Source organism: Oenanthe melanoleuca, chromosome 1A (assembly GCF_029582105.1).
Source record: "Oenanthe melanoleuca isolate GR-GAL-2019-014 chromosome 1A, OMel1.0, whole genome shotgun sequence".
Taxonomy (NCBI): domain Eukaryota; kingdom Metazoa; phylum Chordata; class Aves; order Passeriformes; family Muscicapidae; genus Oenanthe; species Oenanthe melanoleuca.
In genome coordinates this window covers 65,380,549-65,524,727 of record NC_079334.1, presented here as the reverse complement: position 1 = coordinate 65,524,727, position 144,179 = coordinate 65,380,549, and positions in this window count along the sequence as shown.

The window sequence follows — 144,179 nt, the reverse complement described above, 5'->3', positions numbered from 1 at the left end:
GCAACGGAGATGGGAGAGAATGAGAAAATAGTAAATGGGGAGGGTACAGGACTGGCTGTGCTGAGGACCTGGGGTAAATCCCTTCTTGTCTCTGCTTCCCGTCTGTCTTTTGAGAAGTTAATTATAATCCAACTGCAGCAGAGGGCAGGTGCTGTTGCAGGACCCATGAAGACAGTTGACCCTATTTGTGAGGATAAACAGGTAAAAGTAATGGGAGAGAGCCCTGGGGAAAGGTAGGGGCTGAGGGAGGAGGGGGGTGAGATGGGCTTGTTCCAAGATCAAGAAGGTGAAGGAAGGCTCAGACAGGAGATACTTGGCATGTGAAGGAACTGTTTCCCTGTGGGATCCAGCTGCCCAATGTTCAGGAGGGAAGAATTAATTTATTTTGGATGGAGTTGGCCCTGTCCTATATTTTTATTGGAAAATAAAGCTAATTTTGGAGCTCAAGTCTAAGCTCTTCTGGTCAATATAAAAGGCATTGGCAGGAGTCATCAACAGCATTTCTTGCCTTGGGTGCAGCACCCTATATTATTGGTACTAAACACCAACAGATTTTGCTATTGTCGTGATTTAATAATAATCAAGACATTGCATCCTCAGCTTCCTCCTATATCTCTTAATTGTCAAGGAAACTTGCTAAATTTAAGCATTGGTGTAAAGTCAGTGAAGAAAAGAACTTGTATCCTTTTTTCAGATCTGATCGAAGGCAGATTTTATCAGTGAGCAATTTGCTATAGGTTTAATTCCACTCCATGGGCTCTGTAAGCAAGGAGTTCTTAGAGAAGGTTTATTCATCTCCAACTATGCAATTATTTTGGTTTCCCCAATGTCTTCTATCCATTTTTTCCAACAGGGAATTGGACTGGCTACCTGGAGAACAGATTTTTCCCCTTCCTATATTCCAAGCCACTGGCAGAAGTAGTGAGAGAGGGTCCTCCAGAAACAAGAAAGCTCCCACCACTCAATCTCTGCTGCCCCAACCCCGTGTCTTGGCATTAGCTGTGAAAGTGCCTCCCTTCCCCATCCATCTCACAGAGCCTGTTTTGTTCTCTCACCCCTTTCAGAGCAGGATTGCCCTGGGAAGGGAGGATTGCAGCTCCTGGGACCCCTGGCAGGGCACAGATGAAGAAAATGTTGTCAAACACAGGCAGGGATCAGCTTGCACTCTTTGTCCCTGATGCAAATGTTCACAGGAGATTGTTGCAAGGATGGGCTCAGCTCTGAGCTCAGTGGCTGAGAGGAGACTTGGGGGCTACAGGAGCAGCTGGGCAGTGGTGTCTACAGAGAGGTGGCAAGCTGCCTTTTGCTCAAATCCTACTGGCTGGACAAATCCCAGAGCCAGTCCTTACCCAATTTCCAGCTCAGAAAAACTCATCCACAGTCTTAGGGGCCTGTCTGCATGTGTCCATTTAGTTCCTGCTTTGCTCTTAATTTGCTGTCATCGACCCCACTGGAAGCTATTGTCTTACTGGAATCAGTGGGATGAGTGGCAAGCATTCCCTAACTGGATGATCTCAAGACTAATTGCATGATATTTTCTTTTTCTCTTTTGTCAGAGTCGGGATTAAAAGCACGAGAGATGGGGTTTTGTGTTTGGACTCAAATGTTTATTAATTTTTATCTATATTACAGTGAGTCCTACAGCACTTTTAGCTAACAGGCTAAAAATGGTGAAATGGTGATCTATTCCTTTCGTTGCAAGGTTTTTTTCGGGTGTAAGTGTCTAGTTAAGAATTAACACCTAAATTATTTTTACTTTTGGTTTAATAAACAAACACCCGTGACCTGCAATATGGCATTTGCCATCTAATCACAAAAGTGCCACCTAGACCCATGAAGAAGAAGGTGAAGAAAAAAGAAACCTCTGCCCTAAAACTTCCATTTTGCCCTTTATATATTACTATATATTGTAAAACCTTAAATTCTAAGTTTTCCACCATGTGCTATTACACATTTTTATTCGAACTACACACTAGTTCTATCATTCAATTTTGGAAGCCTTCTTCAAGGCCTCAGGTCAAAAGCTGTGTTCTCCTGAGGGTCAGTGCCTGTCAGCGCAGAAAATCGAAAACTCTCAGTTTCAGAAGATCTAATAAAGACTAGTTGGGCTAAAAGTTAAAAGCTTATAAGTGTCTGGGTTTGTTCCAGCTGAAGTGGGCTGTTCACACGGTGGCAAACTGTGTCAGAGCTGTGTGTGTAACATCTGGGCTTGGAGCTGTGTGAAGCTGCTCGGGGCAGGGGGTGGCTGGAGGAAGGCATATGATTAAACACAGTGTTGAGGCTGAATAGCAGTGACAGATCCAAGTGCTGGTCCCACAGAAGCCCTGAAGAAAGAGGGAATTCTCTGCGAGAGCTCCTGAGAGGTTTATTGTTCCCTGGTGGTAAGGCTGCAGGACATGTCAGTGAAAGGAAAGACCTTGTGCCTCTGCAGTCACAGCTTTCCCAGAGCTGATGCCCATTTTCCCTCGGTAGCTTCCTGCCAGAGCTCCTTGCCTCCAAGGATGTTGGCCTGGCAGGTTGCCTGGCAGCCAAGTGCCCTTGGATCTCCCTGGATCATGGGACCACTGGATGATTCGGGTTGGAAGGGACCTCAGGAGACCCTTATCCAACCTCCTGCTCTGACATCAAACCAGCCTGCTTTGTGCTGTGTGTGGGCTGTTGGGAATTCTCTGCATTATCCAGGGATTGCTGCTCTCCTGTGCTGCCCTTTGACAGCCTGGGCACTGTGGTTCCTTGGGTCAGCCTGTTTGACCATCAAACCCCAGAGCTTCCAGCCTTCCAGGCTACTGAGAATACAGAAGCTGTGCTGTGAAATTAGGCTGCCCCCAGGTTTCATTTTATTTTTCCTCAAACAGGATCTGTTTTGTTGTCTTTTCCCATCTCCTTTCTTCCTGCAAACCTTTCTCCCTCTTATTCTCTCACTCTCTTTGAAACAAATATTTGAAATAAAACCATACCAAGATGTTTTCTGTTGAAGACAGATATTCAGGGTACACATGGCTTGGTGATTGACATTTGCTTTTCAAGATGTGCAGAAGACAGTGATGTAGTCTCAGGGTCACAGAACTCCTGACTCGAGAATTGATTTCTCCTAAAACTTGGGAAAAATCACTGAAACAGAGGAATTCTTTGTTATAGGCTTTTATGGATACTAAATGTTTCTTTGAATTCAGAATCTGGGAGGATAAATCAACTGAGAAAAAAAACAAAACAAGGCAGTCCTTCACAAGAAATAAATCACTAATGGTTCAAGAAATTCATAAACCACAAATTGCTGTGTTTATGTGAAAAAATACATTTAGCATTTCCTTCTTTCTATACTTTTAACATTGTAAGGGGTTGACATAGATGGCACAGGGGATAGGAGGAATATTTTTAAGTTTTGTTGCTGGGATTTATAGAATTGTTTATATTGGAAAAGACCTCTTAAGAACATCAACTCCAACCATTAACCCAGCACTACCAGACCCACCACTAAACCATGTCTCTCAGCATCACATCTACATGTTTTTTGGACAGTTCCAGGGACAAAGATCCCATCACTTCCTAAAACAGCCTGTTTTAATGCTTGGCCATGGTTTCAGTGAAGAAATTATTAATTATATCCAATCTAAACCTCCCCGGCACAATTTGAGGATGTTTCTTCTTGTCCTGTAACATCAGAAGAGTGACTCTCACGTGGCTGCTCCTTCCTGCCAGGGAGTTGTAGACTGTGAGAAGGTCCCCTCTGAGCATCCTTTCCTCCTAAACAATCCCAATTCCTTCAGCTGCTCCTCACCAGACTTGTGCTTCAGACCCGTCCCCAGCTCCTTTCCCTTCTCTGGACACGCTCCAGCAACTTCAGTGCCTTTCCTGCAGTGAGAGACCCCAAACTCAGTATCTCAGTTTCTCTGGTGGGATGAGTTGCCACATACCTTGGCTCCAGCTGCCCATACAGGACGTGGTTGTGGATCATGGGACTGGGTTTCTTTCCTATGGAAATGCTGGTGTTGGGTGTGGCTGGTGCATTTCTGATATGCTGCATATCCTGATGTGCATGGCTGCACTGTGGCTACAGACACTCAGAATAACCTGTGTCCATCTTGCCTTTATTTCTCTGCTCTCTGCTCTGTTTCCTTTAACAGAGCAGTGATCATCCTTTTTATTCCCATAGATCTCAATATCATTAATACTCTATTGATCAGGCTCTGACTTTGAATCAGGAAATGTCCATGTGTGATTGTAATGAAAATCTGAGTTTATTCAGATTGGGTTTGCACAGAAGCCTCTTTCATGCCATACCAAAGATTTCCTTCCAACCCCTTTTTTGACTGACTACTTGTGCATTTCCTCCTCCTTCTCCTTTTTCCCTTCAGGGAAACCTTTAAATAAAATCTTTCCCAGACTGTCATTTGCCTCCAGAGTGCTGTTGAAAACCTACAGTAGTATTTTTCAAACAGCAACAGGGTCACCCTATACCACTCACCATCACACTTGTTCTTAGTCTTATACTGATCCATGAAGAGAGGAAACAAACAAAAAAAAGCCTCACTGGGAAGCCTGACTTGAGATTCACAGGATTAGGTCTGTTAGCAGTGCTATATACAACCCTGACATGCAATCAGCAAAGTAAAATATTCATTATTGCCTGACTGTCAGCTGAAGACAATTTCAATTATTCTGGCATTTCAATGGATGAAGAAGCCCTTTAGGCTGGCTCATGAGATTAGACTTAAAGGCTCTGTAAATTAAGAAAGTTGCAATCAGTGTATTATCTGACAAGCAGCTGTGGAATATACTCCAACAGGGAGGGGAAGGAAGAAAGAAAAAAAGAGACAAATTGCTATATTCAGGTTGTGGTTTTGATATATCAATTTACAGTTTTAACATATGCATTTAGGAAATAATTGTTTTGCATTACTTAAATCAGCTTTAACAGCATCAGTGTGAAGATTTCAACTCCTACAGCTTGAAAGGTCAGTTTTTCTTTTGCCTTGCACTTTCTTTGAAAGACTCGTTTGGGTTAGAGGAGGAAAAAATTTAAGCATTGCCGGAAGAACAAATCTTTCTCAAAGTTATTCAAATATTATAATATATGGCTGTTGATCATAAAATTCCATTAGAAGCAACATCTGTAATGTCCCTCAGGTTAATTTTTTTAATATGATCTCAGCCTCCTTGAGCTGGATATGCACGGATGTGGTAACTGTGACCATATTTGGCTTTTGCCGCTCCCATCTGACGTGTTAGGAAGAATAACTGGTATCATCCTATCTTGCACTTCTGGAGCTTTTATCTCCCAGTTTCCCAAACTGTTTCAATATCTTTACAAGCAGCAGTGAAGAACCTGTTTGCTTCCCCCTGTTAAATGACTCCTCCTGGCCAGAAATGCCGAGTGCTGAAAAAATGGATGAATTTCAGGCACTTTTGGCAAAGAACAAGTACAACTTAGTAACAGAGTGTGCTTACTGTGGTGGGATGGGATTTTGAGTTCCAGGAACTCTGTAGAGAAAAGACAGCTCCTTAGGCAGGGAACTGATGGGTTGTGACATACAACAGCTGGTGAAGCACAGTGGTTGATTTGTGGTAACCAGGGCTTCAGCAGAGGGGAGGAGTGGGAAAGTCTTGTTGGAGGTTGGGACATTTCCCTTGTTCCTGCCACTCCAGCTAGTGAGGCTGAGGAAGTGCAGTTCCCATAGAGCTCCCTACAGCCACACAATTGTAGATGTCAAAGTGATTACAGCCCAATGAGACAGAATATGTACCTCCGAGCTGCCTTTGGTGATGTCCACTCTGCATTTTCAAGATGATGTCCACTTGTCCAGGCCCAGCCTTCCTAACAAAGGTGTGGCCTGGGTCATGGAAATTGTCAAGGGGATACTCAGGGCAGAATCTGAATTTATGAGTGCACTTGATGGCATATTGTCCCGTGATACAGCTGAGATATTCAATATCTTAAGAGATTCTTCTTGCTACTGATCTTCACTCTGGTACATGAGACTGAGAAGTTCAGTGCTTTCCTCTGCAAATATCCTTATTACTGCCCTGTAAAGGCTGATAAATCCTGAATTTTGTGCTTCTAAGGCACATACATGCTGTCTCTTTTATATGTATTTTATATATATTTTATGTATCTTTTATATATATTTTTATATCTTTTATATATCCTTTAAATAACTTTTATATATAAATGAAACAATGAACTGAAAACAAGATACCACATTTTTTCCTCTCATATATCCTGCTTAACCCCAGGCCCAAACCCAGGACAAATTCTTTCACATCTTATGTTTAGATGTTTACAGTGTGGAGGGAAATATCTTAGATTCCCACTGCCAATAAGGAAAAAGGAACATTCAAGGAATCCAGACTGTCCACTATGGTGGACTCCTCACTTTGGGCAGAAAAATCATGATCTAAAAGTTCCTATTTCTCTCTCTATGAGGAACTGTAAATACATTGACTGCTAGCTCACATTCACATGCTTAAATCCAGGTGAGATGAATACCACTCTTTTATTTGCCTGCAGAGCTTGTGTCTTCCCATGAACATGCAGAACAGAAATTAGTTTTGGCAGATCTTGGTTGGCACTGCTAGGGATGGTGACAACAGCAGTGACCATGATAATAGCAGCAACAAGAGCCATAGATCTGATGCAAAGATTCACCAAATATAAGATTTTCACTACCCATCATCCTTAATAACTTTCCCTTATCAACCTAATTTTAATCTCATCAACTTTAGTGCAGACTTCATTCACTTCAGTGGAGCTCCTTTCAAATGGCAATCATACAAACATGACTTTGATCTGCAGATCAGGTGTTGCCAAGAAGATTGGCATCTGCAGCGTTTTACTTCCTGGTTGTGACCTGTTTCTGGATTATTAAAATGATGTGAGTAGCATCTTGCAAGTTACACTTTGAATATTGGAATAAAAAGGTCCAGATTTCCAAGCACAATTACTGATTCTCAGAGTTTCTAGTTTGAATGGCTTGAACTTAGATGCCTTCATGAACTTTATTTCTGACTGCTGAGTGCCCTCTTTCAGAAATTCAGGCTTTGATAAAAAGTCTTATGTTGGCATCCTACAAACAGACCCCCTGAAACTCTCACTACTTTCAGAAGTCTTGGTCAAGCATCCTTAGTAATGCAGCCTGGTCATCTATTTGGCACATTCCATATTGAACATTTTATTTTATGCTCAATTGAGATTCTGACCTATATGTGTGAAATAAATAATTTTGGAAGTTGAGACACAGTATTTTACTGATGATTATTTTGAAATATTCAGCATTGCCTGTGCTGATTCTCTCTTTTTCTTTTCCCTGAGTTTGGCTAGAAAAGTTGTAAACACATACTTAAAAAAAATGGAAATCTTCTCTAGCAATTTACCCCACAGTTATGCATCTTTCTGCTTTAGAGAGCATTTAGCTAAAATTAGATGACAGCTCTATACCCTTAGAACCAGTGTTATGTTTTTCCTCCATTTCTGATCTACATAATTCAAAACAAGGAAATGTTAGCAGGTAAAACTGCAGGGTAAAACCTTTGGCTGCTGGAAATATTTGCATTTATTAAACTAACAACTGTAAAGCAGATATGCACATCTTTAGACTTCCTCATTCTTGCCTTATTAAAAAAGATCTTTGAAATTCAAAAACTTCCATGTAAATCTTGTGCAGGTTTTTTTTCCCTTCCCCTGATGCAGATAATTGTACTTGGGTGGCTTAAAAAAACAGAACCTGGATCCAGGAACCTCAACAAATCACTGATGGTTAAAATCCAGACCTAGTCTGGATCTAAAATTTGGCAATGGCTGGAATGAGGGTCCCCACAAACTCCCTCAGACTCATGAGCTGGAACTTTTCCACTGTGCACAAACATGTTGGAGAAAACTGGCTTGTCTTGATCCATTTGCTTGGAGGCAGCAAGTGCCTACTAAACCTCATCCCCAAGTGCTGCATCCACAGCCTTCTGAACACTTCCAGGGATGCTGATTCCACCCCTTCCCTTCAGTCTGCAGCTGGATCACACCTTGACACCTCCTCTGGGGAGGATGCCCATCAGAAACTCGTGCAGACTGTGAGATCTCCAGAGGTGACTTACCCACAGCCATTTCACCATGTGAGGAGCTCAGACACCTGAGCATAGATCCCACCCCTGGAAGTGTTCAGGGCTGGGTTGGATGGGGTTTGGAGCAATCTGGCCTAGTGGAAGGTGTCCCTGCCCATGGCATGGGCGTGGAACTGGATGATCTTTAAGGTTCCTTCCAGCCCAAACCATTCAGTGAGAGGTGAGGAGGTAGAAACATCATGAATTTCAACAAAGCAAAGTTCAAGGTCCTACCCCTGTGTCGTGGCAGTCCCAGACACACCCACAGGCTGGGTGGAGAAGTGATTGCAAGCAGCCTTGTGCAGAAAGGCTTGGGGGTGATGGTTGATGGAAAATTCACCATGAGCTGGCAGTGAGTGCTCCCAGCCCAGAAAGCCAAGGGTGACCTGGGCTCATCCAAAGCAGCAGGGCCAGCAGGAAAAGGGAGGTGAATGTCCCTCTGCTCATCTCTCATGAGACCCCACCTGCAGTGCTGTGTGCAGCTTCCCTTACTTAAGAGGGATGTGGAAATGTTGGAGCAAGTCCAGAGGAGGTAATGAAGTTGATGAGGGGACTGGAGCATTTTGGCTTTGGAGACAGGCTGAGAAAATTTGGGCTCTTTAGCCTGGAGAAGGTTGTGTGGAGACCTCATAGAAACCTTCCAGTATCTGAAGGGGTTACAGAAAATCTGGAGAGGGATTTTCCATCAGGAACTATAGTGAAAGGACAAGGAGCAATGGGCTGGAACTGAAAGAGAGGAAACTTAGGTTAGATATATAGAAGAAATTCCTTACTGTGAGAGTGGTGAGACTGTACCAGGGTGCTCAGGGAGGATGTGGATAGCCCAGCCCTGGCAGTGTTCAAGGCCAGGCTGGATAAGGTCTTGAGCTATCCCTTCCCATGGCAGGACTGGATGATCTTTGCATTTTAACCCCTTAACATTCTGTGATTCTATGGAAAGCAATTTACCCTCCACTAGATGTCAAAACCAGCTCACCTTCCAATGCAGAGGCCTTTTCATGCCTCAATCTGTATTTTTCCATGTTGATACATCTATATCTGTATCATCCTTAAATCACAATTACTCTAACTAATAAATTATCCCTCACGGCCTTTTGAAGAAGGTATCGATCGATAACACAGAATTAAACAAAACAAAACACAAAAGAATGGCTCCCCTCCTATTTACAGAAGAAAATGACTCACAAGGGACAAGTTTCTTATCTTTTCACAATACAAGGGTAATGCCCTTCATGGCAAACACCAGAGCAGGAGCCCAGACTTTTATAGACATTGTGTGAGATGTATTTTCTCATGGGAAATGCTGGACTAGTCCAGACAAGCATCTGTTCTTTCTAAGAGGACTGAGGCAAGGCTGAGGAATTTTGAAAGGACATCTCAACTAATTTTTAATGTTTCATGGGACAACACCAAGTAACAGTTTTCAAAAGAATTATTTGAAATTATTCTCATTTTGATGACAGAAGGAACTGGCTGCAGAATTTGACAGCAGATGAGCAGCAAATTTTACTAATCCAACTTAGGGCTTCTTTTTCCTCTACTTCCTTCTTTTTCTTGGAATGGTTTCACTGAACCAGTTAAATTGCAGGAGCTTACTTCAATATAGCTAATGCTCTAAACCAATGTTTGAATTTTATACTAATTAAGGCCAATCCACTGTCATTTTTTCTATAATGTGAAGACTAGTAACCCACTGAATTTAACATAAAAGCAAGATAAAACAATTAAAGTGCGAGGATATTTGATTAAGTAGCTCATTGATTTATAGTGGAATAAATTGAAATGGATGGGACAGAAATTTTTTTTAATGGCATCCATATTTTATGTTCATTATCACAATCTCTGGGCTCTTTGTGCTTTTGTGGTTAAAAGAAGGGGTTTAGGGGTAGTAACTCTGGGATTTATTACTCTTGTCTGCTTCCTTAAGACTTTTTTTTTTTTTTTTTCATTTTTCTGGTTCATGTAGTAAAATATTAAGGCCCTATTGAAAAGTCATGTGGAGTAAGTGCATGGCTACAAACCAGTGGCTGTCTGACATAATTTAAACAGCATTAATCCTGACAGTTACACAGGGTGAAAAAACAAACACAGGGAGTTTTGTTTTGGTGACAGGGATTAAACCTCTCCTTGGGGTGGTTTCAGTGCTGCAGCAGCTCCCTGGGAGGGAGCCTCATGCCCTGGGTGCATCAGTGGCTGGAGGCTGGGAAAATGCATCACACAGAGGGGATGGGGTCACTCCACAGGGCAGCACCAAAGCAAGGAGCAACCCCAAAACTGCTGAGTCCCAGGCTCCTGGTTATTGCCCCAGATTCTGCAGATGTCACACAGTGCTTACCTCTGCTAGCAGGATGGGGTGAGAAATGAGGTTATCCCCATTCTGCCCATTCCCTGAAGGGTGCATTCCACTCTTTTAGAAGTACAGTTACCCTCCCATGGCACCAAAACAGCAGGGGGATTTTCTAGAGAGAGAGAGAGAGCACAGCACAAAAATATTTAAGTATCATTTTATAGAGTGCAAATGTGAGGAGACCCTTCCAAGGACATGAAGAAAATCAGTGTCAGAGCAAGCCAGCTCCAGAGAGGTGACCATTAAAAATGATCCTTTGCAGAACACAGGTACATGTATCCTACCAGCCTGCCCTGTGTACTTGGGATACACCTGTCTAAAACTTCCTTGCAGCCTTTTCATGTGGCTCAGGAACAAAACCAAAACAACAAATCTTGAGTAGAGGATGGAAATCACACTCAGTCTCCTATAAATATTTAAGTGTTTGTAAAAGGAAAGGGTATTTTTGTTGTTTGGAAAAGGGGGGATTTTGTCAGTGTCCATGTGCACCAATGCATGCAAATTTTCACTCTCAGACTCCCAGAATGTCCTGTATAGACTACTGAGCAGGAGGATTTCCAGAGGATAACAAGTGCAGTAATTCCAGATAGTGTCTCACAGCTGATCACACTGGCAAGGTAAAAATAAGAATGGAGAACAAAGAAAGAAATATAGGAAAGAAAGGTAGACTTAAAGATCAGCAACTAGAATCAAGTATGAAATAAGCTACCTGCTGAATGAACATAAGCCTGTAAAAGGGTTTTGTTGCTGTTGGGAGTTTGTTTAAAGACTTGTTGCACTTTCCAGGAATGGAGGTGGCAAGAGCAGAAACCCAAGGCAGAGTTATACCAGACAGAGCAGCCGATGAAATCTGCTCCTTTTTTCTCCCAGCGTTCATTCTGCTGCCAAGCGTCCTCACCATGGAGTTGGGAGACTCCAGGGCCATCTGTTCAGCTTTTCAGAGACCTGATTTCAATAGTGGGCCTCTGCTTTGTGACATTTCTTCCCAGAGTTACCTTGTTTGCAGGGACATCTGCTTGAAGGTCAGCTTGAACAAAAGTATTGACTCTCAAAAGAGAGGCTAACCCGTGCCAGGAGCAGGGCTGGGTGGGGAGAGAGGGGGACAAGGAACATTTTTCACTTATTTGGTTTGCACCTTAGCAGTGTCCTCCCCTCTTTCCTCAGGCCATGTTGAGGGCTGTGACATCCAGAGGAGCTTGAATGCACCTTTTACTTTCAGTGTTTTTCACCCCAGGAGTTCAGAAATCACAAGCCAAGCCCAAAGAAATTACAAGATTGGGTTAAAAGCCATGAAACTGCTGTAAAAATTACATTTCAGGGATCTTTCTCTTTGCTTTCTGTCTTCAGAGATTTATGTTTGTGTCCTGCTTGTTTCAGGATTTTTCTGCAGCAAAAGAAGGTCAAAATATATAATTATTCAGTTAGTGTGAGACAGTCCTATGGGGAAAAAAAAATCTGAAATTTTATGGAAAATAATGTTACTGCAAGGTATGTTGTGGTGATTGGAAACTCATTTTTTACTCAGCATGAAGAATGAGATGGGTCCAACTTAAAATATTCTATGATTCTGTAATTCTTTGACTTTATGGTGCATCCTTCAAAGGTGCTGAAGATGCTCTGTAAATGCTAAATAAGGATGTTCAGTCTGTCTTCATTCTTCATCCTTCATCCAAAAGTGTTCTGCAGTGGGGGAAGAATATGATCTAGAAGCTGAAATAATAACATTATTTTCAGGGGACCTAAGCTCTGCTGAGTTGTTCCCATGCTTTGCCAGCCAAAGTAGGGTTGATCTTAAGAGCAGCTACCTGGTGTGGCCCCTCAGCTGCTCATCACACCTGCAGAGAGACAGATACCTCCTCACAGTGGTCCAGCACTGGCAGATGATGTGTTGCCCCCTTCAAGTGTTTGTTCCCTCCCACTAATCACAGAAAAAAACCTGATAAATTGCTTAGTTTTAGACTTTCACCTTCATGTGTCCAAAGTTAAGTGTCTTTATTATATCTTTGAGTCAATATAGGTGTATTTCTGTGGACACAATGACTGTCTGGTCCTTAGGGATCTGTGTCTGTATGAACCTTTCCTTGAAAATTCCTGTGTGCTATTGCCAGAGATGCCCTGGGGATGGGGGAACACTGCTATTCTCTGTAAGGCTGTTGGCAGTGCCTGGATGCAAGGAGTGCAGGGATGCAGTAACAGCAGGGTCTTGTCCAGGTCTTGAAAGGACCCAGGAGGTTTTTTTTTTCTTATTAGTGTGGCTAAAAATAACATATAGGTATGTAATAATCATGGGATTGTGTGGATATGGTTGTGTGTAGGTGCACAGGCAAGCACAAAAAAAAAAAAAGCCTCAACACACATATCTATGTAGTTAAAATTAAAATTTATGCTATTAAACTGTTCAACACTATATGCACATAGGCACAAACAGAATAGTTGAGCCATCCTAGCACGTCTTGGGTTTAGGACAAACAGCAGATGATAATACTGAGACCTTGCTGTACCAGGGGAATTATAATTCCCTTCTACAGTCATGGTTGGGAAAAGATTACTGAGCTGGTAGCAAGTTTCCAGCCCTCTTCTGCATAGTGGGATCTGGAAGCTGGGGAGGGATTACTGCTACCCAGCTGAGGGAAAGGGATGTGTAGAGGCAGCTTTCAGAAGTGTTTAATCCCCCCCAGCAGCTGGAGAGCAGTGGTGATCACTGGGGGGTTTTACTGGGGGCCCACAGCTTAGACTGAACCTTAGTGAGCAGAGAGCCTGGGAGTGTTTTGGGAAGGGAGAGGAAGGCAGTGGGACTGGTGGCTGAGGCAGGACTAAGAAGCCTCTGCTCATGGCAGGGAAAGAGTTAAACCTGATGACTGGATTTGAAAGCATCACTTTGGTGGTTGCAGTGCTGGTCAGTGCACTAAGGCAGGCACCACTTTGTGCCACTGCTGAAACCTGACTCCCCTGTGCTGTCTCAGCAAACTCATCCCTCTGGAAGCCCAGAGGTGCCAGTGGAAGGGCAGGTTGAGGTGATGGTGGTGAGGAAAATCCAAGCACACAACAAGTGGTGACACAGCTCAGCCTGTGCTCCAGCTCCCACCTTGGGGTCAGCTCTTCCTAAGAACAGTGTTGAGTCACACTTGGGTGAAGTGTTGGTGAGGTGTTAAGTGTTCAGAGCACAAAGAAAAGGTCATAGGTTATTTAAAGCCTCTCAGTTTTCCTCCTCAAATCATCCCAGTTTAGCTTGGCACACAAAGGATGTCCCACAAAGCCCAGGCAGGGACAGTTGCTTGGATCACCTGGGACATGGTGGTTTTTCTGTGCCCTGGAAAGTGATGCCAGCTGAGCTGGTGGCTTGGCATCCTTCAGCTCTGCTGTCTCAAGGTCCAATTTCCTCCACAGCCTGAAGCACAGAGAAGCAAGGCTGGGTGTTACATGGGTGGGAGGACACTGAGGCAGCTGAGCCTGTGTGTTTCAAGAGAAAGAGCTGCTTGCTGACTCTATCAGTGACCTTTTCTCCTGTTAGACACTATCTGTCTGAAGAGGGATTAAACTAAATAGCTGTGGCCTTCACTTTCTGTGCAGATGCTCTAAAGATAGTTCTGCTTTCTGCCAGCATCTTTGCCAGACCGAAGTAAGCTGAAATCCTGAAGTTCTGCTCTAGGATAGTTGTACCCACACTCTGCTTTCCTGCTGTGACAAAATAAGAATAAAATTTTCCCACATCAACACAATTTATTTCACTGTTGACACTATTGTGAACAAGAAGCTTCCTGCAGAAATCCTCACTGTTTTTATTGGGAGAGGCTCCTGCTTTCCTACCCAACTTATTTTCAAACTTGTGTTCTGTACTCAGATGTACATGACATCTGCCAATGCAAATCTTGTTTTATGCACCAGTCACAGTGGGCTTGTGTTCAGGAGAGGAGGTTTGGTGTTGGCATTTTTGTTTTGTTTGCTTTGTTTTGTTTTGTTTAAAATTTTTGTTACCAGTGAACTGGCTTCACTTCAAATGCTAAGGATCCCTTTCTAAATTCTTCCCAACAATTCCCTGAGAGATGGAGCCATTTTCTATTCTCAAACCTATTCTGAACCACTACTATACAGTGGGGTGGTACTCACTGTACTTCAGGAAATTAGTATTAAGTTCTTTGTCCAAGCCTTGTGATGCTAGGGAAGAAAATGAGAAGCCAAGATAGACAGAAAGAGAACAGAGAACAGAGGAAAAAAAAGGAAGGGCACTTGTAGGAGTCAACCTCACTGATAAGAATATTTCTTGGGGTCATGCTGCTTGGACATTGGGAGTCTGTGTCCTTTCTATCACTAAATTGTAAGTATTGGACTCTGAAAACTGCATTCTGAGTAAAATGGGTTGGATTGGAAGGTCCTTAAAGATCATCCATTTCCAACCCCCCTGCCATGAGCGTGGCTGCTACCCACTAGCTCAGGCTCCTCATGGATTTATCAAACCTGGATGTTAAGGTCACTTCCAACACAAACCATTCTATGCTTCCGAGACTGATCTCACTTTCTTTCAAGTAGTACATTGGGAATTGGGCACCTGAAAGTTAGATTATGCCCTACATTGTTTTAGCATCCTGCAAGAGCATGGAACTATGAAAATCACATGAGAATTATTTTTTTTTACAGTCTGACCTAAAAAAGGCAGATCCAGATCTGAGCAGGGCTACTTTTTAACCAGTCAAGTCTCACTGAACAGCTTAAGTCTGACTCAGCCCAAGGACTGTTCTGCTTTGCAAGAGTGATCCTTGTAAAAGAGAGAAGGAAGACCTCTGTTATCCTGTGATATCAGAGTGATATTAATCACCAGAGAAAAGTCTTGGCTTCCCAAATTCCTTTGGGTCTGGGTCTGGAACTGGATGCATGCTTCTGTCTGGGCACCCCCTTCTCACAGACAAGACCCTGAAGGGTAAATTATCTTTCCTGGCAAAAGACACAGGGAAAAGAGCAGGAAGAGAATCTAAAGGATGAATCCCTCTGTAGTTACATGACTGCCAAAATAATCCTATGGGGATGAATGAGCTCAAAGCCAAGCCAGTCATGTCTTTCAGGCTGGTGGGTGGTGGTGCACTGGATGAGGGAGCTGCAGTGTTCCCATGGTGGTCTCCAGGCTGCAGGTCTGGAAGGATGCAGTCTGTTATACCCTCTCTTTATAGCTCTGTGTTTTGTTGGTGTTAGCAACCACACCAGAGCTAGATGAGTTTTCAAATGATGTATCATGCCTGATCTTTAACTTCTTCAGAAAACTGCTGGCCTGCATGTGCTCCCATTGGGGTGCTGGTACTGGGGGAGTCCAGACCTCCTGTTCCTCCAGTGCCTCAGCTCTGTGGGTCAGAGCTCTTAGTCAACAGCTTTAGAGCCATTTCTTGGCCACTGAAGTTCACAGATCGCCTTTGATCTGCACTAATGTGGAGGATCTGGCACATCACTCCTGCCAGCATGGATGGCATTAGCCCAAGTCTGAATCTGGCCTTTTGACTTACAAAAATTGGCTGCAAAATGAGGGATCCTTGTCAGCTTTAAGATTGATGCTGTATGACTTCAAGCACGTTTGTCATCTGTTTGCAAAGTGAAAATAAGCTTACAGTTGTTGACAGTAAATGAAGTAATATTTACATAATACAGTCATACCTGTTTCCTGGTAAGGAGATCAATGCATATTTCGTTTTGCAATAACAAATTCATGCCATATATCTGCACAGATACAATAATATTTGAAGTGAAACATTCATCTCGCTACATAATTACATCTATTGTTTTCCATTTGCTTTTTGTTCCCTAATAGTTTATTACTAGTGGCCAATAGTCAAAAGCAATCCAAGGGATGCAAAACAGCTCCTTTCTGAGACATTTTGCTTATTAAAATTGCTGTCATTAAGACTGGTGCTTGGATACTGCTCTGCAAACTGAGGCCCTGCTGCTCCAGGTGATGGATGCACTTGTGGTACAAGGCATTGCCTTCCTCCAGGATTTTACAGCTGGAGAGAGGCATGGCAGGACACAGCCACCCCACAGCAGATCAGCAGAAAAACTGCCTTGATGTGTCCAGCACATTTTCTTCCCTCCTCCTCTCCCTGTCCAGAGGCAGAGCTAGGACAGAGGGATGTCTCTGTCCTAGACTTGAAGAAGATGGAGAACAGGTGAGTTCAGACTGATCCCTTCTGTTTCTATCTGTCTTTTCCTTCAGTTGAGAGAGAAGTTTTTATCTTTCTGTTCTATAGCATCTTCCAGACTGTAGAGTTCCTAAATCACTTCATACAAATCAATAGCAATAAATAAGTACCGAGGTGCCCCCACTATTAAGACATTTGTGTGGCCTATCTTGTGTAAATACTGCAGATAGCAATCATGATTTAGTAATTATTTCCCCCTTTCCACCTCCATAGCCCTCTATGAACACAGAGCTTCTAAAGAAAACCCTACAGCTATTTTTTCCCCCTGCACAACAGTATCAACATAACAAACCCTTTAGTCAGGCAAGTTCCCCTCTCATCCCTCCAGCTGCCCTTAAATTTTCACCCTGGTGTAGAATGATGCTCTGAGTCAACTGGATACTCGCCTCCACCTACTCGAGAGGGGCTGAATTTCATATCTCCTGCTGCTCTGGGTGCCATGCAAATGGGGAGGAGGAGTTCCATCCTGAGCATCAGCAGCACTGCTGCCCTTCACATCTGAGTGCCTCTATTTATTCATAAAACCATGAGTTGTTTGCTCTGTTACAAAACAGTTTTATGTTGCTCTTGAATACCCAGTCTGGACTGGTCACTGGTAAGAGGAGAAAGCAAAGAAAGGTTTCCTGGTAAGAAAAGAGGAAGCAAAGTAGTGTTTCCTGGTAGGCAATGTTAAAGGAAAAACAGTTTCCAGTTCTGCACTGGGCTGGCAATAGGGACACACGTGCTTCATTGGCATGATCCAAATATCCTGAGAACAGTGGGCAAGTGAGCCCAGCACCTTGGACCTCTGAGATTGCTCCCACATCCTGCTGGCCAGTTCAAAGATGCTGAATTAAGATGTCCCAGGTTTAGATCATTTATCAGCCTTTTCCTTATAGATAAGACTGCTTGGATCACCTGGTCATGAACCACATGATGAGATGAAGGAGGAGACAGCTGTAGTGGCTCAAGCACTGCCCTGCTCTTGAGTTGGCTTGTACAAGAAAAACCATCAGATGTTGCCCCAGCTCCCAGGTGTTTTCAGGCTGAACAGGGAAGGGAAAGTTTTTCTTCATTTTTTTTTCATTAGGAGAAATGGAGTGTAGAGAAGCAAAGGGACCTTACTAAAGTTAAATTCTTGCACAAATCTCCATGCCACAGCCAGGAAATAAGCATCTGAGTATCTTTATATTGATGTATGGCATACCTTTGGGTCAGACACACATGGTGTATCTTTTCAGCACCCAGCACAATGGGGCTCATATCCTGAATAAACACTGATAATACACTGTAAGCATTCCTCTGTGATGCTATCAAGATTGATGTGGATTATTTTTCATCTCTTGACCTGGTTATCTGTGAATGTCTCATCACGTGCATTTATTTAATATTTGGCTTCAGTTAATTTCTGTCTGGGGGAAGTTCATAGAATTCCCTTTGGGTTTAAGGTTTTTAGGATCTTGTTTCTTAGTGCACCTCAGTGGGTTCTGAGTGCTTCTAAATCACAGACTCCTCAGAAGGTTTGGGTTGGAAGGGACCTTGAAGAGCATCTAGTCACCACCTTCCTGCCATGGACAGGGACACCTTCCACTAGACTGAATGCTCTTGTGGATCTCCAGGGTGGATCATCCACTTCAGGTGAATTCTACATATGATCAAAATTTTGTATATGATTAAAATGATCTTCCTGAGAAGAAATGCCCCTCCATTTTATTTAACTATTGACTTTTTTTTTTTTTTTTTTTTTTTTTTTTTTTTTTTAAATCTGGTTCAGTTATTGTATTGTTAGTCATAATACTTTTAGGAAATCATAGAATCAACAAAATGTGCCAGACATGTTGCTGTACCACTTGTCAAGCAGATGCTTTTTAAGAACAGTGTATGTCTCCAGTAATTTCCCTGAGCCTTTCCTAAAATAATCCTTTTTCTGGAGCTTTACTGTACTGTTCTAGCTCACTACGTACACAACCCTTTAAAAGGATAGTCCAAATCATGCTTCATTTTCCATTTGTCAATTTATTTTGGAAAGCTGAGAAAGATAGCCATGAAAAAGGGAATGGAGGGAGACTGTAGCAGGGTCTCTGAGCTGCTCTGCAAGTTCTCATTTTTTATTTCCTTGCATTTGCAAAGCAAAAGCTCAGAGTGAGTTTCGGCTTTTGGCCACCAGCTGGAAGCATTACTAGTGATGAGCACTGTGGGCAGTAAAATTCTGCTACCCAGGACTGAAGAGAGAACATCTGTGGCTGTTGGGACTGTTTCCATTCAGCCTTTAAACAGCCCAGTAGAGATTTGTGGATCTGTGTGTGTGAGGGTCCTTTCCTTATCAAAGAATATCCTTGTAATGTGTTTGGGGCTCGGTAATAATAGGCAGCATCAGTGAATGCTGTTTCATTTTTATTTTTTTTTAAGTGCATGTCTTCTAGTGGGTGATTCATCAGCTGCTGTTACAGAAAGTATGTTGGGAAGCTTGCAGCTGTGGGCTCAGCCTGCAGTTTCTGTGTCGTTGCTAAGGATTCTGCATTAAATATCCCAATTCTCTGCACTTAAAACTAGGAAAAATTGACATTCTGACTTCCCATAAGAGAATGGAATACGTGATTCACAGCCCTTCTTCTGCAACATTAATCAGGCCCTGTTTACAGGGAATAGAGCCAAGGGGGATGGTTAGAGCCAAGGAGGTGCACTCAGAAAGCCAAATGGTGATGTCATTTGGGGCAAAACAGTAAAGGCAAGCCACTTAACTGGCTGAGATGGCTTGTAGTGGGACCAAATCCCAGTAAAAGGATGGAGAAGCATTAGGATTTCTTGGCTGTGCCATTGAGTTCCCTGGTTTTACTATGGGTTGTTTATGGAGGAGAGCAGAGCTCGAGCTGGGCAGCTGAGCCCTGCAGATCTGCAGAGGGACTGGAGGATGAGGAGTTCATAGTTCATGTGCTGGGCTTTAATTCCCCATTTCAGTGTGTTAGTTACATGAAGTTCCCTTTCCATAAAGATAGGCTGGCCTGGTTTCCATGCCCTGTCAATAAGTGGGTTATGCCTTGGGCTGCCGTGGTGCCAGCTGCTCTGCACATGTGTGAGGGTTTGCTCCTGATCCTGGGCATTTACCACCCATGTGGGGAAGGGGAAAGTTCTGACAGCCTTCTTACTATGGAGTAAGGGAAATGACAAGGAGCTTCCTTGGGCTCACCCAGGAAAACAAACCCTATGTGCTTCAGCTGGGAAAGGAACACCACTTTCCATAGCAAATCCCCTGTGTTAAGAGGGTCCTGGTCCACCTGGTATCACAAGAATCCTCTTTTCCACACAGGGAGCACAAATAATTTTGCAAGCTGAACAACAGTTGAACAAATGAGTTTCTGTCCCCTCTTTAGTTAGAGGCAATGCTGGGGCTGAGTATGGCAAGGTTTTCACAAAATATGCTGATATTGTCTGAGGACACAGGCAAGATGAAAAACATCAAGACTGTCCCCATCCAATCACTGCAAGGAACTTGCAGAAGCGTTGCCTCCCTGACCTTTGCAATGTTTTCTTGGGAATCTTTCTTGCAAAATGAATCCTGACTGTCTGCCTACTGAGATGTAGAAAGAAGCCTTAGGAAGGAGATTAAAAAAATTCTGACCAGCCCATTTGCATACTTTATATGGAGACCTTTTGGCAAGCCAATAGTGAGCTCTTGTATCCACAGGTATCAGCATGACCCCAGCAAACTGAGGTTTCCTTCTCAAGCTCAGGCAAAACAGATTATTTCCTAGATCAGTAAACTGCAAATATGAATGTACTTTCCCTGGCTCCCTAATGGCATATCTCCTTTCCAAAGGAGTCCAGCTTTGCAATTTTAAGTAGAATTTGTTGCTTTCAGCATCAACTTATATTTTTGTTCTCCTTACTTTTTGCATGGTCCTTCTAGAAGCAGTCCCCCCATGCCATTACTTCAATGTCAGACAAAAATTAGCAAGGATTATTTATTAAATGGCAGAATATTTTAATCCCTGCCATGCTTAGAAGTGACCTTAGGTGGGTTTTTAAACATCACATATTTTCTTACTAGGAACTGTGGTTCTCCTGGGCACTGTATCCAAATTGTTAAGCTGTGGGAGACCCAGTCTGATTAATAAGAGAGGTTTGTTGATCGGGCCAGTGGAAATTCTCCATTGTAAGTCAGACCTGTGCTTTAATCTTGGTTTTAGGGGAGAGAACAATGAGCAAGCCAAGCAGAATTTGGGATGGTATGATATAATCAGTGATAGCAGTCTCCTGCTTCTCTGCCAAGGTGCTGAGGACTCACTCACTTGGGACACAGGTCTGAGAGCCAAAACAAACAGCAGAGCTCTGCTGGGGAGAGGAAGGTGTTGGCACAAACCCTCCACTTCAAAGCTGTAGCTCCAGTATCTAACCCAACATGGGGATGTTTCTTCACATGGTGTCTAGGAGATTGGCCATTGGTGCAGCAGAAGCTGAAAATGTTGTGAATGGTGTGTTTGGTAGTGGTAAATGGTTTGTTATAACTCAGAGACTGATTAAGTGTTTCTTCTGTGGTAAATCTGAAAGAAACCTGTAGACTCCTTAACAAGGAAAATAATGGATAATAATGACAGAAAATAATTATTGTTAAATGAAAGAGAAAAATGCAGAAAAGGAGACAGTGTTTTGGTTGGCTGAGGATCACTGAATACCTCAGGGACACTTTTATGGCACACTTATGGTGGGAGGTGGGACTCTGTGTCCTTTCTTGAACTCTGCCATGAATTCCTTTTATGATTTGGTCCCATTATATCATTTTCTGAAATTCCTTTAACTCATGGCACAGGAAAATCGATTAACAGTAGGGCATTAAGGACTGTTGGGTAGCATGAGATACCATGGCAAAACCAGGTCCTCAGCTGGAGGTGACAACCATGATTTACACAAGCTGAGGATCTGGCTCCCCCTTTTCTAGCATGTCAATGCACATCCATCTTTATGCCAGCAACATCCAGGCCCCAACTACAAGCATTTAATAAATTTAAGGAAGTTCCTGTTTTGATCTTTTGTTATTATCAGTGTTATTACAAATGCAAACAATAAGCAGAACAATTGTAGTCATCAATGGAGCTATTGGTGAAGAACACAGGGCTTTCCTGCTTAGACACAACTATGAAGAGAACTGTTTACTTAACCAGGCTGTCCTTTTATAGTTACCAACAGGAAGTGCTTGCAATGTTTGTGTAAGAAGGAGACTTCAATTTATCCCAAATCTTCTCTTCAAAGGGATGTGAGAACAGAATGTAAGTTTTAAAAAAGTCTCACCGCCCTTTTTTCTGCCCTGTGAGTGAGCACATCTGGTTTTGTTGGACTTGACAGCTTTTTGTCTATGTCTTTACAGTCCAGGTTTGTCACATTCTCACCTCTAAATGGAAGAGTTTTGGATGAAAACCCACTTTTGTTTCTTGGGTTCTCCTGAGTCTCTGTAAGCACTGGTAGTGTAAGGCAAACTGACCCAAAAAGCCTCTATTACTGAATGTCCAGACATCTGCCAAACTGGAGACTAAGGTGTGGGTAGGACTGGGACTGGCTAAAGTGGGAAGAGTGAACTCCCATCCCAGCTGAGGTTGGATATCAGGAGAAGGTTCTTCCCCCAGAGGCTGGGCACTGGAACAGGCTCCCCAGAGAAGTGGACACAGCACCAGCCCTGCCAGAGCTCAAGAAGTGCTTGGACAATGCTCTCAGACCCGTGGTGGGATTCCTGGGGTGGTCCTCTGAGGGATCAGAAATTGGACTTGATGATCCTTGAGGATCCCTTTCAACTCAGGAAATTCTAGGATTCTATGAAGAACATGGGACACCACAGGTTTTGTCAGCTACAGGAGGGGAGTACAGGGAGCTCACTGGGTTTTTAACAGACTAACCAAGATGTCTCTTTGTAAACAATAAGAGACTGTAGCCAACATCAATTAGTGCTTAGTTTTATCTCAGTTCTGTTTCTTGTTGCAGAGAATTATACAATGAATAAACCACAGTTCAAAAAGTCTCTTAGTAAATCAATGTTACCCACAGTTCAAATATCAGACTTACTTCAGTTAATAGGTTTTTTCCATTTAAATATTCAAATTTACCTGTCCATACCTATTAACACAAGGTTGGTGGAGTGAGATGTTTTGCAACCTAGATAATGGAAACTTTTATGAGCACTAGAGCTCATCACCCTGTAGCTGATCTCACACAGGTAAGAAAGGACTGGTCCACACATGCAGCTGTCCCCTTGCTAGATGGTACCATTCATAAACAAATTAAATATGTGAGTCCCATTGGGAGTAGGAGCTATTTTATCCCCATTTTACACAGGGGGAAAAGGAGGCAGAGAGAAAGATTAGGGGACTTGCCCAAGGTCAGACAGGAAACCTGTGGTAGAACCAGGATATGAATATAGATTTCCTGAGCCTCCATTTGCTGCATTAACCACAAGCTCTTCCTTCCTCCCTTGTTTGGGAGAAATGACAAGGTTTCTTTTGCATGAGAGGTGCCCTGCAGGGACTCAGTCTCAAGGTTCTTAATTTCATGTGGAAAAGATGCTCTAGACAAGAGACATCCTTGCTCTGAAGAACATCCCTGCAAAGTATTTGTGTGTTTGTACAGAGGAAACCATACAGGTATCTTCCCCTTTCTTCTTGGCACAGGGTTTTGTTGGTGCAGGAAGGCTGCACTGGAGTTCCAGGAATGTGGAGTTTGGTCATCATGGGCATTTCTGTGAAAACCACAGGCATGGGAGATGTTTTTTACCTCTACTGCCACATGTGGATAGCTACACTGTGGAGCTCAGCTGGTCAGCTGATGGTCAGTTCAGGGCAGGCCATAGGTTAATTAGGGAAGTTTAAGATAAGGTTAAGGTTAATTTGGTTAGATAAACCTCACAAGGTGAAGCTGCCTTTGTCTCTGTTGGACCTGATGCCAGCTCTGGGACATGGAAAAAAAATCTTAATTTCTAAGTTCATAGAAAAGTTCTCTCCCAGGTGTCAGTGGAAAACATGCAGCATAGGCAACCCTTTCTGCATGGGCAACAGGGACTGGAACAATGCAGACCTTGTGTGTCAGTGGGTAGGAATGTCAGTCCAGCATAAACCCCTCTCCTCCATCAGAGACATGCTGGGGAAAAATGAGTAAGGGACATCAAACCACCAGGCCTACAGGATTCTGTGAGACCAAAATTTCCTTTAGGTGATGTTGCTATCTCAGTTTGCAAAGGAGAGATTCTTTTCCCCTGGAATTCACTGTCACTGCTGTATAGTACAATGAGGAGAGGAAGCAGCAGCTTGGATTTCTTCTCTCTGCTTGTGCAACCAAACCACCATTCACAAGAGGGACTTTTCAAATCATGCAAATAATACAAAAGGAATTATGTTGTCAGTGGCATCACCTTTGATAACAAAGGATGATATGGTAATACTATGGTATTTTCTTGTGCAGGTTTCATGAAAAGGACACTCCCAAGCAAGTTTTTGTGGTTATTTTTTGTGGCAATCTACTGCTCTTCTATCATGTTGCCCTGACATCAACACAGGGACCAGAGAGAGACCACATGTCTTTTGTTCTCAGGCTTTTATTCATTTTTATTGCCTTTTATTCATGTTGGTAACTGGAACCATCTCATCTCTGAATTCCTCTCAGCAGAGACCCAGCTGCTCTTCTTGGACTGAGCACAGGATTTATCTGCTCGTGGGGAAAACAGAAACTTCCCCATCTCACCACAATATCACTGCTCCCTATCTATCTCTGTGCTAAACAAATGGGAGTGCATTTGGTAACCATCCACAGGGATTTTCCTGCAGGAGGAATATTGTCTGCAGAAGGCTGCAGCTCCCCAGCAAGGTCTGGTGTGAGATGCTATCACCCAGCACAACCCCAAGCACCAGGAGCAGGGATAGTCTAAAGGGTGGCCTGAAAGATCTGCTGCCTTTGTTACACTGATCTGCCATTGCTTTTGTTATGGTTTTTTATGCTTTTTTTACCTGGAATATCAAGGCTAGTTTTTCTGCTTGGTTTAGTGACACCATCCTGAAACATTCTCAGCTTAGCAAGGGCTAAGAAAGGCCAAGCAAAGATTGTTGATGGTGCTTAAATTAATTTAGAGGATGAGAAGAATATCAGACATCCTGTTAAAAATTAATCTCAAGGTCTTTGGCAGCATACTGAGCATTATTTCAGTGTTTTGCCAATAGTTACCTGTCTCTCACATGCACACCCCATTGTTATAGTTTTTATTAAGCTAACAAAGATGAACCCGGATAGAAGGAAAAAAATATTTTTGAAAGTTCATTCTTCTCCAGCCAGATGTTTGTCTTCCTTTAGTCAAATGCAGCCTCATTTCTCTCTCTCTACTATCACTTTTTTCCTTTTTCTTTCGTATAGTTTCAACTATTTTTTTTTTCTCAGAAAGCCATTTAAATTATTTCTTAAGAATTTGTATGTATTTAAGATCTTATTCAAATTGAAAGTTTATGACAAATTAATATCCTTCAGGTCAAATCCTTATGATCTGGGACTCTTAAAAGTGAGTACATAGAACTAAATAGACTGCTAAAAATGATAGTGAAAAATTGTGATAGCCTTCCCCTTTTGTTATTCACAGTATCACGCTGAGTTGCATCTCAGTTCTTTGACTCCAGCTTGATATTGGTGTCTTCAATGGGGCATCCCTGAGGATTTAAATGTTACTAACTTGTGTAAGCATAGACTTATCTCATTCTTATCAACAACAAATTTTCAGAGAGCTGCCAATGTGTCAAAACTCTTGCTGAGTCCCCAAAGTTTATTGTATTTCCTTATAACAGTTCATGTAAATTCCCACAAACTCACATGCACTGAAAACCCAACAGAAATCTTCTGATACTACTGCACTCCTCCTCTTCCTCAAAACTTTTGACAGCAAGTCAGATCCTGCCTTTTGAAAGGAACAGCTATTTTTATTCCTGCTGCAAAAGGCTTTCCAAACTCCACATGCATTGTTATGTCTCTCAAATGCATTACATCACACCACTCTGCTGAAAGGTGTCCAAACTCTGCATTAAAATGCTTGTGGGAAAAGTTGAAAAAATAAATGGTTTATGTTAAATGGTATTTTGAAAGGGGAATGAAATGTATTGCACTGATAGGGAAAGGTAGTGTAGTAATGAATGCTTTGGGTTTGAATTAAGTGTTGTGCTCTCCCTCATTAAACTCCATTCTGAAGTTATGCAGACTTGTTTGTATCTTCCCCCTCTTTCCTCCTTTTCCACTGAGTATAAAAGGATGAACTCTCTGAACATCATGCCATGAAAAATGTAACCAAAGCAGGTGGGTTTACATTAAATTAGGAGAGAATCTGATCTAGCCATATTTCAAATACCTGCTTGGAAAACTCTGGCAAGCATCAGACCCAGCCTGTTCCTCACAGCTTGGTGTGACCAGCAGTATGTGCCTCAGAAAGTCACTTCTGCTCCAGCTCAGGCTGGGGGCAAGAACAGTGTTTAATGTTTCCCACAGCACATTCTTGCTGAGTGTGGTGGAATTTGGCCACTGGCTTTTGGAGACTATTGATATTAAAGGTCTTTAGAAAGAGACTTCTGTTCTAAAAAGGTTTATGCACTGTGCTGTTATGGTGTTCCCATGGGTCCCACAAGGCCAAATATCTGTGGCCTTGGGATACTGTGAGGACACCATGAGATATGACATTGCTTAAATGAAGGGAAATTTAGGGCCATTGGCTTTCTTACCATCCTCCAGGATCTCCTAATATGATTTTCTGGACAACCCCAAATCTGGAAAGCCACCTGCCTGAAGCATCCAAAGTCTTTAAAACCATGTGCAGCTCTCTCAGCACTCCACAGCTCCCTACATTTCAAAGATTTGGAGATGTACCCAACTTTTCCCTGGGATCAGCCAAGTCCAGAAGAGCATGGAATGGCTGCACATCACACCCCAAGCAAACACATGACAAAAATACTCTGCTGGCCTTCCTTGGGCCAACTCCAATGCCAGGATCCCAGAGGTCTCATCCTGGACTGGGATAATAATGTGAGCATTACAGCTCCTGCTGGGCAGGGATGGTGGCTGAGGATAGGCTTATGAGCCCCAAAGAGGATTTTGGTTCACTGTTTATAGTTTAGTGTTCTCTTTAAGGGATGGATTGTCTGGCTTTGAGAAAGAAAGCAATGTGGCATTTTATGAGGGGTTCTATGCTGGTGTGTGAGTCACATATTTAGGGCATCTCCCAGGGGATTCTCTCTTTGCTCTGTCCATTTTTGGGTTTTTGACAAGTTTTTGGCAGAATTCAGGCACCCCATTGCTCAGTCTGGGAAATTCTGACAAAGCTGGCTTGTTGAGAAAGTTGTTTTCCTCTGAAGGCTCCTGTATCCCAGCAGATGGTTGGATGGCCAGCATAGGTGAGATGCATAACAAAAGGGTCAAGAGAAATGACACCCCACACTTATCTACTCTACTCTTGGTTTTCTGGTAATTCAAAATAAACAGGGTCCATTAGATGGAAGGTACCATTTAAAGCTTGTATTATTACAGGTTCACAAACATGCTTTATTAGCTGCTTCTACTAATTTCTTGACTTATTTGCTAATAAATAGTAATAATAATTTTGGACTCACAGAGTCCAAACCCACAGTAATAATTTCAGAATATTTCCTGTAGCCTTTTTAATCTTAAACAGTGGCTTCAAAGGAATATTTTTTTATCCTAGAATAGTTGTCCCTCATTGCCTTCTAGATGTCCTTGCACCTTTGCCATGACAATACAGGTAATGTTTACAATTATATTGCACTGAATGCTTAAAACCTAAATAGCTGAAGATATACTCTTATTTTCATCCTTAATTTAAGTACCATAAGTTTGAAGAAGGAAATCTAAGCTCCTACAAACATTGCTTGTTGGAAACCATCCACCAATTTGGCCTGTAGACACTTACCCTGCCTGGTTTCCAGTGTATCTCTGGATGCTCTAGCTCTCCCCAAAACACCTTTTAAAAGAGATTCTTCACTTGCTCCTCTCATCACTACAAGCCCTTCTTTGCCTCATTTCTTCTTCTGGGGTAGTTCAAGTTTATCTTTGTCTCTGAGGCTCCAGCAAATACTGCCCACAAAGATGTGTTTTCCCATCTTTGTTTTGTGTTCCCTCGAGAATCTTTAGCTTGGTGCTGCACTGTGCTGCAGGGATTGGATCCTCCTTTAAGTACCACTGGTGCTGTTCACAAAAAGATCAGGCTGAGATGAGGACACCTGCACTGCAGTCTCAGCAGCCTCCTTCCTTTCCTGGGCCATTAGGATCTGGTTGTCCTCAAGAGAATGACAAAGAGACTGAATTATATAAAACATCAGAATAATGTTGCAAAGGCCCAGACAAATTTCCATACTTGTGGTTGTGCCTGTCAGCAATGAGTGATACACCAAATACAATGGAAGTTATGTGAAGATGATGCTGGAGATTTCAGCCTTCCTACATCTTCAGTTCAGGCATTCAGAGGCAACTATCACAGCAGAAATTTCATCATAATGGAAAAGACTGAGCACTGTTTGCAGAAACTGAAAGGATTTATTTAGTTTTGTTCTGTTTCTATATTTAAGATAATTTGCTATTCCAGAGCTGTTTCCCAGCATAGCACCTGAGAGCCCATGCGGCACTTGGGAAGGTGAAAAAGATGGACATTTTAAAGGAACCAGACAACAGTTTCCTTTTATTTTGTAAATGCATTTGCAGTTTGCTAAAACAACAAAACAAGACACTTCATATATTCTGCTCCTTAAATGAATGACAGACCAGAACCTCAGCTGGTGTGATTCTGTATCATTCCCTTGCAATCAATTTAATGCCATGAGAAATCCACTTCCAAAATCCATTTTTTGTGGTGAACACAGAAACTTTCCGTGTTCCTCTCAAGGTTTCTGCCACTGCTGCTGATGTCATCCCATTGCTAGAGATCCTTCTGCCCAGGAGCCTTTGAGAGCCCTGCCAGGGATTTCTGTATGACTGGGAACCCTTTTGCTGCCCATGTATCATCAAAAAATTTCTGCCATTCCAGGACCAGACCAGTCTTGGGTTTTACAACCCACTTGACAGGCATACAGATGATAATTTTTTTTTTTCACTGGTTTATAGTGGCTTCATGATGGCCCAGCTGAGACAAGTATATATTTTTAAAGTATATATTTTTTTTATATTGCTTTTAAAGGAACTTAACATGGTTACCTGGGACAACGTTTAGAAAAATTTTCAATGATTATCTTCTGAATGTACACATTTCCTTTAAGAGGATATATGCCTAAACCACAGTGCATGGACATGAGTCAATAAAGGAAGCAATTCTTGTAAGCTTGTGTGCATCTACAGTTTCTTAAAAACAGACCATAGCAGCAGAATTGCATGGCAAGTTACTGTCTGAAAACAGGAGCTGCTATAAAATGCTGCTCTGTAATGTTGCATAAGTGAGGACAGTGGCAAACAAAGCCTAAATGAACTGTGTCAAGACTTGAATTTATAAATTAATTATAATATTCTAATATTAATATTATTATATTTTAATTAATTATATTATAAATAGATATTAATTATAATATAATTAATTTATAGATTATAAAACCTCCAAGGTCATTGAGTCCAACCCAGAACTTCCAGGTACCCAGTCCTAAATCATGTCCCTAACCACCACATCTACACATTTAGTGAACAATTGCAGGCATGATGATTGTACCACATCCCTGGGCATCCTCTTCCAATGCTTGATCACCCTTTCAGTGAAGAAATTTTTCCTACTGCCCAATCTAAACCTCCATGTATCTATACAAATGTCACCCAGTTTGCAATTTTCAGTAAAAATAAGAACAGAATCAGTCACCCTTATTTTTAAGATCTCAAGTTTCAAACCAAAGTCAAAGGTTTGTTTGGCTCTTTGCAGTTTGAACACCTGTGTAAGAGTAAGAAAGGGAGGGAGGGAGTGGGTGAGAAAAACCTCACAATTTTTTTTTTCTCTCCTGTTTTTTTGCAACTCTCTGTATTTTTCTGCAGGTCTTCAGGCAGCTTGAGTGTCACAAGATTTTTTTTACACCATCCAGTCTGGCAGACAACTTAAGGAAAATGCACATTTTGGCATCAAAATAGAATTCCAGGGTGACTTTAAAAGTTGTGTGATGGCTGATTTTTGCCCTGTGTCAGCACTGTGTGATGCACTGGCCTCGCATATATTTTATATCACATATATTTTTATATTTCGTATAAACATGAAACGGAGAAATCAAAAATTGGGAAAACAATTTACTTGAAGCCTCACATAATGCCCCCAAGGGCACGTTCTGCAGGCTGATGCAGGGCAGAGCAATGTGAGCTGCTCCTGGATACAGTGAGCTGAAAGCGGAGCAGCTGTGCTGGGTTTGAAACTTCTGACAGGAAACAGCCCTGACACGGGGCTGGGAACTGCCCCGCAGATGCTGGAAGGCTCTCAGCATTGTCAGCACTTGGCATGTGGCAGGAGGAGCCCACAGCTCCTCTGGTGCTGGCTTGCAGGGAGTCCAGGCTGCTGCAGCCTCTGCAGCTCTGGATTTCCCTGTGTCAGCTTCCCCAGCGCTGCCCAGGGGAGATGGTCACGGCCTCTGCTCAGCCTCCCCACCTGCCAGGCTGGCCTTCCAGCTTCCAGCCCTCCTCCTGATACACTCTGGGAACCTTTATAGTGCAGCAGAAGGAGCACAGGAACCCCTTGGCAGTATTATTTTAATAACGCCAAGCCACTGCCCGCAGACAGAGAAACATCACAGCACACGTCAGGCAAGATGTGAAACTCAGGACAGAGAGTTTGTAAGCATCCCAAAGGTCAGTGCAAGGCCTGCTGAAGGTTGATTTTGCACATGCAAACACCCATATGCAGATACCCCTACATGCACAGTACATGCACATTTTCTAAATTTACTTTTCTTTTTTTTTTTTTTTTTTCTTACTTTTTGATAGGCATGTTGTGGAAAATGTGTGTCTCTGTGGGTCTGGTGACAGCAAATGTTTATGTGGGTGCTAAAAAAAAAAATAAAAAAATGGAGAAGGTGTGAGGCATGTATTCAGAGAGCCAGAAAGCCACACACAGGCTTCTATTTATAGCACCTTGGTGGTGAAATAGAGAAAACGAACTGCAGCTTCTGTCTGCTGCTCCTAACTGAAGCTTGACAAGAGCGAGGCAACATTTAGGGTCTCTTTGTAGTTATAACTGACAGCCAAAAGTGATGAGTTAGCTGTTTCCTCTGAGACCCTCTCGAGCAGGTGAAGGAGTCAACTGCTGCTCAGAAGGAGCTGATGCTGCCTGGGTGCCTGGAAATGCTCTGTGCACCCCAGAGGGCACAGAAAAAGAAAAAAAAAAGCAGAAATAGCCAATTTTTTCTGAGCACCATGGACAGACTCTGTCTCCCAAGCTGGCTTCCCAGACTAGGTGAAGAATCCATGGGGTGTGTGGACATTTTAATTTCTTTCTAGTTGCACCTGTAGGAAAGGGGAAAACACAGAAACAGGGTTCTAGGAACAGAGCTGAGGTCTGAGGTGATGGTTCAAACTCACTGATGGTTTTTATGCCAATAATAGCATGACAGCAATTCTGCTAGTTCTGCTCTTTTTTTGTTCAATGGATTCTTCTAAAATGGGATTAACTAGATATGTTCTTACTGATATGATCCCATTTCTACATAGTATAAATGTGTTGGCTTATGTGGAGTGTACAGAGGGCCTGGGAACTTGGTGGTGAGGTATTAAAAATGCAGGTTTCAGATGCTCTGTTTAAACTGGGGGCAGTGGCTTTAAATTAAGAGTGAGTTTAGTTTAGATATCAGGAAGGAATTCTCTATTGTGAGAGGCCCTGGCACAGGGTGCCCAGAGAAGCCGTGGCTGCCCCTGGATCCCTGGAAGTGCCCAAGGTCAGGTTGGACAGGGCTTGGAGCAGCCCAGGGTAGTGGAAGGTGTCCCAGTGCATGGCAGGGATTTGGAACTTGATGTTATTTAATGTCCCTTCCAACCCAGCCCATTCTGTGATTCTCTGATATATTTTTTCCACTTTCTTTCTTTTCTCATTTCTTTCCTGAAGGCAGTAGTTCAAATATTTTCCTGCTGGAAGCTGAAATATTCATCACTCATGTCTTTCCCCATGAAGGCTGCTCTTGGCACTGCTGGCCACTGCTCTTATTTTCACCTTGGTGTAGGACCCAGTCTCCTCCTCAGCTGCCCATTTCATGATGCCTCCAAATCACACCACTTGTGTGCAAATCACGGATTGCTCCATCAGGAGGTGGGAACCATCAATTTTCTGTTTGTTTGGATGGTGGAAGTGGGCTTGGCACCTGAAAAATTACAGGGCTGGGAGCAGAATATCAAGTTCCTGCCTTAGGTCCAGACCAGTAATGGTAAAAAAGCTATCTTAAAGCAAAACTCTTTTCCCCCAACCTTTTTTCTTTAGTTTTATAAAATACAAAGAATGAAAGCAGACAGAAATATTTTGTGAGCTGGTGTTTGTTTGAGGACACAATTTTCTCAGAAGAAAAAAATCTTGAATAATTAAAGAGCTGCAGAACTCCATTTTCATGCTTTAAAATGAAGTATATTGACACTTTTGTTTAAGAGGTAGTTTTGATTTTCGGTTGGAGTCAATGTAGTTTAAAAAAATAACCTCTAAAAGATTAATAAAAAATGTATACATGGATTAATTTTTAATGAAATCAGTATTTTATGAATTAATCTTTGAATTATGTTGACTCACCAAAAATTTTACAGTTTTCTTTCTGAGTTGATCTGAATTTTTACCAAATTCTGCATTTTAAAAGAGGAAATGAACTGATAAATTAGATATTTGCACAGCCCCACAGTAATATTAAGCAGTGAGTTTTGCCTACTCCTGTCTCATCTAGAATCACTGGTGAAGAAATTAATTTTAACTTTTTTTTCATCCTAATGTTTCTTTGTTTCATTCATTCAATATTAAAAATGCTTTGGTTGAGCAAATTGATCACATGGTTCACTGTCTGTTCCTTGACTGAAGCAGGGCATATCTCTTGGAGATGATCAACATTGAAGATTTCAGATATCAGTCTAACTCTATTTTAAGAAACACATATGTTATGTGAGTTCTCCTGTGTCTAATATCATTGCTGAGTTTAGAACAATGTGCTTCATTTTGGGGTAATGTCTCAGTGACAGCCCTGACTTGACAAACTCTTTCCTCAGACTTGGATCTGGCCTCCTGGTGCAAGTGTGACTTTGAAGACATTCACTTCGAAAAACTCTTGCATTTTTGTTGATGAATATTAGTATTCACTTGAATTTTCATAATTTCTGCTCTGACAATAAACTACTTTTCTAGGTGCTGCTGAAGAGAAATCCCAGGGAGGGACAAATGCTGATGAGATGGTTTTCTTCAAATCATGGAATCTTTAAAATTGGAAAAGACCTCTAAGAACAGAGAGTCCAGCCATTAACCCAGTACTGCCAAGTTCAGCACTAAAACTTGTCCCTAAGCACCACATCTACATGTTTTCTGAGTATTTCCAAGGCTGGTGATTTCACCACTTCCTTGGGCAGCTTGTTCCAATGCTTGACCACCTTTTCAGAGAATAACTTTTCTTAATATCCAATCTAAACCTCCCCAGCTTGAGACCATTTAGTGTTGTCCTATTGCTCATTACCTGGAAGGCCCAGTCAATCCCTGCCTTTCAAGCAGTAAGTGAAAGGAATGATTTTGTGGCAAAATTTTAGTTTAATCTTGGCCACTGATCCTTCTGTCTTCTTTATGTTGCTTGTCTTGTAAAAAAAAAAAAAAATTGAGAAAAACCCCAAAACCTCAGAATTTAAAAAATATAGGTCCTACACAAACCCCAGCAGTCAAGAGACACTGTTATAGAGGAGACCAGCAAGAGCTTTGCAAAATACAAGTGGGACATTTTGCTCACTCCCACTTTGCTCATGTTCTAGACCAAAAGTAAGTGCTAAAAGCTTGGCTTTGTAATCAACTGCAGGTCGATGGGGACAAACCAGGTAATCCCTAATCCACATCCAACCAGCACTCTGGGTGTGGCTGGGACACACAAGAACAATGATTTGCACCGTACCTCAGTTGCTCAACCAACTTCTTGGGTAATTCACCCCACTGCAATGCCAGGAGAAGCCTTGCTCAAGGTCCTGTCTGTGATGAGACATTGTCCTTGCCCCAGAGAGCTTCCAGCTGTAGGGACAAAGACAACAAGTAGGGAAACAGCAGGAAAAATATAGCCCAGGGTAATAAAACAGGCCAGTGCTAGAAAACCACATTTCTTTCTCTTACTGTGCCCATGCTGTTGATGAAGTAGATGTGGTGAAGACATGTTTGTCCTGGGGTTTTTAGACACATTGCTGTATTTGTTAGTTTAGCACAGTTATGAGGTTTTAGAGCAGGGACCATGTACATGTAGCCTAAGGTAAAGCACATCTTGATGTCTCTGATTTTCAACTTGCTTTAGGAAGATATGTTAAAGCACAGCTTCAGTTCTCTAATCAGCAACAATACAAGCAATACAAGTCCTTCAGTAATTGCTCCAAGGCAAATTCATGGTGTGGTGGGCTTCAGGGATGAAGGACTGACCTGCAGGGACAAATCCACCCTAGCCAAATAAAACAAATCATTCTTCTCGTTATAATTTTATGTCAGGTTAGCTCAGGCAGCTTTGACTTAGGCAACTCAGTTATTCTGAGGTTAAGGAAAAAGCCCTCAACCCAGCTTTTTCAGAAAGCTGAAAAACTTTGAACTAACTGAACTTAGCTGAAGGACTCATGTTCCCTTGGAACATTTGGTGGGTCAGCACTGCCAATCAGTTAAATGAATTACAAATATAATTGTGGGCGTTCCTTCAGAGCCTACCCAGCTCTCCCTTTTTAAACTAAGTTTATCTTTGGTGTAAATGAGAAGAATTTATCCAATGTATTGGGGCAGCATTTCCTGAAGGAAACTGTCAATAATGAGAAGCACAGTTTCTAGAGCTCCCTATGCGTGGGGGGTCTGTGAACTGTCTCAAAACAGGAGCAAGGAGGTTTAATCACAAACAGCAGCTCCTCTACAGTCCTCAGGTGCAGCAGTTGGACTTTTTTTTTTCTTTTTCCAATACAGAAAGCCACCCTTTACCAAACTCCCATCTTGTACTAGATTGAACCAAACCTGAGCAGAGCTGGGGCTGGCAAAGCTCCAGCCAAGGCAGGAGGTATGCTCAAAAGCAGGAAGCTGTGGCAAAGCTGAGTCGCTGAAAAGCTGCTGGAGCTAATATATTGTGGTCATGGGGATAGCAGCAGCCTCTGAGTAGGTGATGGGAAGACTCAAAAACAGGCTTGAGAAATAGTGCTGATGTCTGCGCTTTGGCTGGGCTCGGAGCCTTTAGAGCGTCTCTCGCCGTTGGAGAGGCGCGGAACGTTTATCCCTGAGCCCTGCACTGAGACGCAGAGGTGAAAGGCTTTGAAGGTGAAAGGGATGCGTGGGATTGGGCTCATCTGGCAGCATTTGTGACGGCAGCTGAGGCCCAGCAGGTGTAAACACTCGCTGGTGAGGAGCTGCTTTCCCCACCTCCTCCCGCGGCAGCGCGGAAAGCCAGAGCTGCGCTCCTGGACTGACTGATTCCTTTATGGGGCAGCAAAAAAGGTACTGGCTGTGAGGCCAATTAAAAAAAAAAACAAAACAACAGGTGGTCAAGACATTATGGAGGCCCATTGTTCTAGGAGATTGTTTCATTCATCATCAACTGAGATGATGAGAACAGGATGCTTAATATTGACATGTGGGGTAGGGAGCGAGGAGATGGGATGGGTGAGGTGAGGTCTCCCTTTCCTTCTCTGGCCACCCTTGGGAGGGGGAAGGAGTGGCTGTGTTTCAGAAGTGAAAAACCAGTGCAAGAGGAGATAAAGGGAGGACTTCTCAGTTTCTCAGGGGTGAGATAGCTGCTTCCTTATAATGTCACAGTTCATTAGGGAGCTGAAGCCAGTACATGTGGAGGGAGGGATATGCTCCTGTCTCCATAACTGTGCTCTCTACCCTTCTAAATTCCCATGGGTGCCTGCCCTTGCAGCTGTTTTGGTTTTGGGTATATCCTGAGAGATTGTTTAACGTGTTTCTCAGTGCCTGGAGGGGTCAGAAGGAACCACCTGTGCCTGATTGAGACTTGTGTTTTCTGTGATCCTGGAGCATCTGAAAATACATGGACATCCAAAGTCGCCACTTTTCCCAGCTGTCTGTTTTGTACCAGCTTCTATACTCTGGACAAACAAACAGGAATTACTGGTAACCTGCATGTTGGTTTCATGTGTTTTACAGCTTTTCAGCAGTGCCCTGCTCTCAGATGGAAAAAACTGTGAGCATGTGCCAAGTAGGTTGGTGGAGCTGTCAAAACTCATTCTCAGATCCTACTCAGTGCTTGCCCATCAACTGGACAATAAACCCTGACATGTCTAACCACAAATGCATAAAGGATGTGGTTGAAGGACAGAGAGAGGTACGTGCTCAGACAAGTGCTGAAATTTGAGCAGGATGGAGCTGGACCAAACAAGCTACGTCAGAGCTCTGTAAAAGGTGGGGCTTTGGTGGTGCTTTGTGTCCTAGTGTGGACAAGGCAGCTGGGATAAGGCAGGTGCCAGTAGAGATGGAGATCAGCATCAGTTCCAAGCTGGCACCTTTCTGGGAAGCTGAGTTTTTCATGCCAAATCTGCAGCCAGTGAGGTGACCAAGGAGAGTGCTGTGATGCTGGTGGGCTCATCAAGCCAGGTCTCACATACCAACATAAAGTAGCTTTGCATCAGCTGCACATAGTGCAGAACACACCATCTGGGCCAAAATACCTTTCATGCTGCACAGGCATCCCAGTCAGGGATCATTCTTAGATGGGGAGCAGAGGAGGCAAATAAAGAGGAAAAATCTTTCTTTTTCCTAGAGAGTGTGCTCTGTACCCTGCACTAGAAATAGAATTAAAAAAAAAAATTAAAAAAAAAAAAAGAGAAAGAAAATAATTTATGTTGGAGTGAGCTGTGGTTTGGAAAGAGAAAAGGAGAAAAGAAACAAAACAAAAACACTGGCCCATAAAGAAGAGAAAACAGGAAAGGAAAAGAACAAAACATCCTGTACACAGCAGCCAGTCAGTCGAGGAGGGAGGGTCTGTGTCATCTGCATTCCTCTGTTGAAGTGGGCATGGACAGCCTGGATGCACTCTGCATTGCTCAAACTCTCCTTACCTTTCTGCTCACCTGATTTTGTGATTCCTCCTGTTTATTCCTGAGCTCGATCAGAAGAAACAAAGGTGGTTTCAGACCTTCCCTCCTCTCCAGATGCCATTTCATGAAAGCAGTGTGGCATCTGCAGGCTGTGCCACCCCCAGGTCCTCTTCTGGGATGGGTATTATGGATTCCAGATCCTCACTGAGTACTGAAAGATGTAAACTCACCTTCCCCTGCACCAAGGTGAGGGATCAGTTCTGAGCCTGAGCCTGTGTTTTGCAGTCAACATTATAGTGAATATGTGAATGAGCTGACAAAATTTACAGCCTGAACTGGAGGTGGCTCTGAGCCTAAGGTGAAAAATTTGGGTGTTTCTGTGCCTGCCTGTGCGAAAATACCTCTTGCTCTTCACCTCCACAGCTAACCTGAGAATGAAACCAGTGTGGAGATCTTGATGTCTCAGCTCAAGAGGCAGCCAGTTTGCAGGTTAGGGTGGCAAAGGTGGTTTGAACAGGGAGACTGAAACCTGTGCTGGTTGTGCTGTTTATCCTGAGGTGAGGAGGGACCACAATGAACTGGGTTTGTTAATATTGCATCCTTTTGGGAAAGATGGGTGTGAACAGCAGTTCAGAAGGGTGGGAACTTCTCCTTTAAGGGATCCTTTTCTAAGCCCACTTAAACACTAATCAGGTGCCCCTCTCCTGGTCATCATTTGCATGGTCTTGCTGAAGTGGATGTGATTTCCTCCAAACCCCATAAATGTCTCTTCTCAATCAATTCCAGAGTCACTGTCTCCTTCTCCAAGCAGGCTGCATGCACTGATCTATCACTGAGCTGCTGGAGCCAGTCATGTCTCCTGCCTCTCCTTCTGAAGAGGGCAAAAGGAGCTTTTTAAATAGGGGCAGAACATTCCCAGTGAGTGGGGGATGTGGTTTTGTAGCTCAGAAGTCGGACACACTTCTGCCCCAAGTGTGGCAGAAAGGGAAGATGGGCTCCCCATGTGTCAGCAAGAAGCAAAACCTGAATGAATTCCCCAAAAGCTGATACCCAGAGCATGGTCCTCGAGGTCAAGGTGCACTGGCAGCTTTTCCTTAGATGACTCCACAACGAATGCAGCCTGTGGTCACTGATGGCACAGCTGCTCCCATGCATTTTGTGTTGCTTCTCCCTCTGAAAGTATTTCAGAGAGCTTTTTTTCCTCTCTGCTTTTCTTGTTGAAATTCTCTCTAATGAAAGCTTAGAAGAAACATGTTTGTTTAAGAACAGATGTAGTAGAACCAGCTTCCCTGTCTCCCCAGATCCCTGAAATTGGGGAAATAAATATTTAATAATGATATATGAGTTATTTAGGGGCTGTAAGAGGCACTGCCTTCATACAGTATCACTTTCTAGAATTCCCTAATATCCCTTGTTCTCTTCTTTCCACCCCCTGCCATCCCATACCTTCTCTTTTCCAGCCTGTTTATTTTAGAGTGCAAAGCTACTTAGAATTATTTATTTTTGGATCAGCTACTGATTCACTTAGTGACTAACTCATTTCATCACTCGATGCCTCACTTTACCTATACATTAAGAAGGATTAATAGTACCTGCTTTTCAGGGCTGTTAGCAGTCTAAATGAATTCATGCTTATAATGTTTATAAAGAGATTTGAGATCCTTGGTTACTGGAGGCTAGGGAGCTGCAAAGTATCTTATTTTTACTTAATAGTGAGGGGGTTTTGTGCAACTTTGCATTATAGAAGTACAAGAAACCTTGCAATTAGTTGGAGAGTCTTTTATTCCCAGGGCTTAGTTTATATTCCAGTTCAGATAGAAGCATTTTGTCTGCATATTTCTTCCCCTGATGTTTTAATGAGAGTTAATATCCTTATCTCTCTTACTGAGAAATGTTGGATGATGCAAAATGGGGCAATAAACATCACAGGGTGGGTAACAGGGCTGTGCAGTGTTCTTTGGAGCTCTCAAAAAAGCTAATGTGCTCTTCTTCAGACTGCATTTTGGTGTTATTACTGCAAATATGAAGTCAGAAAGAAAAATTTAAACTTAATAGTAGGAATCATGACAATAATTTGCATTCACTGGAAATATTTTGTTGGCATTGTGGGAGATTGGTATGAGTCTGTCAAGAAAGGGAAAGGACTCCTGCAGAGCAGGAGGAGGCACTAGGGGAGTGTCTCTGAATGAAGCCTGAAATTAGTTTGCAATTATTTCACATTTACTGAGTAATCCACCAAATTATAGTGCCAGTGACCACATCTGCTACTGATCCCACATTGCCATGCAAGAATTGCTTAAAGAAGTGGTATATTTGGACTTGAATATCAGTGTGTGGACAGATCATCAGTTCAGTTATGATAAAAAAAACTCCACTGAAATTATTGGAGATTCCTTATTGTGTTTCCTTTTCTCCCATGAATAGAATTTACTGGCCAGAGTGACAAATAGCAACAGGGCACCACTGATGCTGCCCTCAGGACTGTCCATGAGAATGGTGGGAATTGTTTCCACAGCACTATGAGGATCTCTCCTGATGGGAGAATGAGTGAGATTTCTGATTATGTGCCTCCAGCATCACAGAACACAGATAACCAGAATACAGCCCAAAACAAGGCCTCCCCTTGACAAAACCTTTATTTTCTGGGCTTAGCCCACGAGCCATTGCCCTTTCTTCCATCTTGGCAGACTGCAGCAATTACCCAGATGACATATGCAGGGAGGCCACGAATTATTAACAATTAACTCAGCTCTGGAGTCAGTGCCAAAGATTTGTTGGTTCGTAGAGGAAGTCAAAGTGAGTAAACCATGCTGAGTGACAATAGCTCTGCTTCCCAGCCAGACTGAACAGCTCGTAATGGAACCCAAACGTTTCCTCTTTCCAAGCTTGCTTATAAAAGAGCAGACAAGGAAAGGGCAGAAAGGACATTTAGAAGAACACAAGACTGGAAAAACAACCAGTGATGTAATGTACTTTCTAAACTAAACATACGGCGTGCACTGTTGCAGCCATTTGAATAATGATTAAAAGGAAAACCAAAACAAAGAGAATTTGGTCTGCTTAGTCCTGAATACTGAAAGAAAAAGTGTGAGCAGTTCCATGGTGCCTGGCTGGGAAATATTAGCCCTGAGCTTTGCTCTGAATCATCTCTGCTCCTGGTAGGGAGAAAATAACAAAAAGAAGAGATTTTGTATGAGATGGAGGGAGTAGAAATGTGCATGGGAATTGGAGCATGTCAGGCAGAGAAGTAATAGAAATGTCATGGACCTCCAGTGACCATCTTGCATGGTCCTACAAGGCCCATCTGAGATATCTTTATAGTCCAAATGTCCAGTGGGACAAGCTTTGGAAAGAGTGCAGAAGATGAATCAAGAGGATAACAAGCAGAGGATTAATTTACACTGTCATTTTACAGACAGAGAACTGAAGTATGAAAAGCTCAAAGCCTCTTTGCTGCCTCCTCTTCTCCCCATGTCTAATCTGTCCTGTTCACTGACACCACTTGTGACAGAGGATTTTAGCAGGTGCATTGGTGTTTTCAGGATCAGGTCCTATGTGACTTGTCCAAAATCTCAGAGGAAGTGTGCTGGAATAAAACCCAGATCTCTCGAGTCCTGCATCACTTTCTCAGCCACAAAACCATCCTTCCTGTCTCTGCACGAATACAGAGCTGAGAGAAATGATTTTATGTGCACATGCACATATCCAGGGTGCCTTTTAAGGAGTACAGGCACACCAAAGTGAAAATTTCATTAGAAATCACAGTAATTCATGAGGTAATTTTGTTTATGTTTCTCTTGTTTCTCCTCCTTCAGGCATCACAATGGCACTTGCTTATGTGAGGTTTCTGACTGCTTTTTGTGGAATGAAAGAAAAATCACATGAATTTCAGTTGGAGCCGTAGAACTTGATTTCATAATGTAAATCCTTACAACTCTGGTGCATCTGGTATGAGTCACTGGTATATTGCACTGAATTTCTTTGTATCTGAAGTAGATCGTTTTCCCTGGAAGGCTCCAAAGTAGAAACAATGAGAAACTGGTTCTCCTTCTGCCATGAGAACTCAGGTTCAATATGAACAATAACAACTTTGATAAAGTTACCAAGCAGATTTTGTCTAGAGCTAAGAGAGCAATTTGTATTAAACTGGCACACAGCTGATCTATGTTTTCAAAGAACCTTTAGTAGGAATCCTTATGGAATTAACAGATGACAAGTTCAAAGCATACAGAAGGAAGAGGCTCCTCTTTTGCTGTGAAATGTCTGGATAATAATAAGTTCCCATGGATTAGATAAGAAATCACACAAATCTGTGAAAGAAAAGATCATCTAGGGCTGTGGATTACAAAGATACATTTCTGGCTCAAGAACCCCCTGAGCCACAAGCTCCTGGGATGAGGGAAAGAAAACTACATTAGTGAACTCCAAGATGTTAGAGACAGGCTTCCCAGAAATGTTCAGACTTGGGCTATCCTTCTCCTGAGTTAATAAATGCTGATACCAGTGAAAATAAAGGGATGCCTGTGGACAGGGTGGGCTGTTCCATCATCCAGAAGACAGACAATGCATTAAATCTGATTGGGTAGGCTCAATTTTTGTTCAGTGGGGAGATACAGGCACCTCTGGAGATTGATTCATCCCATCCTAAGGCAGAAATCCAAGATAAGTGGGGTCAATCACCCACTGTCTCACTTCATGACTTTAATAGAAATCAGAGTAAATAATTTATTTGGGATGTCTGGGGCAGGGTTCAGTTGGAGACTGGAATTTTGGAAGTCTCTGTGTGAGGTAGATGCTTTTTTTTTCCCTCTTAGGAGGGAATGGAGATGTAGTAAAGACAGTCTGTGGAGCCTGTGCTTAATTTTACTCTGCAGTAGGCAGATTTGGTCAGCTGCACCCTCCAGACTGCAGATTAGTGGGTGTTTAGTGCTGTCTGAGCTATCCTAGTGGATCAGTCCTCACCTCCAGCAGATATCCTGGTTGCAGGCACCATGTCAGACTCTTTGAATTCAGATGCTCTTAAATGGAGCCTTGTGCTCTCTGAAATGCCCTGTGACATTTTATTAAAGGTTTTTGAGCACCTCTGCAGAAGGGTTTTGGCTTCCCATAGTTTGTGTCATTTCTACCACATATAGAAGTGGCTTGGGTAGCCCACAACTTATAAAGTTATAGTTGACACCTATGTGTGAGCAACTGAACTAAGACCATAATTCACAAATAAATATCTACACAGAGACACATAAATCTGGGTGTCTGTCTGGAGCTGAATCCCACTTTTATCTTGTAGATGACCAAACCAAGGGAAGATGAGTTCTACCAAAAAATTATTTTGAAAAATTCCGCCTTAGGAGCAGGAAGAATTTAATAGACTTTGGGAGCACTCAGCATGTTCAGTAAGGAGCTCTTACTTTTTGTCTCTTCTCCCCAGCATTTCTTCCTTCAAAATCCTTGCTTGGAAGCAGGTGTAGAGCTCCAGCTACTGAATGAGAGCCACTTGTTCACAGAGGGCCCCTCAAGAATTAGCAATAAATGTCTCACGCCCACAAGTAATAGTTTCTAGTTTTAGAAACACATAAACCACAGAAGTATTTCCTTTTTCAGAATTTAGCATTTCATAATAGTGGAAAATAAATTTCATTAAATTTGTAACACAATAAAAAAAAAAGCCATCTGCTACTTTATACTAGCTCTCAGTACAGTAAACAGAAAGTGCCTTTTAATCACCAGTTGGCCATTAGTTTGACAGAGCCTCTTCATCACAAACCACAAGTCAGTCTTACACATGCAAGCAATTTTGATTTTTCTCAGGGACAAAAATATGCCCTCTCTTTCCAAATATCTCTGACAGTTAGGATGGTTTAGCTGAAAGCTTCTCAGTTAGGGCACGGTGACATAGATGGGCACGAAAGGATGGGGCTCATTTTGCCTGCACTCTGAGCTGGCTGGATGTTGGCCAGCTCTGAACTGGAAATCATGTTAGGATGGAGCTTTGCCCAGGCTAATAAGATCTGTTGAAGGCAAATGCTGAGAAGCAAGACATATTGGATATTAGGAAGGAATTCTTTACTGTAAGGGTGGTGAGGCAGCAGAACAAGCTGTCCAGAGAAGCTGTGGATATCTGATCCCCAGAAATGTTCAAGGCCAGATGGGATGGAGCTCTGAGCAACCTGATCTAGTGAAAGGTGTCCCTGCCCATGGCAGAGATGATCTCTAAGGTTCCTTCCAACCCAAACCCTTCTGTGATACTGTGATTCTGAGTTTCTATGGGAATAATTTTTCACTGCAGGTCAATTTTTAATAATGGAAATAATTCAGGGGGCTGAAGGATAGCATGAAAGATTGCACACATGGGGTTTTTTCCTCTCCAAATGTTGATCTAATAAAAAAAATGGCTTGAATGAAGAGGTCCCTTTGCTGGCTGTTGTGGTCCTGAGGTCACAGTTAGTAGCAGAACACCAACAGTTAATAGGGCAGAACCTGGTTCTTCCTAAACTGTGTGAATTGATAGCAAAGCCTGGGATGTCAAACACATGATACTGATGTGGAGTCAGCATGAGTGAGAGTAGAATGAAACCCCTTGTGAGTTACCATTGCTCTGGATTTCTCTGATTTCTGGCAGGTTTATGGCAAGGTCTTTACAATATTTTAACTTTGGGTTTTTGTGTGTGTGTGTGTGTTTAACGTCCTGTCCATGTGAATGCTGAATTACCACAGTGTGCTCCCCAGGGCATCCCTCCTACATACACACAAAGTTCTGCTTAATGTTTCACTTGGATTTATTTGAATCTTTTATTATTGCAGCACTGAATGAATACTTGCATTAAAACTACTTGCCTCAGTCATTTTGCCAAAAGTGTTTTGTTTTTTTTTTCAAATTGCTTCATCACATGGAGGTCACATTGACACTACTTACAATTCATTGCTGCAGATGTTCTGAAAAATTAAAATTTTGTCATCCACAAGACTTTTAATTGCCTAATTGAACACGAGAAAACCAAATATTGTCAGGTTCTACTTAACAGTCAAAAATTTAGATGGAGCTTGTATTGATTATGTTTTTTCAGAAAAAAAGTAAAATTTGAAATACCTCTTCTGATGGATCATTTTATAAATGGAAATGGAGAATTTTTCTGAATCAGAAGATTTGAAGCATTTCACAATTCTCAGCAGCTCATTGAATAGATCACCCCAGCTTTCCATGGAAAAATATAATTACAGTAATTCTCAAGGTGATTTAGGTTATCTTGTGAAGAATGTTGTGCTTGCTCTGAAGTCCATATAGAACAAAAAATTAATGGAATTTGGGTTGGAGATTACCTTAAAGCCCATTTGTTCCAACCCCCTGCAAAGGGCAGGGACATTTTCCACTATCCCAGGTTGCTCCAAGTCCCATCCAGCCTGGCCTTGGACACTTCCAGGGATCCAGGGGCAGCCACAGCTTCTCTGGGCACTCAGTACCAGGGCCTCCCCACCCTCTCAGGGAAGAATTTCTTTCTAATATCCAATCCAAACATGCCCTCTGTAAGTTTAAAGCCACTGCCCTTGATTTTCCTTTCAAAAAGTTCCTCTCCAGTGACTTTTAATTTCAATTATATTATATTTTATATTTTTAATATATTTTAAATTAATATGTTTGCTATATTTTCATTAATCAAATTTAAATAATTTCAGCTATTCCGTGTAGGCAAGACATGGAATTCTGCTGGATGTCTGAATGCTCCTGTTTCCTGCTATAATACTGTCAGTTTCCATTACTACTGACAAAAATTTTGGCAAGTCAAACTATTCTTCTACATCTGAGCGACAGCAGCTTGGCTTGTTGGTCCTGCCATGGAACCTCTTTCCCTGTCACAGGTAGCACAAGGCTGTGGTTTCTCCACTGTCATGAGACAGGAGCATACATGGGTGATGGAGTAGTTGTCCTACTGCCTCTGGGGTTTTGGGTCTTGTGGAGGGAAAGCAAGAGGATGGAGAACTGCAAAGCAGCCTGGGAGTTTGTAAATCAAATCAGCAAGTGTGAAGGGTTTCACTTAGCAAACTGGGTTTATCCTGTGTGTTATTTTGTCCCTATTATTGGCCTTTTTCAAATAATAATAATAATAATAATAATAATAAAAAAGAAAATTATTTCATTTCACTGGAAAGGAAATATTAACCTGCTACATTAAATTGAAGTGGGAGAAATAAGGAGGGAAAAGCAATAGTAGCACAAAGATATTACATTTCTACAAAACTTGAGAAAAGGCCTTGACAAATCTACCCTCTCACTGAGACATTAACCCAAAGAGAAAAACATTGTTCTAAACTCAGCAATGATATTAGACACTGGAGAACTCATCTAAGTAGTAGAAAACCTGGCTAATGTTTTTCAGCTTTCACTGGCCTAGGAAGTTAGATGTTAGCCCAAAGAGAATCCATGAGGAGTAGTGTCTTCTGAATCACTGTTAGAACTTGATTTCATTCACTTTTGTAGACCAAAATGATGGTTGTGCCCTGATTGCTTGATGCTGCCACAAGGAAAAAAATATCAAGTCATACTTTAGGGAGAACTCCTCTCCCCAAGTTGAAGTTTAGGGCATACTTGATGTCCAGACCCTCTATAATCAACAAGCACTTCCCCAGGATGATTGTCCCATCCTAAATGAAGTGGCTGGAGGAGGCCAGCTGATAAAATTTCAGTGTTCTCTGCTGAGTACAGAAGGATCCTGTGTTTTTGACTTGTCCTAGAAAGCAGCACCTAAGAGGAACCACATGGTAGTTAATTCAAGACCAATGAATGTGGCAAATGCTTCCCATGGCATTGCAAGCACCTCTGGCAGATGTGACCTGAACTGTCCATCACCCTGTCCCCTGTGCCACCACAGTAGGTGGGACAGATAAATAAAGCACTGATGTAAACTGGGCTTTTTTGTTTAGAGTGGGCAGAGTCCCAGCAGCCTGGAAAGAAAAGGGCTGTTCTTCTCCAGCCTGGTCAACAAAAGTTCCCAGGGAGAGGTTTCACTTGTAGGCAGAGGGAGCCTGAAGAGCATTTGGAAAAAACCCTTATCCACTCCAATCTCCAGGTCTTCATTCAGCCACTCGCTGGATTTCCCAGCTGCTCTACTAAAAATAAATTGATGAAAATGAAAACTTTCTCTTGGCAGGGATTTTGACAAGTGTCTAATGTAGACCTGTGCTGATGCAGTCAATGAGTAATAATATCAGCATAGCCAGCTATGGGAGAGGTTTCTAGTTTTCCTTTTTCTTTTTCCTTAGGAAGGGGGAGGGCCACGCTGCAGCACATTATTTACAGTACAACGTGATTCAATTGCCAGAGGGGGAAAAGAAGCCAGCCCATTGTTCAAGGACTATACAGGGATTGAACATTAAGAAGTAAATTTCCCTGCCTGAAAAATGTAACCCCCACTCTCTCCCTTTGGCACAGCTTCATCTGGGAGTTTTACACCTGAAACTTGGCTTCCAAAGGAAAACCAAAATCCCCACTCAGGTCAGACCCAAATGAAGGACATCTTTGTTGCACCCTAAAGAAGGAATTTTGCTGCCTCATGGAGTAGGATTTTCTATTAATTTTTAAAGAGAGGATTTGTTACAGTTGTAAAGAAGGCTGCAAAAGGTACAGCTGGGTTACACCAGCTCAGGATCTCACAGATTTTCTTCTAAATTCCCTTTGACTGATTTTTAAGGGTGTCTGATGTAAACACAAAGACCAGCTTCAGTTCCAGTGGGGATGGGATGAGCTCAGCCTCATGAATTGTACCAAGGCCTTGAGCTACAGCAAACTGCATTCTCCACCAACTATTGAGATGCACAGTTCACCAGAATGGGGCAACCATCCCCTATAAGGCAAAAAGTTACAAACATAAAATAATAAATACAAACCATAACCCTAAAAGTCTGGAAAATATTTATCAAGCCTTGTGGTTCTCCTCTTGTGGGAACAAGCATCAGCAGGTGCTGAGGACTGACAAAGTGAGATCTCTTCTGTAATTCTGAAACCCTTCTGGAGGATGAGGAAAAATGTTAGAAAACTTTTGCTACACAGCTTTCAAAAACAAATGATGACTTATTTGTGGCATACTTTGTACAAACTCATATGACAGCTGAGTAATTATTGGAAGTCTTTTTTCCCCCCATCAGTTTAGAGGCACTGTTAAGCCTGCCAAAATGAATGAAGCATCATATGGAAATCATAGAATAATGGAGTGGTTTGGGTTGGAAGGGACCTTAATCATCTTCTAGTGCCAACATCTATGATAAACTTAGTTGCTCTCCTCTGGACTCATTCCATATTCCCATGGAATTCTTTCCTGTGTCAGGGTTCCCAGAGCTGGATGCAGTCCTCCTGGTGAGGTCTCACAAGAGTAGAGTAGTGGAGGACAGTAGAGAAGAGTAGCTGATGAGCTGCTGAAGAATCCCTTGCTGACCATGGCTGCAAGTTCCCAGAAAGTGCTGATAAAATATCCATCTAGGAATATCCAGGCATTGCAGTAATAATTCACTGGGAATTGCATGGCCTACTTACTGAATATTTGCAAAAATGCCTGTGTGAAGCCAGCACTCACTGTTTACACAGCCATTAATGAACATTCATGGATTTATTTTTCCCTGAGTTTCTTTCTCTAACTAAATTACAAGTGCAAAAACAAGATTGTGGTCACATCATGTTTAAACAGGCAAAGTTTCAAACATGAAGCCACATCTATTATTCAGCACAATCTTCTAAAAACATTAAAAGATGCCTTTTTGAACTTTGTGGTTATTTTTGTTAGAAGACAAAGCCTCTTCAGGTTAAATTGTACTCTGAAGCCAGGGTGTGAGTAGCAATAACAATGCTTTGTGTATGGTGCAGTGCTACTCCTGACTTATCTAAAAGGATTCCTTCTCTCCTTCTTTCCCATTTTTTCATTTCTCCCATCTCTGGACACCATCAGATAATCATGGAATCATTTAGTTTGGAAAAGACCTCTAAGATCATTGATCCAGCTGCTGATTTTATTAACCCACCCCCTTCACTGAACTCTTTGCTGAGATACTCTCCTTTGTAACCTGGCAAAAACCAGCTCAGCTCTGTTGCTGTGTTATTTTTTCTGCCAGTTCAGAGCTGCTCTGGTTCAGAAAGGGACCTGAGGTGTCCTGGGAGCTGATGGGAGTGGTGGAAGGATGTAGGTAAGAAGTGGAGGAGTAGGAAGGAAGGAAGGAGTGAGACCACCCCAGCTGCAGCACTTAAATGAATTCATCTGTGTTATCTACCTGCATCCTGTGTGCAGTCCGTCTTCTCTGCACTCATGGCAAAAATTAATAAAAGAAAAGATGCACTTAGAGTAAGGGTTGAGAGGTTACACTGTTTGCATCCTCAGGCATTTAAAAACTTTCATAAATCTGGCTGGATTCGATTAACTTTAATTTTAGACTCATGTTCAACCCTAAGCAGGAGAGTAGTCTCCCAGAGTCCACTGAATCACTAATCTGCTTCCATTTTACTACACACTTATGTTCTTTGCACAGAATGGAGAGAGGAAAGGACCTGATAAAAAATTAATAAACACAGATTAGCTATGTGCACCAATTCTTTTCTGTGCTGTATCAGCAACCTTACCTCACTGTCTTCCTATCCATTATCAAACAAGGTTTTCTCTAGGAGAGAGATGTGAATTCAGAGTGGAACTTGAAGCTTGGTCAAAAGCTGGGAAGTAGCTTTAGGGAATTCAAAATAAATTCAGTGTATTAGAAATAATTGTTTTTCTAGAGCTATCCCAAATAGATGTAAAATTAAGAAAGTCACTTTCCTTATCTGTAAGGACAAGAGTTCAGCTGATGGGAATCTGAGCTGAAAATATTGCAAGAGTGAAGCACTTGGAATAGGAAGTCAGGGTTATTGTACTACAGGGGATTCCAAATCATTATTTTTTTCTGTCTTCCATTGGTAAGGAAAAGAAAAAAACACCTGCATGGCCAAAATTCTGAAATGATGTGTAGGATAAGTGGAATTGACAATTTCATTTTTACTTCATTGATTTGACTTGTCTGTTTTGATTTATAATCCATTTCTGGACTAAAATAGAAAGGTTTTGAATATGGCAACAACACTGAAGACAAAAATTTTTTGCTGTAAATCATAAATATATTTAGATTTTATCACAATTAATTTAAAAAAAAATACTGATGAGATGAAATCATTATTTTCTGAAAGAATGGAGTTAATGATCCCAGTGGAAACATTTGGCTTGAATTATCTCTGACTTGCATTTATCTAATTTAGGGATGGTGCCACAAAGCCACCTGGGATAAAACCTTGAATCTGAGAAGGAGAATATGTATAGTGAAGGGATCTCTTAATTGTACCTGCTTGTATTGATTGGCTTTTAGTCTTCCAGGAGTGGAAGTGGAAATTGTGATCCAGCCACTGTTAGTTTTTGCCTTATTTTCCAAATTTATGCCTTTTTTACCATCCTGTCTCTTACTAAATTCTTTCTGTTTGCTTCGATATATCTTAGTGCTCTTCCACTCTTAGTGCTGTGAAAGAGAGAAGGAAGAAATAGCAGCAGTTTCCAAGGATCTGCTCACCTCACTTTCATGAACATGTGCAATTTACTTTAATTTTCTAAATGCCTTCTGTGTTTTAGAAGGAATATTGAGCAGGTCTTTTGGTCTTGGGGAAAAGCAGTGGCCAGAGGTCTGCCTGAACATAAATCTGTTAAGGAGGTGACTTTATCTAGTTGGGGTCAAGGAGGACATGGACCTGAAGGAGCTGTTCATCCTGGGGAAGAGAAAACCTCAGAACATCTTCCAGCACCTAAAGGAGATCTACAGCAGAGCTGGAGAGGAACTCTGGAGAAGGACATGGAGGGATAGGACAAGGGACAATGGCTTCAGACTCAAAGAGGGTGGGTTCAGATGAGATTAGGAAGAAATGCTTAATCTGTGTGGGGTGAGGCTCTGGCACAGGTGCCCAGAGAAGCTGTGGCTGCTCCATCCCTGGAAGTGTCCAAGGACAGGTTGGATGTGGCTTGGAACAACCTGGGATAGTAGAAAATGTCCATGGCCATGGCAGGGGAGTTGAAACTGCATGATCTTTAAGTTCTCTTCCAACCCAAAACATTTTGTGATTCTGCGACTCTGTCATTGCTCATTTCTTTGACTGAGGCACACCTGGAATACTGACACCAAGCTTATGATCTGACAAAGCTGTTGGGCTGTTTTTCCATGGATTCAACCAAAAACTCATTGCACAACTCACAAAACAACAGGGATAAATTTTTGGACATTTATTTCATCTGGGTTGAAAACCTCCTTGCAGTGCCTCGTTCAGTGCTGAGTTTCCACACTCACCATGAGACAGTCATTAGGGCTGACTCCCTGTGAGATAGTGAGACCTTACTGCATGAGATTTGCCAGCTAAAAAACATCCTGTGGAAGGATATGCTGTTGGTATCTGCCTTACAATCTCTGTGGGATTCAGGTGCCTGTCTGTGTGCTCTGATTTTGGGTACAGGTTCACAAAGCCATGTGCCACATGAAGCACCTGGGGCCACATGAAGCACCTCTCTTCCTCTGCTGATGTCAAATAATTCAGTTTCCACTTCCTCTGCATGTGTAAGACCCACAGCCACATTCCTTGCAAACAGGGTCTGAAGGAACATTCACTCCCAGGTAAGTCAGCACAGCACCTTCTTGTTCCTGTCAAATTGTCACAAAATCCTGAATTTTGGATGAAAAGCTGCATCTGCCTAAAGAGAGCTCAGAGAAAGACCTAGACTACAGTACATGGGAGGCTTTTGGAAATTACACTTGCAGGCAACTAAAGGTTGCATTGTTTATCTAAGTCAAAACCCATCACTATGAACAAGGCATTGGTTACTGCCTTGACTATGTCAATTTTTCATTCCATTAGTGGTATAAGTGAAAGTTTCTTTATTTGCCTCTTCTCTCAACACATAGCAATGAAAACAGCAAATTACCACCAAATTCAAAGGAACTGAATGGATATGCTTCTTTCCCTGCTCTGTGGCAAAAAAAAAAAAAAAAAAAAAAAAAAAAAAAAAAAAATCCTCTTTCTAGCCTTAGAGATCCAGTAAATATCCTGACAATCTCCTGAAATGACACATGGATAGACTAAACTGGTATTGTGAATATCTGATTATCTGAGAAATGTTTACTGAGGAGCAAGGTGAACTACACAAGCCAAATTAAAGATTCCACATCAGTCCTTCTGTATCTGACTGGATGGAAAAAGAATGAAGTGCCACATTTGGCTTCCTCTGACTTGTTCTCTAGGACTAGAAGTTATTCTTACATCCCTGGAAGTTGAGCATCATCTTAAGCTCCTTGAGCACAGACATGGAAAGTTTGCAGAAAGAAATGTGCATGTCAAAAGCCAGCCTGTCTCCTTCTGCCTGCCCTTGTGCAGCTCAGTCGTGTTAATACTAATGCATGGGGAGTCTGAAACAAATGGATGTTTTAAAAATTTTTTGCTTTTTAAATCTCACTCATTGTTCATTAAGTAGTACTCTTGTCCTTCCCATCCCTGGAGTGAATTGAGAAGCTGGGACAAAAATGAGAGTGATTCACAAGTGAAAGCATTTTTAAACTTTAACCCCTGATGTAGGAGTATCAGTTTTAGCTGCCTGAGCTATGTGAAATTAATTCCACAATTAGTGATGTAGAGCTGATTGCACTGGGATTAACAGCATAGAGCTTGACAAGGGCTCTGTGCAGGCACAGCATTCTGTGATGACCAAAACTTCTTCACTGGTGCTGCAAACTTCCCCATTTACCTCCTGTCATGCTTTCAGACTACAAGCTCCTGGGTTTCAGGACAGTGTTAAGGGATTACTGCCTTCAGCTGGGTGCTGAAATGAATCCCATGGTGTTTAGGTGGCAGCTGCCTGGCAGGATTTGTATGTGGGTTCAAGTGCTCTCTTGACTCTCAGTGACAGCTAAATGTCCAAAGGACTTTTTAAAAATCCATTAGTGCCTAGTGGCACATTTAGTTGTCTGGTTACCTCAATAAATCTCTGTGTAAATTAGAGGAAAATGATAATCAAATTCCTCAACATTTGCAAACTGCTTTTTGACCGATAGGTGCATCAACTATTATTAGCCCAAAGGCAGAGCTACTCTTATCACTGCCACCAATATCTCAGCTCGTTTTACTTGGCAGGATTTAAACCTAACGGTTCTTATCATAAAAAGAGAAAGAAAGTGTCATCAGAACTGATTGAACTACATATTGGCTACGTTGTGTTGTAATGGCTGTCAAAGATAAAACACAGGGGTGGCTTATCTTGTTTCCTAATCGTCTTCAGGTGTAATGTTGTCATTCATTTTGTTACCTCTCTCTTTGTATTTAAAGCCGGGGGAGACCACAAACTGAAAAATGTGCATTCGGTCTATTTCTGCTTCCTATTGGTCTGTTTGTGGGAATAATCGTTTCAAACTCAGCGACCACAAATGAGTTTATGTTTATACAAAACTTCCTGAGAAAGCACAGAGGGGACCTGCCACCCTGCACTGATGAGCTGACACCGTCTGCTGCTGCTCACCCTGTTTTAGGTGTGGCCTTGCAGAAGCCTGAGCTGCCCTTGCTTCTCCCACATCTCTGCAGGTTTATGGGAGCTTGGCCTGTAGATCTGTTTAATTTCAGTCTTGGCACTCAAATAAGGTGTTCCCTTCCTTGTGTAGATAAGGTTCCTTGTGTTACAGAGGCAAGATGTCCTCTAATCCATCAGCAGGAAATGCAGGAGAAGGAGCTGTTCCAGCTCTGCTGCACCTGAGATCATTGGCTCCAAGGAACAAGCTGGGCCTGAACAGACAAAAGCAAAATCATGTGTTAGACATAAAGCAAAGAATCAATTCCCCCTTCTCCTAGAGCAAATTAATTGATTTTAAGAGTGTTTCTTCTCCCCCAGAGCACTGCTGCTTCTGGGTAGTTTCTAACCTTCTCCTAACAGTACCAAGAAACTCAGTTAGTTTTACCCTAATAAAGTTTTCCCCCCATGAAGGAGGGAAGCAATCTTAGTTTTCTCATTTTATAAATAGGGGACTGAGACTCTAAAAGGGGGATGTGTCTTATCTATTTACATGCATTTGGGCATTTGGTCTAAGCCGGTTGTCTGGTCTCCCTCTGTAGCTGATGGAGGAAGGTAGGCAATTCCAGACTCAAATATCCCATTTCTTCTTAGCCATTTAATTTAGAAGTGGAAGAGTTGGCCTGTGCCTAATCCCCACTGGGATCCTGAGCTAGGTGGAGAAGGACTTTGGTCTTCTGACTGTGTGGGTGTTCTCAGAGTTTGCCTAAAATATTCTAATAGGATCACAGCCCTCACAAATGCTCTTTCAGCTGCTTTGCTTTGCAAACCCAGCCAGTGGTGTGTGATCTCCCCTGCTTAATAGCCCACTGGTTTGAACAGTCATTTAGGAAGTGAAATCTCACAGTTCAGCTCTGAGAGAGCCTGGCTTTATCCCTCTTAGAAGCATGACCTAGATACCTTACTGCTCTGCTGGGGAGACATGTGCTACCACATCAATCACAAACAAATTTGAGAGTGGTGGCAGAGGCCTTGGGGTAAAAGGACCAAGATGGGACTCTCCTGAATTTGAATTGAGAGAAGAAAGAAGCTGCATGTCTCCAAGATTGTGACTCCTCCCAGGCAAAGCTGGCAGGTACAATGGAGAAAAAAGGTCACTGGGGGAATTTTTTAACACCCAGGGTTTTCTCAGCCACTTCTGCTGCCCTGTACAGCCTGAAGAACCACTAAGGCTCCCAGAGCTTTCAGGATGATTAATACAGTAATGTCCCAACAAACAGATTTCTTGGATTTTCTTTCCTCTTCCTCATCTAAATAAAAAAAAAAAATAAAATAAAAGCACTCAGTTTATTTGCCAGTCATCTGTAGATGATTAAAACAATTATTGGAATCCCACACAGTACAGATAAAAGCTTTTCAGCCTTTCCTAAATGGTCATCAGCTTCCTCTAACTGAACTGGATTAGGCAATTTCTGTGACAGTTGCCCTTTAGGCAAGAGTGTGGAATTCTTTCTAGGAAATTCAATTTCAATTTATGATTGCAGAGATTGAAGGGAAGATGAGAAAAAGGTTAGTAAAGAGGAGAAAGAGGGAAGGGACAGGGGAAGAGGACATGAGAGAGAAGAGAAGAGAAGAGAAGAGAAGAGAAGAGAAGAGAAGAGAAGAGAAGAGAAGAGAAGAGAAGAGAAGAGAAGAGAAGAGAAGAGAAGAGAAGAGAAGAGAAGAGAAGAGAAGAGAAGAGAAGAGAAGAGAAGAGAGAAGAGAGAGAAAAGAAAAGAAAGAAAAGAAAAGAAAAGAAAAGAAAAGAAAAGAAAAGAAAAGAAAAGAAAAGAAAAGAAAAGAAAAGAAAAGAAAAGAAAAGAATGGAAAAATAAAACAAAGAGGCAACGAAATCTTTAGCTATTAAATAGAAGGTCATATAAAGAAAAGGATTGTAACTGGACTGATAACCATGTCCCTTAAATTAATACTGAATAATTGGAAATGATAATTTGCAAGTGACATTTCCTGCATGGTTAACCATGGTATAGGCTTTATTGTTATATTGTTAGAAATGAATAAGTTGCTGCACAACTGCTAATAACATTTGGAGCTATTGAAGATAAGGCAACAGTAAGGGGTAATCAAACCACATTCTACCAAGTATAAAATGACTATGTAAAATGACATCTGTAAATCAAAGCTTAATTAGCCTGATGTAATTGACAATAACTGGGCAGCCTGTTTCCCTCAGGCCAGCTGATGGCACAGTCAGATGGGATGTCCTGGATGCAGCCAGGGCACAAGGCTGCTGCTGGCCCCAAGGAAAGGCTCCTTGCACCTTCACACCTGCTGGGTCATTGCTCTCTTACCCTGGCTTCTGCCCATTCAAAAGCTTGGCTGAGAAAACATAAAAGTAAATTAGGCCAAGCCAGAATATTTTGGAAGGGTTCCTTGCTATAGGTCAGGAGCTCCCCCGATCTGGAGGTCTGTGCATGAAATGTGGGAATGCTGTTTTGGGTTGGAGGGGACACAAAAAGAAAGCACTGGAAGGATAGGAGGTGTGGGGAACATGCCTGATGGTGCAAGAAATGAAAAACTCTATTTAGCCTGTATGAAAGAGGACTAAGAAGTGCTTTGGTTACACACATAATAGAGAAAATGCCAGATGTGAAAGGGCAGTTCAGTTTGTGAGAAAGCAGATAGCAAGAATCATGGATATGAAAGCTAAACATGTTCATCTCAGAAAGATGTCACATATCTTTTTAGCAATGAGGCTGATTAAGAAACTACAGAAAGGAATGATGGAGTTTCCATGTCCTGATGCATGCTGCTTAATTTACATTGAATCACCTCTCAGGTAGAATTGTGCTAGTCCAACACAAGTTTCAGCCTATATATAGGCCTAACAGGATGAGATGGAACAGGAAGTCCAATTAGATGGTTTACTTTTTAATAATGTCTTTAGAATATAAGAATTAGATAACACTGTCCTGTGGTACTACAAAAGCTGGTATAAACTCATCTCATCTCATCTCATCATCTCATTTCATCTTTCATTACACATTGCACTTTTAATCTAGGATAAAAATATATGATTCCAGTAGGCAGTTCAGGTTTCTCTCCCCTATTTTACAGCTATACAACTGGGAGTGATGTTATTATTATCACCATTAAGGCTTAAGCATAAGCTTAATGTGCACTTATAAAGTTTTTTCAACTTAATCAGCCTTAATCATTGCAGTGTAATAGGAAAAAAACAAATCATTACAGAGCAACACATTAGTTCTCAGAGCTTCTGCAACTTAGGCAGTGATGCCATAAATTCATATAAATGAGGCAGCCCTGGGCCTGGCAGGTATTTGGAAGGGAGACCTCCAGTGCAAAAGTTGCTTAAAATAACTTCTGTTGAGGTTACTCATGTAGCTACTAAACAAGTGCATTCCACTGAGGAATAAGGAAAGATAGGAAGCTAAAAAGGTGGAAGGATAGAAACATCATAGGTGCAATTGGAACTGATATAGGAAGGAGGTGGGAAGACATGAAAGGAAGTAATGGAATCATAAAATGTTTTGGGTTGATCATGCTCCAGCCAACCCATCATAGGCAAGGTGAGGCATGCGAGATGAAGTTGTTTAGGACCCTGAAATGCATGAGATATAATCAAAAATCAATCTGGATTATTTTCACAGCTATCCAGAAAAGCCTCTAACCTTTGCCATCAGGCACAGACTAACTGGGTACATCTAGGATCAAAGGGATATTAGAAATTAGGAAGAAATCCTTTATTATAGTGGTGGTGAGGCTCTGGGACAGGTTGTCCAGACTTCTTGTGATTTCTCAGCCCTAGAAATGTTCAAGGCCAGGCTGGATGGGGCTCTGAGAAACCTGGACTGGTGGAAGGTGTCCCTGCTCATGACAGGAACCTTGGAACTAGATGAACTCAAACCATTCTATATTCATACTTCTGCTATCAGCCTGGAGAACAACTTGTACCAAATTGCTAAACACAGGTTTTAATAAGATTATTAAAAAAATACATTGGCCTAAAGAAAGCAAAAGAAAGATCTCTGGATTTAGCTTCCTAGTACATTATAAAGTGCAAATATTGGTCAAATCTTTGTTAAATTTGGATTTCTATTTCCTTCTGTGCAGCTTTCCTGGCATCACTCATTCAATTCTGTTTTTCTTTCAGGCTATTCTTAGAATCATACTTGTCAGGATTTGGTAACTTGGTGTCTTTTCTTCTCTGTCAAATAGGGTTGAAATTGGCTTAAATCCAGAAATTCTCACTGTAGAACAGGTAGCAAGATACAAGGCACAGATAATGTCATCTCATGCACTTTGTCCCCTAAGGAGACCATGTTAAAAAATGATTTGCCATTCATACAGATACCAAGGATAACAATACAAACCACAATTATAGACAGTAAAATTAGTGGAACTAACCTTTACAGAGGATTATAGATCTATATTAGAGGAAATAATTGATTTCTGGGTCTTTCTGGGTAACTTCACATTCATTACCAGAAAGAAAAAAAAAAGTTTTGTATAACTATCAATTATTTTTCATCCTGTTTTGTTTTTGGTTTTCTCTTTTTTTTTTCTCCCAATGAGAATTATTTGACCAGAATTTATAGTAACTAGAATTTCCCAAAATCATCTGGGGAATCTAAACTTGTTCCTTTGTGTAGCAAAAAGATTTAATACAGGATAATTTCTTCCACCTTTCACTGAGAAGGGAAGCAAGATGGGAGACACAAAATATTTAACTGATGTCTGCTGTGAATCTTTTATTTCTTCTTCATGGTGTCCTCACCTTCTGATTCAGGATTTATCTGGAGAGGGGCACTGGGATGGATGGACTGGGGCCTGGTCAAGGCTGGTCATGTTCATGTGTAGGAAATCAGAGTCTGGAGATCTTTATTATCTACAATAATTGATATCATGTTTCATAGAGATGTGACTGTTTTCCTCAACTGTGAGAGGATTGAGGACCTGACAGCTTGGAGTGGAAGTGGTCTGAATTTCTCATCAATCTCTTGGTCTTACACTCCTTGAGAGGTGAGGAGCTGAAATGACCACCCCATAAATGACCAGGGCAAATATGAGTTTATGTGCCTACAAAGTGAGGTAAAATCCTCCAAGGTTAGGGTTAGGCTGGAAGGAAAGTTCCTGCTGCTGAGGCAACATCTCTTTGTCAGTCTGCCAACATCTCCTGAGATTAAGGCTCCTGTGACAACTGTTTACTTACTTGCAAATTGCATTTGATTTAATTATTTTAGTTGGAAATAACTGTGACTGGCCCAAGATGCAGGTTTCCTGCCCCAAGCCCTCTCTCTGGAAAGCTCATATACAGTATCTAGAGACAGGATAAACCATCAAATACTGGAACAGGCCCTTTTTTCTTGCCATGTATCTTTCCCAGGGTTTTGTACTGAGTTTACAGGGTAAATTTGTAATGAAAAGTAGGACTCACATATGCCTAGCACAAGGAGAATCATATTCCAAGCAACAATGACATATATTTACACAGAAAACAGTCAAATTAACCTGACTCCAGGAACATTATGTGGACATTTCTTGATGTTCATTTTATCTCTCTTCCTCCATCCCTTAAAAAAAACCCCAAACTGTAAAAAGCAACAACAAAAAAATTAGAGAAAGAGCCAATGAATAACAATAAGAAAACAAACCAGGAGAACTGTTCTTCAGTCTGCACTTTCTCCTCACCCATCCACGCAGCACATTTGTCACTAAAGTCTCCAAAAGAGAATTTTGCAGCTCTAACCATGTTGGACAAAAACACCATCACTTCTACCCACTGCTTTCAGGCCAAGTGTGAACTAACTATTTACTTCACTCAGATGTTTCACCTCAGTGAAAAGATGAAGCAAAAAATGGTTTCACCAAGTTTGGATGCTGGTAGGTCAGTGGCTCATCTGTACTGTGGTGACAATATTTCCTCCCAGCTACTCTGTGCTCCTGTGCTGCTACAAACATGCATGAGAAAAATGTTACAAAATTGTTGCAAAAAGTGGCATTAAGACAATTATTTAAGAAAAAATATAAGACCTTTTTTTGTAGAAAAATGGGTATCATAGAAGGTCTGGGTTGGAAGGGACCTGAAAAATCATCCAGTTCCAACCTCTCCTATTGGAAGGGACAAATCCCACTGTCCCAGCTTGTTCCAAGCCTTGTCCAACCTGGCCTTGGACACTTCCAGGGATCCAGGGGCAGCCACAGCTTCTCTGGGGAACCTGTGCCAGGGTCTCACCACCCTGAGTAAAGTATTCCTAACATCTAATCTAAAATCACTATATGCAGGAATACACAGTTTGTTTAATCTGGTGTTCTGTTTTGCTGGTCAGAAGTACCTGCATTGAAATCAATGTTATTCTCAAAAAGGGAGGAAATTTAGTTTCTTTAGTTGAGGAAAAAATTCCTTAAATATAATTGAGCAGACAACCAGTAATCCCAGTAAATTCCTTCCTTGGCATCAGTGATGCTGTATTGACTGATCCCAGCAAAGAATTTGGCTGACACTATGACCAGATCACATTACAGCAAACACTGCTCAGAGCATCTTCATACAAAGCTGGAATATAACTGAGCAAAATTACCAAAAGGACTTGCTTGAAGCAGGGTATGATTTTTTTTTTATTTTTACAAAAACCAAATAGTTTTATGAAGGAGGAGTTCAGGGTGTGGAACTGCAGGACTGCCACTGATAACCAAATCCCTGAGCTGAGGGATGCTAGAGCCCTCTCATCAAGCTTCCTGCTACACTTTGGTCTACTGCCATTTCCAAAGAGCAGGGACAATGGGGAGGCATTTTGCTTCCTCATATTCCATGGATGTAGAAGGCCTTAATCTTCACTGTTAAACTAGAATAAAAACAAATGAAACAAACAAAAAGCAAACATGACTTTCTGTTTTCTTTTGAGGGTGAAAGACAACAGGAAACCTGGTTTTGCTTCAGTTCTCAGTATTTGAAATCCAGTGGGACCTTTTGGTACAAAAGCTCAATTTGGACTTGATGGGAGCCCAGTTTACTAGTTTAAGTCACTGCTGGCTAATACAGCTTGAAGCTGTTCCACAATAAAGCACAACATTCAGCTATGAGCTTTATCACTGGGACTCATCTGACCTTTCCCAGGTAAGCTGGAATTGCTTAACACCGTGGCTACCCCAAAACTAATAGAACCTTTCAGCTTGGCTTAGGCTATCACTTCACTTCCCTGACATCAATTTCTAAAATAAAATAGAAGGCTAATTGGTAAATCAGGCAAGTACTTTTTTCCTACCCCCCTGAGATATAATGGTCAAATTCATTTTCAAATCTAAACTACCAACAATGCAAAGGTATGACTTAAACACAGAAATAAAAGGGGAAGCTCACATGAGGATGAAAGTTCAACAAGAATTTTCTAGGTCAAATTTATTTGCCTTGATGGGGACAGGTATTAATCACAGTCACCAAGCTTAAGGTAGAGTGGCCAGTTTTAATCAGCATGGTTGAAAACTTCAGGGAAGAAATGGATGTGCAGGAAACAATTTACCTCCAGGGCTTCTGCTACCCCAAAACCATTTTTACCTCATCATATCATGCTGCTGTACTGAAATACTTTCAAAAAATGTAAGACCACATAGGCTGACTGTAGCATGAATTCTTCAAAAACTACTTGGTGTGAGGTGTTGAAAATGAAGATAGACACTAACAGGATACTTAGCTTGTTATGGGCTGGATTTTGAGATGTGTAGTGAAGTAAAGCAGGAGGAATGACAGGAGCTGAACAATGGATCCAAGTGGTTCAAGGGCTGAACCATACCCATTGTTTGCTTCTTAGCAGGAGGATTTTGGATGAGAAACAGCAGGTGATGTGAATGATGGGTGTGAAAAAGGTTCTTCAAGCTGTCTGAGGAAGTTCAGATTAAAAAAAGGTGAAGGAGTGATGGAACCAGTCAGACTCCTGAGTTCAAATCTCTGCTGAATGCCCCAAAGACAAAAATTCAGCCCGAGCTATAGAAGATGCATCACAGCCCAGACTATGACATGTTTAACAGCCAACCTGAATAATGGACACTATCAAGGAGAATAAAGAAAAGAGGGAAGCATTAAAGCGCGAGGGCTTCAGTACTGCAGTTGTGACTGTGAGGTGCGGTCCCATACTGCTGCTTTCTGCACCAAACACAGATGAAAAATGGAGAGTTCCTGCCACAAACCACTTCTAATCTCAGAATAAGGCACCAATATCCTCTAATCACCACCCACGGTGCACGAGGTGGGAACCTCTGTCTGCCTTAGAGAAGTTCACCCCTTGTAGAGAAGAGCGCCGACGCCGCCCGCTCAACACCCATCAAAGCAGGGAAAGAAGGAGCCAGAACCTCCAGGAGAACGTGTGGTCACTGCCTGGCTGGGGCTGGGCACCATCCCCAGGAGTGCTCCACGTGAAGCTTCCTCCAGAGCTTGGCCAGCGCGCAGGAATCCCGTGTTTAGAAAGGCATTTTCCTGTCCGCATAAACAGCTCAACCACAATAGCCCAATTCCTGGCTCCGAGGCCTCATTTAAATGTTGGTCAGTCGAGGCCCACAATTAACATTTAATTAGTAAACTCATTACAAAGGCAGGAAGTCTCAGACTTTCCCTTCATTCTCTTTCAGGCCTCTGAAGGGAAGGACCAGGCCTGTCTTTGGCTTTCAGCAGACGGGTGGGTTTTTTTTTTTTTTTTGTTTTTTTTTTGTTCTCTCTCCTGATTTCCCTTTGCTTGCAGAACAGTTGCTTTCCCTGAAGCAGACAGGCATGACCTGAATACGTTGAATGTTTGGCTGGAAATAATCTACTTAACATAAATATTTCCATCTAAATTTTACCCTGGTTGGCTTCCTCAGTGTTCCCAGAGGACTGATGGAAAAGCAGCTTTCCAGGGATGAGGTGGTGAGGAGCTTGGTCACCTGCACTCACCAGCCTTTGTGGTAGAGGAACTGCCAAAAAAATCAGATTTTGTGTGTGATTCTGGCCAGTTATGTCTATTGTCTATAATTACCAGGACAAAAAATGACCTCTTGGCAATAAGAAGGGAAAATGGTGATGGTAAAAATCAAGAGAAAGCATTAAAGTGGAGGATGGAGCAGACCATGACTGTGGTGAGGCTCTTTGCTGGAAAGGTGTGAAGGAACTGACACAGTGGCATTTTTCCCAGCATGGCAGAGGAACTTGGATTCACACTGTAGATTCTGTTACATCTAAGCATTGTTCATCCATCCAGAGAACACAGAACCTCACCTTTGGCCATTAGTTGCTTTTCATGTGATTATTCAGGGAATATGAATTACAAGTAGAGCTTGTTTTCAAACTGTGCTAAAAAAAATCTGAACTTGCTGATTTGGAGTATGACAAGATAGACCATAGCACTGATTATGGAAATTTATTCACCTGATCACACCCTGGAGTAGAGAGAAAAGTAAAGGTGTGGACAAAACACAAATAATAATTGCAAAACAGGTTTAAAAAATAATTTTCTTTGGTTTTTTTTCCTGGTATCTATTTTCCATTGCAGCACACCATAGAGTTGAAGAAGTCTGTCAGCTGGCATGATGCATTTTCTTGTTTACAGTTTTGAGATTTTCTCAAAGTAAACTTTGCTGTTCTCTGTAAAGAGAAAGCTGCAGTGCTGCTGTACCACCATCATAAAGCTGTTGGATCCTTTTGCAAAGAGGGTCTGTGGAGAGCAGTGAGGTTGTTTGAATTGTCTATATTACCTCTCTTTGTCTGTGTTTTGTCAGACATGAAGACATTGCAAGAATTTATTATTTTATAATATTAATATCTGAAATCATAATCATCCCTTTCTTGCTGGGATCTGGCCATCTGAAAATGAATTTGGCTTTGGATTCATTGCTTTATTCCATTTTATGTCTTTAACTCATTGTTTGGCCAACATTACACCTTCAGCATTTTTCCTCTTGTGTTCACAGAATTGGAAAGAGACAACCTACAGTGATTTATGGGAGTGCTTAGCCCTGTTTGTTTTGTATAGCACAAATGGTAAAAAGCATTTATTGTCAGGCAAACAACTTCTGTGTGCTGGACAAGGGCTTGAAAAAATATTTTCCTTAAAGACCTTTCACAGGTCTCTGAGTATAGACAAGGTTTTTTGCTAGGTATCTAGGTCAATATTTAGCAGAATTTTGTTGGAACATCCTGTTTCCTCTGTATTTCTTCTGCAGAGAGAGATAAGCCACTGCACTCCTTTATCCAGGGCACTTACCCCTGTCATCATTCACACCAATTCCACTCTTTGGTTGCATCATGGGGTGAGCAGAGTCACAACCTTAACTGCTTTTTTCATACCTTCCACTGATGCTTTGAAATTTACTCTGAGCAAAAGTTCTGAAAGTTATCCAAAGGCTTTGGAGACAGAATGGGTGAACCTTACATCCCTTATTAGAAGTGCTCATCTATAGTGATCCAAACCTGAGCAAATCACCTTGCTGGTATATGGGGAAAAACACCCCAGATGGGATAGTAGAGAGCAGGATGTGATTTTTCTTCTTCAAAAGTGGAGAAATCAGATGTTTTCCTCCAATGATTAGATTTCACTATGATGGTGTCTTAGGCATTCACTTGGGGGTAGGCTCCTGTCCCAGTCATCTCAACACAGCTGAGGTAGATTCATCCCACATGGAACTTACCTGAATGCAAGTAATTTTGTCATTTCTGTGTTGTACACTATTTTTGTGCTTATTCAGGACTTACCAACAAAAATATCAGCAACAAAGACAGCTCCTAACCAGCAGAACTTGGAGCTGAAAGGATCAAAGCAAAACAGCAAACCCAAATCACTTTTCTGTTAAGCATCACTGGAACACTATGGAACTCTGACATTCATCAGTACAAAAGATAAAAATGATTTTTTCCTTATTTTTTTATTTAATTGTCTCCATTTTGGACTGATGGTTTTCTTTCAGAACTTCCCTGTAAGGGGCATCCTGTCCCAAAGAGCTCTCTGTGACCATCCTTTTTGATGTGGTGTGAAATCCAGGCTTGTCTCAGCCACTGCCATGTGCTGGTGTTTGAACAGACAGAGAGAAGAGCTCAGCTCTCCAGGTCTAAAAATAAAACCAAATATGTCCCACCCTCTCTGAGGTGTTTGAATAGTCCAAATCTTCATGCAACAGTCCTGCACTGCCTGGAGATTCATCTACATTCCCTAAGAAGCATTTTCCCAGAGTTTTGATATGCCCACTGTGCAATGTAGAATCTCAAAGTTAACAGGTAAAAATGAACTGTGGAAGAATGATCTGGCTCGTGGATGAGAGATGTTGCCACTGTGCATTAAAGGTCAAAAATCCATCAAAAATAAATTTTCTCTTAAATAAAGGAACCCTGGCACAATATGATGAGCTAATAGGCTGGGCCAGTTGTTTTATAAAGCACCTGATTCCCTGAAACAGTAAATGACTGGCCCCATAACACAAGCACTGTGAGTAAAAGCATTGCCTTAGTTGCATCAATTCACTTTTCTTTTACTATTTTTTTAAAAAAATTAGAATTAAAATCAGGAATAGAAATAAAACAGACCAGAGTTCATGACCTGTTCAGGAATGCAATTAGCCCATAAAAATCATGACTGGGATTTGTTGCAAGGTAGAAACATGATCCCTTAAAATAAGATTGCCCCTTTGCAAAGTACCAAACGATGGGGAAGAACAAAATAAGGGAGAGATGAACGGTTTTTATTTTAACCCCACTTCCCTCCCTCCTCAACCAGAAAAAGCTGTAAAAGAAAGGACCCATCACCTCCTGTAGTCAAGTTTCACAGCAAACAAGAAGTCCTGAGCAACTCTGTGATTACTTTTATCTCTGTAAGACTAATCCCATGATAAACCTCTTGTTTCCTATACTTGATGTACCACTATTTTACTAGTCCTGAATGCATCAAGCACATTGTGGATGGCTCACTATGAACAAACAGAACCTGACAGTTTCCTTCCTTAAAATAAACAGAAGTGGTACTTAGACACAGTTCAAAGAGTTTAGCACTCCCAGAATGGCTATTATTACCCTTTAGGTGGGCAAGTAGACCCAGTTCTTCATCCTAGTGAAGGCAGCTTTTTAAAATTTTGTTCCCTCCCTATTTTTTTTAATGGCAGTAAAATGATGATATAATTATGAAGACTGTTTTTTACAGTCCTCTGCTTCCACTTTCCATGCCAAGTCATCTATGTGTTTACACCATTGCTTGTTTAATTCCACCTCATTTTCTGAGAAAAAGTTGTGCCATTTGGGCTTCTCAGAAAGCATTTTAGCAGAGGCAGCACAGTACTGGGTTGTTGACCAACAGCAGGAGAGACTGTATTTTAAAAATAACACTACAGTTACTTCTATGAGGCCTTTGATCCAAAGATTTCAGAGCCTTAACAGTTACCAGCCTACACAGAGCTCATAAAAGAATTGCAAATTAATATGCAATTGCTGTTTTGCTGTTCTGAATGAAACTATTACTTGGAAATTCTTTTATCATTAGGTCTGTGCTCGTCCTCTGTGAGTGTATGGAACTGCCCAGAGTGTCCAGGAGTTCTAGAGTATACACCAAAAGGATGGGTAGAAAGGAATTTATATTCTCTAATAATAAATACCAAATTTTTGATGGGCCAACTGAAACAAGTGGAGACAGGAGCACATGGCATAAGAGAAGCTGAGGGTCCTGGGTTGGCACAGGGTTGTAAGATGAGAAAATTCAAGATCACTTATGAGGTTGGGCATTGCAATGAGGGGTGAGAGTAAGATATTGTGGGCATTTTTTTTTTTTTTTCCATCTTGGGGGTGGTCAAACAGTAGAAAAGAGACCTGTGAAATCACCATTCTTGGGAATATCCAAAATTCAAGATAGGATGCTAAGCAATTTGATCCAACTTCAAGGATGGCCCTGGTTTGAGTGAGGGGCTGTATTATGTGATCACCAGACTTCTCTTAAACCCAAGCATCTTCTCAGTAAGAAAGTAAAGAAAAAAGTAGCATTTTCCAGTGGCTATTTGGACCTTTCCCTCCAGCAGCCAATATCCTAAACACTTGAAGGCAGGGACTAATATTGTACCTCGTGTAGCTTGTGTACCTAATACATTATTACTGCTGTGCAGCTCCAATCATGTGACATAATTTTCTCTGGAAGTGGATTGTTTTTTATTGACATGTTTTCTATGAGAAATACCTTTCTGCTGTTATAAAAAGGAGGGAAATGCTGAAAACTGAATTTCTTGGGTTTTAGATGGAATACTTTCAGAGTTTGTGGGGCTAACTTGAAGGTTTTCAAATTCATGACAAAAATTTCCTGTTTTTCCACTGTGCATACCTCTTCTAAAAAAATTTATGTAAGTCTTTAATTGTCAATTTAGAATTGCAGAATAATTTAGTTTAGAAAAGACCCTTAAGATCACTGAGTCCACCATTAACCCAGCACTGCCAATGCCACCACTAAACCATGTCCCCAAGTGTCCCATCTACACATCTTTCAAATAACTCCATGGTAGGAGACTCCACCTCTTTCCTGGCTAACCTGTAATGATGGCCAAGAGAAAAATATTTTACCCAGATGTTAAGAGCATACCAAGAAGAATTCTTTGTCAAGAAGCCTATTCATTTTGAGCTTATAAATGCCAAATAAACCCCTCAGATCCCTACTGAAGTGCTCCAGAAAGGTCAGAGGATCAGAGAAGTGTAGAAAGGCAAGGTTTAGGGCTGGAATTCACAATATGCTTGAAGGAGAAATGGAATGTTTGGTGGGTTTGTCACATGGAGGGACAGGGTGATGTGTGACTGTTGAGGTGTGCTAACAAACCTGTGCAGTCACTATTCTTGGTTTAGATTTTCAGGAAATGTTGCTGGGTTAGCATTCTTGGTTAGAAGGTGTGAGCAAACCCAACACAGGCAAAAATCCCAAGTCTAACCAACAGAGATGTGCAGAAATAGCCTCCCCTCCTCTGCCCTTGCTGTTACCATGGGTTGATGGTATCTCCAGTGTGTGAGGAGCATCCTGCCAGGTTTAGTGACACAGGGGACAAAACCAGGTAAGAGCTGTACTGGGAAACCTCAGCTGTGAACACACCTCCCAACCAACCTCCTCTGCACTGGGGTTCCACTGGCAGCAGACCTGTGGGAAGCTCTGCTCTGGCCTTTCCCTGGGGCAGAAACTCCCTGGCATTATTCATTTTGGCACACACTGAGGGGATATCACTGTGTGCAATGCCTCTCTACCATTGCATGGAACAAAAAAAAAAAAGAAATGACAGGAATGAATGGTATAAACCTAATGTTTCAAATATGATACTTGACAGGACTGTCTCTACCAGTTTGTCAGTGCCAACAATGATTCGACTGTATAAATCAGCTTTGATTTTTCCCAGGTTGCCAAGGCTGGAATAACCTGTAACACTGATTAGGCTGTGGGTGTTTTAAAGCCCTCCTAATGTATTCAGGGAGGGGTAACCATCCCCTTTTTATAGCTGGGTAAACTGAGGCACAGGGAGGAGATGCTAACCAAGAGTTACAGTGCCCCAGCCTGAGAGAAGCCAGCTCTCCTCACTGCTTGCCTTTTAACCACTAGACCATGAATCCTGTTTGCTTTGTTTCCTTGGGTTTTGGGCATGTTTGTTTTCCCCTTTCATGTGCTGGATGATGCTGGTCCACAGCAGGCAGCAGACAGCTGATGGATTACAGGGAAGGCCTGGCAGGAATGGGGAGCAGGATGCTTCACCAGGGCTGTTTGACTCTGCTCCTTGGTGCTGGTCTGGGTCCCTCCCACTCATGCTCATATAACATCCCTGGGGCAAGGACAACAACTGCCTAAATGGAAAAAGGAAACATTTCCTGTGTCTTTAACTACTTTTAGTGCAGTTTGGCACCTTCAAAGGAAGCAGTGTGTTTAGCTTAGTCAGCCAGCATTCAGTGGGTCTTCAGAAACCTGTGATTTTGGTGGACAAATCCATCAGAAACTGCACTGAGCATAACTCAGCACTCCCACAGAGCTGGTAATGACTTGTGACCCCTCTGATATCCATGAGCCCAAACTGCAGAGCAAAGAGCTTTTAAACAGGCCACCCTACTCAGGTTGGTTTTCACTCTCACTGCACAAAACTTCATTTTAGGATCCCTCCACGTTGTTCATCACTATCTCTTTGCCCAGGTACTGGTGAATCATCTTGGCTTCTGTACTTCTCCATTTTTTCACTGAAGGCTCTGGTTAGCAGGCCAGGGAAAAAGAGACACAGAGAGACAGGGCCACCAGTGCAAGCTTGAGGAGTCACTTGCTCTTTGCCTACCTCACAGCTTCTGCAAAGCTGTTAAACCACAATCCTGCCCAGTTTACTGGCAGAGAGGACTGGCCTAAGCAAGTGAAGTAAAGTGTTTTTGTGCAACTGCTTCAAGTATATCCGTAGGCACTGAGTTTTAGCTTTTTCCTCCCCATTTCCCCCATTTTCCCAGCTGGACACTCAGATCCTGTTTACAGTGTTAACATAACTGAAAACAAATAATATTTTTATAATAATTTTGTGTGCACACGAGAATGGGTTAGATAGCATTTAAATCCTTATAAGAGTTTTTCCTCCTTTTTGTCTCATGCAGTTGCATTTTTGGCCATAGTGCAGATTTGACTCCACTAATAGTGCAGGTTCAAAAAGCTGAAACACCTTTAAAGTGACCCAGCCCCAAGGACAAACCTTAATATTTTTATAATATCCTAAAAGTGCTTTCAGGACAGCAGAGGATAAACTGTTTACGACTGGTGATTCCAGGGTGTCTCCAATGGTCCAAATTGATGTTCAAAATTCCACTGTGCTAATTGTTGTCCAAAACCAGCTCAAAAGTAGGTCAAAAAACTTGAGAGAAAAAAAAAAAGTGTTGTTTTGTTTTGTTTGTTTTTCCAGCCCAGGCTGTATAACAATATTGAACAGAGGGGTCTGTCCTTACAGAACAGGACCTCCCTGCCATGAAGCATTGATCAAAAGCTGGGGCCCCAGGCTTCCTGCAAAGCCACCAGAGGGAAAAAACTCCTTCAGGGCTTCCTTCACTGACTCACCCACTGTCCATTTGCTTTCCAAAATGCAGGCTATGAGATGTGAAACCCATGTCTTTTCAGGGGAATGAACTCCTCTTACATGCTTATGAGGATATTGTCTATCAGGTGTAAGGACCTGTAGCTGATGCTGTAGGACAAAAAATCATACAAACTGGATACAGACTGGGGAACACCTGAAATGTCAGTATTATCTCCAGTTGCCAGAGGCAAAGCACTTACTGGGATTATTCTCATATTATTTCACCATTAGAGCTTCTAATTAAAATGCAAGCCCTGACTTAGCTGGGCACTGCTAACACTCAGTCTCCAATCAAGACAAGCTATGATTTTAGTCTTACTGCATTAAGGAGGGTTTTGCTATGCTTGTGTGAGTATTACCAAAGACAGATGCATGCAAAAAAGGGAGAAAATCTATTTATGAGTGCCAGAGCACCTCCTTCATCTGCTCTGCCTCCCCCAAATGAAGCCAGAAGCTGTATGGAACATTTTCTCTTCCCATTTCCTGGGGAAGGGGGAGTCAGGTGGTTCTTGGTGGCAGGAGGTTTCATCATGCTGCAGAGGCAGGAACGTGTGCCAGCCCTGGGAGTGATGTGCAGCCTGTGAACGAGGGCAGGTGGGGGATGCCACGGGAGCTGTGGGTGCCCTGCCAGCAGCACCATCCTCGCTGCGGCCCCTGGGCAGTGCTGGGTGGCCCCCTGGCCCCTCCTGCTGTGGAAGGGGCAAGCAGGGAGATGCACATGGCTTGTGGTATTCCACATCTTCCACAGGCTCCAGAGGGAATTGTGGTTTTGAAAGGATCACAGCTTTTGCTTAAGCGCTGTGGGATAATGGGAAGAACCCTCAGTCACTGGAGGAAAGTTTCTTCTGACATGCTCTGTTCTGTCTCTTGCCAGGGCTGAGGTGTCAGAACCAGAGGCAGCACCCTGCTTGAGTGAACCTACCTGCTTTTGTGTGCCATGTTTTTAAAGAGACCTTCGTGCAACCTTGTGACAGTTTCAATTATGACTTTGAATAAAAGCCAGTAAGATGTTAAGACTAGATTTTTTTGGAAAACAATCATTCATTCAAACTCAGATGCTTTTGGGGAAAAAAAAACTAACCCAAACCAAAACAAGCCAGAAAACAACCCCTGCCTCCAAAAAGCCAAACTGGTTTGTTTGAATTTCCTATTTCATAATTTAAAAGAAAAGCTTTCAGGAAACACCATTTTGATCTTTCTTTTTCAAAAGCTGTGTTAAAACGAAAGCACTATTCAATTCAGCTGTTTAACCCCAGTAGTTCTTAAATACATTAACAATTTCTGGAAATGAATCCAGATCCTCAAAAGGACCCAAGCATTTCTCTGCTTTTTAGGAGGAGAAAGATGCATCAGAAATATTCTGCCTAGCAGGATTTCAGGGGTGTCTGCTTATGGCAGGAGCACACATAAGTCACCCACTGAACAAGTTTTGTGTACCCCATAGTAATGCCCTGGTCACCAATCCAAGTTTCCTGACCCACAGGGGAGCATTGTGCCTGTGCTGGAAATGCCTGAGGGTGGCAGATGTTGAGGAGGATGTTTCCAGCACAGGCTGAAGCTCCAGAGCCCTGGACACAAGATGGGATGTGCCCGTGGGTTGTGTCTGGCAGCATCTGGACCTGGGGCAGAAGAGAGATGCCAGGGTGTCATCAAATGTGATGGTCATCACCTAGAGGGGAAAATGGGCCAGAGGGCAAAGAAATGAAGCTCGTGTGTGGTGTAAGAGGCTTGGCAGGACTCATTCTGGGTAAGAAGCCACCAAAACTTGCTTTCAGTGAACAGCCCTAGATTTAGTTGCAAACTTGTCTTCTTCTGCTCTCCTATGACATGAAGATGTTCCCAAAGCTTCTGCTTGTGATAATTTTTTTTTCCATTTTTCTTTTCATATTTTAGAAAGGGAAGAAAAATCTCCAATAAATATTTACCCCATCTCAAAAAACCAACACCAAACCACCAAACCAGTTTTCAAAACACATAAGGCAGTTCTAAAGGTGTGACTGAGAGAGGGTCAGGCTGCAGCCAGCTGCAGCAAGCACTTGGTGGTGGGAGAGTTTGACAATGTGAGACTGGGGGTGGAAGCTGTGGTAAAAGAGAAGGTCATTTCCTAAAGGCAGAGGACTCTACACCATCTGAGTCTCTCACTGCCTACAATGGCAAAAGTTCACAAAGGGCACTCCAGAGACCTGGTGCATGGAAACACTTTTCTTTCAATTCTACTCACCAGACTAGAAAGTGAGAAAGAGAAACTAAGCCTGTTTATTCTAAGTGAGTCTGCTGCACAATCCATCTTCCTTGAGCCCCCTGCTCTGATGATCCCCTCCTGAATCTCTCATTTTGCTCATGTTAAATGCATGAAGAGCATGGCATGAGCAGCAGTTGGAAATGGATGCTACATGTGATGGATTATCCCTCACCTAGAGGATGTAGCACTTGGAAGGTGGAGGTTGAGCTGGAGCCAGGAGCTCTGTGCCCTCTCCTTTGCAGCTGGTGCTGAGTGATGGGGAGGAAATCTCTTAGCTGTGAAGATTGGCAGGGTTTATTAGCTCATGCTCATGTGCACTGATGGCAGGAGCCTTTCCCCTGCATGAGGCTGATTTCATCTGTGCACTCCCAGATTTGCCATCCATGTAAGCTCTTTCCACCATGTAAAATAAAGGTTCCAGTCAAAACCTGGGCTGTGAACACAGCTGGGATGCACAGGTGTGGGTTTACAAGGAGAGGGGAAAGAAAAGGGCTTTAGCCCCTTCATTAGCCTCCAGTTCCTTTCCTTTCTGGCCAAAGGTCTGGTGCTCCCAGTCTGGGTGCTCCAGCAGTGCTGTGGGGAGAAAGAAAGAGGGAAAGAGCAAGCAAAGGGACAAAGCCAGTGCATGATGTGGAATGCTAGGAAGGGAGAGACTCAGCCCCCTCCACTGGCACTTGAGCTCCTTCTCTCCTTGGATATCCAAGACACCAAGGACTGATCTGTCCCAGATCCCACTGCCCCAAATATTTTTTTCTGTGGCTCCTACCTGGGACATTGGCTGTTTTTTCCATAGTTTCCCATAGTTTCTCTCTTTTCTCCATCTCCTGGAGGCACTGCTGCTGTCATGCTCCTGGCTCAGCATCCCACCTTCCTGTTGATGCATCTCATCAACTCACTTGACATCTCTGTTACCAGAAGCTACCAACACTATGCTGCCAACATCTGGGGTCCAGCATTAAAATAAGAACTTTTGGCACATATTTTTTCCTTTTCCTTTTCTGACATGTCCTGGGTGTCATCTCCTCCTTTCTTGTCACCCCACAGTATTAATGCCAGCTTTTAAAATTTAATACCTATGGCTTCATGCAAATTTAGCCATTTTTGTCTTTGACTTTACTGAGCCACTGGCTGTTTTTTGTTGCTGCATGGCTTTGCATTGAATCTGTGCTGAACTGCACCTTATTATGTCTAAGGATTGGATTTATTTAATTACAATTCCTTAGAAAAATGCCCTTTTGCATGTGGAATTAATGTAGGGGGGCAGGATGAAGGCTGGACCTCTTCCTCCACTAAAGAAAACTGGCTGTAGGTAATGTTAAATGAGCAAGGGGTTCCTGCCTTCTTACACAGCTGTTCCCATGGAAGGAGTATTTTATACAGACATCTTGCTGTCATGGATGCTGTATTTCCTCCTGGGACCTCTCAGGCTGACCCAGTGGCCCTGACTAGTGCAGGTGACTCAGAGCACAAAGAAGGCTGAGCTGGGCAAGGGAAGGTGTTTGTGTTGGTCTTTCCTCTGCCTTACTCTCATGTGTGAAAAACACTTTGGGGCTGCACATCAGGCTGATTTGGACACTGTTCATCTCTGGCTTTGCCAGAGCAGCATCAAAAGGGAATTTCCCCTATGCTTTAGTTGTTTTACTTCACATCAAAAATTGCCCTTGTTCTGTCTCCTGTGTTCACAAGAAATGTTGGCATGTTAGCTAAAAGTATGGGGGAGAAAAAAAAAATGGGAAAAAACGATCTGTAAAATGCACTTATTTCTTTGGCTAACACTGTCACTGAAAAATGTGCTGCTGATTTTTTTTTTCGTTTTCAGAGTGATTTTTGGGTTATGATGGAGTTGGTTCACAGTACTAAGCTCCAGAATTGTGGTTAATTAGTAGCCAGTTTAGGAAATTATGTTATCATTACCTCATCATTTCTTAGCTTAGCAGCTTTCCTAGTCTTCCACTTCCCTCCTTTCTCCACCCCCTCCAGCCTTCCCTGTTCAGGGATATTATTTTTCTTAATGAAATCTCTGTCACACATGCAGACTTAAATTTCCTAAACACACCTCAGCATGTCAGGTCTCCAAGAGCTTGAAAATGCACATGAATTAATTTTTTTTTTTTTTACACTGAGACTCTCCACAAAAAAAATGCAGTTTTTTGCTTCCCTCTCACCATGCTGGTTTTACTCTAGCTCTTGCCCCTGAAGTTCCCTCTCAGTACTCAGTGTGATGCTGGGCTGACCTCTCTGTGCCCTGTGTTTGTTGATGATGAGCATGATTGCATCCACCCTCTGCCACCCTTCCCCACGTGAAAAGCAAAGGGCAAAACAAAGAGGAGGAAGAAGAAAAACAACTGGGTCCCTTCAACAAGTGGTGGCAGCATGCAAAATTAAAAATAAAAACCATGGAGTGGGAGATAAAACCCACAACTTAAAAGGGTATTTTCTAGTGGCCTAGTGTGAAATCAGATATTTGCTAGTAGTGGCAGAGGAGGAAGGGGAGTGGGAGAGCAGAGATGGAGATCTCGAGTTTGCTGGTCTCTGTTCGATCCTGTACCAGCCAGGCTTTGGATTTGCAGTGTCTCAGGATTAAAAACCAAGGTAGACACGTGAGAGAAACACTCAACTACCAAGTTTTGGCCCAGAATAACTTTAAATTGGTGTTTTGTTGTTCTCTTTCCACTGGTCTATCAGTTATAGGGTCATTTTAGCAGTTTGTCCTTACTGTGATGGAGGTCTGTGTTGTCACATACAGGAGTCCTGGCCACTTTGGGGAAGGATGGCTGATGTGGAAACCTCTGGAAAACAAAGGCATGACATGCAAAATCCTGAGCTGAAGCTCTGAATTGTCTTATTGGTGTGGCAACAAGCACATCCTCTGTAACTGAGCATTTAGAAACACTTGCATCTACCACCTACCACTTGATTGCTCTAGCTGTGCACAAAATAAGCATTTCACCAATTGTTGTTATTGTTCTTTTCTACCTTGGCTGTTGGTTGTTTTTGTTTGTTTGTTTTTTTTTTTTTTTTGTTTGTTTGTTTGTTTTTTTTTTTTTTTTTTTTTTTTTTTCCAATTCTCTCTGTCTTGGTCTCTCATGCCACACCAGGAGAATGCTTGGGCAGATTTGCAGAATCACAGGTTATCTCCATTGTCTCCTCTAAGAGGGTCTAAATGTGGGTTGTGACCATCAAGATTTACCTTTTTTTGTCTCCACTGATTTTTCTCCTACATTAGGTCAGCTCCCCTCCTCTGCAGTGTTCACACCTCTCAGGCATTTTCAGATGGGGTGAGGTTGGCTCACAGGTTAGTGTTTTCTTCAGCAAGCTTCTCATGGTGTTTGTGGCTTTTGTCAGCCCTAAAATGTCATGCTGGTGTTCTCAGCACCCCTCCTACTCAACATGGACACGAGGGGTCTGGAAATGCAGGTGATCATCCCCAGACACTGTCCCAGCAGCTTGTAGAAGGGCTTTCCCTTCCCAGCAGTGATCACAATATTGAGACAGGCCAAAATCTCCTCAGCTTTTGCCATATCACATTTCAAGGCAGAACTATCTGTTGCCTCTCAGGCAGTCTTTAGGTTGGGAAAATAAGTTGTGCCTGAAAAAAGAATAAATAAACGTGCTGCTGAATTTTAAGCAGGACTTTGCACCGAGGATAAATCAAGTTTCAAATCATATGGGCTGGCTGTAGCCAGCACCAGCAGTGGGATGTGTGGGGAAGGCTAATCCTTGTATTCCTTCCATACACTTGGCACTAATTCCCATTGAAAATTGTATGAGTTGAAACACACTGATATTTTTCTGGAAGTTTTGTGTGTCTCATCAAACATCTTCTCTCCCCAGGTTTGTCCCCCACTGAACAGTGTATTTCAAAGGCTTTTATCAGTCATTGTGTTTGTGCCAGTTTTCCCAGGAGAAATCTCTTTTCCATCTCCTGCCCAGGCAGAGCATCTCCCAGGGTAAATTCCTGCTGTAGCTCTGTCCCCTCTGTCACAGGTCACAGAGGTTGTCCCAGAAAGAGGAGCTGAGGGACTGTGGGGGAAAGTGGGAAGGACATTTCTAGGAGATTCACACTGCTCTGATATTGGAAGCATCCATCCATCTCCTACACAGATCCATCATTTTCAGGTTTCTGGGGTTCCTTGCTGGCTGAAGGGCACCATCCTGGTGGTTCTTATGGAGCATTTCTGAGCCATCAGGGTGGGATGCTGAGAGCCAAAGACAGCCCTTAAGCTCTGCTGGGTAAATGACCTTACCCAAGGAGAGGACCTGCTCCTTTCCCAGTTGCTGAGAGGGGACAAACCATGGGAGTCTGAGCAAGATTCCTGCTGGGCTGTGGGTGGGAGCCAGCTCCAAAGCACAGCTGGAGCTGCAGGCAGTGTCCACACTTGGGCATCTTCTCTGCCAACACTCCCACTGAAAGCTCTTGAGAATCCCTGGTGTGGATGCTCAGTAACTAGCCTAAGGTCCATTTTAAAAGCCTTAATTTGTGGGGTAGGTTGCCCAAAAATTTTCACAAGATGTCTGCTCCTGTCTTGATCTGTCCAAAAGGAAAGAAGATTTTTTTCTGGTCATTCAATTAATTTAAACAGTTTTTCACTGCAGGCAAACCTCTGTGCCTCCCTGTCCTCCTGTCTCTCTGTCTGCATGCTCTCTCCTGCCTCTGGCAGAGATGTGAAAAGGCTTTGAACACTCCAAAATCTGGCACTCTGATGCAAAAGCTGAGCTATTTATTTTCTCACTCTTCAAGACAGGAATCTCTTCTGGGGGTGGTTATCATTTAAGACTGAGATTCAAGGGATGCTGCACTGTGGTCTCAGCTTTATTCTCACCCAGCTGGATGCATTTCAGGGTGGTGAGCACCAGGGCTTTGAGCAGCCCTCGACTCCTCAGATAGCCACAGTGAAGTCAAAGGGCATCTTTGCTGAGTGAGGTGTTATTTCCAGGGGGACAGACACATCTACACCCTGGCTCAGCCTATTTTGTTTTGAATATCTTATAAATACTCTTCTGCAATAAGCTTATCATCTGAGAATCTTTTTTTTTTTCCTTTCTTTTTTTCTTTTTACTTTTTACCTATTTGATGTAAGTTGTTTTTAATCTTTGTGAGTGGAAACTGAAAAAAAATAACCTTAGCCACAGAAGGAAAATTAAAAGATCTTTGAATTTTATTTTTTTGCCTTAGGACTTCTAGGCAGGTTTGTAGTTTTTAGCACCTGACAGTTACACCTTGCAGACAAACAGCTTAAAGCATCAATGCCTATTCCCCATAGCAGGTCTAAAGCCTGGGGTTTGCACTGCACAGCTCTTTTCTTTTCATGCTCTAAGGGATGATTTTAAATGAGTTTAACTAAATCAGAGAAAAGTCTCCCTGCTGGAGGCATTCATAATCATAAAATCATAGAATATCCTGAGTTGGAAGGGACCCACACTGATCACCAAAGTCCAACCTCTGAAATAATCTGAAAGAACTGTTTGGGATGACTCTGTCTCATTAATTTAATTGAGCCTCTTGATAAGATACCTGAATTAGGATGACATGGTGCAAACACCAGCCCTTAGGTTGCTTCTCACTGTTTTTCTGGGGTCACTGCTGGTCAAACAGAAATGTGACATAACTTGCTTGTCCCCCTCAGCCAATATTACTGCAGGAGCAGGAAAAAAAAAAAAAAGAAAAAGAAAGAAGGTGACATTAAACCAGCTAAAAAAATCTCAAGAGACCTGTCAATCAAGAAAGATATTTACTGAAGCTTCTATTGACCCATATATGCTCTTATCTAGAAACCTTTATCTTCTAAGACAATGTTGACTAACAGCTTTTCCTTTACTCTTGTTTCTATCTTAAAAGAATAACAAATAAGCTTAATTCTTCACAAAATCTTTAGCAAATGCCTTTTAAGCCTAACACAATGGTAGTTATTTTAAGAAGGATTGCTAAGCACTGCAACACTTTTCTATTTTTCTGTCTTCGTTTTTCATATTGGAGCACTTAATCACAGTTAATCTTTGTGCACAAGGAAGACACATTAACTTTGTTTGCACAGGACTGATATAAAAGCTTTCAACTCCTCTGTTCCCGTATTCATCTCCCTGGTAAGCTTTACCATTTTAAATAACAGATAAAGGAAATGCTAAAGATTCAGTGATACAGTCTATCCTTGCTCAAGTAGCTGCAGGAACTAAACTTGTAAGAAAACTTGGAGCCAGCCTAAAGCTGAGCACCAGCAAATCCCACTGGGAGGTTTATGTGGAGGAGAAGGGCAGGGTTTATAAGGTTGTATTCAAAAATAGCAACCTAGAAGATGCCAGTGGTTAGGACAGGTGAAAGGAGACCACCTCCCTGTAAAACTGGGGCTTCTAGAGTCTCTACTCTCTGCAGACACAAAAAATCCTTTATCCTGGGTTACTCCAAGTCCTGTCCAACCTGGCCTTGGACAATTCCAAGGATGAGGCAGCCACAGCTTCACTGGGCAATGGCTTCTTAAAGAGTCTTGTTTTTCTAGGGTTATATTCTCCAAGGCTGTGAAACTGGGGCTCCACTAAAATCAGTGAGTCTGAAATAAACAGAATTTCTTTTGGACTGACTCTGATAAGGGCAGTGGTAAATGAAATGTCTTTTATGGCCTCTTTACTCTGCCAGAGCAATAAAAGGGGGTACTTGCTTGCACCTGAAATTGCCCTGCTTAATTATCTTGGAATAATAAAAGTAATAAACCCTTTGCCTTCTCCATATCCCACACACACCTACCAGAGCAGCCCTGCTGGTATAAATGTACCAGTGTGGGACAGGAAGAGAATTAGAATGCTGTGGCTTGGGGGTATTGGCTGGAAGGAGAAAGCTGTATGTTAATTCATTAAGTAGGACCTGTTCCTGGGATTTTTTTTTTTTTGGGTCTGATTATATAGGTATGAGCTTAAACTACTGAACTCAGGAGAAATTCTGAGCTCTTGAGGCTGGATTCCTGCCATGTCCACATGATTCCATATTGGAGGAGTCTCAGAAGTGCACAGGATCCTGTGTGCATTTAATTGCATAGGAAAGAGGATTTGACATGGGGAACAGAGATGGTTCCTCGTGCTGGCACTTGGGAATGAGGGCTCTGGGACATGGCATGTGCATGGAGCACATCCTTGGATTTCCCTAGGAAAACTCAACCAGTGAAGAGAAATGGGAAACAGAGAGAAGAGATCCCATAGCAACTCCAGTAGATATTAAAGCACAGCTAGAAATTCTCCATTTCTGTCTTTTGCTAAGCCTGCATCCTGTTTTGTGTTTGCTAGGATCCAGCAAAACACAAGTGATACAGGTTGCCCAAAATTTCTCTGTGTCTGTCCAGACACTTCTGGGAGCTGTTCACAGAGACCAAACTGAAAAACACTGAGCATATTTTGGCCAAGAGCCATCTTACTTCGCTGTGAAGTGCTGTAGTATAAATAAATACATATGTGCAAACAAATGCATAAAGAACAATTGTTTGGTGGTCAGGAGAAGCAAAGCTGCCCTTTCATCCCAAGATGAGAGGACATTAGATCAGGCTGATTAGCAGGTAGACTGTTGGCTGTTGGGTCTTTTTGTTTCCCCTTTACTTTCTGTTTAGTTTCAGTTGTACTGAAACAACTTACAAGAGACCTGAGTATCCACTGACCAGGCATCTGGTGGGCTCAGAGCCTGAGAGCCAAAAGGTTACACTCAAAGGACATGTCTGTGACAACAAATAGACCATGGCTCTGAGGGCAAATGGCACAAAATCAATCAACCAGAGAGATTCTTTCTGTCCCTTGCTTCAAAAAAGTTCTGCCTTCCCTGCACTATTAATTTCCTACATATAGAATCGTAGAAATGCTGAGTTGGAAGGGACCCACAAAGATCATCAAGCCCAGCTCCTGCCCCTGTGCAAGACAACCCCAGGAATCACACCAAGAGTGCCTGAGAATATTGTCCAAACACTCCCTGAACCCTGGAGGGATTGGTGCTGTGGCCACCTTCGTGGAGAGCCTGTGCTCAGTGTCCTTTGAGGTGCTCTAAGATGTGTCTTGCCTCTTAAGACCACAGATCTTCCACAGATCCCAAATAATTTTTGACAATCTGGTGCAGATGATATAGATATTCCAGGGTTTTACTCCAGGTGTTGGTAAGTGGCCAGCTGGATGAATGTCCTAGAAAGTACAGTCTCTAAAAAAAAACTGATTAGTGGCCCAACAAAAGTATCTGCTTTAAAGTGAGCTGAGTAAATTTTAAGAAGTCACTGACAACACTGCTGGCTTCCCACCAGCTGCAGTGGGATTTCACAGGTCGTCAAGTAAACACCTGAATTTGGATACCTTCATCTGTGAGCTAAATCTCATTCCAAATTCCTCCTTGAATATCTAATACCACTTGAAATGCATGAGTTTGTTCGTGGATCTGACCATGGATATCTAAGGCTCTATATCTTACCCGCTTTGTAACAATAAAAGAGTAAATATCAGAAAAAAATCCTTAGAAATAAGCTTCTGAGCAGCTTCATGTGCAGCACAGATAAGGCAGAAGAACCACTTTTTGCTATATTCTTCTTTTCAGAGTGCCCTGTTCTAGTCCTCTAGGACAGGCAACTTTGTCTCCTGGGGAAGCAGGTAAGTGTAGAGATTTTTATTGCAGATATTGCTCATTTCTAACTCCCTGTCCTAATGACTGCAGATTGTGCATCAATTGGTTTTGTCAAAAAAAAAACAAAAACAAAAACAAAAACAAAAAACCCAAAACAACAACAAAACAGGCTCCTTGGGTTTCTACAGATTCCCAAAGGAAGTTTTAGTTCATTGGCTGTGGGTGTCATCCTACAGTGTCTGAATACTGGTGCTACTGGTTGGGTCTTGGAAGGGATTCAAAGGCAGCGTTGTACAAGAGAGCTCCACAGGTCCTGGCACGTTCAACAGTGGTGGGTAGTGGGGTTGCTTAATAAAGCAGTTCAGTTCAAAGTGGAGGCAGAGGGAGTGTAGGCTCATAGATCACAGCACACATGCTAGCCCAGAAATGCCAGGGTATTTCAGTTGTCATTAAAACATGCAGGTACATGAGTTATTGGTGGAACGAATCATCCTGTGATGCCTGAGCACGGAGCCAATAGAGGCAAAACACTTCCAATATTTAGCAAGTTTGGCAAATTGTTTAGCTTGGAAGTTACTGAAAGCCATATTCATTTTAATTAGCCTTCCAGTGTACTGGCAACAGGTCTGGTTTATCTGTGCTCAGACCCCCTCCAAGATAGGTGTTTTTCAGGTCCCACACACTGAATTTTGGAAGCAGCTTGAGGAATTATGAACGCGAGGGATGGATGTGACTTGTCTAAGTCAGGCAAGATGTGGGTGGGCTCTTTCTCAGCTGTCTGGCACAGCCAGTCCTTGACACTCTCCCTCATATCCCACCTGCCATTCTAGGGCTGGGTTCTCAATAGGGCACAAAAAGGTGTTTGACATAAAAATCTGGGTGCTGCAGATTCTGAATATCATCACGGGAGTCTCAGTTTTTAGGGGATGAGATGTTCAGCAAGGGACACAGAGGGGTTCTGGATGCTGTGTTCAGACCACCCTCAGTGTGCCCATTTACCTCAGGACCAGTCAGTGATTTGCATCACCCTGATCTCCCCACCCTGAGCCACCAGTGCTGTGGAGTGCCTACAGAACCCAAATGATGCACCCCAGTAGCAATGTGGGAGATTATTAGGACTATATTCAAGTGCTGTGGCACTTGAAAATGGGGATCATGATTAAAAGACCCAATTTGTTTTTCAGAGGGTAGCAAGGAGGACTTGGCCTTTTCCCTGCTGTTATAATCTCCCTTCTCTACTTTGGGATGTTCATGAGATAGAAAACCTTGCTAAGAAACTCCCTCCAATGAAAAATAATTAATCTTTCATCATCCCTCATTTGCATCTATCTCACTACCAGCCGAGGAATGCTGGTCTAAACAGAGACAATCTCAAAAAACAGACAGGTAGACAGGGGGAGTAGCAATGTGGACTTCATCTTAGACATCAAAGTGATTGCTAACAGAGTTCTATTTATAAAGTTGGTAGATTTTCAATGCACTTTCACAGAATGAGATGGATAATTAAAGAGTGGAGGTTTTGTGCCGATGAGTAAGTAAACGCTTCATTTCTAAAATGATTTGTCTTAAATGAGTTGCTTAAGGTTCTGTTTATAGTCTTGGAGTGCTGGAGCACTGTCATACCTCCACTGGTAACATCTTCCCTCAGGGACTTGAGGGAATAGCATCAGGCCCTGTGGTTTTTCTCCAATAACTTATTAGCACCCTTTGCTTCCCAAACCAAGCTGGTTTTTTCTGACATAGCATGAAAAAAGGAGCAACTTTAGGTCCCACATCTTCAGGCCAAAATCCTGAATGACAAGATTAAATATTTTTAAATTTTTAAATTCAATGTTTATAGGAATTTTTAACACTGAGCATGGAGGTTTGTGTTTGAGGAATAACTCAGGGTGGAGGAAGTACAGAAACTGAGATTTCCTGGTCCAGCTATGGACAAAGTGGGAAGATGAATGAGGGATGGGGGGAGAGAGAGGAGCTGCTCACAGTAAAGCAGCTTATGGTCTCTCCAATTCTGGAGAACAGGATTTTTCCACAGGGTTTCTTTCCCAACAGGGAAATGTAGCTAGCTCCATCTGGGACTAATTATTCACCTGGTGAAGGAAAACAGGAACTATAAACTGATTTAAGGGTCCTGCCTCTCTTGCTGTAACATTTCTCCAGCAATGACTTCAGACCCACTACGGGGAAAAGGGAAAACTGCTTGCAAGAAACACTTTTGCCTTTGTTTATTCTTGGTGGCCTCAAGGAATGGATTGGACCAGCTTAGAGCAATATCCAAGCTGCACTTTTCCTCCCTGAAGCTCGTTTCCATCAATATAAGTAGCACCAGCTTCTATAACTCTTGAAGAAAAGCTCCTTTCTTCTTTAAAGAGCTCTTTTTTTTTTTCTTTTTTTTTTTAAGAGCTCATGAACATCTCTCAGAGTGGTGAAGATGAGTTTAATGATGTGGCTACTGAATGCTTGAGATCAGAAAGCAAATAAAAGACAACACAGAATCATCCCTTGGTAAATTTTCACATTGTTCTTAAGGTAATCTCAGAGGTAGATTCCATTTTTTGAGTGTTTGATTTCACCACCATCACCTCAACATCCCCCTGCTTGAAATTGTGACACAGAACTGGGACTCTGGTTATTCCAATGCCAGAATGGGACTCAGGGCAGATATATTGAGCCATATATGTTCAACACCAGAATCTCCATATAGCTGGGAGCAATGGGTACAGAAGGAAAGAGCAGTGTGTTATAGCTAACAGCAAACAATAGATACCTTGGAAAAAAACCCCTGGGAATAATCACACTGTGATACTTCCTCAAACATCCTCCCAGGTGTCAGCAATTTGCATCTGAACCAAAGGGGCTGCATCTGTGCCTTTGTGTTCAGCAGCCCTGGGGAGTTTTAATTCCCTGAGTTTCTCCAGCAGCCCACTGGACCCAGGTCAGCTATTGGCAAAGATTTGTTACTCCCACCTCTGGAGACACCATTGCAGCTCCTGTCTGCTGTGCATTTCCACCTGCCTCTGGCAGGGCTGATGGGGTGTGCAGCAGTGGGAAGGCTGCACTGCAGGGCTTTGCTGCAGCACCCACACTCAGGAAAGGTTTGCTCTAAGGTGTTTTCCCAATGACTCCTTGGACATGGGAAGCCTGGCCCATGGAATGCCTCTTTGGAGACCAGCATTGCAAACCAGTCATAGAGTTTCACATGGAGTTTATTCATCATGGTGAGTAAGGTGGGTGACATGAAGTTTGACAGAGGCACAGGTCTTGGGGGAGGTGTCTGTAGTGGGTGACAGTGTACTCTGGTCCTCTCTTCTCCTCCTCCTATTGCCAAGCCCAGCTGTGCCCACACAGCTTCCAGGGCTGGTGTGCAGACAGCAATTTGAACAGTGCTAGATAAAAAGCAGTCTGTCTCACACCTCTTCTTCTTCCAAAAGCAGCACCAAAGCAGGAAGGAGGAGTGAAGGACCTGGATGTAGATAAGGGTGGGTTCTGTCTCTAAGAAAACATGTGTGGAATCACAAAGTTGTTTGCTTAATGTCTTTATGAATTTGGAAGGCACTCCCAAAACACTCCCTCCACACAGCCCTGCCCCTCACCTCAGCTTGGCAGATGCCTAACAGGAGGCTGGCGTGGACCCCAGTGATGCACAGACCTGCGTGGGGTGATCATGCCAAAAAATATTTTTACCCCTCTACACCTTTCTGATATGTACAGCTCATACCCCAGCAGCCAAGGCAGCTGTGCAGTCTGGGGTCATTCCCATTCCCTCTCCCATCCACCCCTGCCAGCCAAGCATCTTGCTGAGAAAGACAAGGAGCAAGCTGAGGTGCCACCACGAAGGCTCTGTCCCATCCTCTCTCTTGCAAACCCAAATAAAAGTCTAGAATGCTCCCTAAACCAGGCTCTGAGAGGAATGGGTTAACCTGGGAGGCAGTGAAAGCCACATGAGAACTGCACAGGTGCAGCAACAGTTTTTATTTGGTAAATATCACCTCCCCAACCCAAGAGGAGGCCCATGAAGGAAGATGCCTCTTCTGCAAATAGGAAGAGTGTGGTTAGGAGCTCTTGCCGAGCTAATAAAGGCTGTTGAAGCTTCAGCTTCCGTTGGTGGTTAACCCTGTGACACTGCTCCTCTGAAAACAGCACCTGAGCATACACGGCGACATCTTGTTCGATCTGGCATGGTTTTGATCACATCACCCTCTGGGCACACAGCTGAGAGGCATTGCTCATGGAGCAGGGGTTAATGGTGCACAACAAGCCAGGGCTGTGCACTGCTGCATGAAGCAGAGCTGGGGTCAGCTGGGGAAATCCAGGCTGTCCCTGCCTGGTGAGCAGGGCTGGGATGGGTGCAGGGCAGGGAGACATGGTGCAAGAGGAAAATAGTTGCCCTTGTGGTTAAAACCCAAAGCTTGATGACCTATTTCCTAGCAGAAGTGTTCTTTTTTGGGTTGGTTGTTTTTTTCTGCCTCTCGAGGAGGAGTGCTTGGATTGAATAGATGAGATGTGCAGCTCTCTGAGATGACGGTTGGACCCTGGCTCTGCATCAGAGCCACCTCAGCCTGCAACACCCATGTTTTCTCCAGGCCAAGGCTCTGCAGGTAAATAGAATCTTCAGAGCAGGATGGAGCCTGAGCACAGAGCTGATTTCTGCATTAGGAGCTTTTTTGCATCTCAAGCCCAGAGCCCTTTCATATCCACAGGACTGATTTTTGAGCAGACAGAAGTATATTAGCAAAAAACCTACCCACAGCTTGTGTCCCAGCTCTAAAGCTGCTTCACAAGCTCAAGGGCTTATTTTTTTCCTGCTGGAGTAAGTAATGCCAAAATTAGGAGGAGGATGTTACATGGAACTGGTGTCACCCTACCCCGTGGTAACATCCAAAATTACCATCACATCCTCTCCTGAGCTGGGAATGGCTCATCTCTCTCCTCCACTGTGCAACCCCAAGCAGCTATGTGAGGGGTTTGCTTGCTTCACTGTCTATAAATATATCTCTATTTTCTCCATCCCTAAGCACTGCTAAACTGTATTTCAGATACTGAGGAAGATGAGGGAAAAGAGTCTGCAACAGGCCTCTGTGAAGGTATATTTTTTAGGGTAGAATATATATATTTTTTCTTATTCAGAATTTTCTTTGTCTGCAAAGCATCACACACACCCCCATGGATCTGTAGGCACACTACAATTTTAATAGTGCTTCAGTTCATGTTTCACTCACTCCACATCAGTCAAGTGGCGTCTGCAGAGTTGCAGTCCACTTGCAGGCTGGTAAACAGCTCCCTGGAGGTCCTGCTTCATCTGGGCCAGCTCTGCTCTGCAGAGGTCCAACACAAAATGATGGGGTTTAACACTGCCCCCATGGCAGCCCAGCAGAAATTTTCTCCTTACTGCACTAAGGCAGGATTGGGGTGGGCTGTCTTATGCTGCAACAGATCCAGGCTGGCCCTATTTGACATCCCTTAGTGTTCAAGGCCAGGTTGGATGGGGCTTGGAACAACCTGGTCTAGTGGAAAGTGTCCCTGCCCATGGCAGGGGTGTTGGAATGAAATTATCTCTAAAACCCCTTCCAATGCAAACCATTCTGTGTTTCTGTGACTTTTGTTTCTCACACCTTCACTCCAGTGTCCATAGGCTGTGACAAATATCCTTTCCCCACCCCTTCTTTCTCTTTCCCCTGTTGTCTTCTCCTGTCCAACATCTCCTGTGCACAGCTGGGCTCTTCACAATGCTGTTTTCTCCAGGCATTAACTTATGAGTAGTACAGGCACTACCTTGGAAATTTACCCCTATGTGCCAACTTCCTGCTATGTGAAACACCTGCATTTAACAGCAGAGAAAGAAAACAACCAGCACAGTAAACCTTGGGTAAAACTGGTTTCAATTAGGAGCCTTAATTGCAATGAAACTGAAAGGAACTCTGCTTATACGAGCTCTCCTCCTTCTCATTCCCTCCCGTCTGAGTGAAGCATCACATCTCTTCAGTCCCCACCCAGACAAGTGAACCTAGTACCCAAATCTCTGCCTTCTTTCTCATTTTTCCTCCTCACTGGCTGAGGTGAAATCCCAGCTACAGACTCTCACAGCTACAATAGACCTTCAGACACTTTGGTATGACTCCCTCTATGCTGGTGCTTCTCACCCAGTTACCCTTGCAGTGAGACCCAGGGATCCCAGCTTGTTTTCCTTTCTTCCCCTCATGTCCCTCAGTTTTGGGATGCCAGCCATCACACGGACAGTGTACCTGACTTCCTGCCTGAATGCAGCAAAACAGGGGCTGCAAACTTCCACACACATTTCCCCCATCCCCTGTTGTAAATATCCTCCACTGAAAGCTACGATTTCTCCATTTTAACCCAGATCTGCCCGAGGTGTGGCTATTTTCCTATTTCCATCAGCACAGTTTCGTGTCTCTTGGCAGAGGGAGCATGTTGCCTTACTCAGTATCACGTCCGCAGGTGTTTCAGCCCCTGCCTCACTAAGGAGGTGACAGGAGATGGCTCGGACCTGTCACACCTACATTTCATCATAAAAATGTTAATGGATCATTCCAGAAAGTCTCTGCAATCTTTTCAGCTGCTTTTACTAAATGTAGTGTTGGACATTCTTGGCACCAGCATGGCTTGTTGCTGCCTCTGGAGAACTGGAGCTGGGTTATGCGCAGTGCTTGTTCTCAGCTGCAGGGTTCTGCAGACTCCAATTTCCCCTGTCATTAAACATTAAACTGTTGGACTCTCCACTCTTCCAGCAGGAGATCCTGGTGATGATGGCTGTGGTGGCAGGTGGTCTTCCTCCTGGTTCTCTGCACAAGTGGTAAATGACTGCCAGACCCAAGTGGCAATAGGACCCCCCCAAACACACAGGGTTGAAATTCAAAGCTCAGAGATGCCATCACTGTGTGTGAATCCAGGGTGCCTGGGTTTCTCTCTTTGTTTTTGGTTGTTTTGAAAGATATATATATATATATATATATATATATATATATATATATGTATATGAATATATATATGTGTATATATATATGTGTATAATATATACAATATATATATGTATATATGTGTGTGTGTATATATATGTATATGTGTGTATATATATATGTATATATATATGTGTATATATATATATATACAAAGATATATATACAGTAACCTGAAAAAACCCCTACATAATTGAGTTAACAGCTGCTATTGTAAGCTTGTATGGTTTGCTCAATAGTTATGTTGCCCATGTCCTCCTTTTGGGAAGAACTGCTTCTTCTTGTCCTTGCTCCTTAGTGGCCTGTTCCATCCTGGTTGCTGACATTTATCAGCACAAACTGGTGAGAACAAAAGTGAAGGTGGATATTTACCATGAGGACAATTCCCCTAGGAGAAGGCAGAATATTTGCTGGAGCAAAGCTGTGTGTTTCTTTAGCTCATGCCAGTGCAGGATCTAGAAAACAGGCAGAAGAGCTTAAATTTCTTTCAGCAGAGTTGAGTTGCAGCAAAATTTTCAGCATGTAAGGAGGGACTGTTAACTTCCAGTAGGGTTGAGGAGAAAGCAAGTAGCATCCTGGGATTCATGCAGATGTTGAGGGAACTGGTAGTGGGGATGGCCCAACTGAGGTGTTGCAGCTGGGCACTTAGGGATAGAGGATGCAGCTGCATTCCCTATCAGCAAACACAGAAGTCACTGGGTGAGTTGCAATTCCCAGTTGTGTTTCTTCATGCCCATACCACCATCACCTAGAGGAAAGTGCTGTTTCCTTTCTGTCAGGGAACCTTTTGTTTCAAGGAGGCAAAACGAGACTTGTGTGAGACAGCCAGGATGAGAGTGCCACCTTTCTCACAGCAAAACCACCTATCAAACCCTTGCTGCTCATGACAGCAGAGCAGGCTCGATGGAGCACCTGCCCAGCAGAAAGTTTTATCTGCCAGTCTCCTGCAGCACTGGGTGCTTGTGGTAAAACTGAAATCTCCCTCAGCATAGCTGAGCTTCCTCAGCGTGGTTGCTGTGCAGTGAAAGAAGGGATTGGTGTGTGTTTGATCTGTGAGAGGTCCTGGTTTGCCTTGAACTGCAGCTGATGGCTCAAGATGTGAAACTCCCATCTGAGCTGCGGCAGACAGCAGCCATGGGGCACGTCCCTGCCTGGCTGTGACCTGCCCTGGAGATGGGGAACTGCAGCTGGGCCCCTGGCATGCCTAAAGTCACTGCCCCTGCTCACCACAGCTCCACTTTACACCCATTCTCACACTTATTTCCTTATTTGCTTCAGCAGAGGTGGTACATGTCACACTGGTTTTTGAGCAGACACTGGGGAGCTGGCAGCCAGCCTGGCAAAAAGATTGCTCGTGTGATTTCTGTGGCAGTTTTGTCCTGCTCTTTTTCCTTATTGTGAGACTCAGTTTCTCCACCTGGGAAAGGAGGAGAGATGCTTGTATTTTCATCCAAGATACAGATGGCCACTCGCTGCTGTGGCTCAGTTTAAGATTAGACTGTGTATGCCATGGAAATAGAGGAGAAATGCAGAAGATATTATCGTGGAGTTAATGGCCTTAGCACTCACAGTTTTCATGCATTGACACCAGCCATGTACTTTCAGTGTGCACAACTTTCCTGTGAGGCTGCATCGATGGGAATGGAAAGAAATTTTTGGGTCATCAAATTCAGTCCCTTGCTGTGTCTGCCTGGTCATCTTTACCCTTTCTTGTAACAAACTTCTCAGGTTTTCACCCTGTGCACTGCTCTCACCAAAGCTCTTCCACATCCAGATTCCATTTAGGATTAGCCATCTTTTTCCACTATTACTTGGGAGGGGAATGTAAGAAAATCAAAACAAGAAAGACTGAAAGTCAAACTGCTCTCTTTCTCATGGTGTAAGATCCTGCACATGGATTGGAGCAATTCAAAGCACAAATACAGGCTGGGTAGGAAATGGCATTGAGAGCACTCCTGAGTTGTGGGTTTTGATAGATGAGAAACTTGAAATGACCCAGCACTGTACCCCAGAAAGTTCTACCATATCCTGGGCTGCATCAAAACAAGTGTGACTACCAGGACAGGGAGGTACCTTTCTCCTTCCACTTGTTCCCCTGTGAACATCCAGCTGTGGAACATCTAACTGAAGAAAGGTGTGGACCTGGAGAGAGTCAAAGCTGAAGATGCTCAGAGGTCTGGAACACATCTCCTGTGTAGAGAGGCTGAGGGAGTTGGATTGTTCAGCTGCAGAAGAGAAGGCTCCAGAGAGACTTTATGGCTCATTCCAGTATCTAAAAAAGCTTCAAAATAGTTGGAGAGGGACTTGGAACACAGACATGTAGTGATAGGACAAGGGGATATGACTTTAAGCTGACAGCAGGTAGATTTAGATTGGATATTAGGAATAGAAATTCGTGACTCTGAGGGTTTCGAGACTGTTATCCAGAGAAATTTTGGATGCCCCATCCCTGCAGGTGCTCAGGACCAGGCTTTGAGCAAGCTGGTGTGATGAAAGCTGTCTCTGCCCAAGACAGGGGGTTGGAACTGAATGATCTTTAAGGTCCCTTCCAACTCAAACCATTCTGTGATTCTATAATTCTTGTGAGTAAGGTGTTTTATATCTGAGCAGAGGTGGCTGCACCATGAAAACCAGAACACAACACTTAGCAAAGCTGGTGAAGCCACATTAACTTCACTGCAGTGCAGTGGAGGAATCCCCTTGGATTATGCCAACAGCTAAGCACATTTTGTTTAGTGAGTTTGCAGTTGAGTGTAGAACCATTTGAGAAGGAATTCCTTCCTGTAGCCAAACTTTTATATGCAAAGTAAACCTGGCCTGGCTTCACCATGGGCCTAACCCTGTTTTTCCCCCAGCCAGCTTTTGTCCCCCACTTTCTGGGCCCTTTGCAGCCAAGCATTACCTGGCCATGTGTTTCCAGGAATCCTCAGGAAGGTGAATGAGCTAAAGTGTGAAGTCACTGTGCACTGGCTAAAAACATTTAGCCCTTGTGGGGAGGCTCTCATTCAGTAATAAAGTCACCTTACATTGCTGTAGCTAAATCCTCAGAGGAGGATTAAGCACTAAAGGCATTTTAATCCTAAATGAGAACCTGCACATGTGCTGTAATTTATGGGCACTGACTTCCCACCTGTCGTTAGCTGACTTGCCTGCACTGCCTTGTATGTCCCTGTGCAGGAAAGCTCTCATGAGATGCAACTGGAATTTGGGTGATGCTATTGTTATTAGTTCTCTTTTTGAGGTTTCTATAGTTTGGGTTTCAATGCATTCTTTGTGGTTTGAGTTTGGGTTTTTTTCCCCTTTTTGGTCTTTTCAGACACCCTTTGAGTTTTGGTATATAGCATGTTTGATTAGAAGAATTCCAGATGGAAGAATGTTACCTTCAGAGAAACATATGCTTTTTGGCCATTAGAATTTGAATCCTGATGGGAATTAATATGAAGCAGCCTCCACCCATGGCTTAGAATAATTCTCTGAATGAGAGGGGACTCTTCCTTTAAGTGTACAATTCTCCTTCATAGAAATTCATTACTCTAAGTGCTCAGTTAAGCTACTGAAATTGCCCAGTTGGAATCCTAATGCTCTGTATATAAACATTGAAAAAAGTAATTTTGTCTGGATTGGTTCATATTTAAAAAATCTTTGGAGAAGTCTCTCTCTTTGTTGGCTAAAGACTTGAGTGTAGAAACTAATCAGGACAGACAGACACCTAAACTTTGTTAGAGCAATGATTCCACTGTGCTGGAATCTGCTTTTTTGCTTCCAAGAAGGAGCTCAACCATGGCATTTGTAAGGGGGAATCAGGACCACCTGCACTGTTCTTTCATCAGCTGGAGCTCTTTGACTCTGAGGTGACCACACAATGAAATGTGGGCAGAATTAGGTCATGCTAATGCACCAATAACTTTCCTGGCTGGGAAATTCTGCATTAGCTTTCCAAGAACATCCAACAACACCCATTACCCTAAAGCTGATGTCTGTGGGGAGAGGGAGGTGGATTCAGCACTGCCACACCAATGGAGAGTCTGAAGCACAAATCTTATGAGTAATGGCTGAGGAAGCTGGAGCTGTTTAGATTAGAGAAAAGGAGGCTCAGGGGGGCCCTTATTGTTTCTAAAACTCCCTCCTAGAAGGAGGTTGTAGTGGGGGGGAAATTGGTCTCTTCTCCCAAGTAACAAGCAATAGCACAAGGGAGAATGGCCTCAAGTTGCTCCAGGAGAGGTTTAGATTGAATATTGAGAAGAATTTCTTCACTGAAAGAGTTGTCAGACACTAGAATAAGCTGCCTGGGAAGTGATGGGATCCCTGTCCCTGGAAGTGTTGAAAAACCTTGCAGATGTGGTACTTAGGGACATGACTTAGGGGTAGACTTGGCAGTGATGGGTTAAGGGTTGGACTTGATGATCTTGGAGGCCTTTTCCAGCCTTAGTGATTCCATCATTTTATGAATTTATCAAAAGACATCTGTATCTTCAGATGCAGTGGTACCCAAAAAGACAGGATTTTGGTTTAGACCAGAACTGGAAACAAAGGCACAGCCCCTGATCCTGCTGTGCTTTGGTTCTCCCAGCTTTTAAATAATGTCTGTTCTCTTTGCTTTGAAACCTCTGTCAACACTTGATGAATCTCAGATATTTCAGGAGTGATGATTTGAAACACGAGTTATTTTGTCTTCTAGATAAATCTTTGTCCCTCTGTTGATTACCTGGGGAGCCAAAAGAGATTAAATTTTCCATTTGGACTCGAGATTTGGCTAGTACTAAGCCCCTGATTTGGGTTCTGGGTTATAAAGTAAATATAGTTATAGTAATGATGATAAAATAATTATTATAACATGCTCAACATGATACTTCATTCTGCATGTAAGGTAAGTGGATAAAACTTCCCATTTGTTGTTATCATTGTTTACTAATTATTCCTGTAGCCAAAAATATTTATTGCTCCATGGAACTAAAGGAGAAGAGGCTTAGGCCAAAACTGCCTCTCACTCATAATCACTTTCATCCACTAAAAAGGAGGGAAAATAGCCAAGATTCTCTGCTCAAAGGATTGTTTGGTTTTGATTTTGCTGTTGTTGTTATTGTTGATTACTTTATAAAGTCTTTAGGGCAAGTCTAAAATGTTCACACCTACTCACTGATACCTGGAAATCAGTACAACCTGGTCAATGACTCTGAGCTTTTCCAGGAGTTGATCCTCCTCTTTGCAATGTATGAACTGTTGCCAGATTTAAAACATGTGAGTGCCAGAAACAGTGGACTTCATCTGCCCTTAGAGCAAAGTGCCCCCTTTCAAGTTTTTTTTATAGAATGGGTTTCTCTTTATTTCTAAATAATCAGAAAATTTGAATTCTATTGTTCATCTGCAATTCTCATAAAACTTTCTAAAAGCAACAGAAAAGCCCAATTTCCACATGAAAACATATTCAATTACACACCAGAGAAGCAGAAAAACAATCTTTAAACCACTGCAAGATGTAAAAACACACAATCCCTTCTTTAAGAAGTGCCAAAGTATCTTTCAAGTGACCATCAGCATTTAGAGCTGAAAGCTTCCTAGGCCTTGAGGCATTTATACACAGACTTCCCCTGACTTGAGAAGTCTGGCACTTTCATTTTAAAGTAGTAATTAAATTATTATTTAAACTAAATCTTGAAGTGGCATGTTATACTGCAGGACAAGCAGGTCAGTGTTGCAGGGAAATGAGAACACATTGTGAGCATCACTTTTCTGCTCTTCCTTGTGTCACTCACTCATTTAAATCACAGAGCTCAGCAGACCTCAAAACAATTTACAAAGGAATTGCAATAAATTACACTCATCCCTGTTTTCACAGAGAAGGAAACTGAGGCAGAGAGAAGTGAAGTAACTTGGCAAGTTCCTGCAGGGCTGTTGCAGAGGGAGGCAGGATCCAGGTCCTTGGGCTCATTGTGGATGTCAGGCTGTGTTGTGTAACATTACGTGCAAAATCTGTATTCTCTAATTGCTACAGACTAAATCCTAAGGAAATAATGAAATGCAGTAATCCAAACTAATTGTACACCTTAGTTGTTTAAGCAATACAGGAGGTTTGACTGAATACCATGCCCACTAATATCACAAATGCATTTGAAAATAAGAAAAAATTTTGAGTTTTTAAACATTTTCTAGATCTTTGATCAGTGTGACTTTGAAGTCACAAGTGGGGGGGTTGGAGGTGTGCTGTCTTTTGTCTGATCTCAGGGTTTCATACAACTCTGGGACTCTCATTTTCTGAGGGGAACCTTGAAGTTCTTGCTGTCATCAGGCTCCAGGGCTTCTATTGCTTTCAGCAGCACTAGGGATAAAAGTTTTGGTTTGAAAAAATAATCCAAATCTCTAATCCTCAACCAAACAAATCTTATGACAGTGTAATAAAAAAATCCACAAACTCATCTCCAGGATCTGCCTTTTTCCAACCCTGTCCTTCAAGGAGGTGAATTCTGCAGTAGCTTGCACAGATGTGTTTCATGGTGTACAGATGTACTTAAAGGGAGGTGCATTTCTTCATGCTGTGGTGAATTTGGCCTTTAGGTAGCAAATTCTTCCCTCTGTTACTCCACTACAAGCTCTTGCACTTTTTCTGGGGCAGGGAATGTCTTTATGTTCAGTGCATGTGAAGGGCTGGGTGTACTGCGGTTCTGGGCCACAGTCTGGGGCTCCTAGGCACTACCACATGCTGCATAATTAATATTAGTAATGAATAATAATAATAATAATAGCAGCTATAATAATAATAATGTCTGAATAGGAGGGAACCCCATAAACTTGCCCTTGGGTGCCTGAGTAGGAAGCACAAGCCAAGGCAATTCAAGAGAGACACCAACAAGAGGGTTACAGCAGCCCCAGCAGCTGCTGGCTTTGCTAATAAGCATTATAAATGTGGCTGAGAGAGAGGCACTGCACAGCAATTTCCCATTACTGGGCTCCACGTCCAGGGCAGTGTACCATCACTGGACTCATTTCAGTCTCTGCTGGAAAACCAGTGGGAATTACTGCTCTGGAACACTTTCCATTGAAGGAAGAGCAGCCCCAGGAGCAAGCTCTGAGAGCAGCACTGGGGTGTAAAATGAATTGCAAACAACTCTTGCTTTTATGTCTTCCATACAAATGCTTGAGTGATGAGACTCAGGCTATTATGGAAGGTTGTTCTGTGGTGCCAGCCAATTGGTTATCACTGGGGTGATTAACAGCTCTGTCACCTCTTTATTCCAATGGATGGGGCCACTTTGTGGGGGACTCAGTGGGCTTCTGGCAGACCCCCACTGACCCCTAATTTATTGCATCCCGAGGAGGTGCTGAGCAACCCCACCTTTCAGTGATGACAGCACTTCTCTGAAATCAGCATCCCCTTGAGAAATGAAAACAAAAGATGATTGGAATTTGTATTTTTTTGCTCCACTGTTACTGTTTTTATTCTGCCTTCATATCTAGACTTACAGTGGTTCCAGAAGGCTGTTTGATACCTAGAGAGAGAAGGAATCTGATCTCTATGTCACTCTTTCAGGATGGTGTTCCTGGTGCAGAAAAGGCTTTTGACAGCACAACTTGTCCTTCCACTAGCAAAGCTCAGCATGTATTTAGGCCCTCTGCTACACTGAAGCTTTGCACTGAGAAATAAAAAAGGATTTGGCCTCATGTCTCAGTGCCAACGAGTGTCATGGCTTCCATTTAACCTGGCATTTATTGCCTCTCCCAGGAAGACCCTTGAAAAGTGTCAGCAAAACAATTGTTGGTGTAATTATGGTCTGGCTAAAGAGCTTCAGCATGCCAAGCCAAATCCTGCCCACTTCCAGTCTGCTGTAAACCCACTGACACTCTCTTGATTTCTTGATTTTTTTTGGCATTATTGGGAAAGCAAAGCCCAGCTCTTCAGGGCCCTTCCCAGTCATTCCTGGAAGGGTCAATCTCTGCTCTGAAATCCACCACACCCTTGCTCTTGCCAGCCAACATCTCCTAGGTCACAGCCATTAACCTACTGCCAGAGAAATTCAAGCAATTTTTATGCCCCTTCTCCTCTCTGATGGAAGGCTTTTCCTGAACTTCACTCCTCTGATGTTTAGAAATCTTCAAATTTCCAGCCTTTATGGCCAGTTTGTTCTTGTGCCAACATTGTCCTTTTGCTTAAATACCTCATTTCCCTCCATGGCGCTTGCCCACCTTCCCCTCCCTAGGATGTATTTATAGAGAGCAATCATATTCACTGCTAACCAGTGCCTGCTCAGCACCTTCCAGCACAGGTCCCTGGCATCTGTCTTACAGACAGGGCTCAAAGTGCTTCCTCTGTGTCTGAGCACAAATAGAGTTCCCACCCTGTTCCAAACATGGTGCTTGCACACGCTGGATCTGCTCCAAACGGCCTCAGGATTGCCTATACTTAATTTAAATGGCAACAAAAATAAATCTCAACCCAAGCTGTCTCGTGGGACGGGCTCTTTGCAAACAATGGAGATCTGTGCCCTTCTCTCGGTTCCCTCTGCCTGAGAAAAAAAAGGGCAACTCCAAGTTGCGGAGGCTGAATTCCCTTCCCGCCTGGCTGCTGCGCTCCCCCTGCCCTGCTCCCGGGGTCTCACTGGGGAGGGGAGCCCCTGCAGTGGTGCTGATAGGACTGGAGTTGTCTGGCTGCCAGGGTGAATCAGAACAGCTCTGTCTCTAACATCCCACCGCCTGTTAATTAATGCATTAATGAATTGCCTTCTAATTCCTATAATCATCCTTATTTTTGGGGGTGAGCAGGCTTTCAAGGTTGCACAGCTTGCCCAAGGCCACGTAAGAAGTTAGTGGCAGAGCCAAGAAAGAAAACCTGGGTGCCCTGACTCCTGGGCTGGGCCAAATTGCTCTCCTTTTGGTAAAACATCCTACGCACCATTTCCTTTGCTCCAGCAAATGCGCTCGGTGCGACGAACCACCTTTTTTTTTTTTTTTTTTGCCTTACAGCAAGACTGCAGCAAAGCGTGTAACAAACTGAGATTTGAAGCTGCCTTCAGCAGTTCCTAATCTCTGCAAACGTTATACTCTTTGTGGTAAGGAGCTTGGGAAGCTCTCCCTGCCTCCTTTGTGAAGGCAGATACGTGGAACTGGCAGGGTATTGTTTTCACTTCTGAGTCAAGCTCGCCTTCTGTACGCAGATAAAACTTCCTTCAAAGTCAAGAAGAGTTTTGCTGAAGTGCATTAGCCCAATTTGTTTTTAACTTCTATGTTACTTCACTGACATAAACAAGTACAAACTAGTGCTAATGCTATAGGCAGCCAGTGCAGCTACTAGAAGGGGAGCTGGTTTGTGATCTGTTAGTGCATTGATGGGAAAAACATCCAGTTCTGATGATCTGTTTTCCTCTAATTAATAATATTATTATTCACTTGTTCACAGTAACGCTTGCTTTTGCACATCTAAGTTAAAAATAACCTCCTCTAACTTCATGTGTAAACATGAACAGGATTATCTTCAGTATGTTTGATACTATCATTATTATTTTTTGTTATTTCACTATCATTATTCTTCAGAGTTCATTGCAGAGGTAATATTTCTAGACAAATTAGGTAGAATTTGTATTTAACCAAATCAATCCTAGAACTGCTTCATCACCTTTAAGTGACTGATCTTGAGATGTTTTCATGGACTTTGTATATAAAGTGACCTTTACCTTCTTTTCAGTTTCCTGTGTCATTGTTACTCACCAGGGCAGCCCATCAGATGAGAAATATGCATGTAATTTATTATATGGATTCATTCTTCCAACACACTAATATTTCTTGTTGAGAGGTGGAGGACTCTCAATCTACATGTATGGTTATGGTTTTGGGTGGGAAATTTTCACCAGAAAAAGAACCTTTTTGGAAATAACCTGTATACTTGAGTACTTTTTTATTTCTTTTAAAACATGAAAAAAATCTGGAGTGGCACCAGCATTGCTGAGGGTCTTGATTGTTTTCTGCTTATACTAAAATAGAAGGTGATCTCAATCTTATATTAAAGGTTCAATGATACACCAAAATTCAACCGTTTTCTTCTCTCTATTGCAGAAGTGGGACTTTGAATGTCTTGCATTCAAGGTAAAAAACAGAACTGTAAAGTCCCACCTCCCAAATGCAGAGATTTTAATCACTCCAAGATCTGCTCAGCTTCTTGTCCAGACTGGGGTGGTAGGTTGAAAAGTGCTGTTCTCCTGCTTGCACTCCTGCATGAGACACAAGATAGGAGGGCTGTTGGGGATTTATGGAGAGGAGTCCATGGAAGTCCTAAAGAAAGAGATCAGAGGAGGAGGCAGAAGGGAGGCTCCTGCCTGGTGGTGTGAAGATTGCTGATTCAGGGCTGCAGCCCTTGCAGGAGTTAGTGTGCTCTGCAGTGCGAAGGGAGCCAAGCCACTTATGCAATATTAATATTAATAACTGCTTTGCACTTCTATAGTGCCTTTCATCCGAGGATTTCAAAGCGCTTTACAAACATTAATTAATTAAGGCCCATAACACCCTGTGAGGTAATGCAAGTAGATATTACAGCTCATGCAGAGGCCAGAATTGCCAGCATTACAGGTATAATCCTCTAGCAAGAGTTAACTTATTCTTGAGCAAGCTTTCTTACTTATAGGCATAAACAGGCTTCCCTTTAACACCGAGCGTGTCTTTTTTTTTTTTCCTTCTTCCCCTTGATCCGTCAGTCTTCACACAAGCAAAGCTCCACTACGAGGCAGCCAAATGAGGTGAATGAGCAGTGCTTCCATCTCCCAGCTCACTGCTTCCTCTTTGATCGCCTGATAAAATTGTAGGATATTGAGAGGCTGCAGAGCTGTGTCACATATTAGTGTCCTGCTTCTGTGGGGTTTCCCTGTTCTAAATATACTTTGCACCAGGGAGATTAAAAAAGGAAGTGAACTAAAATATGTTTTATGGCACCTGCTTATCAGATGACCTCCCAACAACCTGCAGACATTAGCTAATGTAGCCCTCATTGCAGCTGGTCATAAATGCCATTAGTGCCATTTTAGCCAGGGATGTTTTAACCATTCCCAGCTCCTGTATTTCTGAGGACTGAGTTTGAGGCTGGTGAGGAAAAGGTGACTTCTTAAATCTTCTGCCCTGTTCATTGCAGACCCTAATTTAGCTCTGGTCTGGCCCTTTGTCAGCTCAACATTTGTGCCCATCCTGTTTTCAGCCTGCCTTTTCCTCCCTGGGAAGGTGTGGGATGCTTTTCCATCCATTCCTGTCCACTCTATGTTTGACTAGAGTAGAGTCAAGCTGAGTGAGGTACATTCCAGGCAGCTCTGAGTGCACCTACAAAGGGTTCCTGTCCCAAAATCCAGCGTTGAGAGCACACTGAGACCTGGGTTGACATCTCTGGCCATGCTGAGTCACGTCATGCATTTAAATGCTGGCACGTGTCCCTCAGTTCATCCTGGCAGGAGCAGACCTGTCCAAGGGGAAGCCAGGTGCTTGGAAAAGCCATGTTTGTGCTCTTATATTCCAGTGCTCACAGGTTCTCCAGAGTCTGCAACAAGCAGAAAAATGCTGTTTTATGTATTTACCACAAAATACCTATTCTTTCTGCTGTTAGCCCATCTCCCATAATCTCCCCTCTCCCTCTTAGGACTGATGGAGCTCATCCTCGAGCTCCAAGCTCTGCACAAAAGGGAAGTGTCATGTCCATCCCATCTGACCATTTTGGTAACCATCCACTGCATCTGGAGAGGCACAAAAGGATCTTTGGGAGGAATTACTCCAGAGCACAACTTCTCCAGGATTTGCCCATTCAACTGCATTCTGAAACTGCACAGACATTAGCTAATTAATGTGGTGAGTTCACTAAACCAATTAATTGCATTTCTTTCTGTGAGTGGGCTGGGCCTATCAGTCATCTTCATAGAGTGCCGTTTAGGGCGTTAAAAATATTCTCTTCATCAAATTAAACTTTATTAAATAATAACTCCTTCCAAATTCTGGGCTAGGAATGAACAACGTCACTCTAACCACAAGAGGTGTTTATTGCACATAAACTTCTTTTACTGCCCTGCCAGCTGTGATAAAACCAATTCAGATGCATATTCTCAGTACAGTAAGCACTTTCTCTCCCCTTTCATAGTCTTATATTAACCCAAAGAATCCATCCTTTTGTGCAGAACTCCCACTGAAATCAATGAGAATTTTGTGTGTGCAAAGAATGCAAGGTTGAGAAGTTAGACATCCTCATGTTGGCCAGCAAAGGCATTGTGCTTGCCACAAGGGGCTTTTTGGCAGGCAAGAGAGTTTTTGCATTTTTCAAAGGCAAGCAGAACTGAAGAAACACTTAAAGGCAAGGAGAAAAAAACATTGTCTTTTAGTTTTGATTCTCCTTAATTCTAAAGAGACCCTGAAAATACACCTTTTTAATTTAAAAGAATTCTAAGACTTGTCTTTTAATAAAACCCTTTTTTAAAGAAATATCCTCCTTCATTTTATGTAACTTCTCAAACTCACAGGTTTATCTGTTAGAAATCATTTTTAGCACGAATTTTCCCCCCTCAATATTTATTAGACAGCAAAGTTTAAAGTTGCTAAATACTACTACTACTACTACTACTAATTGTACCTCAAACAATTCAACAAAATTATTTTTTGTTTTAAGTTTTAGTATCTAAATTTCTGCTTTATAAGTCTAATTTAAAGAATGGTTTAGGGAACTTTTTATGTTTTGCTAGTTACCCCAGAAACTTTATATTTTAAGATATGTTGAGCACCATGTAGTGAACACCAGGTCTAATTCTTGGCACTCAAAAAATCATCACGTATTAGTAATTTCTCTGCTGCAATTTCATCTTTGAAGATCTACTTGATATTTATTTATGTCTGTTTGGGAGCTAGTTAAAGCAGCATTTCCAAAGCTTTAGTAAGAAAAAAGGACACAAATATTGGTGCCATTGTCTAAATGGCCTTGACTTCAGTCCCCACTCAGTGACCAGCCCTGTTTTGTGATTCTAAGTTATGGATACCCCATGACTGGAAGTGTTCAAGACCAGCTTGTACAGGACCCTGAGTGACCTGGTCTAGTGGAAGGTGTTCCTGCCCATGGCACAGGGCTGGAATTAGATTATTTTTACGATTCCTTCTAACCCAAACCATTCTATGATTCCACGGTTTTGTGATTTAATGATTCTGTGATTTAATGATTCTGCATCCTCTGGTGCTCATGAGGTCCAAGAACAGGTCTCAGTGCCCTGGCAGGATGTCACCCCACATGGGGCTAAGGAAGGAGGGACACCTAGCATTCTCTCTAGTTGAGGATCCCCTTTGCCTACTTTGTGTGTAGCTGCTCCAATTACTTGTCAGCTGTCTAACACTGTACTCAACTCCATGTACACTTACCCATTAAAAAAAAAGACAACACAAGTTTTGACTGCCTGTAGCCTTTGAAGGAACTTAAGGGAAGAAATTTGTTGGAAAATTTTGTCTTTCCTTCTTCCCACCCCTTTGTTTTCCACGTCACACTCCACATTTCTGCAGGAAGGCTTAAAGCTGCCCAATGACTCAGTTTGTTTGGCTGATCTGTGTTCCACCAAAAGTGTTTGACCTCCACTAGGAGAGCTGAAAAGCCAAGCTCTGGGTTTTGTATTTCTTTGTATTTCTGTATTTCTTTTGTATTTGTATTTCTGGGTTTTGTATTTCTTTTGCCATCCCAAGCACCTAAAATGAACATTAAAACACCTAGCTTGCACATACTTTAGTCTTCTCATTAGATCTAGCTTTTAGTTTTGTGTCCCTTTAAGAAATATCAGTCTTAGGTTGAAAAATCTTCCTCACTACATCTAGGATGTTTATGTCGAAACTTGATATCACAAAGATCCTGCTTCACAGCTTCTTCAACTCATCATTCCTTTTATTAATTAAATTAGGGCAAATTATATGAAACATATAATGCTAAGATTAATTTGGAGATTCTTGGAAGAACTCCAACCAATTAGAATGATAGTTAAAAATAAATTCATATCTAAAAGAGAAAGAAACCTGAAAGACCACAGCAGGCCACAAAACGTTGTAAGAACTTGAAAATAAAGCTGCAGGGGAAAAAAAAATCAATTGCATTGTGGCCAATATTAATCTACCATCAATAAATACCATATCTTTCACTGCTTATGGTAATTGCCCCAGTGATTCCCCTTAAAGTTGTTCTTGAGCACTTAGAGGGGCTGTTGATAGCATCTTATCAGGTCTCAAAGCAATGGTGTGAAAGTACAAATAGGAATCTCAGCCTGGACTGAGAAAAAATGTGGTCTTTAAAATGTGCTGATTTGACAAGCTGTTGTTTGTCACAGACATTAGTTTTTATCTGCTTAGTGGATAGTTCTTCCAGAAGGGTCTCTGCAGCATCTCTCTGGCATTGCTGCTCAGCTTGACATGAGGTGGATTTTCCAGTAAAAGTAAATATTGAAGTGAAATAGGTCCAAACTCCAACTGCTTCTTCAAACTGCCTTTTTTTTTCTGGAATCATGGCCTGAATGCTCTGGGATGGCATGTGACTTTTCATGGGTTCCTGCCTGAGGGCTTCTGCTTTCTCCAGCCTGAAAAATGACAGGAAGGAGCTCATGCTACCGTGAAAATGTCGTAAAAATGGTTGTCACACCAAAGGGAAGTGAGCTTGGTGGATTTGGCTTTTTTCTTTTGGAAAGTGTTTTGAGTCAGAGCTAACATCCATGAAAGTTGGTTGCTGACCTTAATTGCCTCTTGGGAAGTAGGTACAATGTCACATTTGTTGTGTGCAAAATGGCATTCTCAATTTCCATTCGTTACCCAGAGCCCATCAACTTTCATGGATTTTAGGAATTATCCAGCTGAATCTCTCTTCATGCTTTTTTTGCAGCCAGGACCTGTACATTTCACAGGTCTGGTCCTGCAGAAAATGCCTAAGTGGCCATCACTGTGGAGGACACTGTCTGGTCTAGAAAGTTTGAATATTTTCACAACAGAAGAAACACTTTGCATGCATATTTTGCCAGTTTCTAGGTGTCCCTGGTTATTTTTTAACTCTGCAGCTCACAAGATGCTCAAAGTGCCCATAAATGATATCTGGAAGAAGGAATTTGCCAAATACAAAAAGATTTCTGGGATTCTGTTTAAGTAGTACCAAGTCAGGCAGTAGAAGAGAGGCATATAGGGATTTTCAGGCAACATCCTTCAACTGGATATACTGAGCATGATCTTGTGATTATTTTATGTATACGTGTTACTCTTCCTGATGACCACACATAGAATTTGATGTCCTTGTATTCACTCACCAGTGAATGTCATATTTTGCTTATTATTTAGATTTCCTTAGGCTTAAATGGCATTTTCTAGATTTTACAGAAATGTTCCAGAATTTATCCCTTCCAAGGTGGCATGTGCTGTTTGAAATTAAACTAAAAGACATCTCTTTGATGTTACTTTTCATTCTAAACTTAGCCATCATATGCCAAAGCCCCACTTTTGATTGAACACAGCTTTCTTCGTTTTTGTAAGTTTTTTTTTTTTTAAAGTAAAGATCTCATTAAAAATTAAATTTTCATTCCCCTCTAATGTATCAGCAAGATTACAGAACTCTGATTTACTGTTAGGATCGGAAATTAACTTCAAAAGACAAGAAATGGAAAGTGGTGGCTTATTCTCCCATGGCATATTACAGCAGTAAGAGAGAGAGTGATATAGTGATATCAGAAATATATTTTTCTCTTAAATCAAGAAAACTATATCAATTCATTTCACACCTGCATATTTACTTGCACTTCAGGACACTTTTCTACCCTAAGTAAACATCTGGGATAAGTCACAAGCTGGTATTAGTATTGTAAATTATGCTGGCAGATAAGAAGTTTCACTTTTCTGATGCATCCACTGACAAGCATTATTCCCTATTATATATTTTCAAGCTAAAATAGGCAAAGTATTGAGTGTTCTGGCTTGCATCCAGCTGCATATTTAAACCCAGCACTGGTCCCACTGACCCTGGTTATATGCCATAAAGAGCTGTGCATTGAATTTCCCAGCTGGGTCTGAGCCAGGGTGCAGAACATTTTGAGGATCCAGGCCATCCCACAGTCGCCTCTATGGTTTCTGAGTATCTGCCTTAAGTCATTCAATTTTTTTGAAATGGCATCTCTGTTGTGGTATGTTATCCCTCCTTCCTTCATAAAAACCTTTATTGAAGTTTCAGCTCTGTCCTTAAGGCCTGATCCAGACCAGGATAGGAGGCACTGCATTCCCAGCTGCTCTTGGAGCTGGCTGAAGTCATCCACAGGGGTTTAGGCATCTTGCTGGAAGAGGTCTTGTTCTTACCCTGCCTGCTTTTAGCTCTGTGAACTTTTTTGGAGGGTAGACCTGGTGAAGAAAGCTCACAATCCTGAGAGATTCACTGCCAGAGAAAGTTTTGTCACTTGCAGAAGCTGGCAACACAGGAGTGTTTAATGCTTGTTCCAAATGAGACAACTCATAGCAGTACCTGTGCCCAGAATGGGCCCCCAGCTCAGTGTTAAGGCCTCATGTCAGTTTGTGAAGTGCATTTAATATTTTAGAAAAATAGATAATAAATAATTCCAGACCCCTACACTGAGCAGTAAATTGTCAAGAAAGAAAACACCAAGTGGAAGTGCCCAAACCAGGGCTGCAGGGAAATATGACTGGGACAAGAAGGTCCCAGGCTTCACCTGAGCAGGTCTTCAAAGGACAAAGAAAATCAGCTTTGCTTTGCTCCCTTCAAAAAACACAGTCTCCAAAGGAAAAGGAGGAGCCTCTCACCGTTTATGTTGTAGTTCAGTGGTTAAAACCACTTGCCCAAGAAAAGCAAGACAAGTTTTGGGTTTGCCTCTGCCTGGGAGGTTCAAACCTGTGTTTCCCAATTGCCATGGGAGTACCCCAACCACAAGACTGCAGGTGACTCTGGGTGGAGAAAGCATTTCTGCATTCCTTGGTCAAACTGTGGGACTGTGCAGGAAAGATGAAGCGATTCCCACAACTCTTTGTGAGGAAAAAGAGATGCTGGGCTTCTGGGGCATTTTCCCTTTTGTGTCAGACTGATATCTGTTTATCTAGACACAGTAGGAGATTTGGATTTAGGAAAGGGGAGTGATAATTTCAGGAGTGACTCAGAGAGGCATTTAATGAATAAAGTATTTTCTCCTAGAGATTATACTCTCTACATCCTTCAAATATCAGTCCATAGCACTGTAGTGCAAAATAGTCATTAAAAAGAAAAAAAAAAAAAAGTGGAAATTGAAAAAAGTGGAAATTGAAATTTAAGACAGTCCTCTTTTTAAACCCTAGGACATGAACATGTGTTCTGCTTTAAAGTCACCTTGGAGTACCATGACTCCTTCATTGCTTTCTTTCTATGATGAGTACATCAACATAGTTTGAAGGAGGAAATAAATACTTTCTCCTTCCCATGCCCTGGATCTCACCCTCACTCATAAACTCAGAGTTTAGGAGGTTTCATGGGAAATGGGAACTCTGAAGCCCTGGGGCTGAGGAGGGCCCAGGACCCACTGTCCCTGTTCTGGTGAGTGCTTTAATCCTGGGGTTATTACAGGAGCAGAGGGCACTGCCACTGCTGCCTCCTCCCCTGCCAGCTGCATTTAAAAGAAGAAAGCAACTATGACTGCATTCTTGAAGGGTGTGATCTTGTGAGTGAGAGGTAGGTGTGTGTGTGTTCCCAGAACTTCTCCAGAACTGGGTCCCTCAGGGGACTCTGGTGCCACCTGGCCTTGCCATGCTGGATGTCAATGGGACTGCCCAAGCCAAGCCAGGCACACGATGAACTGAGGCACCTCCAGGGTGAGATGGTAGAAAGAAGGGCTTAGGGATTGTGATTTTTTTGGGTGTTGAAATTTCCCCAAATCTTTTCTGTCAGATGTCATCAGCAAACACTGAGGTCCTTTAGGAAGGGCAGCCTCCATGGACACACAGAATTCCCCTTCCAGGATGTGCTCTTCTCTTCACTAACCACAAAGAGAAGCTACTGAGGTGCTTTAATGCAGGGTCACTTAAAATTATATGTGGGCTTCAGTATAACTTTACTCTGAAAAGTGTAGACTTAGATTTAAATGTAACAAGGAAATTATTTGTGAGTGGTGAGACTCTGGAACACTTTGCCAAGAGAAGCTGTGGACTTCCAGCCCCATCCCTGGAAGTGTTCTGTGTTGGATGGGGCTTGAGCAACTTAGTGGAAAGAGCTCCTGCCCATGGCAGGGATGTTGAAACTGGATGATCTTTGAGGTCCCTTCCAGCCCAAACTATTCTGTGTGCTTGGACTAAAGTATATGGGCTTAAGCATTGTGCTTAAGTGATGTGCCTGAGGTAGGCTAAAGGCAGGTCACTGGAGCTGCCTCAGTGTACTGGCCATTATTATAATTGTTTTCCTCTGTTACTCCCTATGAAACAAAATCAGTTCAGTAGAAATGGTTCCCTGTGTGTGTGTGCTAAAGCAACATGGGACATTAATCTGGAAAATAGGGCCATGTCTCCACTGAGATCATACGGGATCCTTTTTGTCTCACCTAACGCGATTTCCCAGTTTACAAGATGGAAATAGCTTTCCTGTGACTGAAGGCGTCTTTCACACACTGTTTCTTTAAATTATCATTTGCAATCCCTCAAAGAGAAAGAGGCAAAGGAAACTGGGTGGGAATTAGTTGCTCCTTCACGTACATTGCACTAGTTACTGTGTGGGAGGATCATTATTTCTAATGATGATGGATGGTTCCTATATGAAAGGGTTTTTTTGCCTGTGTTGTTCCCCAAGTTGGAGCAAGAAAGGGTTACTATTTTAATGAGAGAAGTTGAAATACAATTTATTGAGAAGGATGAAAAAGAAAAACCATAAAGGCTAAATCAAAACAAATGGAATGCTTTTACCTGATCACTTTTATGGCGTTGCTGCTTTCATAAGGTGTACACACAGACACACACACACAAAATCTGCCAACGAGCTCTGACTTCAGCTGCTCTCTGCAACCTTTTCTCCTCGTATGTTCAGAAGACAGTTTTCTCCAAATAAATATTTCCAATACCCATTTTTACTCAAAACACAAAGAGGTGAAAATGTGACTACAAAAAGCTTACACGCTGACAATTTGTTTTTCTTTTTTAACAATGCCCGACAGAGCCCGTCTCTATTGCGAAATGACAGAAACCCGACACCTTTATCACACTGATGTGCCACTATTACTCGGAGCCCTGAAGGTGCTACCCAAAACAATGGCCAAAAAAAAATCTGCTAAACGGGGACCCTCATACAAGCACAGCATAAAAGCATCGGTTTATTTCAATCCATACTTAGCTGATTAAACTGAGGAGTTGTCATGAAGATAGGTAGATAAATAGATTGAAAATAGATTGATCATATCTTTTTTTTTTTTTTTTTTTTTTTTTTTTAATAATTGCAGCCTTCAAACTTAACGTATTTTGACAGTGGAGTATATTAAAAGCCATTAAAACAGCTGTTTTGCTGTAGGGAATACTACTTGTGGGTTGAATGCAGAGATATGTGTAGGTATTTATTCAGTAATCAATCATAGAGAGGAAAGACCTCGAATTTCAGTTGGAAGTTTTTATTTTTATCCTTTTCCTTACTACTGGTCTTTAAACCTGCTCTGAGGAAAGCTATACATGCCCGGCTGGTGCTCATCAAAAGCAAGCAATCACAGCTAAATCAGCATGCAAAATGCCACTCAACCTTGGGCCTTTATTAAAATTTGCTGGGACTCAATTTGAGATAGCGATCGTTCTTATTAAAAAGCAAAATGTAAGATAGTTTTTTTATATAAATCTCTGGATGGAATGGAATTGTTAATCAGCATAGGCTGATGTGATTTCTCTGTTGCAAATCCTGCCGAGGGCTCAGAAGTGGCACATTACCATAATTCCTAGGCTAGAGCTGGCAGCTTGAAAAAGACCTGCAAGAATCTTTAAAATGCTTAAGCAAAGCTGTAAGTCACAGCAAACAACACACACTGGAGATGGTTACCGCAGGTTCCTCATGTTATATAACAAAGTTTCTTCCTTCGGTCTGTTTGCTCTTACCACAATTTGCTGTTTTGTTGGGTAATTGTTTATGTTTTCTTGAGAAAAAGGACAACAACAAAAAAAATTCTAAATCTAACCAAAGCTCTGTTATTTCCTCTAAACCCCAACCTATTTTTATACAAACCCCTCTGCTGTGTTATGAATTTGATACGTGGCATCTCTCAACTAGGTACATATATACATATGTATTTTTATCTTTAAACTAGCATCAATTATTTCAGGATTAGTTTATCACCTTTTTTATTCCCCTGGTCCTTTCCTGCTCTTATGCTGGTGCATTTCAGCCCTGAAGCATCTTCAGGTCAGCAGTAAACATATCTTCATGACTATTTTGTACATTAGTTTTAAAATATTGTTGAACTATTTTTTATCCCATATGTAATAATTAATTATTATAATTAATAAGGAACACTAAGTAATGCAAATGACAATTATTTTGTATGATTGAAAAAACATGATGCCAGCTACTGAGGATAGAAAACTCCACAACTGAACTCTGCATGGCCAGTACAATTATGTTTTATCTTATATTTTTATGGCATTCAAAGTCTGCTGTTGTGTCTATATTAGACACTGCACAAATGTACAACAAAGAACTGTTTTTCTAGTTTTGTTTTATTCCATCTGCAAATATAAAGAACAAGGGATAACAACCCGTAAAGCATGGTCCATACAAATGTCATAGTAGCTCACTGCAGTACATTCTGGAGGCTATGACATCAATAACAAATATTTTCATTGACTCATATGCTTTTGGCTCAGGATCCAAGACTGACGGTTGACTGCTTTCTTCTGGTCTTTAATCAGGAATGCACAAGAGAGAAAGGAAACAAAGAGCCTTTAAATGAGGTATTTCTACCTTGCTATTGCTGGTCCAAATCTTGTGCAGGCCTGTAATGGACAAAAGTAATTTTTTTTGTTTTGTTTTTTTTTTTTTTTATTTTTTTTTTTGTTTTGGATATGTGAAATAAAGATGTTGCTCATGGTTGGTTTTCATAGGAGATGTGTCCACCAAAGAAAAATATCTCCTCCCAGGACTTTGTTGAGGTGTTCTGTATTAAGACACAGAAAACTCATTGCACAAAGGGTGAGTTACCTGTTGACCTACGGGACAGCCTTTGCAAACTGATGCATATGGAAAGAGAAAACTTGTTCTGATGTTCATTCTTCCGTACCTGCCTTGAAGATTGTGAGAACAAATCGGTCATAGATTGCTGCCTGATAGTCATGAGCAAATTTTAATTCCAGCATGCAGGCACTCCCTTTGGAAGGGAAAGACGGGCTCAGTTGCACATGGAGAGACAGAATTGCAACCTTGCAAAAATCGGAGACTTTGTTTCGAGAGCCAAACAAAATTGAATGTGTTCCCCCCACACACATACATACACTATCATCAAATATTATCAATTTAATTGCTCGGCTCCTGCAGCTGTGAGCACAATATATCAGCTTGACGGGAATGGAATTCGTAATTCTGTAAGACGTGTTCGAAAGTAAAATATTGAGCTAAATTTTCAGCTAATGAGAATCAGCATAGTTCCACTAACCTCAGATAAGCTACTGAGCAAGCAGGAATTGTTCGAGTTCCTCTGACTTAGTTGGAATGCCTTCACTCGATTCAGCAGAGGAATATAAATTTACTCCAAGAATTTTTGTTTCTGCACCTTTTTTTTGGGATCTGATATATCCAGTGCTTGGAAGGAGCCAGCATGATGTGATACACCCCAGCAGATCTCCTCCAAACATCAGCAGCTCTGCCGGGGAGCTGCGCTGGCAAACTCGCTGTCACGGGATGCTGTCGATGCTTAAAATCTACACAGCTTAGGGGGGCCACTGGAGAAGTCAATGGAAGAGAAAACTGTTTAAAGTTCTTAAATATAAGGACATGATCTCTGGCTCAGAAACTCTCGATCTGCAAATTTCTGGCATATTTGGGAAGTACCATCGTGTGCCTGCACTTTTCTTATGTTCTGCGCGTGTTCGCTTTTGGCCTTTATTTAAAACATGATCCTAAGTTGAGAGGACTTTTGCTCTGGACAGATACTGCTGGCTTTAAGTTCCCAAAAAATGGATTATGGACTAGAAATTTTTTCATCATTGTCAGGGATTTTGTTTCCTTTTCCCTCACTCTAACACAGTGTTTCCCCATTGTTTTGAGCATTTAAATAAATAATAATAAAAAAAGACAGTTAATGCAATAAATAGAAGAACACAAACTTCACATATTCATTTTTAGCTATTCTAGGAACAAGATGAGGAATATTTACCCTGGGTAAATTTCCCACTCCATACCATCTTACCAGATTGCAGAGTTTAGTAATAGCAATTTTATAAATTAGGTAAAACATTTGTCTTCTTTGCTTTAGTCAAATTACTATCTCTAAAGATGAAGTCTCAGTTGTCTATAACTGATATAGATATGCACATACAGATATGTTTACATATATAGGTATATACTTATATGTATATATATTGCTAGAAAAAAGAATTCTTTTATCTCAGAGGTAGTAATTTGTGCCTGCACAAAGGAGATGAAAATAATAACACCTTTCCCTTGTTTTCCTGGGCTATTATTGATTTACTGAGGTGCAAAGCCATGGAGAATTGGGCCTTTTGCATTTAATTCTGTGTGTTTCTCAACTATTGCTATGTGACCTATGTGAATGAAAGTTTAGCATTCTTGAAGGGTTATGTAAATGTATACGTTAGTGAATAAACAGATGTTTTTTAATGAAAAACATCTTTTCATGAGCTGTGTCATGCTGATTTGATTCTTTATTTATAGTATCAGATCTTTGATGTAATGGAAAAATAAGTAGAGCTGAGTTTACAAAGCTCAAGTTTGAGTGGACATCCTTTAGAAAGGTAGGAAAATTGACACTGCATCAACTAGTGGTAGGTAAACTAGCGCAGCTGATTTTTTATTGCTAGTGCTTGAGAACAAAAAGATGCGGATTCTGATCCCAGGATCTTTGGCTGCCCAGCAGATCTGTTTTCCAGGCATCAGAAATGCCCTGGCAGATTGAGGAAAACAGCCTCATTTTTCAATTTGAAACAGCAATCAGATTGGAAGAGACAGAAATTATCTCTCAGGAAAAGAAAAAAAAAAAAAAAAAGGGGGAAAAAAACCCCAAACCAAACCAAAACAAAAGAAAAGCCAAAGGAAAAGCCTAAAACCCCCCCAACCTAAAAACTTAAAGAGATATTTTGTTTATTTCCATTTGCATCAAGTCAAAATGGAACAGGAGTTTAGATGCCTGTGCTGCATTTATTTATTTTCTTGAATGACTGGATTTTTTAGAATCAGGTTACGCAGCTGGACTTCACATTGCATTTGCTGCGGCTGCTTCATCAGAAATGCTGGTAGTATTTGTCAGCCTGGAAGTGTCTTGAGGCTGCTTCTGAGAGATACAAGGAGGCAACTGATAAGGAGAGCATCAGAAGGGCAGTTAATTGCCTCCAGTCTCTCGGTGCCGGGGAATATTTAAAATCTATGGGATTAAAGGCAGATTAAAAACTGTGGAAGCAGGAGCCCAATAGCGCTGAAAGATCATAATCAGCAAGGGTAATGGCAGAGCAAAAATGAATGTGGCAAATAAAATGACAGATAGGAAATTCAGATCCGCTTCTAATGCTCGAAGTTCCATCTTGTAAGCACAATTCATCTACGTGTAAATCATTTTTTGGCTTCAAGCTTATCAGCCAATCGGTGAATTAAAAATGCTCTTTCCTTGGAGGATTAAAGAGGTTGATTGAAGTCAGTGTGAAAACTGGCTAATAAGTCTGGAAATGTCAGGAGGGTGCTTCATAGGAACTCAGTGTACTTTTTCTATCAGAGCTATGAAACAGGAAGTTTGAAAAGCTCTGTAGTTCTGTTACTTTGAGAAATGCTTTTGTGTTGTGTTTTTTTTTTTTTCTTTCTCCCTCCTGTGTGTCAGAGTGTCATGCAGAAATATTTTAATTTGCAAGATGAATGGCGATAGATGCAAATGTTGAAAAATGAGATTGGGTGAATTCACTAAAATATGCAGAGAAGTAAGAGAAATTTCATTTCAGAAAGCTCAGTGAATGCATATCACGGCCATGGGAAGTTCTAGGTTCCAGGCCATGAACTGCTTAGACATGTCCCACCTTGGAGAGGATGTTTAAACTTTGCTTCTTTTCCATGCCTAAAAATCGAGCGTAGGTGGTGAGACCAGGGATTGTTTTAAATCAGCCTCTCTGCTAAACAGGAGCTTCCAGGGCATCTCCCAACACTGTGAACAAAAAACATACACTCCCATATGATATGAAGGTTTTCCATCAGTGCTGTTAAAAACTGAATGAGTTTCTCAGAGCTTTACATGGAAGAACTGTACTGTTACTGTTTCTAGAGGCAGTATTTCCATCTGCCATGCCCACACTGGTAAATGCAAATACACTTCCATGAGTATATTTGGAGATTTGGACCATAGTTGTCTGAAATGATTCCTCATATTCATTTATGAACTAATAATCTTCCTTTGTTTCAGCCCAAAATCACAAAGGGGTTCAAAAACAAAGGTCCTCAAAAAAGAGAATTCTCTGGAGGGAAAGCTGCTACCTGGGCATACCAGTTCCTCTGCTCTTGGGCTCACATCAGAAAGAAGTCAAGGGATAAGTTCGTGGGAGAACCCACTGATTAATCCTATCTTTCATTAGAACAGGGAGAATTAGCCCTTGGGGTTGTTAGTGCTCTGAAAGACAGCAAAGGAATAAGGATGCAAATGGGGTAAGAAAGGAATTGATCATCAGTGTCTCAAGGACTGAGACTAAAGAATTCTCCATCTCCCTTTCCCCTCCTGCTCCACATAGGAGCTGGTATCCTTCACAAGAGGAATGAAGCCATGCCCTTTCTCATCCACCCCATGAGCCAGATATGACTGGTTGGCCCAGCTGGTGGACAATTACTGGGAGATCCATGCTTTGGCAGCAGCTTTTGCTGGGCTCCTACATTTTGCCCCAAGTACCTGACCCATTTCACGCTCTCAGCAGCACCAGGTGTCCCCAGTATATCCCTTCTGTCTTTCCCATGTGATTCCAGGGAATATCAACTCACACAAAATTTAATGGGTAAAAAGAAATATAATTTGCTGTAAGGAAATCTTGCTTATCACTAGGTTACATGGCCCAGAAAATTTAAAAAACAACATGAACGGATCTTTACCTGCTTCTAGTCTCTAATATTGTTCACTACAACCCCTCCTTGAGTTTGGAACACCAAATTGGTGAGCTGGCCCATATTTTCATGCATTGTTTTGTACACAACCACCACCAAAGAAACAGCAAAAATGCCCTCAGATTGAAAAACATTATCTCACAGCTCTGCAGCTCCCTGACTCCCGGCTCTTTGATACAGGCACCTCTGGCGAGGAGAAGCGATGGAGACACTGGATTCCTCTCCCTGCTGTGAGATGCAGTTCTGCTCTTTTCTGCCCTACGACTGATTTTCATATGAAAGGCTCTGACTAGAGCAACTCTAACCCAGAGCCACGCTGGCCAGCTGAGAGCACAACCACAGACTGCGAGTGGTGGGCTGCGTGCGTCTGGGTTCCGGGAGGCTCCTTTGATCTCCCCGTGCCCCCCGGAATGCACTTCAAGAAGAAGAGACGGCTGAGCATCCTATCTCCCCAATCTCAACCTCATTTTACCCCCGTTGGTTTGGGCCTTCTCTTGGGAGGTGGGAAATGTGGTTTGGATCCCTCCAGGCTGAAGAAAGCACAGCAGCCAGATTTCTCACTTCATGGGCCAGCGATTTTGCTAACTTGTCTCCTGATTTAAAAAAAAAAAAAAAAAAAAAAAAAAAAAAAAAAAAAAAAAGGTGTGTGCACCTCTGTCTTGGTCCGTGTTTAAAAAGAGTGAGCAAAGCTCAGCTCTGAGCGCTTCCAGATGTCTCCCCTCGGGAGTGGGCTCGGCCCTCTGGAACCTAAGTGGAGGGAGATATTTCACTTTGCAGACCTGATTCATGTACTTTAGGATGGGTTGGGGTTCGGGCACACCCTTTGTGCTCAGCATTTCCAAGTTGGCTGGCTTTCCGTGGCTTCCGATGCGCCGCACGGAGTCTGGCCCCAGGGCTGCTCCCTGCTGTGGCAGACTTCCTAGTTCTGAGCCTCCAGCTTGAGGCTGAGCAGGACCAGAGAGGAGGTGTAAGGAGAGGCTCCACTCTCTGAGATACCTAACACTCCCTATGCATCAGGCAGGGAGAGCCCAGGGGCCTCCTCTGCTTTGGGCTTCTGCTTCAGGGCCAGACACCAAAAAAAAAAATAAATTAGCACTTAAGTCCTTTGCTTGGTGCTTAGGTTTTTAATTTGGGAGAACGCTGTTGTGTACAGTTTCCTCTGACTACTGGGGCTAGATTACTGAAGATATTTAGACTTCTTAAAATGGAGAGCTTGGAAAGCTCTCCAAAATCTCATAGTTGTAAGCACTCATTCCTTGATCTTCAACAGCACTGAGATCAGCAGGACTTTAGATAACTCATTACATCTCTGCACTCACTTCTGCACACTCCACTGGGGGCCTGTGTAGAGCTGAAGGCACACAAGAACTTTGTGAATTTGACCCACAGTGTTCCTGGCCACATCTCCTCAGCTCATTTGGTATAAACCCTCAAGCTTACACCTTGCTCAGCCAAATTGTGCTTTGTCACCAAGCCTGTGTTAATTTTTGGGTGTGAATCTTACCATGAGTGACCTGTACGACGCCTGATATGACCATGCAGGCATATTGTATGGCCTAGGGGTGGCATCTGTCACCTTGGGCTTCTCTTGAACAGCTTTGGGTCTGCCATCCATAGAAATAAATAGGAATTTCTAATTCTGTGGTTTTTGGCAGTATCTGTGCAGTGTGAGTGTCCATGGCTGTGCAGAAGACCCTTAAAAAGACATGATTTCTTCAAAGGTTTCAGCAATTTCAGTTTGGAGTTGGCCTGTAACTATAACATAGCTATGCAGGCAAAACACTGTCTCTGTTCACAGGGCTGTGGCCAAACAACTGTTAGATCAGTGCCTGTTCCTGGCTGCTCTGTGTCTGCTTCTGCCTCTGCCAAGACAGAGGTGCCCACAGAAACATCAGATTTTGCTTTTCTCCCTGCCCTGGAATCCCCACATAGCATCATGTTCACAGAGGACTCAAGCCACACAGATAGAATGTGACTGTGGCAGAGAGAGTTGAGGGTTGATGGGCAGGAGGAATCCTGCAGAAATGGTTGAGAGCTGTGTGGAATGAGACCTGCTGCTAGTGCAATTAGCTAATTGGCATGAGGTTGAATTCTTCCTTCAGATGTTTGCAGATACTTCAGCACACCCCTCAAAAAGGATAATTTGTCTAGCAACATCAGAGACAGTGAAGAGATAGGAGCCCTTCCCTAAGTCTACATGAGAAAAAGAAAACATGGTGTGTCTTGTACCAGTCTTCTCTAGCAGGACACCTGCTGAGTTTTTAATGGTGTATCCCATGAAGGGGACCAAATTAGGAATACTAAGGACTGCCAAGGTGGAGACAAGTGACTTATGTGTGATGTAATAGAACCAGAGAAAGGATGCACAGGGTAGGGCTATGTGGCAAAGCAGCACACAAAGGAACAGGTCTTTGCAGCTGGGTTTGGGGATGAGAGCTGGGGTAGAAATGCATGGCTGGGAGAGCCTTTTCCATTCTTTGCATGGCAGATCTCAGCTCCTGAGAGTTATGATCAAAGCAGTGAAAGTCTGCTTCACTAAACAAAAATCATCCTTAACAGCAAAGTCTTGTAGTCTTTGGAGAGAGTGAAAATAAAAGTCTTTAATTGTGGGTGACATTAGAGTAAATTACCCCAACTCACCACTGCCTGCAAGTGCACACAAACATCTACACTTTCAGCAAACTTCTATGGCTAAAACTAGAGGTAACTTGATTTGTTCCATGAGAAGTAAGCTAGAGGTACCTCAGGGTTACCCTCAGGGTACCTGTGACCTTAAAATAAGCAGAGCTCCAAAAGGTATAAATAATAATAATAATAATAATAATAATAATAATAATAATAATAATAATAATAGCAAGTCCCTGGATACAGCTGGACTTACATGTCAGGAGTCATCCTTAATAATGGTGTGCATTCATGAAATTATTATCTAATAACTGTGATTTTCTGTACACCTATTAAAGTAGGTAGTCACAAACCCCAGAAATCTGAGGTTTTAATGCCCACCTGACAAACAGGAACTCCTCACTCTTTATCTTTGTAATCACAGCTCCACAAACAGCTCTCTAGGGCTGGATTTTCAAAGAGGAATACTGGCCTCTGGAAAACTAGAAGGACTTCTGTTGGGTTAACAGTCAGGCTGATGTTATCCCAACCAGGGTATGCTCAGAGGGCTGAAATCCACCTGTGGGTGCCATCAGAATGTATTGAGAGCAAAATCTAGCAAGTAACTTGTATTTTATGTCCTGCTGTTGTGAGAAGGAGATAAGCTACTGTAGCTTTCAGTGACCTGTACATGTCTGTGATGTTCCTGGGGTTTGGTGGGCAGGCTGGCCCAGTGTTTCACAGTTGTTCAGCAAATGGAGTTGATAAATATTTCAGTAACAAATGCTGAGTGTCACAGCCCCCAGATTAATTTGATTAACTACTGCTGGCTTTTCTGTAAACATGGGACTGGGTACTACATTTATATTTGTTATTTTTTCTATCATAAGCCAGGCAATGTGGTGTGAAGGTGATGACCTGGCACAAAGACTGGAAGGAACTTTTGGGGAAAGTGCTGTGGCAGGTGAATTCTGCACAGTTCCTTGTTGTTTAGCTTTCCCTCCCTCCTCTTCTTTATGTTTTCCTCCTCACTGTGGGGAGATGCTCTTCTTCTGAGCTCTGGGTTTGTATTTCAGCCTCCATTCATCTCCCTGAAGAGAATAAACTGCAGTGGGGCTGATTGCAGCAGCAAAACCCATAAAGAGATTCCCCTTCTCCTCCTCTTGTGAGGGCTTTCCTCGCTCAGGCTCTCCCAGGGGGGTTGAATGCCTTCTGCCACCTCACTCTTGAGACATTAAGACCTTGAAATTTGAAAGAGGAGTGGTGTAGGCTGGAGAAAAATGGACCTGTGTTCTAACCCATGCAGCTTGTGATACGCACATTGTCGGGCGATAACAAAGGATTTACATAGGATTTACATTTTTCTTAGGGGACGTTCAGTGGAAAGGGAGCAATCAGTAGCAATGACAGATGAATCCATTTGGCTGCAAAGGCTGCCTCTTTCACACAAATAACAGGCTTTTTCTTAATCTACAATTTGTCACTGTTTATTCGGCAGTGCAAGCCTTTCAATTGCCCTGCGGCATCCTGGGGTTGTGCTTGCTGGGATGCACGGGAGGAGTTTGGGGGAGTTAGAGGGCATTTCTGCCTTTGCTACAAACCTAGAAACCTGGATGAGGCTCTCCAGAACTCAGACAGTTTTTCTGGGGGAGAATATAGGTGGAATGTGATCTGATCTGTTGTGATTCAGTCATGGGGGAGGAAACAGTCTGGCTCCCACCAGCAGTGGGAAGTTTGGCATTGGTGCTGCTCAGCATTTGCTTTTCTGGGACTGATGCTGAAGGGGATTCACAGCTTTTTATTTGTTTTCTGAGCTGCTGTTCAGGTCTCAACATGAGAACTCTGAAAATCTGTCCAGTCACCTGCTGCTCCAGGGAGGCAGAGAGGACCAGAGAGGAACTCCAAGCCCACAGCTCCCCATTAACTTTTACCCATCGTGTTTACTCCCAGTTTGTTCCCTGGTGATTAGGCTGCTTTCATCCTGGCTTCTGTTCCCTCCTTCAAATATTATTTCTGCTCCAGGCATTTGTAGTCTCTATTGCTAGAGAGTGCTGATCCAACTTGTATCTGAAAATGAGTGTTTTGGAATAGTGATTCCTGCCTTGGAGTTGTGGATAAACTCTGGGAATCTCCACAATCTTTCCAGAGCAGTGTGTTCCTGCTGAACACAGTGCATCTAATGCTATATAGCTCAGGATTTCTATGCTGTTTGCCTCAGAGTCAAATAAAAGAAATCTCTACTCAAGTAGTGAAATCAATATAAGGTCTTCTATTTTAGTGACCATGGCTTGGTTTTTGTCTCTCCCTGCTCTCCTGCCAGTTTGATTATACAATTCTATTTTGGAGTGTCTATGGAAGTTGACAAATATTATTCAGGAGATGATGCCTAATAAATAAACTGAGTTGTGCATCCATATGGAAGCTGATATTTATTCTGAGCAAGCAACAAGCTTCAATGTAGTTCAGGTTGGGTGGCCAAGCATTCAGAAAGCAAGAAATGCAATATTAAGGTTGGATAGTCCTACACTTCATAGAATCATAGAATGGTTTGGCTTGGAAGGAACATTAGAGATTGTATAACTCTCTGCCAGGGACAGGAATACCTTCCACTACACCAGGCTGCTCAAAACCCCATCCCTATAGATGCATCTGTAGAGGATTAGATAAACTTTCTTCCACTTCTTTCTGAATTAGAAAAATTTCAGGGAATGTAGTATATTTCAGAGTAATGGGAAATGAAAATTCCCTTCAGAGCAAAACTTAATTCTGGAATAAAAATGTCCTTTTAATGTATAATGAAGAGGCAACTCAGTTACAAACTTAGTAGCAGCCCCAGTAGCTGTCAATGTCTGCAATGGGCTTCAGATCCTCCTCCTATCCAGTGCCTTGGTCAGAACATACATCAGTCACTGGAGTGGAAATATATCCTGACTGTGGTTAATTGTCTATATAAAATTAAAAATATCATTAGCTTTGTCAGAAGTTATATGTGATTGGAAACCATAGAATTGGTGGTAATGGTGCAATGCAGTTCATTGCCACAACAGGGACAACCAAAGCCTTTTGTTTTACCTGTTTAAAAACAAAAATAAGCCAAACTTTCACAAAGATATTTGTCTCATATAGGAACACTTACACTCTCCTATTTTTCAGGATGTTTCCAGGATCAAAGGCAATGAGCCTGAACAAACTGAAATGCAGGAGATTCTCAGCATCAGGAAACCCTTTTCACTGTCAGAGCACTGGCACAGGTCACCCAGTGAGACTGGGGAGTCTCTTTTCTTGCAGATGTTCAAAACCATTGGGGCAGGGTCCTGGGCAACCATCTCCCTGCTTGAGCAGGGCCAGGTGACCTCCAGGTCCCTCCCAACCTCAACCATTCTGTGATTCTCTGTTCAAAGACAGGGCTAAAGCCCTGCTCCCACTCCCTGGAACCCACACCAAGGACCTTTGTCCTTCTCTGTTGGGGCTCCAAAGGGAGTTGGGGTCAAGCTGGGACATCTCCCAAGTGCATGTGGAGAGCTGCTCTGCAGCTGCTCTTCCTCTGGCTTTGGGCATCTAAGGAAAAGCTGGTCCTTTGTGAATCACTGAGTGCCTGGGGGCAGAGGAGGGACCTAATGGTGGCTCCTCATTAAAACTGCACCTGGAAAAGATGGACCTGGAAATGATGATCCACTTTTTCTATCATTAATTTTTTGGTCATAGGTGAAGTTTCCTGATATTCCTTGGACATTTAGGTTAAATCTCCTGGTAATCTCATTCCAGTGTGGGTTTTTTTTTTTTTTTTTTTTTTTTTTTTTTTTGAGTAACCATAAGCTAAAGGAGAAATAAGACTAGGATACATCTGCTCCATGAGAGGTTGCTCAGCTACTGCCATTTTTGTGCAAGAAGTGGGAAACTTAGCTTCAGTATTTCTTTTTTCTTAGAGTGCCTATGCTGTTGGGTGAGAAGAAGAGTGAATATATTTCACCCTTCCTGTCCAAAAAATCTTATTTCATGTGAATATGCAGTCACAGAACACCCACAGAAAAAGTGTTAACCAGCACCCTTAGGAATTAGTCCACTTGCTTTACGCATTGAAAAATATTAAATTATTTTGAGATTGGAAGAGATCCAAGGGGAAGAATGAAAGGCAGCAGGCTCCCTTAGCACTCCCCAGGGAGATGAGTAGGATATTTGGTGAGGAGGCAGCTGAATCAGGAAGAAAGTTGAACAGAGCAGATGTTTCCCAACCAGCTGCTGAGTGGTCTAGCCTCTGGGCTGGAGGGTATCCGAGGGCAGAGGGATCTGGAAGGCTCTGGAGCCCTTCCACCTGGCAGGCAATAGTTCAGAGCTCACACAAAGAGCCAGGGTGAGTCACTAGTCTGCTGATTAGGCTGCTCTCCTGGGAGGGAGGCACCTGGATCCCAGACCCAGGTACTGGCTGCAAAGTGGAATAGAATCAACTGGGAATTGGAAATTCTTAATGCTGCCTGGCTGGGAGGCTCTTCATGAGTGGGAGGCATGAGCTTGAATCCACTTGAAGAGGGTAGAGAGTTTAATGCAGGTCTCCTAAACCTAAAGGAAAGATCCTGCCTTAAAGTTGTGGAAATGGGATGGCTCTTCTTCAGCTGTTGGGTATTGAGATGGATATTTGACCTTGTTTTCTTAAAAATGATGGATTTTGATTCTGCAGAGTCCTACTTTCTGTGTTTCTTTTTTTTTTTTTTTTTTTTTTCCCCCACTGCTCTAAGGCTTTTTACCTGCAGAACAGATAATTATTCACATTCCCCTGTCTGGCAATATTCTACTATGCCCTGGAAAGTGCCAAGAATATGCTTGTATGTGCAGAAGGAGACATGGTCTCTGGAAATGGTCTGATGGACTGAGAGTCAGGGATGGCCACAGAAAAGTTTGATGGGTCTGGCAGAACCTGTAGCTATGATAAGAGAATGAGTGATTTTTATATCTTGGGAAAGTCTCCAAAATTTTATCTTGAATGGATATGTTAGTGGTAAGCAACAGCGATTTAGAGTTTTAGGGGTAGATTCCTCTTCATTTACATCAGGTAAAAGCTGAAGATAATTCAATTCCAACCCAGAGTGTTATTCTGAATTGACTCTTCCACAAAAGAGATAAGAAAAATGGCCAAAATTATTTATTTGTGTCAAATGTATAAAATGTGTAAAGGGGAGTCTCCCTGCCTTTACCAGAAATGATCTGAAAGATCCTATCTGGTCTACCTCTGTCAGCTTGGCATCTTTGCAGTAGTCAGTGGTTGCACAAAACTGGCCAATTTTTCCATATATAGGGTTGCTAAATTACCCTTTCTGGTTTGGTTTTATTACCCCCTTGGAGCAATGATCTCACCCATCTGTGTTGTGTTGCTCTTTGGGAGTGGCAGGGGTGGAGTGGGGTGGGATGAGCAAAGCCCTGAGCTTTTTCCAGAGTTCCCTGCATATGCAGAACATTTCATTGTCTTCTCTAACACGCCCTCACCTTTCACACAGACTGGAATTTGATACACCGGGTTAGAGAAAGAAAGCAATAGGGGGAAAAAAAAGCATTAAAAAAAAAAAAGCACAACACAAGAAAAAACCCAACAAACAAGATCTTATCGTGCAAAATATCCATCCACCCTCCTGATAAAAAAAAAAGCCTCAGGTTAGGAAAATAAAAAAATGACTCTAATGAGCACTCAAAATTAACATGCAAATACATCCATGGTTCCTGGCAGAGATGGAAAGACAGAACATAGACTTCTTCCAAAGAGGCAGTTTTTAGACTTCTTGTAAAAGGGAAGTTTTATCCCAACTGTTGTTGTTGTTGCATTCTCCTGAGAAGGTTTTCTTCTCTGTTGAGGAAAGCTCTCCTTCTTCCCTCACCCCACCCCATACCCCACATTCATTTCACCAGGTGGCATGACGAAACCCTCCAGATCAAGGCAGGTTTCATCAACAAGGCTTCATGCCATGCCACCCATAATTCATCCCAGCCTGCTGTGGCTTTCTCCCAACAAGCAGCACCTCTTGCAAAACCAGCCCCTGTCTCACACTCCTTCCTAACTCGTGTTCCTGAGCACCAACAATAGGAGAGCATGAATCACCAACAGAGCGTTCAGACCTTCGCTCCACTCCGGCCAGTTTGTGTCATTGCCTTAATGTTAATTACACACCATAATGTGTGCATTTAATTTCCGTGGTGTTTCAATTAAATTAATCAGGCAATTAAAATTAATTAAAATTACAGAAATCACCTGCAGAAGCGCTTGAAACGTGGGGGAGGGGAAGGGAGGGGTTGGGAGGGAGCTGGGAACGTAGATGGCTGTGTTTTCACAGACCTTCCTTCCCTTGATTAATTTTGGGGATAGACTCTTTCAGAGCAGGTTATTTAAGGATTTAAAAGCTGTTCCAAGGCCCATTGAAGCCAATGGAAATCCTCCTATTGGCAGTGATAGGCTTGGGACCCGGCCACTAGCCTCAAATGCTCAGGATGGAGATTCAAGGGGTAGGTGATGAAAGTCCTGATGCTGAGCAGATATTCCTCAACACCTTCAGGGAACAAGGCCAAAGGCCTTGAAGTACCAAATCAGGGTCAGATTTTGAAAGGCAGGTTAAAGATGAGGATGATGTCCGTGGGAGTTAAGCGCATCAGTCCTTCCAAGGATCTGGGCAGGAGAGGTATTCTAAGAAACTTAAACAGGTTTGAAGTGCCAAAGGATTTTTAAAACATGACTAACTGTATCCTACCCTGAGGTGTCACTGGTTTCTGCAGTCAATGAGAGGGGGTCCTAATTTCACAGGGGTGTTTCTTGATTCCCGAATTCTTGAACAATTCTTGAATGAAGACTGTCCAGCAGTTCCCTTCATTTAGACATGGATTAGTGCATTCAATTGCTTCCCAGAGGGGTTGTATCCTGCTCTGTGGAAGAGTTTGAAGGCATCATGTCAACCTGGACAGTTCTCTTACTGCTTATGCCTTTTTACCAAGCAGGCACAGCCTCGTGCTCATCTTTTAGCCAAACCATAATTTTTTTGCCCGGCATGGAAGGTTCAACACTTTCAGCTTTGAACAACTACTTCCTCCACAACATCCTACCAATCAACCCCTGCCCAACTAGTTCCTATGTCTGGGAGACAGGTTGGTTCCTTCTGTGCTTTCCTGGAAAGACTTTGCCTGGCACACTTCTGTCTTAGCTGTGAGTCACCCATTCTTCGCTCCCATTCTTCGCCCCACAACTGGGGATGTTTATACCGCAGTCACTGAAGTTCACTCAGGTATCCCCAAGCTGCCTTTAAATTAATTTGCTGGAGTGCCATTGTTAGGATTGCTGTAGTTTCAGGGAACACTGTGTGGGCTGAAAAACCAGGGGATGAAGCAAAGTAAATGCTCATAATTAGGATGAGTTGCTCTGCGCTGCACTGGCCACTGGAACCTGAGCTGGCTGCTTAAAGACATAACTGCATTTTTGCACATTATAATTTCACTCACACTGCCAGATAATCCCTCAGAGTTCCATAGGCAATTACCCATGCTTCTTGTGTCCAAGAGGGAGTAAAACCTTATCACCTCTGCCCCAATGGAACCTGCTTTTGCTCCATGCTCGTGAGCCACCTTTTTCTCTCCAGTTGTGTAGATGATTAACATAATTAAGTTATGCACACAGCAAATGTTTAAGGCTTCTAGTTAGACTGAAGTGTACTGCCAGCTTCAGATCTGAAAGATTTAAGCACGCCAAAACTCGTTATTTTTTTCCCATATTATCAGTTGATATTTTATCTTTCTGTAAATTATGCATCTTTTACACTCTCAGGTGATTTGATCACAATATTCCCATTATTATTAACCACTTCAACATAATTTTCTGCTACCCTTGCTCTTTCCTAATTCACAGCAAATTGTGTTGTCCATTTACACAGATTTTTCCATCTTTTAGGTTTTTGGATCTATATCATCAATTTTTATGTTACATATGTCTTTCTCCACTCACTTTTAAAACAAACAAACAAATAAACAAACAACTTAGAAAATAAGAAACAAAAGAAATAGTAATGAGAATACCGAAAGAGAAGGAAAAAAAACACCCAAGAACAGAAAAACTTGATTTTCAAAATTACAAATTTTAAGTGGATGATCGTATTTTCCTGCCAAAAAGCCCAGAATTTTAATTAAAAATCTGATGAACACTCATTCTTCTCTCCAAAATTTTCTGAGTGATGAAACACCCCTCTCTCACTTTGCTAATCCTCCTCCATCTGAATCCTTTGACACGACTTCTTGTGTGGCCTTTGGCACGTCACTTCACCTCAGTTTCCTCATCTATAAAATGGCTGTTAATCCCTATATAGCATCACCCACGCAAATTTCCAAGGCTTATGCTTCAACAGGGCTTTGAAGATAAGTGAGCAAAGTTTCAAAAGGACCTAAGAGATTTAGGAGTGAAAGTTTCATTAGCTTTCCATCAGATTTGTATTCTTATATCTCCGAGAGCCTTTTGAAAGTCTGCAGAATTGCAAGACTTTACTCATCAGAGTCATATTCCTTGTTCTCCTCAAGGAAAGCAATTGCTCCAGGCTAGTTTTGGCAGAAGAGCTTGTTCCTCAAAAGAAGCAAGGTGAGTCTTGGGGCTCTCCAGTTTCTTCCCCAGTTTCAGATATGAAACCTTGGGTGCATGCTCCAACCATTTCGGGCAAAGTGGAATTTCTTACTCCTGATATCGGTAGATCTTCTTGGCTTGTTTTTTGGCTGAAAGAAGGGAGGGAAGGTGCAATCTCCAGCTTTGGGCTGGATTTGAGATAGGAACCTTCAGCTGGGAGGCAGTGGTGAGCCCTTTGGGTGGTGTGGGGGTTTTTACCTCCTCAGTCAGCACCACTGCTCCTTGAAGAGGGAATAATGCACTTAATAATGTGTGTGCATCGGGATGGAGAGGCTGCAAGCTGCCCTGTCAGTCTTGGACATTGACTAAAGAAGAGTTATGAGAATCCTCTAATTGCAAAAGGATGATCTTACTGCTCCATACATCCAGTGAATGGAAATCCCCTGCTTATTTTTTTTGCTTTTTTTTTTTTTTTTTTTCTCCCGCCGCTAAAAAAGAACAACAACATTAAATAAAAAGACCTCGTGGATCAAAATTTCCAGGGAGACACATTGAAAAAATTTTCTCGCCTTTTTTACTTTTAAATTTGCCATCCCAAGTTCCACTTTCTCACCTTTCTCAAATACTATGAAAAGGGAAAGAAAAAGAAACCGTTCAACCAAAAAACCCCGTAGATACCAGGGGCTAGGTGGCTTTGGTTTGTTCAGCTTCAGTGGCTAAACCACTGTTCTGAAAACACTGGGAAATAATGTTACTTTTCTTGGTGGGACTTTCCTTATCAAAATGAAAAGAAAAAGAAACTTAAGAAGAAAAAAATATTTTTCCTTTGTCATAAATGAAATATTTACTTTTGATTTTTATTTCATTGACATACTCAATTCAACGGAATTTGAAATGAAACATGATTTGAAAATGGGAACCCGGAAGGTTTTGTTTCCTAAATTTTAAGGTAAATTAACTTTTTTTACCCCTAAACTGTTATACTTGACATATTTGCTGCAGATTTTGCTCAACTAGACATGACATTTTGCTTAAAATAAATCTTTCTGCAAACCCAACAAACTGTATTGAGTTTGGAAAAGGGATCCTTAGGAAAAAACAGTAAATATTGTAATAATAAAAAAATAGGATTAGTTGCTCATATTCACAGCACAAAGCTCTGAAGTGGACCAGCAATTAACAACAGATCTTTCCAATCTGAATTACTCTTTGACTCTGTGATTATCAAAATATCTGTCTTTTGTACCTTGTCCTTAAAATTCAACACCTTCCAGTTTAATACATTCAGTCTTTAACATTATGTTTTTCTTCAATTTCCCAGGGATGGAACAAATTCAGAAGCAACTCACAGTGAAATTTTCTGGCTGAGTAGGTAACCGAGTCTACATGACTCAAGTCTCAAAACATCATCACACTGTAGGTTTCCCATTTCCTCTTTAGTTGTACAAAAGATAATAAATGTCAAATGGTCAAGAAATATCTCTAAAACACTGGTGTGGAAAAGTCTGGACAAAACTGGATCTCCGATGGATCTCTTGGGAGATTTTGAGTTTTCATTTTAAAATTTCTTCAGCTACAGTGCAGTGCATTGGCCAAGTATTTATGTTTCTGCAGGGCCATTGATAGTGTCCATACCTGCTGTCAACAGCAATTGGGAAACACAGGGAACCCAAAAAACCTAAGAATTTATCTTGTGATGGAAGGCTCTTGGTATGCAGCAGAGTTTTTTTCACCTCTGGAATTGCATGCTACATAGTAATTAGAGCTGTTAATTAAATACATTTTATTAAAACCTGTTGCATCAAAGGTGAAGCATTTTGTAGAGAAGTTTTGTTGACACTTCTCTTGGAGAGATTTTTAGAGGTTCAAGACTAGTCAAAGACAGTATTCCAGGAGAAGCACAGTCTCAGGTTTCTGTTACATGGATAGTACAAAAGCGTCATTAAAATTCCAGTGTCATTTAATTAGACAGAATATTTGAAAAGCTTTTTAATTTTCTCTCTTTTTCTTCCTTCCAATGTGGAAGGGAAACAAATTTCAAACCTCAAAAAGCATGGTAAAACAGAATTGCTGTCCTATGGATTATCCCTATAACAAAACCAACAAACTTGCCATGCAATGTCCAGTTCCTGCCTGTGGATGCACAGCAATTCATTTATTCAGCTCTACCAAGTGTCCAAAATGCTTCATGCATTGCTGACAATTATGGGCACATCTTGGTGGTCATATTGAATTCAATGGCAGCTTTCCCACAGATTTTATCAGGAACAGAATTCATCCCTATATGCTTTAATTGTATAACTCAGTTTCTGTTATTGCTTAAGACTCCCCAGTCCGTGCCAGCATGTGAAATTCTGATGAAGTTTTATGTTAGCGGCTGCTGCTAACTGTTCTTAATTATTTGATAGTCATCTGAGGCCTGAATTTCATAGATGTGCAGCTCCTCTTATTCATATTCTAATCGGTGGTAATTTGGATACTTTGTCCATCTGTAAATCAGACCTTTGAAGGGCAATCCTAATTCCATTGTCTGTAATGGATGCAAGTCATACTTCCAAGGCTAAACCTCTTTTTTTTTTTTTTCTACTTATTATTTGTTAATATACAGCTGGTTAAAAAACATTAAAAATTTTGATTTTTTTTTTTTTTTTTTTTTGTAAATTACAAGGGGATTTTTTTGCGGGGGGAGTCTGGGGGGAAGAATCTTAAATGTAGGGAAAAATCAGAGAATTTTTCATAAAGCTAATATTCTGATACATCAGTATTGAGCACAGACTTGACAACAGTGCATGATGGAAAATTGTCTGGACATCAGAAACCCCTGATGTTCCCCACATCTGGGAGAGACACACATGGGATATCAACCCTTGAAATTGTCACAGTTGCTCAGCACTGTGCTGATTAAAGTGCTGGTTAGAGCCCCAACTTTGTTACCTTTCTTTTAGGGACCCCATAGGGAACGCTTGACTTAAGGTTGGATCCAACATAAGGCATTATGAAGTGAAAACATTATTTTTAAAGGCATTTCTGTGCTTAATCTCCATTTCTCTAGTAGCAGATTTCCAGGTCCTGTTTTCCCCTTTCCTTTTGGGGAAAGATGTGCATCTATAGCAGTGGGGTCACAAGAGGTGGGTCCTCCCAGGGCTATACAACTGTGGCCAAGGGAAGGCTGGAGGAGACTTTGGCACCACTGGTTTTACCAAACTTTTCTCAGCAAGTTCAACCAGCAGGATTTTCTCTCAATGGGAGCAGAGATTAACCTTGGTTCAAGCTGCCCTGCTGAAGAGCTGCAGTGGCTGATCTAACAAATTGGAAGAGAATATTTTAGTCTCTTCCCACTCAGAAGTCACTCATGTAATCAGACCTCACATCTAGACTAACACCCTGCCTCGCCTCAGCTTAATTGAGAAAGAAAAAGCAGTCTCTGTATGCTAGAGGCATGATGGTTTCAAAAGTCTAGAGTGGAATACAGACATTTTTGCCTTTGGGTACCCAAATGGGGGCATCTAAAATGTCTGGTATCCACTCAGTCAATACTGAGAAGTTTCTGAAAACCAGCCCTTAGAATTACCAGAGGAAAGCTTCCAAATTTAGGAATCCTTCTGTCAAAAATCTGTTCTTGATGGGTAGTTTTGGAAAAACGTATTGTCACCATCTCCAAATGCTTTCTGAAGGTTTGTATGACCATGAGTATCCTTTGTATTTGGGATCAGTCACAAAACTACTCCCAAGCGGACACCTTACCTACCACATTCCCACCCTGGTGGGAATACTGGCTTTGAATGGAAAGGTTTATGTCAGAAATTTTGACACAACCCTAAACTGGAGTGATGTTGATGTCAGGAAGGAGTGTGAGGTAGGGGTTTTTTGAATCAGTCTTTCTTCTAATCCTGAGGAAGGGGCTGTAGAAAAGATTAATTTTCTATATCAAGTGTCATTCATTGAAAGGGTTTGGGAGATAAAATTCATAAACCATGGAAGCACAGATACAATGTGGGTGAAAGGGTTAAAGGACTGAAGAAGACTCAGTAATTCTCACAAATGAGGACCAGATGTTTTTGACTTTTAAAAAACACTCAGTCTTTTCCACCCCTACTCACCTTTCTGATATTGTGAATTATTCAGTTGAGATCAATGAGACATTACTGAGGAGGCAGTTTCTTTTCCATGGTTTCTCCTGTTCATATCAAGAAATAAAAGTGGGAGTGGTGGTAACAAGGATATATATGTTAATAATAGCAAGAGCAGTTCTCACCTGGTGTAAATTGGCATAGCTCCACAGAAGAGATCTGATTTACAGCAGATGGGATTTGTCCATCAGAGTGGCTGGCAATGCCCAGTGATATTGTAAAAACCTTTACAGACTATGTCATGTTGCTCAGTATTCTGTCTGTTCAGGGCTGTGCCATATCAAATGCTGCTCTGAAAGGTGTGCCAGTGCAGAATCAGATCTGCTGCAAATATGTGAGTTCTGAAATCCCAGAGGAAAAGAGATGCACACCTGAGAATAAGAGATGTGGCAATAGCATTGGTCAGCCCAACATAAACAGGTAAAGATCTTCAGCTCTTAGGAAAAAGAAATGAGGGGTTATGTAGAACTAAATGACTGCTAGGCAGAAGAAAAATCAATCTAATTTGTTGATTCATCTCACATTAAAATCAGCCAAAGAAAGAAGGAGTTGGGTTGAAGTTTGCCTACAACAGATAGGTCACATCAGACCTGTTCAATCCAGTCTGATTCCTTCCCTGTCATGACTCACTTGTGAATACTCATGAAGAGGTGCTGAATTTGGCAGGCAAAACACAGTCACATCACAATTGGTAAATCCAGTTAGCTCAGTTTAATCTGCATCCAAAAATATTGTCTGTGTGATGAAAGGGACAGGCTGAGAAGTGGAGGGACATTTCAGTGCCCAAAATGATTGCACTCATCACCATTATCTTGGGCATCTCCATTCATCCTTTTTGTCCACTGCCCACTTTTCCTAGGGGCAGGAAATTGTAGCAGCAGCAGACACAGACTGAGGTTATGCCTCTTGTACTCAGACACTGAGCACTTTGGGAGCAGTGTGGCTGCTGGATGCTTCCCACCACAGTCACTTGGAGCAGCATGTCAGTGAAGGCGTGGGGAAACTGGCCAAGAAAAAGTTGGGTTGCACTGACTGAAGCTGCCTCCCTGGCTAATGGCTGAGAAATTTGTTTTAAATGATGTGAGCTAGTCCCAAAGGGATGACATGGAGGTGGCAGAGGGCAGAAGGAAACAGCATGAAACAAATCCAGAGCAATATTCTGGTCTAGGATGGAGTTTAACTTGGGGTGCTCACTCAGTCCTGTGCTCCACAGCTTTTCCTACAGGACAACTTTTTTAGGGAATGTCCATTTCTTTCTTCAAGGGCAACAGTAAGGTGGCTTCACAAAGAAGGGACTTAAGCCAGAGCTGGCAGATTCTGGAAATAATTGTATCTTTATAACTCACCTAAATACTTATTATTTTATACTTATGATTTAATTATTGTATTTTTATAATTTAGTACTTATCTAGGTGACTTGATATCTGGGTGTGTTTTATCTTCCTTAATTTCCTTTTGCCCTGTTAACCCAAGTATTTTTATTTTGTTTTGTTATGCCTTAGGAAGACACATCACAAATGATGCCCTGCCACTGAATACATCTTTAACTGATGTATATTTAATATTCTTTTTCTAAACTCTCTTGATTTACTGACTCTTTTTATCCCCTGTGATAATAACTAGTCAATGTATTACCTTGAGATTTTTCTTCTGAAATATTCTCGTTCCCTTTACATGAACCTAAATATAGGTTGGCCAATGGCCAAGTAATTTTCCATATCAGCAACCTCTCTGCTTGCATGCAGTCAGGAGAGATGTGCCTCTTGTAAAGTCTGCTCTTCTCTAAAATCCAGAGTTCTTGTACTCTGAAAAATCCCCAAACTTTCTGTTTAAAATTAGCTGGTCAACCACGTTTTGGCTTCCTGCTTTTGATTTCATTATTTTCATGCACCTTTGTTCAGATTTTCTCCCCACTACTTAATAGCACTTAATACCAAAAAAATGTGTTTTTTTTTCTAAAATCGCTCTCAGTGAGCTCAATGATAAATTCATGATGTCAGGTATCATGAAGATGAAGGGTGGCAAAATTTCCTTCCAACTGATATGAATTTTTCCACCACCTTTGACACTACCCTTGGAAGCTGTTGAATATGGATTGGTGAGCTAAAGCTAATGGATAATTTTGTTGTAGTGGTCCATGATCATGGAAAAAAGACCCTGAAATGCGCAGTTATTACTTGCACCACGTTATTTAATTCTTTACAAATTAAATGTGTTCCCCCCTCCACCCCCCACCAAACAAAAGTTGTAAGCAAAGTTTGCTGGTTGGAGGGAAGAGGATATTCAAAGGATTAAAGCCAATCTCTTAGGATGACATGGTTGAAGTGGTTCTGTGGGCTCTGTTGCAGGTAATTCTTGAGCATGCACAGCAATAAAAGGAGGCAGAAAGCAGCAGTGGAAATCTAGTTGAAAACATGTGTGGTAGGAAGGGACTTTTGGCACACAGCAGCACGAAAAGGTCATGCCAGTGTGTGTGGGTGGTGGAAGACACCACAGAGACCAGCACCCTCACAGAGCTATAGGGGTGATATTTATCACCAAACTCTGTAAATACCAAAACAAAGGCACAAAAGGAGACAAAGGGGATTGACTCTTTCAGAAGATAAGATCAAAATGCAGAACAGGGGGAGGAAAAGGGACCAGGCCTTGAGGTGGGAGTTACAAGGTGCAAATAAACTCCTACAGTGAAGGGACATCAAGGACCTCTGGTGGTATGGTCACAGTGACAGATGAAGGATATGTGGTAGGTCTTTGTCAAGGAAAAAATCTGTTTCCTCAGGAATACAGGATTGTACTTCTCTGGATTTTAAATGCACCATGTTAAAATATCTGTAATGTATGGGGTGAAATAGTCCTTGGCCTCTTCTTACAGAAGACCCTTCAGTTGTAACTATTCTACTATGAGGAGACAGATGCACTTTTATCACTGCTGAGTGAGTGGTGGAGTCAATAACACCCTAAAATCCAAGGCCCAATACAGATAAAACTCAGGCCCAGCAAATCTGAGGGTTTTCTTTGCATCTTTTCATTCTAAACAATGTCTGTCTTCCTCAAGGCATCATAAAAAGACATTTCCAGCAAAGACCAAGTTCCCTAGCTAACATGAACTGGGAAAGTTCCACTGTCTCCTGTGGAGTTTCCAGCCATACAGCCCAGCAGAGACTGGAGCTTCCTGAGTCCAAAGTGTTAATGGAAAGCAAGACCTGTGGCTATTGCAGAGGAAATGATATTAATAAAAATATTTCAGAAAATTCTGGATTCTTTCCAGTCAGACGGATATTTTTATTATGTTTAAATATTCACGTCAGGGTCTCATTTGCTGCAGACTTTTAGGAGAGCAAGGGACATTCCTGAATGTCATGTTCCATATTTTTCCATTCTGTCTCAGACACATTTGATTTCATTTCATCAAGGGAGACACTATTCTCCATAAAAGTTAATCTACTGTCACTTTTTACAGCACTGTTTTTCCTTTCTAAATAGCAATAAAAGTATCGACCTCTTCCTTAGGGAATTTCATGAGTCAGTGTGAAGGAATACCTGGAGGAACAGCATGGCAACTCCATATGCAGACAGGGCACTGAGGTAGGGGAAAGTGATTTATTTAGAATGACCCAGCAGTCAATCCCTGAAGCAGTTGGGTGCAGGACCCAAAACTCCAAAATCTCAGAGCAATGGGCCAGCACCTATGTCTGACCTGAGCTCAAAGAGAAGGGAAGGCTGGATTTGAATAGATTTTGACTCAAAGTGTGTGTTTTGGACAGAAGCTGCTGTAGATTATTAGTTCCCTCTGATAGCAGTGGGAACCGTCAGACTTTGGAGTCCCCCTGCTAAACCAATATAGAGCATCTTACACATATTTGCATGTGCTTTTTTGAGCTGCATGGGTCACTAGGGATTCCTAAATTTGGATTGAGCAGCTGTTTGCTTCTCTCCTCATAAGGTGAATGCCATCTTCATGCCCTGTGATGTGACCTGATGAATGGACGGGTCCTTTTTTGGTTTGACCCCCTTCCACCTCACATAACAAAGCAAAAACTCTATTGTTAAAACAATACCAAGGCTACAGATAAAAAGCTCTCCATACAAATATTTAAACTGGATTCCAATACTCGAAGGTATCATGTATTCCAACTTCCACATTTTCAAACATAGCAGAACCAAGCAGAAGAAACTGTTCTCATTGTGTGAGAAATTCCAGGATTTCAGAATTTGTTTTGGTAATTAGAAGTTGTGATATTTCACAAAATGGAAAGACAAGCTGTTTTAAAGGAAGCACAGAAACACACTTATCACAAGGGAGGTCATTAGTCTGAACCATTTGGCACAGGTGGGGACTCAGCTGGCCTGAGGTATGCAGTCCTGACCACCACATTTGAAAAAAATAAAAAGTAATAAACCTTTTGGAAAGCATCCAGACTAGAGTAACATGAAGGAAAAGAGGTTTAAGAAAACATGACCTAAAATGAAAAGTTGAAGGAATTGAGTTTGTTTAGTCTAGAAAAGCAGTGAAGGAAGGGAGGCATGTTACAAGTCTTCAAACATATAATAGGGTTTTTAAAAGAGGACAGTGATCAATTGTTCTCTGTGTCCATTGCTGGTAGGACAAGAGGGAATGGGCTTAATTTGAAATGGGAAGAGTTTTAGGTTAGTTATATAAAAAAATCCTAACTTCAGGGAGAGGAACAGCACAACCTTGATGGGATAAAGAATCATCACCACTGCAGGTTTTCCATAGCAAGTTGGACACATATCTGTCAAGGATGATCTAGAAATATTTGTTGTTGTGTCAGAGCAAAGGGTCAGGGTGGAAGCCCTGAGGAAATCCTTTTTTCTTTATCTCCCATCCCACTGTGAAGTTCTTTGGCTTGGTGATGCCCACACATAGTTATAGAAATCCCAGAGAACAAAAAACATCTTGTACTGTTGTGCACCATCATTCTAAATGATGAAGACTAGTTGCAAAATGTTAATATTAAAAGTCAAAACAAGAAAAACAAAATAAAATAAAGAAAAAACTTCCAAACAAATAAAACAAAGAAGGCCAAACTTCCTTAATCTTGGGTTCTTCTTGAAACATTGCCAACAAGGAAATGAGCACAGTCAACTAGCTCCCAAAAAATGTCTTGATTTTGAGAAATCAGGTTGTTCTCATAGAAAAATTTATAATCCAAATAATGTTAACAAATGCTGCTGCATCAGGAGGGCTGCTGGCTCTTTAAAACCCTAATGGGCTGCACACAGAGAATAATTTTAGCAAAATCTTCACTTCCAGCATGGTGAATTTGGAATGGGATATTGTATTCATAATACAGTGCTTTTTTCAGACCTTTCAAAGGGCAGATCTTGCAGAGGAGTGGACAGATGAGAGTTTCACCTCACTGCTGTTGCAGTTTCAAAGCTGAACCTAATGAAAGCTTGGCAGCAGCTGAAGGAAGATGAGCAGCTGTGGGGAACCAGAAAAGTTACCATCTCTCTAAGTGGGACTTAATGTGCTAGGGGTGATGAAGCCTCTGATAACTTCTGTATACTTGGGAGTGAAGAAAAAAAAAGAATAAAAGTTGGAGAGAATAAAGACCTAATTATCTCTGTCTTCTAAGCCTCACTGCTAGTTGCATGGAAATTCCTTTTGGGTCAGAGAAGTGCAATTACTCAGTAATCTGTGGAGAGATGTCATCCTATAATCACCTGATGTTTGTTTACCAGCAATTCTCATTAAATTTCCTTTAATTAAGAAGCAATTGCACTGTATCTGGGGCCCTTTGATTGTCATTGACACTTTCTCAGAGTGAGAGCTGCTCTAGGTTGTAGAAGTCGACCTGCCCCTATTCAAATCATTAATGTTGGCCTGAGGATGTTGGAAGTGAAAGATGGATCTGATTGACCAAGGATTCCCATATGCCTTGGGATTCTCAGGTTTTTGTTGACATGAGGCTTTATTTTACTGACATTACAGTGATTTCCTGGAAATGACCTTGACCCAGTACAATTTCAGATTCTCTGTGATGTGACAACATTGAGGTTGTGTTTTTAAAGGGGTCTGAGTTTTAAGGGTATCTGAGTTAGATATCACCACACTCATCCTTGGAAATGGTCAGTATGGGGTAACTACAGCCCAACACCGAGTGCTGACCCTTCTGTGTGTAGATGTATTTTGCATAAATCTGTGGGGAAGCCCTGAGTGGTGCAAGAGATGTTTGAGGAGCTCCTTGAGGATGGAGCAGCAGACCTGTGCTGGACCAGTGACATCCTTGCAGTGACTGGGTAGAGACACCCCATGGGCATTGCACACAGATAATGGGGAGTTCAGTTGGAAGAGAAGTTGGTGAGAAGGAACTGGACAGGAGATGGACAGTGAAACACTAATTTTTTGATCAAAACCTTTAAGAAGACATTAACTAAAGCCTGGGGCTCCTGTTATGTTCTGCCCAAGAACTGCAGCAACAGTACTGAGATGGTCACACACAAGTTATGCAAAGATCCTCCTGAGGAAACAATTTTTTCTTGAGTCCGGTAAAAAACCCCTGAGTATGGCTGAATGTTGGATGTACAGCCCTCAAAGCAAATAATTCATGATGAATGCCCTATCCCATTTTAATTCATTCAGTGTTGTCCCTTATGGCAAGATGTCTAAAGGCCAAGCACTGTTCCCATAATGTTGGTGCAATCCCATTGATACATTGATTTCAGGAGGTCACACCAGATTATCATAATGGCTCCTTCAGGCCACAAAAATCTATGAATATGAAAGCATGGGAGAACAAGTTCAGGAGAATGTGGGAAACTTAACTTTGTATTTTTGTGTGGAGGAGAGAGGGGAGTATGAGGGACTTTTGAACATCAATGTGAACACTTTTCAGGTTGGTACATGTTGAAAGCTGCTACTATTTGATGGCTCTAGGGCAGTTTATGTGAAACCAGCTGGAGGTCTCTGCACAATTCCTTGGAGCTAAAAGTTTAGTGAAGTCAAAAGAGAGGCTTCATGGACTTCAAAAGGTCTCAAATCTGGCCCTCAGTGGATAAATATCCACAATAATATCAAACTGTCCATTCTAGGATGCCTCCTACATTGATTTTAGCCCTCACCTTTTCTCCCTGCCAACACAACTCAGCTTTATCTGAATATTCACTTTGAAACACAGGGAGAAACAATGACACCCTTTTAAAAAACTGCCTTTCGAATGGGCACCAGAGTAATAAAAGATTGACAGTCTCTAAAATCAAATGTTTCAGGGAGAACTGATTGAATTTCCTCCATAAAACTCTCTTAAATACCCACATCCCTTCCCCAGGGACAAGTTTTCCATAAACGGGCAACATTCTTTTGTTGTTGTTGTTGTATTTCTAACAGTCTTGTACAGTATCTTGTCAAGATGTCATCAATACAATTGCTTTGACATTTTTAGTGCAGCATTTGGAAGGCAGGTTGGGTTTTTCAGTCTGGCAAGCCAATATAAGTCAGTCTCTGATACTTAATTTCTCTATGAGATCCTTCACTTCTATTATAAACAGATCCAGCAGTTGAGAGATAAATTTCTTGGTAACAGTTTGGACTTTTTTATGAACCACCTGCAAGTTTTCTGCAAACAACATGTTTTATGGGAGCTCAAGGCAATGTTCACCCATCAAGACCTGACAGTAAGAAGTGGATGAATGAGGCCTTATCTCAGCCACACATGTAACCTTCTGTGTCCCCTGGCTTGACCTCCCTCTGCACTCATTTATGAAAATGATTCATCTTTAAAGAGCTTCCTCGCTCTGCCTGGAGGCTGTAGATCTTTCTGCACTGGACTTGTGCAGGCTGAGGTTATAAACTTCGGCATGGAAGGCACACAGAGGGGCTTAATTTTGAACATTAGGGGGAAAAAAATGTGTACACTGTGTACACACTTAAAGAGGCAGGTTAAAATACAGACAGTTAAAAAAATCCCAATTTGGGAATACTGAGAATTTTGAAAAGGAGGTGGCTGGAAAAGTGGGTATTTATTAAGGTCATAATAGATTTTTATTTACATCCAAACTATTTAAAAATAACTATTTGTTGCCATTATTTTTGCTTCTTACTTTATGTGTGGATTCTTTTTCCCCCTATATAAGGAATATAACATAATGGATTTCTAATTTCTAGTTCTGCTTTCTGGTCTCAGACAGTCACACTAGAATGTACACCAGATTCAACAGCTGAGGAAAAACCAGATCAGCACAGTCTTTCATGACAAAATAATCTCTTGTAGCACTGTAAATACTAATTTTAAAAGTCAGCAAAAAGAGCATTCTGTTGAATTTTTAGCAGTATTTAAATATCTGAAATACTAAACATATGTTAATGAAAAACTTCCCCACGTCTCAAGCTTACTTCTACCCTTTCTCTGTTACAAGAAGTAAACTTTTGCTCTTCTCAGCAAACCTGAACATCTAATATTTAGCAGCAAAAATAACCTTTAAAAAATAAAAGCTTCTGAGTTAAGTTACATGTCCAAGTTTCTTGGGTAGAATACTTTTCATATTAGTTTAGGATTTGTCTCCTGTATATAAACAAGCTACCCAAACTGTAATCCAAAATGCTTGATCATCCATGCAGGGAAAAAACCAACTCCCAACTATTCTGGGATATCATTTAAGCCTGAGCTCATTTATTCATCTGGCAGAAGCTGGGTTAGGGACTGATTTTCACTTTGCTTGGAGGTGAAACCTGTTCTTAGGACAGGCTCAAGCAGAAAGTTCCTCCAGCACAGATAGCCCCTGCACAGAGTCCTTTCCACAGTTTCTTTCCTGAGATCCAGGCAAACCTTTCCACCACTAACAAAGCGAAGAGACACAGAGTCCAAGAGAATTTAAGCTGAGAGCCTTTGAGCTGTGATCTCAGAAAGATGTAGGTGAGGGCAGATGGAAGCTGGTCATGCTCATATGTGTCAAAGTTCTCTGTGGGAATACAGATCTTCAGGTTGGGTAGACCCAGCAGCCAAAACCTAGCATTTGATGGGTAAGACAAATCCCTGGAGATCCTTGTGTTTGCTCTGAGATGCTGGATGTGGGCCTGAGAGCATTTATGGGAAATGTCTGCCCTCACTGGCTTGGTATTCACAGTGATCATTGTACTCTTCACAAGTATTTACTCCATGAAACAAGAAAATTCTGGCCAGTCTCACAGCCTAGCATGGAAGAACTTCTTGAGGAGAAATAAAACCATTACAGGAATACCTCTGTTATCTCCTAGCTGGATACTATAAATAGTGGAAATTCGCAGCTTTTGTTAAAACCCCAGAATTTCTGACACCCCTGTCATCCCTCAGGATGGAAAAGAAGTTTTCCCATAGAACTCCTGCTCTGAAGTGATGCAGTGAAGTACACATGCCATTCTGGAGGAGTGTTTACTGCTCCAGAGTAAATTGGACACCTAATACATCTCTGTATTGCAGAACTTTCTAGCCAGCCATAACACCAATACCTTTCACCAGCTGATAATATCAAAACTCCTGCTGTCTCTTTTGTTCCCCCTACATGAACTGAAGTTTTAAAGACCTTGTTTTAATTACAATCTCAGACATTAAATACCATTGGTTCTGGTAAGAGCATTGGCCATTAGCTGAGAGAGCTTTTGTTACTCTCCCTTGTTTATGCTTCAATGTATTTATCCAGGGCACTTCTAACCCCTATAATCCTTCCTTGCTGAGCATTTTAAAGTCAACAAGCTGTGTTCAGACATGTTCATCGATGTAGCACTGAAGACACCAGTGAATAACTGATGTGCCTGTGTAGGACAATGTGTTGGTGTGCAGGGAGGTGATCTGCAAGTCACAGTCAGCTCTGCTCTGGTTCTCAGCAGAGCTGGGGCAGCTGGGTGTGGGCACTGTGCTTTGACCCTTAGTCAACCCTTTTGTCTCCGTTTTGAAGCAGATTTTCTGTCCCTCCAATCATTCAAGCAGCTCTTATCTATATGTCACTTAATACACAATCATAATATATATAGGTTGTCTGTGTTTATGCACCTCCAGAATATCCAAGTGAAGCTGTCATTAAACATCCAATGCAAGTTGTTTCTCCCAGCTCCATACCAAGGAGCTTTAACAGTTTTTTTGTTGAAATCTGGTGAAGCTGAAGATGTTTTAGGTGGGGTTTGTTGCTGGGGTTTTCGTTCAGTTTGTGTTTTTTGCAAAATCCTTACTGAATGTAAATCTCTGGATCTTATTGATGAGTCTGCAAATGCAGACTTGACTGGGGAAGGCTGGTTTATTTACTGACCATCTGCCATCAGTACATAGCTTTAGGGTTAGCAGTTGAACTCAGAAGTCTTGTGATTGTGTTTATGGTACTTAATTGGGCATATTTAATACGCTTAAGAGGAGGGAACATTGAATGCATTTGATTCAACTATTTCCTGGAGAGAGCTGATTTTCAGCTGGAGGGAGGGAGGGAGGGACAGAGACAGACAGACAGCAGAGCTCTCATGTGTAAAAGGTGATAAACAGCCTGACTGATGAACAAGAAGGTTGGCAGCTTTAGCAGATCAAATGCATCTTAGTTGTGCTAAGTAAACTAAACTGATTCAGAGATGCTGTGGATATTAAAGATCCTGGGTACCCATGAATAAGGATTAAAGCACTTACTCTTTTCTGTTCTAAACTATTCCAGCCCTTCTGTCATTGGCATGGTATCAAAGATCTACATCTACCAAAGGACTTGCCTATCACAGCTTGGAATTCAGTAGCTTCTAGTTCTTATGAGCTTTGTTGATATGGAGTTGCCCAATTTAGGCAAGTAAGCTTCTTATGCAATGCATTGGGGCATCAAGCACTTCTGAAAAGGTTTAACCTGTGACAGCACAAGGTAAAACCCAGTCTGAGGGCAGGAAGGCCAAGGGTAGGGTGTGAGGCTTTGTGCTCTTTTCTTCTTGGAAACCAGGTGCCCAACTCCAGATTTGGAGGCAGATACTGTCTTTCATTCATGTTTCACAGGCTTCTGTCCGTCCATGAGCTACATCTCCAGCAGCCAGTTGAAACACTCACTTGATATCTTGGAAATTTGCTTTCAGATCTTCCCATTCTTATTGGAAGAGATCTGTGTCTCCCACTTCAATGGATTAAAAGTTAAAATACAGGGTCATTCTGTTGTCTTTGGACATTTCATACAAAAGTGGAACTCAGAAGACACTGATGACCAGAGTAATCTCTGCATTTCTAGCTTTGCCAGGTAAAAAGTAAGAGGTGAAAATTCAGCTCTTTCACTGCCTATTAAGAATATTGGGGCTTTGAACAGGGGTCAAACCAGCCGTGTATTTGTACATTTTAAAGCTTTTTTTAACATATTACATATGTATTTTTTGTATATTTATACATATTAAAAGCCAGCTATGCATTTGATCAGCCAGCTATGTGTGTTACCAGCCCATGTGGCATTAATACTTGATTTCTGTATTTTCCTAACTTTTGTTGTCCATTTCCTCACAGCCATAGAGATCAGGTTTGTGCCTCTGCAAGGAAGAAATCTGGAGCACTAAACATCAGTGAATTTGTCACTGATTTGCAACACCTCAAGGAGCAACTCCTTCTCTTCCAGGACTGGGGATAGTGCTACTCAGTGGCTAATTCTGGTGCTTGCAAACTGACACACAAAGGGCTTGTGAATCACCTCTCATTTCATGTTTCCCACTGCTAATCCTCTGAGAGGTGTTTGGCAGGAGCAATGGCATGACAGAAAGGACAACAGCCACAGGGCCTTTTTTTGGGGATATCTTCTGCCTACTTCACATTTCATAGAAAACCAAACCTGAGCCATGGGAAGAAGCTGGATGGCCGCTGAATGAGTTTCCTGTGCCTGATTGCTGGGAGCTTTCACCCTAGTTTGTTTAGATAGCTGCCTCTGATCATCTCAACTTTCTTATTTATTGGCACGCTGACAGCATGCCAGTGGCAAGACAACTCCCTGCAGGAGTTCCCATCGTTTGGATCACAGCTTCCTCCCTCTCCACCTACTGCAGCTATTAGGCACATCCAATATACACCTCGGCATGCATGCACCAAACTGCCTGGGTGAACCCAAGGAGCAGCCAACTCCAAATACAAAACAGCTTCCAAATAATAATAATAATACCCGTGGAGCCTGAAGAGTTGCCTTCCCTGCCCAAAAGGCTTTTTAGGGGTTCTGGGAAGGGAAAGGAATGGCTTTTGAAACCCAGGTTAAATCCTGCAGTGGGGATTTTCATTTTGGAGTGCCTCCATGCTTTTGGGGTGCTTTTTGGGGCACCTGTAATGGCTCTGAAGCTGAGTTTTCTCGCCAGCTGTCAGGTCCCACAGGATGGGGGTGTTCATCACACAGCCAGGGCTCATTTTGCAGTGGCTCTCTGGCTCCTCACCACCAAAGTGTTAATTTAACCCACAAAAATGGCTAAGCCTGAGGGACCCAGGGGGTGGCTAACAAGGGTTTTTTGGCCCGTGCAGATGCAGGAATATTCCAGTGCAGGACAGGACTTGTTCTCCGCACAAAATCTCCTCAAACCCAGCTGCTAAGAAATGGTAGTGAGGAGGGGATATTTTTCCCTCTTTTCAAATGGACAGGCTATCAGGTGGAGCATCAGGCAGTACTTTCAGGATGGAGACACTTTTCCTCACTTTTTCTCCACTTTTCCTCATTACCAGGCAATGTTCTAGGCGAGGAGGCACTGGTGGGCTTGCCCAGTGCCAGAAGTAACAGGAATAAAAAACTTGGGGGATTTCCCAGCCAATTTTCACTTAGTCAAGTACCTCAAACGTGTGTTTCTGCTTCTGAATCACTAACTATTTAGTACTGGGGTGGTTGTTTAGACAGCCCAGAGAGGTGAAGAGCTGAGAGAGATACCTCTCTTTTTTACACAAGCCTGCCCATGTCACCAACTGGAGTGTGGGGAGGTGTCTCTAGAGCCCACTGTGCCCTCTTCTCCTGAGTCAGCCAGGAAGCTGCAATTTTCTTCCAGGCAGAAAATTGGGAAGCTAAAGTGCCTAAAAATAAAAGTATTTAGCAATACACTCATTTTCAGATTAGTTACTGGTCTAATTGGAGAAGGAACATTTAAAGTGAAAAGTATGGTGTGGCCATCACTTGATCTGCTCCCTGAATAAGACAGCTGTGTGAAGCAAGGACACAAAAAGAGCTGTATCAGCTATACAGGGATCCATCTAACACATGTACCTCTTTCTGACAGGGGCCAAGAATTAATACATGCTTGGGGAAAAGTAAAATGGCAAAGTGAGACTTCCTTAGAGCACTCTCACAACATCTTGAGATTTGCATTGCAGTGTCTTCCGGAGCCAGAGGTAATGTCTTTGTATTTAATAGCTCTTGAAGAATTTTTCTTTCATGAACTTGTCCAGTCCTTTTTGAACCCATGTAAATTTACAGCATCCACAACATCCTGTGGCAAGGAGTTCCACGGCTTAATTATACATTGTATGAAGAATCATTTCCCTTTGTTTGTTTTGAACCCGTCTCCTCCATGTTCCATTTGATGTCCCCTTGCTCTTGTTTTGGAAAAGACAGAGAACAATTGCTTGTCATTTCCATGCCTCTTTGATTTCACAGATCTCTGTCATCTACCCCTCATTCACAACCTGGTCCTTAATGAGCAATCTAAGGTTATCACACTGACTCTTGATTGCTTAAAATTGTTCTTCCCACCTAATGGGAATCCACATTGGGCAGAGAGAAGTGAAAGGGTGTTTAGAATCAGGAAGAATAAAATGTCTGGGTGGATTTGTAATATCAGCAACCATCACCATTTACAGGGAACAATCTTTGATCTGTGGGTACTTGGGAAATTCCTCTCAACCATCTGTCTGAGGAATTATGAAGGAGTTCCCTGTCTTGCAAGTACACTGCAAAAGCAATCAGAGGATAACACCACATCTAAATCTGCTTATCAAAACCACTATCAGGAAGAGATGACAAAAATATACTGTATGTTTACCGAAAGATCAGTTCTCTTTGTTAACTTTTGGTTCAAATTATATAGCCAGTAGACACTTAACATGTTATCTCCTTGAGATATCAGCGATATTGTATTACAACATTACAGAGAGCTTTATAGACTAGTGACAAGGAGCTGAGAGTTTCTCAACTGACATATAATTATCTAATGTGCTTGATGTGCCAAAAATTGCTACTCTACACGGGCGAACTGAAAGCACAGAAAGAGAAACAGAAAATACCTGAGGGATTTGGGAGGAAGGTGGGAAAAACAACCTTTATAGCAGGGGTTGTTTCTCAGAGAAAAAATACCTCTGGAAAATAATCAAACTGATTTAAAAATGAGTATAATTTTAATCTTTAAAAGTGCTCATCAATTTATATTAAGCATTAATTAATTGCTAAAATCTAACCTGCCTCACTTTCAGAAAACCAAACTATTTATTCATTCTGAGGCTCACAATCTAGAAGGAACTTCTGACAGCAAAAGCTGAGCCTGTGTCCAGACAATTTCATGCTCTGGGGTCTTTGGAGAAGCTCTAGGTAGAGGAGGGCACACCTGAGATATTCAGTGTTGGGCCAAGTGGTCGGAGCAGTTTAACTCTGTTTGTGCAGTTGCGTTTGCGACATCGAACAATTGCGTGTTCCTGCCTGGCTCCTGTGATTTGCTCCCTGGTTACCTCAATCTCACTAATTGCTGTCCTGAAGATTTAGCAAGATTCCAAGAAACAGTTGGAGGCTTTTCCAGGTGGCTGGAGAAAGGAAGGGGAAGAATAATTTTTTCTTAAAGATCTAAACTTGGTGAAACTAAGAATAGGTATTCAATAAAAACAAAGGTGGGTAGGTAGTTCTTCCTTTTAGTGTAAATAACTATTATCTCTTCAGATGCATTTGAACCCAGTCACTGGCAGAGAAAAGATCATATTCCATACAAACATTCAGGTGTATCCAGGAGGTCAATATTTAGACCCTTGCAGCAGTCTGGCCTTTATCTTAACGCTCCTCAGAACAGAGTGAACATGAGACCCAGAATCTCAAAGGTATTCAGACATCTCTCCCTGGTTAATCTGTACACTTGAATCCATTCTGAGATCTGTGCATAAATATTATGGGTTATTTTAAAGGAAAAGCAGTACTTGATTATTTTTTTTTTTAAACTGAGTTCAAATATCCAAAATCCAAAATGACAATCCAAACTTTTTACTTTATGGCAAGTAGTTGCAGAGATAAATGCTATTTTCTGTGCCTGGAAACATGTTTATCTTTCTGCAGTTCCATCCCTATACAATGAACCTTCCTTCCAATTTTGATACAACATACTGTCCCTGCTTCTCATTTAACAAAATTTATTCATGTAGTAGAGACATATACAAGAAACTGATATGTCTCTCATGAGAAAATCGTCCTTTATTCAGTATTGCCCTGTTCTTTCCTTGTCTTTATCTGAAGGAAGGACTGCTTTTCATTGCCTGCCTTCTGCCTTGATTGCAGCCTTTCTGGAGCAGACCTTTTCTTTTTCTTCATGTTTCTTTGCTCTTTTGAGCAGCACACAGTGATCTGAGACCAGTTTTTTTTTTTTGACACCTTTAAGTTTTGTGTGACTGCTGGACTGCAAAGTGTACAACTCCAAAACACTACACACACAGTAAATGATAGTAGCAATTAAAACACCTGGGTACTTGGAAATTTCTCATCCTTGCTGTTGGAAAAAAGAACTTTAACTACCCAACATCTTAAGATAAAAACTTGCTTATCCATGGATGACTCCCCACTTTTTGTTTTTTATTTGTTTTTCTTTCTTTCTATTTTTCTTTCCCAGGCATGCAAGATTCTGGTAAATTGAATTCAGTGGTTTTTTCTCAGGTTTTTCCAGCTGTTTATCTGTCTTCTACTCATTTCAGTTAAATCAGGTGTGGGTAAAATGATATTTCTCCCTTGTAGATAAAAATGAATCAACTTCTTGCTCTGCTTATTAGGCAAGAAAAAAAAGAGGGAAAACCAGACTGCATTCTAAACTGCAACTTTTCCCTTAATTACAACTTGAGAACGAAATAAATTCAGCTGCTAGGCAAACAATTATCTTTCTGTGAAATTTTTTATCTTCATTAGTGTTAATGTGCTTTCTGTGTGTCAGACCACCTGCTTTTCAGAAGTCCCATAAAAGTATTTCTTAAGGGCCCAGCTCTACCCATCCTGTAGCTGAGGGGGCTGGAGGGAGACCTTCTACTTACATGATGCAATTGCCAAGCAGAACTGCAGTTCTTATCCTTCAGGGCCAGCATACCTCATAGGAATCACAGAAAAAGTGAGTAGGAACCTTGCTGCATAGTAGGCTGCAAAAGGAGGAAGCTGAGACAGCTCTGATTCCTGTTTTGGCAGAGGGTCATCAAGAATTTGGGGTGGTCTGTGACTTACACATATCTTTACTTCCCAAACCCTTACATATGTGGTTTGCAATGCCTCCTGGGGTTTAATATGACTGCTGAAAATTTGTTCTGTCCTTCCAGCATGGAATTTTGAGTAAAAAAGGCAGGAAATTTTGAGCTTTTTGTTGCTTTTTGTCTGGACATCTAGCCAGATTTTCTGTCACAGGGGGGCCAACACAGATATAGGGAAAATGCTTTTCACTAGAACCTCTTTCAGACCTCTGGAAATTTAATTTGCAGGGTGAGGTGGGATCAAGGGAGTTGTGTCTGCAAGGCCAGCCTGGTGGAGCCCCCCAGTTCCTCACAGCAGCTCTGCAAACCCTCTCCTTGTTTACTCAGTAATTCCTTCTGCCCTTATTTTCCAGCGGGGAGGAAGGGAAAAGCAAAGGTAATGTGACCTTTGGTATTTTGAAATAACATGATAACTATGCACATCTTCAAAGGACATGACTGCTGAGGAACAGCTGGGGATGGTGGTGGGAACAGCCTCCCCCTGACATTCAGGGCTGGTGGAGGAACCAGAAGAACCTGCAGAGCTCGTGAGAAGCAGTGGGGAAAACTAGGAGTGGCCAGAACTGCCTCATTGTCCCCTTTCATTATATCTGAGATTGACCTTTATTAGGTTGCCTGGGGGCATGGAATGGGCTGAAGCTCTTCAGAGGAGGTAGAACCCAAGCACCCATGCAAAGCATGGAAAAGGAGGAGGCAGGGTGAAGGGGAAAGCCAAAGGGAGATTGCACTGAATGCTGATGTTCTCCCTTGAGGGCCCTGACTAACCACTGAAGGAGCTAAGCACGCTTTTAAGCACTCAGCTTTCCAACATCTGGGTAGAACAGGAAAAGATTATTACTCCTGCTCATGTGAAACAGGAATGGTGAAGCAGAAGACATCTGAATGCCCCTGAGGATGCTGGTCAGAGAAATTAAATTCTAATTATCCACCAGAATCATTGCTTAATGGAAATTGAGGGTTTTTTCCAACACCAGCTTTTCTGGAGGTGGGGGGAAGGGGAGAATAAGACAATCTGAAGGAACAATTTTGATCCTTGAAAAAAGAAAATAATTGTATTTCACACAAAATAT